The following is a 144179-nucleotide window of genomic DNA, read 5'->3' on the forward strand; positions in this document are numbered from 1 at the left end:
TACTGCATGAGAAAAAGCAGAAAATTGTGACCAAACAGGTGAGGAGTTGGGTCATCACTGGTGTTTTTAGGCAGCACAGTCCGGTGTTAGTTTGTATAAATAATAGAGAATAACGTTTTCTTCACTTCCTCCTTTTCTTCAGTATCTTCACTTTTTTCTTCTTTTGAGGAATGCGATATGTACTTAAAATAATTTTTCATGTTGTATGGTTATTGTATGAACAAAGAAGGATATTTTAAAAGGTGGGCTATGAAGCACAATACTCTACAGGTAAGTCTTATCCTGGTTGGTCTATGAGTCAAGATGAATGAAAAGTATTCCTTGAAATGAATCGCCTACTATGTTTATAATCTCATGGCATTGTATAGGCACATGAAAATTGGTTCTGTTGCGATATAGAATAAATTTAAGCACCTCAAAATATAGAATGACTTCTGTACATGAAGAAGAGTCTTGCTCCCTAATATAACAAGATATATTAACTAAATATTTGTTATTAATGTCCATTCCTTGTATCAGGGTATTTCATTGCAAAGCCAAGGTAAAATACTTTTATAGATATCCAAATGATAGATGCATGTGTGCGGTTGTATTTGCATGGGAAACACGAATATTTACCATTCTGTGAAAAGATGACAAGGCAGATGTGAACATTTTCCACATGGTCTTCTGATTTATTAAAAGCAAATAAAATTAAATCACCTTTGTTTGCTGTAGTCAATAACCCCTATAGAATATTCTTACAATTCTTACAGAATCATCTACCAGTGCAAACACAGCCATCTGCTAATGCTGGCCACCTATTTTAGGGAATCTGAGCTAATCACGGCAATGACTTTGAGACTATTTTGATGAAAAGTTTTGGCATAGACGTCCTTAAAAGAGTCTTATTAACACAAATTTATCACCTTCACAGGCTGTAAACAATATATCAAAAACGAAGCTCTATTTTTTGCTTTCTTTGCCATCTTTCCCTTTGTCTTCTTTTTCTGTTTTGTCTTTTTCATATTTCTCTTTGTCTGGCTTTGTTACACTATCATATGAAGGTGGAGAGACAGTGGATGGGGTTGCATCTGTTTTTTCTGGACTTGAGTTCTCATTAACGTTATCAAAAACCTTATCTTCTTTATTGGGCAAATCATCATCTCGGTTTCCATCTTTTATGTATATACTTGATATATTTTTGACATTTTGCCGTAAGCGGTAACGTCTGTAAGCACGCTGAATGACAGTAGCAGACACATCCTCTTGTTTTCGTTTTAGTGTAGTTGTTATGGGTTCATAGGACACTTTGGAAGGATTTGCTGACATGAACCTTTCTTCCATCTGTGAACGTAGAGAGTCCATCTCTCCGCTTTCACCCAGAACACGCTTTGTAAAAGCAAATAAGATGTCAAGACAATGGATCCGGTCCCCACTGACCATGGGCAGGTCCATGGCAATGAGCTGAACTTTGTTTGGTTTTGCTATGAGGAGAGGAGGATCTAGGGCAGCTGCAAAATCAGAGAGTTTGCTATACTCTATAAACTGGGTGGCATCAGGATCAAACTTCTCCCAAACCTCATAGAACATCTCAAAGTCATCCTCACTCAGGGGCTCAGTACTTTCCTCAGTAGCGACACTGAAGTTCTCCAGGATGACAGCGATGTACATGTTCACCACAACTAGAAATGATATGATGATGTAACTGACGAAATAGAATATCCCAACAGATGGGCTACCACAGTCTCCTTCAACTGAACTTCCAGGATGAACTTTTTTGGGGTCACAATCAGGGGGTGCACTGTTGAGAATAGGCGCTAGCAATCCATCCCAGCCAGCAGAGGTGGTGATTTGGAACAGGCAGATCATGCTGTTGCCAAAGGTCTCAAAGTTGAACATGTCATTAATTCCAGCTTCCTTTTTAACATAAGCAAAGTTGGACATTCCAAAGATGGCGTAGATGAACATGACCAGGAAGAGCAGGAGGCCGATGTTAAACAAGGCGGGAAGGGACATCATCAGAGCAAAGAGCAGCGTGCGGATCCCCTTCGCCCCTTTGATCAGACGCAAGATTCGACCAATCCTGGCGAGACGGATCACTCGGAACAGGGTAGGGGACACGAAGTATTTTTCTATCAGCTCAGCCAGAAACATACCTGGTGAGGAGGGAGGGGATAGAAATAGTTAAATTTCCATGCTACAGAAAATCATGACTTTAAGTATTTTTATCTGCCATCTTATCTCTTACGATTTCAGAACTGTCCTTTTATATTGAAAGCAATTTCATAACAATCAAAAGATTGAGCAATCCCAAAGGAAAATGAAATTATCATTGTGACATTTTCTCTCCTTTTACTCAGTTTGTGGACATTTTTTTCCTCCAAAATAATTTTAATTATAAGGGTAATACGTACTCATGTAGAAAGTTCAAGCAGTACAGTAAAATGCTAAAAAGGAAATATAAATCACCTGAAATATCACCAATTATAATCACTGTTACTATTTTGCTGAGTATCAATTTTGACATTTTTCTATGCAAGCTCACACACACACATTGTCACAGGAATATAATTATGTTATATAAGCATCTTTCATAATTAAAGTCACTTCATCATATGTCATGGAAATATTTCCATACAAATGACAACAAAGTAATTTCTTATAGTTTTACAATGTTCTTTCCAAATAAACACATATTGAAGAAATTTTGTTGTTTTCGCTGAGATGAATATCCAAGTAGGTATATTTTTTCTAGTTACGTGAGCATCATTTGATAATACATTAATAAAAGATCAAACAGTATATTTAAAATTTTTTATCTATCACGAAATCTATCTCCAGAAAGTTTGTACAACTCCTCAGTTATATATGAAAGTGCTCATACCCTGCATGCTCAATTAGTATTGTAATGCTTTATAATTTTTACCAGAAAATCTTTATGATGTTTCAAAACATCTCATTGTAACTTATTTGCATTTTTCTTGGAAAAAATATCTACATTTTTTTCTTATTTATTGGATATTTTGTGTGCTTGTTGGCTGTTTTCAACTTTCTCTTTTGGCCATGTTAAGTCCTTTGCCCATTTCCCTATTGAGATATTTACTATTACTGATTTAGGGAGACTATTTTTCTATTGAAAGTGTTAATCCTTTATTGTTCTTAAATGTTACATAATTTTTTCCCCTGTATTTTGTCTTTCAATCTTTTTGTTTTGGGTAGAGGTAGTGGTTAGTTTTTGTCCATAGAATATTTTGATTTTTATGTAGACATAGTTGTTATTTTTTTCTTCATAGATTCAAATTTGTGAGATGACATAGGAAGGATGATTCAGTTCAGGTTCATTGTTATAAATCTATTTCTTCTTGAATTTATTTTATTTTACACTTTAATCTTTGATTCATGTGATTTTTCTACTGAGCAAATTATTTATCTTCTATATATTTGAAGTTAAATTTTGAATTATCTACTTGAATCTATTGAGCTTTTTAAAACACTGTTTTACTTCATCAGTGTTATAATAGTATAAATATCTAGCAATACTTTAATTTTTCTTCCAGATGAATTTTATAATCATTTAGACTTATATTGCCATTATCTCCATCATGCAAAAAGACTTACTGATATTCTCACTGGGATGACACTTTATTTATAATTAATTTATTTTAAAAAGGGTCATGATTAGAGTGATAGCCTTCTTATCCAAGTAAAAGAAAAGCCTTTCAATTATTTAAGACTTCCTTTATGTATGTTAGCTTCCTCATAGAAGTCTTACGCATTTCTTATTAAAGTTGTTACTAGATATTTTACTTTATTTTTATTGCCAATATAAGTGATATTTTTCTTTAGGTATATTTCCAAATTTTTTGTCCACATATAAAACATTTATGAATATTGATACATGTGATTTAAAATTTGTATCGGGGCGCCTGGGTGGCGCAGTCGGTTAAGCGTCCGACTTCATCCAGGTCACGATCTCGCGGTCCGTGAGTTCGAGCCCCGCGTCAGGCTCTGGGCTGATGGCTCAGAGCCTGGAGCCTGTTTCCGATTCTGTGTCTCCCTCTCTCTCTGCCCCTCCCCCGTTCATGCTCTGTCTCTCTCTGTCTCAAAAATAAATAAACGTTGAAAAAAAAATTAAAAAATAAAATAAAATAAAATTTGTATCTTCTGAAATCTAACTGAATCCATGTTTTTGGTGGATTCTCTTTCATTTTTAAAGAATGCCATAATATGATCTGAAGATGAAGATAACTGGCTCCATGTACCTCTCTGTTTTCTTATCTAATTGCATCAGCCAATACTGTTAAAAATAGAAGTGATAGAGGAACACTCTTTTCTTCTTCCTAATTTAATGGGAATGCTCCCACTATTTTGCTTGTTATTCCTCTGAGATTCCTACCTAAATTTTAATTCGTTTTCTTCTATCTTAATACTTTCTTCTCTTTTTTTCAAAAACTGGTTTTGAATGCCTTTTCGAAGTTACATGGTACTCAATAAGGAAGTTTTAGATCATATGACCTTTAACCCTTCTGGACTGTTTTATCATCTATAAGTTGAATTTGTATTAAATCATCTCTGCAATCTTGTTCTGTCTAAAATTTGTAATTCTTAAAATAAATGAAACCCTAAAATACTGGGCAAAGCTTGTACAGATAATGAAAAAACAAGAGGACAGAAAAACAGCTATGGTAAAGGGGAGAAAGTATACAACCATGTACTGTGATTCACAGACATGACTGAGGTTGGTTGAGAAATGATTGTATTGACAAGTCTTTGCCAAGTATGAAGCCATAAGAAATGAAAATGGCATTTCTTAAGACCTTACCTTCACTTTGAATTTAGAAAGAATTTTCACGCAGAGTCAGGGATATTCTGGCTGTTAGTAATCATTAATCAAGGGACAGTTCTCATATGTGCTAAAATTGGAGGTGATTTCAGATTCTGCATTGGTCTTCCTACCTACATATAGGTCTTTCTACCTTCAACCCTACATATAGACGTAGTTGCTACTTCTGTGAAAAATAATCTTGGAAATCAAATATCAAGAAGTATTACATGCTTGTGGCTTTGAGGCCTATAGCATAAACATAAGAATTCTGACACAGAGGTCTTTGTTTTATTTAGTTTTGTTTTTAAGTTTCCTCCATTATTCATTTTACTAACATATCCAAAAGTAAATTTACATTCAAGAATTCAGAACCTTCTCTGAGCATGTGTGAAGTTTAGTTTGATTCAAAATGGTCTTACCTACAATGGAGAGAATCACAACCACAAAATCAAAAATGTTCCATCCTACAGTGAAGTAGTAATGTCTGAGGGAGATCAGTTTCAGCACACATTCTCCAGTGAAAAGGATAATAAAAACCACATTTATCCAATATAAAACATCAGTCATGTAGTCACTTTGTCCCTCTTTTTCTACCATCATCGTTACCATGTTGAGGCAGATAAGAACCATGATGGTGATATCAAACACTTGGTTTGTTACTAGGTCAAATATACATCCTTGGAATTTGTTCTGTAAAGAAACAAGAATAATATGGAATGTAGAGTAAATTTTGCAAATATCCATTAATCATTATATTAGTAAAAGATTTTTTTTTAAAGTTGTGTCTTCAAAGTTGCATAAATTATCTTTGGTCATAAGTTCTTGATTCTACAAGAGATATTATTCATGAGTTAAATCAAAGTCAGAGTGAATGAAAAGTTTTTGTTGTTGTTGACTTTCAGTATATACCAAACAGACTTCAGTTGGTCATGTATACTAACATTTGCTTTTAAGCTCATCCAACCCTAGTATGTTATATATGAATTGTTTCAGTCACCAGTAATTTTTTACTAAAATACCTCAGCTCTACTACCCGGAGTATTTCAAGTTAATAAAATATCATGTCTCTAAATTTCTACTTTGCCATATTATTTTAACTAATGTGTTGGAGTGTCTTATATGACTGCTGTAGTATCAGAGACTTATATTTTCCTATCTCTTTCATGTATGGAATATGTATTTCCATACATATTCATACTTACAAATCACCTTTCTTTTCAGTCTCACTGTTAGTATTATGCTTTCTAGGAAACATAGCTTCTTCAAAATCCTTTTAGGAAAGGCCTTAAAGCATTTTACCAAGATCAAGTAGGGCATGCAAAAAATTAAATACCAGGGTTTCAAATCCATAGATTGTGATTCAATAGGTCTGGTTGAGACCTGGCAATGTGTCCATTTAAAAAGTGCTGGGTGATCCTCATGTTGCCAGCTGGGTACTAATTGGCTTTGTCTTCAGCCATGACTCTTTGGCAAGGTGTGTTATGTTCAATACAAATTTAAATGCATTATATGCATTTAAATTATATGCATTTAAATTTTTTCCCCCAAGTTGTTAGAGGAATACAAACTATTCTTTGACTGCTTAGACTCACTATTTCCATCTGAGCCCATTCTGGTCTTTGACTTCACAGTAGGAAAAAGTTTAGACTCACAACCAGTCCAACTGCTTCTTTTGCTATTTGTTGCAATATTAAAAATCTTCATGTTAGTTTTACCCTACCGATAGACAGCAATCACTACATCATAAAGTCATTACTTAGATAAATAAGTTTCAATCAAAATTACATTTTATTTGTATTCTCCACAGGCCACTGCACTAATAGTAAGCTGTGTAGCTAATATAAAAGTAAAACCATATATAATTATTTGTAATTTTTATAGGAATATTAAGAACAGTGATAACGTTCAAAATACATATATTCAGTTTTATAAGGCCTTTTATTCAAATATTAGCATTCATGTTTAAGAACTAGCTGTACGTTAAAGATGAATTAAAAATAATTGAAAATTTATATGCTAGAGATATATATGTAAAAATATACAGTTGCCCCTTGGACAACAGTTTTGAACTAAATAAGTCCATTAATCATGGGTTTTTTAAAGATAAATACAGTGCAGTACTGTAAATATATTTTCTCATCTTTATGATTCTCTTAATAACATTTTGTTTTCTCTAGCTTACCGTATATAATACAGTATATAATACATATAACATGTAGAATATGTGTTCATCAACCATTTAGTTTATCAGTAAGATTTTTGGTCAACAGTAGGCTATTAGTAGTTAAGATGTGGAGGAGTCAGAAGTTGATATGCAGATTTTGACTGTGTGGAAGGTTGGTGCCCCTAACCCCTGTGTTGTTTTAAGATGAATTGGTTTTTTTTTCTTTTCTTTTCTTTTCTTTTTTTTATTTTTTTATTTTTACCCCTGGCCGAGGTATTGGCTTTTGTGGTTTCTTAGATCCCAGCTTTTTCATCGCATTATAATATTTCTTCTGTTCTTCTGTCATAAAGATGTCTTGACCTCCAAGGTAAAGAAATAAAAAAATAAATCTAGTTAATATCAGAATCATGGTCTGGATCTTTCTTCAGATCATTAAGACAGGTTAAAAATGTATTAATATATAAATAAAATGCATTTATTATGTGCCACGTAGCTATAAATAAAACCCATCTTAAAGAATTACTTAGATGTAGGCATGTTACTCTCCATAAATAATGTAATGTGCATACGTAAAATATATGTATTACATATAATAATTATTGGCTCAATTTTCTTTTGGTGCAGTAACCCGTGTCATTCTAAACTATGTGCTGGTATTTCATTTTATCTGCTACCTATCTCAGGCATTTTATTGCTAGATTACAAATATATTAGGAAGAGTTATACAAAATAATACTGAACATCTTTTTTGATGATTTGGCTAATATTTGGGACTCTAATGAAAAGTAGGGGTCAAAACCATAGTAAAAATAATTTTATGTTATTTGTATTCATTCATAAATGCCATATTTGTTTAGCACAGAAAAAGAATATACAGTAGTGCCCTCTTATCTGTGGTTCTGCTTCCTGTGGTTTCTGTTACCCATGGTCAACTGTGGTCTAGAAGCAAGTGATCCTCCTGGCATAGGTCAGAAAGTGAATAGTAACCCAAGGCTACATCACAATGTCTGCAGATAGTCACCTCACTTCATCTCATTACATAAACATTTTATCATCTCACACCATCACAAGAAGGGAAGTATAGTACAATAAGATATTTTGAGACAGAGAGACGATATTCACGTAACTTGTATTATGGCATATTGTTCTATTTTATTATTATTGTTGTTAATCTCTTACTATGCCTAATTTATAAATTAGACTTTACCATAGGTATGCATGTAGAAGAAAAAACATGGTACATTTAAGGTTTGGTACTATCTATGGTTTCAGGCACCCACTGAAACATATGCCCTATAGATAATGGGTGGGGGAGACTACTGCACAGTGAACATGTAACACACAATATCTGTGTGTGTGTGTGTGGGGGGGTGTTTGAAGAAACTTGTTAGATACTTTTTTCATTCCAATAAAGAAACTGCAATATAAGCAGGTTATTGGGTGTCAACATTATGTATAATAGTGTTTGAGGTATTGAGGAAATTACCAATGATTCAGGATCCTTGACCTGAAGGACTTCCTAATTGAATAGACAACCTTTAAAATTCAACAGTAAAAATAACTAACTCTAAAGTTTTTTGGGGTCACCTGGGTGGCCCAGTTCGTTAAGCATCTGAGTTTGGCTTATGCCATGATCTCATGGTTTGTGAGTTTGAGCCCCATTTTGGGCTCTGTACTGACAGTGGAGAGCCTGCTTTGGATCCTCTGTCTCTCTCTCCCTGTTCATCCCCAGTTTGCACCCTCTCTCTGTCTCTCGAAACCAACCAACCAACTAACCAACAAACAAACAAACATTGGGGTGCCTGGCTGGCTCAGTCGGTTAAGTGTCTGACTTCAGCTCAGGTCATGATTTTGCCTCTGTGCTGACAGCTGAGACCCTGGAGCCTACTTTGGATTCTGTGTCTCCCTTTCTCTCTGTCTCTCATCTGCTCATGTTCTGTCTCTCTCTGTCTCAAAAATAAATAAACATTAAAAAAATTTAAAAAAGAAAGAAACATTGAAAAAATTTAAATGAAGGTTTTTGATCTTTATTTCACAAAGGGGGCTTAGAAGCTTTATCTGTTCTTTTAGGGTATGCCAATTTTCTTAAAATTATCTGTAATTTTTACAGATTCACACATTTTCTACATTGATGTGTAACATCAACTTTTTAGTTATGGGACAAATTAGTATAATCGATGTAATGGGGAATTTATTTTGAATAATTTTTAGTTCTCGAATCCTTACTTAATTTGTAGGGTTGGGGAGTTAAAGATCATCTGGTTATTGTTTCCCTTTAGTTTTCTTGGATTGGGCAATAGCTTTCTATTATACCGCATTTTAAAAAATGTATCAAATACCTAATGGTAACCAGACTCTGCTTTCTTTCTTAAACTGTTTTAACTCACCTTTATTCTAGTTGATATACAGTCTTTGGTATTTATCTTACATATTCATGCTAGGTATCCAGGAGAGCCTTCAGGCCAATGTTAAGAGAACTACTTATGAGCAGAAGCTGAATGCCATACCATGTCAAGAACTTACCAGAAGAAGCTAGGAAAACACTGGGAAGAGAACTCTGAATTAGAGGTAAAAATCAAAGTGGCAAATTTTAACTTTTCTTAATGATACCTTGTTTGCCAAAATAATAAAAGGTGGGGATAAAACTAGGAGATTACAAAATGCTCTAATAGAGGAATTTGTTTTGTTTGGTTTTACTGTAGCTTTAGAGACCTTGTGCAAAATGTATCCCTTTAAAAGCTAGATGGAAGACACTCTGTAAATCAGGCTGGTCCTTTTCAACGTTACACACTATGTCAAGGCTGTGTTACTTAGTACTTAAGACTGTAGTTCTAGTATCAGATCATCTTTGTTCAAATCCTATCTCTGTTGTCCTTAGGCAAGTTTCTTAATCTCTTTAAGGATAAGTCATCTCATCCTTACAAGAGTAGCTATATCTCAGTTGTCTTGTTCTGAGGATCAACTGAGATCATGTATTCAAAGCACTCAGAATAATGCCAGATACACAAGCCCTCAATAATTGTTAGTTGCTATTACCGTTGTTGTTACTAACCTTCCTAATAAGGTTATAGTTACTAAAAGGGGTTGCTTTACAGCACTCTCAACAATAGCCAAATTATGGAAAGAGCCTAAATGTCCATCAACTGATGAATGGATAAAGAAATTGTGGTATATATACACAATGGAGTACTATGTGGCAATGAGAAAAAATGAAATATGGCCTTTTGTAGCAACGTGGATGGAACTGGAGAGTGTAATGCTAAGTGAAATAAGCCATATAGAGAAAGACAGATACCACATGGTTTCACTCTTATGTGGATCCTGAGAAACTAAACAGGAACCCATGGGGGAGGGGAAGGAAAAAAAAAAAAAAAAGAGGTTAGAGTGGGAGAGAGCCAAAGCATAAGAGACTCTTAAAAACTGAGAACAAACTGAGGGTTGATGGGGGGTGGGAGGGAGGGGAGGGTGGGTGATGGGTATTGAGGAGGGCACCTTTTGGGATGAGCACTGGGTGTTGTATGGAAACCAATTTGTCAATAAATTTCATATATATAAAAAAAAAAATAAAAAAAAAAATAAAAGGGGTTGCTTTACTCAGAATTTACCCATACGTAACCAGGGCTATACTAGGTCTTTGTGTAAATATACTACATATTTTTCCCTTTTGTAACTTGAACCTATTAATAATTTGTGTTCTAATTTTCCAAAGTATGTTTTCTAATGAATTATTAAACTCTTATTATCACATGAACTCATTAAAATGAAAACATTACTTATAGAAGTTATGGGTATTTGGAAAAACTAGTAAAGTGGGGTTGGTTATTAGAAGAGCTATGAGCTGAGACCAAAGCACTAAGTTAAAAAGCCTTAAGAGTCAAGAATACGCTGGGAAAAGAATATGGGCTTTGAAGTCAAACAGACCTTTGGATCCTGAATGCCAATGGACCTGTTGATTGATTTGAAACAAATTACTTATCCTTACCAGGCCCCAGCATATATACTTTTCTATAAAGATGCCACTTTCATTAGCTTGTCTGTGGATTAGATGAATTCACATACACAAAGTTATCTAGCAGAAGATCTCCTATGTAGTAGGTTAATTGAAGTGTCGGTCCTGTTTCTTACTAAGGTGGAAAGAAACCGTAGACCATTCAGAAAAGGTCAGAATATAAAAGGTATGCTTAAATTGCAAATTAAATACTAGAAGAAATGTAGGGGATAGTGGTAGTTGGCAATGCTTCTAAATTAGTAACTTTTGCCTGACAGTAATGGTAATGGTGTCAACCCATCCTATCTTCCTCCAGTGGCAATTCTTGTAAGAGTAACATTTAAAAGCAAGAAGATTAAAGCAGTTAGGGTTGTGGCTGTCCTGTCCATGGTCACATGGCTTTATCTAGATATATGTTTGATTGATCCTATGCAGGGAATATTGGGGAATCATACGTATATGCTTATATACCATATATACACATATATAATGACTAAAGTTGAAAAAAAAATAAATTGAAAATTAGAGTATATTTTGTAAACTTATTTTCAAGGTTAATTATCAATTTTTAGAGATTCTCTGTCTAAAGCCATGAATATATGATAATGTTAGCTAAGTGTGGCTCTCAGATATTAAATGTAAGAATGGAAGATGGAATTTTCAAAATATCTTTGAAAAAAACCTATATTTGAAAATATAAGCATAAATAACATTTAACATTTACTAAATTTCCTTCCAATAGTGAATATCAGTCACGTACAATAATGACATTTCATTTCTTGTACATCTATCTTTTCTTAAATGCTAAGCCAGTATCTAAAATGACTCCCTCTTGGAATCCTACCCTTTATCTTGGAAAGATTTCTTTTCCTGTGGGTGGTGCTACAGTTACAGTAACTCAGCCAACTTTGACAGGAAAATTGATACTTCTTAGATGATTTATTCTCTTGCAAATCACAGATAATACTATAGACTGTACCCACTACAGGCTCTTCATTGAACATATCCCGTATTCCCCATTGCTGCAAATGACTAATGTGGAGACTTAAATGTGGTCCAGGTAGCAGGTAATGCAGAATCTGACCTAGTCTTGGGTCTCTCTTCAGTCATTCTACGCATCATTGCTGGATTCAGTTTTTAAATTAGAACTGAGTTTTCATAGTCCCTGGAAGAAGACTCCAGAATTGGATCTGTGATGAGACTACTTCCTAACTGTCGGATCACACGCAAGTAACACATCCTCTCTGACAGGGGAAGTGGTGATATAATGCCTTTTAGGTTTGCTGTAAAATGCGACTAAGATTACACATGTGGAGTACTTTACACAGAATCAGACACATCATCAAATCATAACAAATGCCACTGTCCTGCCTATATGTGCTCCCTTGCTCAAAATACCTCAATGACACATCAGCTCCTACTGAAAAATATATAATATGGCTTTTCAGATCTGCTCTCAGGCAAGACTTCATCTTGTACTATTTCTCTTTTTAAAATTCCATCTCGGGGCGCCTGGGTGGCGCAGTCCGTTAAGCGTCCGACTTCAGCCAGGTCACGATCTTGCGGTCCGTGAGTTCGAGCCCCGCGTCGGGCTCTGGGCTGATGGCTCAGAGCCTGGAGCCTGTTTCCGATTCTGTGTCTCCCTCTCTCTCTGCCCCTCCCCCGTTCATGCTCTGTCTCTCTCTGTCCCAAAAATAAAAAAATAAAAACGTTGAAAAAAAAAAAGAAAAAAAAATTTAAAATTCCATCTCAAAACTCCATTCAAACTGGATGGAAGGCTATTCCTCCTGGATTATTTCCTCTTATGTCAGCCCTTTGCATGTGCTCACACATTTCTCTATCCCTCCCTGTGGATTATCCATCTTTCTGCCTCTCAGTTTCTACATGTCTTCTTATTAATCTTACAAAGCCTACCAATTGTCACATAAATGTGTTTTTTTCTATTTATATCTATTTTTTCTCTGTCCATTTATTTTGTTGTTGTTATTATTGTTGCTTTTGTTAATTTTTATTACACTTATCACTGTTTCATATTATAGTATTTAGGGATCTGGCATAGTGCAGGGGCTAAAAAATATATGCAGTACATGGGATCAACTACTGACCTTATCAGAACTATCACTTACTAGATGCATGATCTTGGGTACATCACTTAACCTTTTTGTGGCTGCCCACGTTTATCAGACAAAGTCAATAATAATAATAATAATAATAATAATAATAATAATAAATTTTAGGGTGGATATTTTAGGTTGAATTGTGTCCCCCCAAAAAGATATTTTAAAGTCCTAGCCCCTAATACTTCAGAATTACCTTATGTGGAAATGTTGTCATTGTAGATGTAATTAAATCAAGGTGAGGTCATACTAGAGAAGAGTGAGCCTTTAATCCACTATGACTAGTGTCCTCATAAGTAAAGGATAGAGACACAGAGAGGGAAAACACTCCATGTGACCATGGAGGCAGAGACTAAAGATATGCTGCCATAAGGCAAGTAACACTTGAGCTACCAGAAGCTACCAGAAGCCTTCCCAAAAGGCTCTAAAGAGAGCATGGCCCTAACAAAACTTTGATTTTGGACTTGCAGCCTCCATAACTGTGAGAGAATAAATTTCTGTTGTTTGAAGCCACCAGTTTGTGGTACTTGGTTATAGGAGCCTTAAAAAATTAATACAGTTGATGTGAAAGTTAATGAAACACAAATCTCAGGAAAGTATCTTACTTGCAACATTCAACAAATCTTAATTTCCACCACATATATCATTGCTTCTGCTATGATACAAACTCCCTGAAGTCAGGAAACATATCCTGTGCTGTTGTCCATCAAGGGCCAGCCCAATGTATACCACACAGAGCAGTGGCTCAGAGAATGAATGAAGTAACTCCTTATGAAATATGCTTTGAATAAACAATTAGTGCATTAATTTTTCTTAATTAGTCAATCCTCTATAGCGAACATTGACAAAAACTCAATACTTGTCATATTGCTTAAAAATATGATAGAAGATAATTATTTTCTGTGCAGAGATAAATGAGATTAAGCACATCTGTATTCAATTATTTAAAAAAATAAATGAAGTTATAATGAAGCTAATCACTAATTGTTATCAAATTAAATTTCAAATCATATTTTTAGGAAAATAATTTTTCATATTTTTCAGTACAGTAAAAAAAAAACCCTTAAAATACTTATCTTTTTTTTCTGTTGGTTGAAATTATCTATGATGACACCAATGAATAAGTTCAAAGTGAAGAATGATCCAAAGATGATAAAGATGACAAAATAAATATACATGTAGAGGCTGTATTCATAGATGGGCTGCTTGTCTACCTATAAGATTAACAAAAGTTAGCAGCATATTGACAATAACATTAATGATTTTGTTTTTTACATGGTCTGACAAGTTAATCCAGACAGTGCTATCCTCGGTGAACTTGGCTTTTCAGAAGCCATAGCATCTTGAGGATCAGCCTAAACCTTCTTAAAATTTATTCAACATTAAGCATTAAGCGTTAAGCAATAAATATTTATTGCATGCTTACTATGTACATGAATATAATCTTCAAATGACTACAAAGGACTTAACCATATGTAGTACTTGTTCTCAGATTGGTAGGACAGACAATCTGGTAACTAACTGAACTAAAGTATGTTATTTATTTCCAGAAAAAAAAACTGTAAAGAATGTGATGCCATATTTATTTAAATTTTATTGATTTTTTTTTCTTCATTTGATTACACAAATGTCTTCACTGGATTTAACTTCTTAGCATGGAACTCATTTCACATAAACCCTTCCAGAGCATTTTAAACATAAAAACAACAAAATCTATGAATAAAAAAATTTAAGGGGCGCCTGGGTGGCGCAGTCGGTTGAGCGTCCGACTTCAGCCAGGTCACGATCTCGCGGTCCGTGAGTTCGAGCCCCGCGTCAGGCTCTGGGCTGATGGCTCAGAGCCTGGAGCCTGTTTCCGATTCTGTGTCTCCCTCTCTCTCTGCCCCTCCCCCGTTCATACTCTGTCTCTCTCTGCCCCAAAAATAAATAAACGTTGAAAAAAAAAATTTAAAACCCATGAATAACTTATGATATTTAATTTTTATTTTGATAAATGTATTTATTGAGCACTTATTGCCTGGGTGTGCAAAGTGCTCTACTTACATTTTCTGGTTGGTTCCTCAGAACAATCCCATGACACGGACAGTAATTTTTTTTTTTCTTTTTACAGCCAATAAACAAGCTGAGAGAGGCAAAGTAATTTGCTCAAAGTCAGTTACAGAGCTTATATATGATAGAGCCAGAATTTGAGTCAAGCTCTGTCCCCAAATGCTGCACACGTCATCACTAGGCTATTATTGGGTGGAAAGAAGTTCTTCATTTTGTGTGTACGTACCAAGGGCTCCTTGGAGCTACTATTTGAAAATGGCTGACCTAAACTCAGGAGCTTTAAAAACTGTAGAGCTTGTGTTATATTGACCAATACTTACATTAACAGAATCAACAGCTGCATACATAATATCCATCCATCCCTTAAATGTTGCCTGTAAATATAACAATAGAATCTGAATGTGAAGCTCACACTCTAAAATAGCCATACACGAATTCAGTCCATTTATTGTTACATTTATTAAGTGATATCAAATCACTGAATTTTACTGTATTTCAAAATATCAATTTAATATAAAGATGCTATGTCGAGCACCAAAAGGACATAGTGCCAAGTCACATTGTAAATCTTAGTCCTAGTTAATTATTTCCAGGTTGTTACAATTCCTGAAAATTTTGCACATGAACTTTAATTTTTCCAGAGGTAGAGTTTTCCAGAACATGTTTTATAGACACATGTTCTATGAAAGACCAAGTCTCTTTTTAAAGTCACAAAGTACATTATCTTTAACTTCTAGTTAATAGATTAAACAATGAATTATATCCTTCATCCAGAGTCCACTACAATATCAAGCATTCATGACAGGGCTCACTTACAACTTGAAGCAGAGACAGGTAACCAAGTCCAACATTATCAAAGTTCACCTTCAGGTTTTTCCACCGCACATTTTGACTAATGTTCATCAGTGCAGAACAGTCGGAACGATTTTTAACTAGACTTGTTGGAAAACGTGACCCATCTGTGGTATTAACACACTCATAGAACTTCCCAGCAAACAAATTTACTCCCATGATGCTAAATATTAGCCAGAATATAAGACACACAAGTAGCACATTCATGATGGAAGGAATTGCACCTATGAGTGCATTCACGACCACCTAGTATTCAAAGGAAAGAAAAGGATGATTAGGATTAGTAAAAATGTTAAATGGTCCACATTAATGAAACACAATGCAGAATTAAGGAAATTAGAAAAGCCACCCTTACATGTTTAAGACATCAAATCACCAAGCAACATGTATTAACTATCTATGCTTAGTAGTATGCCAACCAAGACAAACGAGACAGGAGCCCTGTGATCAATAAGCTTACTTAAAATAGTTGATAAACACATTGAAAGTATTAGCAACAGTGAAAAACAAAGTAGCTAAAAATGGTACCATAGCTTAAATAAATGAAAAAATAAAAATAATAAACCAAAAACCTGATATATGTAAGGTGAAGTCGAAAATCTGCATAATCTAGGGAAAAAAAAAGAAATTTCTAAGCATAAATGATAAAAAATAAATAAAATGTACATTTAAAGGTCAGTGCTAGCCCTAGATTTGTCAGTGCTAAAATTCTCCTATATAGAGAAACCACTGGTGTATATAAGCTGGAGTTAAGGTTGGGAGTCTTTCAGCGTATGAACCCCTTATATTTAATTGGTTCTGCTAGTTGTATGGTGCTGAATTCAATTAAGACCTTGGGACCTCAGTTTCTTCATCTACAAAACGAGAGCCATCTGTTCAAATTTATTATTCTAGCTCTAAATATACTTTATATATAAGTCCTTGGCTAAATATAGATAACGCTTGCCTTGGTTAAAATAAAAATGAAATAGTTTATCATTAGTTAATACTTCCTTTATTTCAGCTTTTCAGCATTTCCACTGCTATTAATCACTGGTGCCTCTTGCCATTCCAATTTTCCTGCATGGAGACTATTGTAGCATTTATCACTCTCCAGATTTTCTTAATTACCCCATCTTTCGAAACCTACCTGTCTTTTTATATTTCAGCTCTAGTTTGTATTTGAGTCCAAATGTGTTAAAGACTAATTTGTTAAGTGAGAGCACTGTGCTCCCTCTTTTTTCCAAGCAGTGAAACATTAAGAATCTTTGACCATCTTTGAGATTTTCTAGAGCAGGGGTTGGTGAGCATTTTCTTAAGTATTTTTAGGCTTTGAGGGTTATATGTTCTCTGTTGCAAGTATTCAATTCTGCTCCCGTAGCAATAGATTATAAACAAATGGGCATGGCTGAGAGGCAATAAAACTTCCTTTACAAAACGGGCAATCAGCCCGTGGGCTTTAGTTTGTTGACCTCTGACCTAGAGCAATAGTACCGTAGGGTCTGTGGGCCACTGAGCTTCCATGCCAGCATAAAATTCTATGAAAAACATCATGGTTGTATTTTTTTTTTTTTAACGAAGAGATGATTCATAGTGTTATGAGATCCTTAGAGTGTACGTGACACTAAAAGGGTTAGGAAACACAGGAGTAGAGAATAAAGTTCAAAGTGGTCAACTCTTGTTCAAGCCTATGCTTTCATCCTCACTTCCTGCTAACCTCCACACTGTGCTTATCACTGAGGCACATTTTTCCTTCTAGTCCTTGCTCAAACAAGCCTTGCACACTCAACCCTATGTTTCTCTACCAGCTAGCATCTCTGCCTGGAATGTCTAGGTGCCTGGGGGTTGAGGCCCACTATTTCAGTCCTGGCTCCGAAGTCACCTCCTTGTGAGGCCTTCCTAGACTTCCCAAGGTAGCTACTCTAGCCTCCATGGTCCTGTAGTACTGTGTGCTTACCATTTCATAGCAGATGTCATAGAGTAACCACTGTTTCCCTGTCTGTCTCTCCATGACTTTTGTCCCCACTCAGTCTTGGGGGACTGGGGTCTCTTCACCATTGTACTCTTTTTATAGCCTAATAGCTGACACATAGTTGGTGTTTAAAATGTTTGCTGAAAGAATGTGAGTAATGGTGGTCTCTGAGGGAGATAGGTACATATCGGTCTGATGAGCAGCCATTTGGGAAAGTCAATAAGCTTGAGATCCTCAAGATTCAAAGGAAGCTAACTACATAATGCCTCAAATCATCATTTCATTTACTCTTCAGAATGATCCTGCAGTGGGAAGGAACATATCCTTTTATGTGGTTAATAAATGCTACAGAGATATATCTGCTCCTCCAAATCTATTAAAACATTCTCCAATTATTGATAAAAAACAAACAGCAAAGAGGGTAGAATAATAGGCTAGCTTAATTGCTGAGGGAAGTAGATTGTAGGGTAAAATACATTCTTTGTTCAAGAAAATGCAGTAGATGGTCTGTGTGAGTCCAGATGGGAGTCATAAGTTCCAGATCAATTGTAACATTCTACCAATGCTCAAAAAACGAAGTTAATGTCAATGGATTCCAATACTATCTTTCTGTGTGATAACACAACTTGTAATTTTTCAATTCTTATATGATAAAAGTATTGAATTACACTTATGAATATTTGTGTATAATTATGATCTCTCACATACACTGGAGCCATTATACATTGGATGCATTCAACACTAGACATGACAGTCATAGTTTAGCAGGGATAACCCTGAAGATCTGCTAGATTAAAAGATCTCTGATTTTCACCTGAGGCTTCAGATTTCTGAGCCCCACCCCAGAGTTCATGACTCAGTAGGTCTGGAGGAGGGCCTGGGCATCTGCATTTCTAATAAATTCTTAGATGATGCTGATGGCTGGTCTGTAGATCACACTTCAGTGAGATAGACTAATCTGCGTGTTAAGTTGTTCAGAGACTACAGGTAGAGAGGCAGTCAGATAAACAAGTACAAAATAATATAATAAGGATTTTGTGTGTCTGAACATAAAGGGAGGATGATCACTTATGCCTGGTGGTGAAGAGACAAAGCAAATATAAATTAGGGCTTAATGGCTGGGTAGGTGTCTGCTATATTGGGGAGCTAGGGTTGAGACAGGGCAGGGAGAAGCACTCTCAGCCAAGAGAACGACAGAAGCATGAGAAAGCAGGTATAAACATGGTAAAAAAATAAATTTGAGGAGAGCAGAAATAAGTGAGGATATGGACTATTTAGAGAAAATAAGGTCATTGTCCCGTATGTATTTTATGAAGTTGCTGGTTTAATACAGCTCTGAAAGCTAGGTTGCTAGTAATTATTTTTCTCACCTTGTTTGTCTCTGCAAAATGGTCTCTTTTCAGGCACCATGCCGTCTTGTGCAAATTCAGTAAATTTTCAGAGCTTTAGTTTTCTCAAATGCAATTTGGATATCATTCAACTATTATTGAAACATTTATTTTAAGGATGAAATTTAAGGTGGTGGCTGATGCCCCTTGACTTCCCTGATTTTTCTTATGACTCCTACCAGGGTAGCTCTTTAAAAAAATATATTTTTTGAACACCTGATACAGGCAAGTCCTTGATGACTGGTATTTGGGAGATGTTATCAGATCTAATAGTGTCTCCTTCACCTAAATTTCCTAGCACAGGGAAGATTTTCATTTAAAAAGGGAGAAGTCACTTATTTGGATTACTGCCTAACAGTATTACGTGAAGGAGGCATTATTGTATTTGATTTACTCTTTGTTAAACAATATGCACTGAATACTGTGTATATGCATATCTATACACATATATAAACATTACATCTATATATATACATACATATATGTGTATATAAACAGTCCATAATTTCTACATACTTATTTTTCATACTTTATACTCCATTTAGAAAATAAGAATATTATACTAGAACGTTTAGCATTTTCTTACCCTCATTCCTTCAAATCTAGATAAAGCTCTTAGAGGTCTTAAAGCTCTAAGTGTCCGAAGGGATTTAATGGGGCCAAGGTCTGAGTAGCCGAGAGTGTTTGCGACTAAAGTAACCAAAGAAACCTACAAAAAATAAAATTTTCATTAATCATTTCAATGAAATAATAAAGCATAAAGAGGAAAAGTCAAATTCAAAGATCACTAACAGCAGACCAATAAGAATAATATGATTTTAAATATCAAATTGTCTAGTCATTGGCTAAAAATAGGTAAGATGTGCTTTTGTTAAGGAAATATATTTAAAGAAAGGTTAATGAAAATAAAAGAAGTAATAGAAGGAAAGTAGTTTCTTAGCCTGAATAAAAATCACACATTCTTTTTACACGTTTGTAGTCAATGATCATATAATTGCTTATTAATATGTTTATGCTTGATATATTTAATTAGATATGCTATATATTTAACTAGAGCAACTTATGTTATACATTTATGCTATGCATTTAATTAGAGCAACTATCAAAATTTCAATTATAATAAAACCCAGGGCATAAGAAAGTGTGTGATTTTGAAGCTAAGTCATAAGAGTGTGGCATTAATTCAGCCAAACCTATGTCTCAGTGTAAACATTATTCAAAAGCGTTTTGAAGACTCATGATTTTGAGACGGAGTTAATTCCCTACAAGGCTGTTCTGCCTTGTGATTTATCAGAACTGGCACCAAAAAGATTTACCTAGTAATAGACACTGGGAGAAAAATCTCAATTGTATTGAAGAGAGCAAAAAGTAGATGATCTCACTGGCTTTGCAATCAACACAGACATACGGACCTTCATCATGTGAGACCTGCCACAATTACCATGATCAGTATGCAACAGAAATTAGTGTTCTTACAATAAACTATCTTAGAAGAAAGATCATGGACAGAAATAAAATCAATACACATTTTGGTAATAGAGCAATGAGCTCCTCAATGACCTTACATCTGGATCTGTAAATGCATGAAGTCTCTGAGTGCGTTCCATTTAAAATATTCATTTGTTGTTACACTGCGTGTAGCAGGAAGTAATGTCTAAGAACAATGTCCAGAATGCAGCTTTTCATTATGAATGAAGTAATGACTAAAAGATTCAAGTTTTCCAGGGAAGACTAGGAACACCTGGGTCATTGTTCTTATATTTAACTATTGACAGAGTAGAAAAATTCAGCGCTCACAAGTTCACTGCTCCTGCTATCAGAGACAAGTAAACTGATTTATGAATCAAAATGCGTTGAAGACTTTTGTTCTTTCTCATACAGTTACTTCCAAATGCCTCAATGTTGTGCAGGTTTGGTGGCACAGTAGTGAGCATAGCTGCCTTCCAAATGTCTCAGTGTAACATTGTTTATTTTTAAGTCCTTTATATTATATGTCCAGCAGAACTAATTGTCTGTCCCTCATATCATTTGAAATTCACCCAAGTCACTCAGGTCTATTATTTTCCACTTAAATACACTTAAGAAAATGTACTTTTTAATCAGGATAACAAGTATTCCCTTTTAATCAGGAAAAAAAATTTTCAAATGCTTATTATAATTTTTTTAATGTTTATTGATTTTTGAGAGACAGAGCATGAGCAGAGGAGGGGCAGAGAGAGAAGCAGACACAGCATTCAAAGCAGGCTCCAGGCTCTGAGCTGTCAGCACAGAGCATGATGTGGGGTTCGAACTCACAAGTCTTGAGATCATGACCTGAGCTGAAGCTGGATGCTTAACAGACTGAGTCACCCAGGTGCTCCTCTCTTTCTTAAAATACATCCTTGTAAACTTAAAATACATACTTGTAAACTTCTATTTCACAGGCTGAGTGATGAAAGTAACTATGTTTGTGATAATGTTTTTAAAAGTTTTTAAATACCTTAAATATTTTATAATAACCCATAAAAGACACAATCATATTTAATGGTTAAGAGAAAAGAAAAGAAAAAGCCTACATTCTTTCTATCATTTCTTCTTATTTTGTTTAGCCTTTCTTTAAATCTATTATGTTACAAAAGCATCTTTCTTACCATTTATTTTTCTATCTAGTAACTAGGTAACATATATATAAAGGTAAATTAAAAAAAATCAAACAATATGAAATCAGTAACATAAAGTATCAAAAATTAGAGATCAGATCTCACAGAGAAAGCCTAAGATAACATAAGAGGTGTAATGTATACCTATATCTCAATAAAAATATTGTTTTTGCATATCACCTATATAGAAAGCAAAATGTTAATTATTGTTTTTAATATTTTATATTTTGACCTGTTAAAAAGAACTTACTAAGCTTTGGATAACAATTGAGAAATTAAACTTTTGAGTAGAAATGATGAGTTTTGTTTTAATTTTGTAGTCAGATTTTGCTATTTATAGTCATTCTTACTTGTAATTTTGATATCTATGAATGATGCTATATTTTTCTTTTCTGAAAAGTTTAATGATGCAAACTGGTGGTTAAATGTTAGAGCACTTGTTAACATTATAAATATTTGCATGTTGCCCTCTAATTCCAGACATCAGATGGAAAACAACTCCCTAAAAATTATAACTTATTATAAGATGTCCTTTCCCTAGCCACAAAGACTAGATTTTGGAAAATCTAGGGAAATTAGTAATAGATGGAAGAACATAAATCATTCTGAGAAAAATTAGATTTGGATATTGAGGTCAAAAATTAACTTAAAAAAGCCTTTTAAAATAATATAAAATATAATAACATAATTATTATATGTGATATATTATTAAATTATATTATTAAAATATAAAATAAAACAGAGAACACTAAACAAGAATAAATTGGATGTTGCACCATTTCTATTTGAGATGCCTTAATCTCACAGCTATTTTAGGATCTCTTTCTTATTTCAACAAGATTCCCAAAAAAATATTTTTGCTTTGTTAAAAATAATTTGTAAACTTAACCTTGCTTATATATTTTCCATCATTCAAGTGTTGAACAGTTCTCTGAATTTATTACTTGACATTGTCAATGCCTATTTTTCTGTTCCATTGCCACTCCAGAGATTAAGGGTAGGTTGGATGTTTCAGGTGGGGACAAGAGTGTGACTCATTTTGGTTTTCCTTTTCATTGTGAAAGAGATGAATATTTTGAAATTCATGCCTCTCCATTTCCCTAACACAGAGTTATATAGCTTTTGTGTCACCACTTTTACATAACTTTCAGCTAACACATCAGCTTGATACATCCCTTATTGTCTCTTATTTTCTAATTTTATATTGTAAAAAAAAATCAATATTTTATCTTTTTAATCTATGCCTCTACCCTCTTCCATTCCCACACCCACCTCCTAGTGTTTCATTTTGTTCTTATTCCCAACAGGAATGATATTTGAATTATGTATACATACGTGTATATAAAATCACATTTTCTCTTACTGCAGAAAACACATGCAAAGTAAATTATAAATGTTAGAATGGCACAGAAAATAATTTGCATTCATTGAATAATTTCTCTTTTAATACTCCTTACAGAGATATTTCTACTGGCTATATTAATATTTCAAAAAAAACCCACAAATGTATAGTCTGAAAGTACAAGAAGCTAACCAAAATTAAAATATGATAACAAACAACATTAATGAAGGTTCTTCAGAACACTTATTTATAAGAATACAGCCTCTTTTAAAATTTAGTCAAAGTACCTACATCAACAATTAAGAAATCCAGCCAACACCAGGCATTGGTGAAATACGTTTTATAACCATATGCTACCCATTTTAGAAGCATTTCCAGAATGAAGATGTAAGTGAATATCTTGTCAGCATACTCGAGGATAATCTTAATGGTCTTTTTCTTTTCAATATATATATCTTCAAAAGCCTGTGAAAATAATAGTCAAATTTCAATTCATATCCAACTTAAAGCTTATGATTCATAACAAACACAGGAAATAAAGTTCTGGTGAAGAAACCACTGAAAGCTAATACTGTTATGGGCTAGCTGACTTTCTTCTGGTTTACAGCAACTATATAACACTTAGTTTTAGACTACTTACCAGTATGCACTGCTGGGCACCAGAGATTAAGGGAAAGGATGTAAAGAATAAATTTTATAATCCTCTAAAAAGAACCATGATCTCTCATACTTGCAGCAATTTCCACTTTTTCTGACTCCCCTTTATCTCTCTCCAAATGGGATAAATCTTAATAACTTAAGACATGATTCCCAGATCAGCTTGTCATATATATTTTTCTCACCCTGCACTCTCTTTCACACCACCAGTAGGATTTGGAGACTCTCCTCCAGTTCTTATATGTGTGTTCACTCCCAGTGCCTAGCACTGTGTCAAGAACACAGTAGGAGACAAGGAAAAGTTTGCTCAATGAATGAACGAATACAGTATCTTAACAGGGCTGTAGAACACAGAGGATTTCTTTCTTTGAATCTTGCACAATATTTTATCATTCATTGAAAGCTTAAGCTCTACAAATCACTATTTACATTCATTCTGTGAATGCAGCACCTTTTAACACTCTTCTAGAACTTTTAGTAAGTGACAGATGATGATTCTATGACCACAGTCACAAGTCCCTTGGGAAATAATTTGAATACACTTAACAAATTCAGCTCAGTGAGGACACTGAAAATGACTGCTGACCTAAACAGGTGTAGAGCATTAGGATTTTCCTTCTCTCTCTCTCTCTCTCTCTCGAGCATGAACTGGGAAGAGAGGCAGAGGCGAGGAGAGACAGAGAATCTTGAACAGGCTCCACACTCAGTGTGGAGCTCGACACAGGGCTCAATCCCATGACCCTGGAATCATGACTTGAGCTAAAATCAAGAGTTGGATGCTCAACTAAGTGAGCCACATGGGCACCCCAGTATTCTCTTTCTTGTTTAAGCAATATTCACTTTGTGGAAGAACATGAAAGTCAAAGGACCCGTACCCTTATAGTGGTTGACATTATGCTACCCATCCATAGCCATGGGCTTGTCCACTTTCTTCTTATTATTATAAGTCCTTCTATCAATACTTTCAAAATGATCCTTGGCACTTATTGCAAACTGTTGGTATCAGTATTGAAGAAGGCAGAGAAGTTGGGACATAGACAATGGGCAGACCTACCAAGATGATAAAAGAGATTCTAGCACCTAGGAGAGGTTCTGAAAGTCAGTGGCACTGAAGTACAAGAATAAACTTCCAGCCTTCAGGGTTTTTGGGCCTCCCTTCTCCAGGTTGTAGAGGAATCAGGCAAGCTACTGAGATAAACTATGGCAATGCTTCAGTACTTGAGATGTAAAGTTATTTTTTTTTAAGTTTATTTATTTTGAGAGAGAGCGTGGGGAGGAGCAGACAGAGGGAGAGAGAGAGAACCCCAAGCAGGCTCTGTATTGTCAGTGCATGGAGCCCAATGTGGGGCTTGAACCCACGAACCATGAGATCATGACCTGAACCAAGATCAAGAGTTGGACACTCAACCTACTGAGCCACTTAGGTGCCCCTTGAAATGCAAAGTTTAAGGAAGGGGCTTTATCACAAAGAACGAGAGTGATATTCCTGGAACTGAGGTGGAAAGCAGGACTGGTAGCAAGTCTTGATGCTGAGAGCCAAACACTGTGCCTGAATACACCTTGCTCTGACTAGTCCCAGAGCTGGAAACTGGATTCAGTCTGCAGTGTTCCTAGCTAGCTTCCAGGACTAGTTATGTGACTGTGGGAGCAAGGAGGCAAGGACATCATTATATGAGTTCCACCAATGTGGGGTGTAGGTTTTACTGTTACTCATTTCAGTTACTATTCATTTGTTTTTATGTGGTGTGTACTCTCCCTTTTGAGGAACCACAAATCAGTGAAAAGATATAGTAGCTTTGATTTTAGACCTCAGGTATGAGTGTGTTGTTTACTAGCTTTAGGACATTAACTAACTTTTTAAACTCTCTTCCCTGCTTCCTCATTGGTAAAATAAGCAAAATAATCATAATCTCACAGGATTGTTTAAATATTAAGTGAAAAAACCTATATAAATATCTTGAAGCATAATAAATATGTACTGAATTTGAATTGTTACCTTTCATTTATTTTACAGACAGGTATTTTAAAAATCTAGCTCAACTGGCAAACTCCCTGAGTAAAAACAGCAGTTTCTTAAACTACCTTTCTCTTTTCTTCTTCATATAATTCACTTGAATTTCAGTTTTGAAAGCGCCTCTTACCAAAAATGTCATCTTCCTTTGGACATTTTGAATCAGGGATTACTCTAAACTTTTGTTTAATTTTTTTTTCTCTCCTTTCTAACAGTCTCAGTCTCATGTGTGACTCAGCATGGAATAAACTTCATTAGGTATTAGGAATTAGATTCCTACTTGCATTCCACAAGATAAGAAGAGTAGCAATTTTTAAAATTCATTTTCTGTTTCAGGAGAAGTCATCCACTGTGGGCCCCGTGCATCCCTGCATGTCCTTGTTGGATAGGCCAAGAATGCAAGGCCCTGACTGGCTTCACTCTGGCTATTTCTCAGGGTTGTTTTTGCAACAAGCAACCTTGAGGAATAGAGACAGTGTCTCTGTCTGTGACAAAAAGCAAGGTTGCATACTGCTTGCTATAAAAGGACAGGGTTCCCTAAATTTAGGGCTCTTCAGCTGTGATGCTAAACCACTGTGTGTGCACCAGTCATTTACCCCCCTGCCATGCCCTCATGAGACTTGGGGATTAGCAGGACCAACATAAACATGTTGAAGTTCATGTTGCTTCCAAAATCATGAGAAATAAAATTCTTTGTCTCTGACTTGGAAGTCTCCTATCTTCTACCAGCATCCATGAAACAGTAACAGGTTAATTTCTTATAAGTAGAGTAAAATCCAAAATTCATGAAGACTATCTATGAGGCAATTTACAACTTTCTTGAGTATTGTGTCTTCAGTATAGTGGAATTTCCAGTGGTATCTCTAGCTGGAACTGGGCTTCTAATGGTTCATTTCTGGTCGTGTCAGCAGGAAAGACAAATAAGTAAGAAAAGGCTCAGGGAGTGCGAAACTCTCCTAGAAAGTGCTTTCAACTCACATAGAAAGTGCTTGATATATGTGCAAGAATAAGAATGTGTCCCTTTCTCACCCTAATATTACAGCTTGTGTTTCAAGATCTTCATAAGCTGACACTGACTGTCTTTGTCACAGTACCTGTGGTTACCACTCTCTTTCCTGTGTTTGCTCTTCCTCCAACATCACTTTCTACAGGTTGGCAACTTTTAATGTGCTGAATACCTCCTGATTTTTTATGCTTCCTTATCCCTGTACACTTGTTCCCCTCAGCCCACCCTGTCTCTCTGGAGGATCCCTGTTAATCTTCCTAGATCTCGCACAACATCAACTATCTTTCTTAAATTCCAAGCAGACAATAGTTCGTCTCTTGCTACAGAGCTTTATCAAGTATATTCCTCACTTACAAACACATCCCAGTGCGGTAATCACTTGTGCCTCTCTCCCCAGTGCTCTCTTGAGAAAAGTACCTGGATCTTAGCCACCTTCACATTCAAGACAGCAAGAATAATGCCGGCCATGTAGTAGTGCTCAGCAAATATTTACTGAACTAAGCTAAATTTTTGTCCTAGCACTAATTATAGGGCTTCATTTTTAGGCAAAACAACTTTCCATGCTATTTTTATCCTCCAACTCATTTATTAAAACTACTGACTTACTCAAGAGATTGCTTTAGGTGTCATATCACTTACCAGAGCGCCACTGCTGAGCAGGATCATGAGAACAATAAAGCTTTCAAACCAACTGTGTTCAACTATTCTGTAGCAGGTTTTCCTGATGTTCCACCAGATTTTTCCTTTCCCTGACTCTACGTCAACTTGGCAGCATGGGAATCTCTGCACGCAACCTGGCAAGAGAGACATTCATGTAAAATCTTGATATTCAGAATAAATAAAATGCTTAAAATACCCTATTTAATGTGAAGCTTTCCCTGTGATGTCCCTCAACAGAATAATTGCTAACATTTACAATGCAGCTTTAAATAGATTCAACTTGAATAGATTCAATTAAAAATAACTTGTCAATGATTCTAACTTAAAATGTATTCTTGTCTTCTGTACTTCCTTGATTTCTTGTCAATCTCTTCCATGATGTTTAGGCCACTTTTTTTTTCTTCCATTATTGCAGTCCTCATACTGTGCCAATACGTGGTGAACTCTGAATGAATGAATATTAAACTAAATCTGAGGACAAAATGCTTTTCAGGACCTTCTTTGCTGACAAACTAATTTTCCTTGATGTGGATCTCATCTACAATTTCTGCTACTTCCACTCTATTAAAAAAAAAAAAAAACTGTGCCAAGCACCATTCTAGATAATATTAAGAGAATTGGTAGAAGTTTCTAAAATTATGTTCAAAAGAAATAGATCTTCATTAGAATATTCAGGTAAAACTGTTTCAAGTACTCTATGTTAAAAGCAACTTGGGACATGTGGGTGGCTCAGCCGGTTAAATGTCTGACTTTGGCTCAGGCCATGATCTCACAGTTGGTGGGTTCGAGCCCCGTGTCAGGCTCTGTGCTGACAGCTCAGAGCCTGGAGCCTGCTTTGGATTCCGTGTCTCCCTCTCTGTCTGTCCCTCCCCCACTTGCATTCTCTCTCACTTTCAAAAAAATAAACATTAAAAAAATGTTAAAAAAATAAAAACAACTCTGTCTTTGTAATCATAGATATAAAACATGCTGCTTTGGTTGAGGAACATTTAATTTAAAATTTTTTAACCATTTATCTTTTGTATACTTAGCTGTGTATATAATTTCTTCTCCTCAGGGAATTTATTTTTGGTTTTGATTAGGCAGATAAATATAGAAATAAATGACTGTAACTGGATAAAGCAACTGAAACCACAGATGTAAAGGGGTTATTTGGTAGCATGGAAGAAGTCTACCTAACCTGGCTTGTTTGCTCAGGAGAGGTTGGAACTTTGTGGAAGGAAGAGCTGGAGCCTGAATTGAGTCAAAGTACTAGCCAAAAATACTATGGATGGATTGCCCTGCCAAGGAAGCAAAATGTGTTCTGCATAGGAATTATAAGCAGTTCAGAGTGGTGATGAAAGCACAGTGTATACAAGAGGCATGGGTGAGAAATGAGGTTAGAGAAATTGGTCAGATTATGGAAAGCATTTTCTACCACATGAAGGAGTTTGGTGTATATCCTAGAGATGATGAGGAGTATGTGGAAGGTTGCAAGCAGAAAATGATATAGGCAGATGCAATTTAAATAGATGTCAACAGTTGAATGGAGGATAATCTGGAAGAGAAGAAAAAGGAGATCGAAGGTGTAGAAGGACTCAGAGCCAGAAAATCATTTAGGATTCTGGTATAGTAGCCTTAACAAGAGGGGCAGGTTATGGCAACTTCTAGTTTCTAGAGCAATAATGGATTGAAGACATGTTTGGCAGGTAAAGTCAGATGGATTTACAGACTTACTGGATATGTGATGTTAGAGAAAGGGAGGACTCCCAGAACAACTGGGTGAAGGTCAGCAATGAAATGAAGAACAAAAGTGTGGGAGCTACTTGGCAGAGTTTGAGTTTGAGATGCTGGTGGGACTTCCAAATACCAATATCCTGCAGATATCTGGAGGTCTGAATCTGCAGCTCAGGGGGTAAGTCTGGGCTAGGAAAGAACAGTTTTGAGGTCACACAAAAAATACATTTTAGGATAAGGAGAGAAAAAAGGGCCAAGTCTGGAACATCTTAGAACAGCTAATATTAAGGAACAGAATGCAATGGTATGCTGGAGCCAGTTCACCCAGGCTGTTGATAACTCATTGTTCAATTGTCAGGAATTTTTGTGAGCCTGTTGTTAAATGCAGCAATCCTCAAGCATTAAATTATGTGAACTTAAAACTATAGCTTACCTTTTTTATTTGTTTGTTTTTAATGTTTATTTTTGAGAGAGAGACAGACACAGTGTGAGTGGGGGAAGGCAGGGAAGAAGGGGAGACACAGAATCCAAAGCAGGCTCGAGGCTCTGAGCTGTTAACACAGAGCCTGACATAGGGCTCAAACCCACAAACTGCGAGATCATGACCTGAGCCCATGTCAGACACTTAATCGACTGAGCCACCCAGGCACCCTGAAATTATAACTTACTTTTGAAAGGATAAGAAACACTTAAAACATATCACTTTCTAATCATTTCAGTTTATCTGTGCTCTTGAGTATATGTGTATATTCTATCTGGATTATGTAAAATTTGGACTACTGTCGTCTCTTCCCAACTCCACATTTGGTGAAGTCACATCAGTAGTTTGGGGATAAGCCATGGTGGGGATCTTTACACTACAAAAGTCATCAAATGCTATAAACCAGGGCTTGTTGGTTTTCTAGAGTAAACTTAATAAAGTAATGGAAGAACTGTTAGTAAAATATATAAAATAATGAGTATCATATTCATAGCCATGACACTATGAACAGCACAAAAAATTGAGGAAATATTCTTTCGTTATTCAAATTCTATTATCTGAGATTTGCAAACATCATTGATGAATGAGTGAAGTTCTGGCATATAGTTTCTTTGTCTCACTTTCACGTTACTGATTAACATAAATGAAAATACCAACCAACCTTCGGGTTAAAACTATACTTGTTCATCAATTGCAATCATTGATTATCTATAAATACCAAATTTTACTAAAATCTAACAAAAGCATTCTGTGAGAATCAATAAGCTATATGGAATGTACAATAGGAATATTGTTTATATTATTACTTGTAAATCATGTGCCACACATCCTTTATATCTATAAAATTCATAATAAACTGAGGTACATATTCATACTTTATTTTTCTTGGAGAACAGTGGTGAAACATTTACCTGTACCCCACTAGGACAGGTGGAATAAGAGAAAACCTTGAAGGAGAAGGAGACAGAGTGGAAGTGGGAGAGATGTATAAGTAAATAAGTAAATAAGTAAGGCAGTAAATAAGTCAGGGAGTAATAAGGTTCTGAACATAACCATGACCAAGAGAGACCCAGAAAGATAATGACTGAAATTTTAAAAATTAAATGTAAAAAACTGAAGATGATTTTTAAAAAACCCACAATTACTTTGAAAAAGAGGAAGAACTGAAAAAAGAGGAACTACAATTCATTTCTCTCTTAAAAATTTTCCTTTCACAACCGTCATGCCATGCTGGTGGGAATGTAAATTAGTGCAGCCACTGTGGAAAACAGTATGGAAGTTCTTCAAAAAGTTAGAAACAGAAACACTATATGATCCAATAATTTCACTATTGGGTACTTACCCGAAGAAAACAAAAACACAAGTTTGAAAAGATACATGCACCCCTATGTTTATTGCAGCATTATTTAAAATAGCCACGTCCATTGATAGATAAATGGATAAAGAAGATATGGTATATATACATATCATGGGTTATTACCCAACCATAAAAAAAGAATGAGATCTTGCCATTTAGGACAATATGAATAGATCTAGAGAGTATTCTGCTATGTGAAATAGAGAAAAACAAATACCATATGATTTCATTTACATATAGAATCTAAAAAAAATGAATAAACAAACATACATAAAGCAGAAACACACCCATAAATAGAGAACAAATTGATGGTTTCCAGGGGCAGGGGGGATGGGCAAAAGGCATGAAGAGGAGTGGAAGGTACAGGCTTCCACTTATGAAATGAATTAGTCACAAGGATGAAAGGTATAGCATAGGGAATACAGTCAACATTACATAGAAGAGCACTGTATGGTGACAGATGGTAGCCATACTTGTGGTGAGCATTAACATAATGTATACATTGGATGAATCACTATGTTGTACACATGAAACTAACATAACATTGTGTGTCAACTATACTTCAATAAAAAAAAATCACTGAAAAAAATGTTTTTCCTTCCAACTGGAGGGAAGGTAAAAAGGTGGGAGAGCACTTTTTAGATACTTGTTTCAGAGGTATGCAAGTTAGCCATTAAAAAAAATTTCCTGTTTTATAAAACAATATATTTAATTAAAAATACTGAGCCTCTCAAGTAATAACTCAGATAATCATAAAGTGTATGACTTGAAACAACAAAACTAGAATTCTCTTGAACTGTACTGTTTAGGCAATGTCTTATTATGGTTTATGATTCTAAAATGAAATTAGTTCATTGATCCAAGTAATATGAGGTATATCTGGCACTTTAATTTCCAGCACTATAAAAATGTAGCAAGCTATGTTTTGTTTTGTTTCTCAAAAGTCTCTGTTTTTTGCGATTGTGTGCATTTTATGTGTTCCTGTCCTTTCTCTCTGGAAACTTTTAAGCTCCCAGAAGGCTAAAACTTATCAGTTATGCCCTTCATTTCTGCTCACGGTACTTAACCAGATTCTTCTACATGGTTTAATATGTCATGTATAGTTGACTTAAAAGACATCATTCCCCTCCAAATGTAGTTCTAAAATAATCCAAGCATTAGTCATGATCTGAAAGATCGTATCTCTGCAAATTCTAGAATTTACAAAACTTGGATGGAAATTGGATTAGATTGGATGAAAAAAAAAAGCCCAGAATGAATAGGAAATATACATGTGCCTTCATTTATCCAACATTAATTATAGTTAACATAACCTCAGATCTGAATGAATTTATCTTCATTGTATTTAAACAACCACCATACCTCTCAAATGCACTTAATAAAGTTAGAATATTTTGGAGGCTTTTTAAACATGTTTTTAATATTTATTTATTTTTGAGAGAGAGAGAGTGAGTGAGTAGGGGGAGAGAGAGAGGGAGACACAGAATCCCAAGCAGGCTCCAGGCTCTGAACTGTCAGCACAGAGCCCAATGTGGGGCTTGAACCCATGAACCATGAGATCATGACCTGAGCTGAAGTTGGATGCTTAACTGACTGAGCCACCCAGGTGCCCCTAGAATATTTTATAAAATAATGTAGGAGAATAGTAAAAAGGTAGGACCAAAAATTGACTCCCAGATAAAATCTTCCTGAGCAAAAGAAAACAGGAGGAGTGAAAAAATTTAGGATGGTAGTATTTTTTTATATTAACTTTAGACTTTATAAATTTATTAATGCTTTAGACTTTATAAATTATCTTAAAATAAAAACAAAGATCTTGTGCAGAACAGAATCTATCTGCCTCAAGTATAGTTTACCAGAGAAGAAAGTTTCCCTTTTAAGATTTTACTATCTGAGATTTATTTTTGTCAGTCTTAAAATTGAAGAGAAATATTATTCTTAGGATTTTAGATTTAGGCAAGAAAAGGCACTATACGTTCTAATTAGAAAAGTAAGATTTTTATCTTAGACAAAAGTTTATAAATATTGCCCTCAAGATTTATAACACCTCAGAGAGTTTCTTACTCTTATTTTGAGGCAGGAGTGCTCGACCGACTGTCTGGCTTTTATGCAAAGGCATATCCTAAGAGATTTCCAACTTCGCTGGTTGGCAATGTTATCACATCTTCTTTATTAAAAGGAGTATTAACTAAATGTAAACATAACAGAGAACCTCTCAAACATTTTAATGGGTCCCCATGGGTAAATGCTATTTCTTTTGGGTGGTTTCATTAATTTGTTCTCGTGATGCATTTCATAAACTCTATACTGGGTTTCATCATGTTAAAGTAGTGCTCTCCACCCACCGTCCCCCAAACAAAAAAACTCCTAACCACCACTGACCTCTTCCATGTATCACTTATCTGTCCTACTAAATATTTACTACTAAATATCTATTTGGGCAAGGGACATTGTTTTTTTCACTGCTCTCTCTCTCTCTCCAGTGAGCACCCTGGGCCTGAAATACAGAAGTTGTTTAATGATTATTTGCTGATTGGATGAAAGAATAATTAAGTGGATAGATGGTGAGAGGCTCAGCAAATTGGATGCCCTGTTTGATTTACCAGGCTGAGCTTCTTAGCTCAGCAGGTTGAGCAAGTATAAAAAGTTTCTAGCTGCTCAGAGCGATGTGACTCACAGATGTGTGTTTCCTCATAAATTTTCTTGTCTTTTGTTTTAAAAAAAATTATTTGTTTATTTAATTTTTTAAATGTTATTTATTGTTGAGAGAAAGATCATGGGTGGGGGAGGAGCAGAGAGAGAGGAGAACGGAGGATCTCAAGCAGGCTCTGCACCAACAGCAGCGATTCCAATGATTCCAATGCGGGTCTTAAACTCAGGAACCGTGAGATCATGACCTGAGCCAAAGTTGGATGCTCAATGGATTGAGCCACCTGGGTGCCCCATTTAAATTTTTTATTGAGGTAGCACATATATTTAGTATAGTATACCAATTATAAATATATAGATTAATATATAATAGCCATGTAGGTCAAGATATAACATTTTAAGCACCCAGGAAAGCCCCCCTCCCGCCCCCATGTTCTTTCTCAGTCTGCACCCTCTAGAAGGAACTACTGGTCTGACTTCTATCATTGTAGGTTGATTTTGCCTATTCATCCCCCATTCCCAGCTTTACTGAGGTACAACTGATAATTTAAAACTGTATATATTTGAGGTACATGAATTGATAATTTGATATTAAGTATACGTTGTAATATAATCATCACAGTCAAGTTAATTAGCATAGCTCATCTTTTCACACGATTACAAATTGCTTCTTTACATCTGTGATGAGAGCATTTAAGATCTACCCTCTTAGCAAATCTGAAGTATACAATACAGTATTGTTAATTATAGTCACATTGTTGTTGTAGCTCTTCAGAATATATTTACCTGTGTAACTGAAACTTTGGCCCTCAGTAAATTTTCAATTGTTAAGGTCAAAGTTCATCTGAAAATGTGTTTCTATAATACCTCTTATACATTAGACTCAATTCAGAAGTTATGAATAATCTCAAAGGACTCACATAACTATTCTCATTAGAGCTTTGTAGGACTAGAATAAACTTTTTGTAAAGTTTAATCTCAGTAAAATAGCAACTACAGTCTGAAATAGCTTAGCATTAATGCTTTCTGCAGAGGGTTTAAGTTTTTCTAAAGCTCTTTTCTAATTTGAAGACATAATTTGTTTGATAAACCCAACTTCTTTCTAGTTATCCTAGAATTTTAAGTTAGGGTCATTAATAAAAAGTATAGAGGAAATCTTGGTTGTATCTGTACATATTTAATGGTGCTAATCAATTTATTGAGAAATAAGCAACACCTGATGAAATTCTTTAATTTTGTAAAGGAAACACTTTAAAGGAAACTGTTTTGCTTATGGTACTAATTTCAGCAAACACAAAATTTCTACCAGTTGGGTGCGATACTTGTTTGCTTCTCACATAAAATGAAATTTAGCTTGTATTTAAAGAATATTCATGTACCCATTGTAGTTAGAAGATTTCTTTATTTGACAGGCATTTTTTTCACACATGAGTGCTAGAGGAAGCAGGTTGAGAAAATCATAGAGGATGAACACAAGTCAATGATTTCTACAAAAAATACTGATTCTGAGAATAATAGATACCAAGTCATCAGCATCAACCCTGTGCTATCAGAACTATACAGGATTGTCAACAAAATATTTTTAAAAATAAAAAAAAAGGAGAAGAATGATGTTAGGAACTGTGGTAATTAATTTGTGTTATCTCACTTAATGTCCTCAATATCCCTATGATTCAGATGTGATTGTTGTATCTATTTTACAGATGAGGAACCTGAGATTTAAGATTGAAAAATGTGGAAAAAAAAAGATTGAAAAATGTGCTCAAGGTCTCACAGAGAATTAGCAGTAGGCCAGTTAGAAGTCATGTTTATCAGGCTCTAAAGCTTCTGGTCTATGTTATTGTATTATACTGCAACTCTAGTATAGGTTTGTGTTTTTACTTGAATAATGCAATATTTGATTAGAAAATATTGCATAAATTCACAGGTCAAGTTCAAAGTCACTACTTTGAATAAAATCCCTGAAAAATTCCAGAAGTAGTAAGTTCAGTAAGTCAGAAAGTGAAAAGGAATCAAAGGAGATACTGTTAGAAAAGAAGATATTGAAATGCAAAGGGATTTAAATGCTATGTTAAGGACTTCAGGTTTTATCCTATAGACCAATGGTTCTCAGCTTCTAGTGTGCATTAGAATCCCCTGGAGGATGTACACCTTATCCCCAGAGTTTCTGATCAACTTGTGGTTTCTGTAATCAACTTGTGGCTAGAAAGAAAGAGGTCAGGGCTGAATCAGTCTTTAGCTTGAGAGACAGGATAGATCATGATGTCACTAAATGAGAGAAAGACCAGAGGAAGCTGTGAATTACATGGGGGAGAACTCACTAAACTTTGTTTCAAACTTATTTTACCTCACATGTTTAAAGGCAACCAGTGGAGATGACCATACCTGGAACTCAAGTATGAGGTCAGAGGGAAAGATGATAATTTAAGAGTCAAACAACACAGAAATAGATGTTTAAACTATAGACATGGATAAAGCCCCTTAGGGCTAGAGAAATAAGAAGGTAACAGCATTGAAATGTGGGGGAACAATGTTATTTAAGGGATGTGCATAAAGATAGTAACTGAAAGAAACAGGGGAAGAAACTCAACTCTCAGAGATGCAAAAGAAGAACAAAGGTAGAGTGTGGCTTCTGAAACCAAGAGAAGGATTTTGAGACAGACTACTATTAACCAGATAATGGTTAACAGTATCAAACGGTGTGCTGAAAGTTGGCGGGTGGCTTCAACTTTTGATGATAAGGACAGTAGTAGCCTCTGTCCCATTGAGCTGTATTCTAGTGGTTCCACAGAACTGGAAAAATGAATTAAGGATCTAAAATGAGAAGTATGAGCACCCTAAGTAAGTAAAGTGCTTTATAGTATAACATACTGTCATTGTAAATTATTATTAGTAAGTATCTTAAGTGTGGAAACTGAAGCTTTGAAAGCTTCCATGATTTACCCTTTGTCATAGAGCCATGGCTGAATCAGTATGCGGTGGAGTCTTCTGACTTTTCACTGAATAATCCCTGATAAGTATGAGGTTTTAAGATAAAACCCCAAAGACGAATAAATGGATGGCTAGCCAAGGTCTTGAATTTTCTCTTACCATCTGTAAAACAGGCCTCTGGCTCATCTGAATTTATAGGTTCAGCCTCTGCTTCTTCTCCTTCTCCTGGCAGAGGGTTATCAACTGTGCTGCACTCAGAGGAACTCGACCGGTTCAATCTCTAAAAAGAAATGCACCAGCCCACCAGGCAGTTAATTTAGAGGTTATTCAAATCTTATATTCAAGCCATACTTAATAACCAAATTCATGCAAAGTGTTATGAAAAAAAGATTAACAAGTATGATGGCCATAAAAACGTATAAACACATATTGAGGTCAAGTAAACTTACAATGCATCTATGCTTAATCTTTCTATCTACACATCCCGTGAAAATTAAATTTTATTATTTTTAGTATGCTAGCAAGTAAGTATATGGACAGAATTAGCATAAGGTAATTGCTTGATAAGCTATAGCATTTGTAAAGTATTGGCCAAATTTTTATTATGTTTTATGTTTAATATAATTTGTGTACACCAGTAATTATTATATTCAGACAACCAAGACCCTGATAGAAATAATTCAAGTGCCAAATTGCCAATGCCTGAGAATTGAAAGATTGTATCTGACAGTTGGCAGAAAACGTTTATTGATACTTAAAATTAGAAAAAAAAGAAATAAATTAGTGTAAAATGAAATCCAAACATATTTCCTCTATTATCTCTTGGATTTAACAATGTGTATCAGGATGATATAGATAGAAGGCTTTTCACCAAGACAAAAAAAAGTCAAATATTATATTGGAATCAAAATGCCAAAGACCACACTAATTATTTCATCCAACACAGACCACTTTAGTATAAAATTTCAGGATATAGTTGAAAAGATCATAAAGTATTATATATAATGTCAAAAGATAGTGGTTACCAAAGTGAGCACCACATGCAAAATCTGAAACAAAGATTCAATGAAATTAAACATGGTGGTTTCACACATGAGAGGAATGAATTCATTGTCATTATGATCATATAATTGATCATAAGACAAGTTCTTCCCACCCAGAAATTTATGATCAAACATGATGTTTACACACTTATACATACACAGAAATTTTAGAAAAAATACATACAGCAATTGTAGCAAAACTGTCAATTTTTCCTAATATGGCTTTATAAGGGGTAGAGCAGCACATCAATAGAAGAGTTCATTTTTCATTCTCATTTGCTGAATGACATGTGAATATTGAAAACTACTAGTTATTACAGCACATGCTTCTCTTATTAAGATTATAGCTTTACTTGAGAATAGTTCTATAAATACAAGTGCTAAAAGCAAGGAAATACTCATCTCCATTAAATTGCTTTTTTAATCAATTAATTTGCATTAATATTATAGGCCAAATCTAAAATATTAATTTTTAGAGATTTACTGGGAAGCTATAAATGTGGGTACCACATTCTCAGTGTTATTATTATCACACATTATTCAACACCAGTAAAAAAGTCATTGATACAGCTTTATACATAAGGAATGGTATAAGCAAAGTTCTTTTTATGAGAGCAAAGAATTATGATTACTATAATATTTATAATCCTATTGGCATGGGGCATTATTCCCACCAGGTTGAAGAGTTTTATAATAATATCCATTATGAACAATATTACTATGAAATTTCACTTAAAAAGCAGAATTAAATTGATTGAATTAATCTTAAATGACTTTAAAATAAAATTTTAAATAAAATGCATCTAATATGCAGAATGCCTACTCAGGCTAAATTAATGAAAACACCTTCACCTTCGTATTTGGTTTTCTCATTAAGCATTAGCAAAAAAATATATGCCAAGTTAATTTATAAGCAAATAAAAATTAAGATGATTTTGTAAAGTGTATCATGTCATTTCTGAAACTTTTTTCATAGTATGGCAACTTTTTGACGTTTAAATTCAGAGTTTGGCTCAAATTGTATATAATAAATGACAGTTATTCAAGATAATTCCTCATTGCAACAGACACCAAAATATTTAATATGAACTACAGTTTGTGTCATAAGCCAAATTGCTATGACTCTTTAGAAATTCAAGTTTAGAATATTTTTAGGAATTCAGTGTTTTCCCGGGAATGCATGAAGTATTCACAAAGTAGCTATTTTAATACTGTATATAATATTAAACGCTTATGTATATGCCCTAGTGATGTAGAGAGTTTTGATGTAATCTATTCAGTCTTTAAATTTAATATTTACTAAAGTCGAAGTGTCTTTAAACAGCGTCCAAAAGGATGCCTTTAAATAGAAAGGCTAACATCTAAAATGAAAACTTTCCCTTGAAGGGAAATGCATTTAATTCTCATGACAGGTATTGCTGTATTTAACTATTGAATCTTCTTATTTTCTTGTTAGTGCACAGAGAAGATCATACCAATCATTTGAATCGCTTTACATTATTATTATTATTTTCAATTCTATAAACTCAATCATTTGTTTTTTTAGTTTCCTTTCTTGTAATTATGGAAATAGAAGAATTATTATAGTAAACTAAGAGCAGTAAAATAAATACTTTAGTGTAGAAAATTCCCCTTTTGATATTATAAATAGCCTATTCTGTAATTTTTGTGTGGATTTTGGTTTTAATAAAAAATGAAATATACTTTTGTCTATAGCTTTTTTGCTTGTCTTGTCAACAAATATAATTTTTTACCTTTGAAAGCCTATACATATAGGCTGTATAAACATAGGATCATAGATGTAGAGTCATTAGCATTAGGAATAGAAAATATACCATAGACAGCATTCCTGCCTTTTTATTGAATAATATGGCATCATTTATTGACACTTTCTAAAATTTTCTTTCTTTTCTTTAAATAAAATCTATACTTGATTCAAAATTTTTAAATGTACAATAATATATGGCAAAAAACAAAAGTCCTTTCCACTCTCTGATTCTATTCCCTACTATATATACAGTGTGTATGTGTGTGTGCATACATATATATCTTTCCATATTCAGTGTGCATCCATACCACATTGAAGTAGTTTGGAAATAATCTAATCTTGATTCAAACTTATATAGCTATCTAAGAGGCCCCTTTCAACATTTGAAAATATAATCAGATTAAGATGATGGAGTAGTAGGACCCTATGCTTGCCTTGTCCCTTGAATGCAGCTAGATAAATATCAAATGATTCTGAAGACCCAGTAAATCAATCTGAAGACTGAGAAAACAAACTGCACAAGTAAAGGGAGAGAAAAGACCACATGGTAGAAGGTAGGAAGTATGGAGCTGTGATTTGGGGGAGAAAGGATTGTGGGCTGTGGAGGAGAAGGAGTCCTGATCATGGAGAGAGGAAGGAAGACACAGAGAGAGACAGAGAAAGAGAGAGTGAGAGAAATGTACAGGGGATTGCACAATAAAAGCACTTCCTCAAAACCACTGACTGAGAAAATGAGAGGAGCTGATTATCATGAGTTTTTATAACCAGTGGATCTCAAAAATTGGAGTTTAGAAGTCCATACCATGTGGATGGTGGATGCGCTTGGTGGATGCAGTGGTGCTCCTGTGGAGAAGGAGGGCAGAAGCCCAGGAGCAGATGGCACGATCTGAGAACCCCTGGGATATACTGGGAGAGATAGTTTCCCCTTCGTGGAGTGCATCTGGGAGAGGAGGATAACCTCTCAGGGGACAAAACAGCTGGTGGGTGCCATTGTGCTGCCCTGTTCCTTAGCATAGGAAAAGAGGCACCTGCTCAGGGCAGCTAACCTGGACACTGGCTTTTTGCTATGCTTTACTCTAGACTCCAGGATCCTGCATGTTGGTGCAAATGCCATTCTGGGACAAACTGGCACCAACCCCAGTGCCATGAGACCCTGGCCCAGAGGACCACAGCAGGTCTGTGGCACACCAGGTCCCTAAAACTTAGATTTTGAAACCCAGCCAACATGCCTGAGATAAAACACAGGTGCACTACACTGCTGGGAGGGCAGAATGGCCCAGACACAGGGTGAAGGCAGAGATCTGAGGAATGCCTGGGACACATGAGGTGAGATTGTTTGCTCTTCTGTGAGGGCTTCACAGACAGTGGCAGACACAAACTCTCCTCTCCGGGGATGAGGGAGAGGGTTGTTGCCATTTTTCTCCCCCACCCATCAGAACAGACTGACTTCAGTGAGCAGAACAGCTCCAACAGTGGAGACCTGAGCTGCTTACACCAAGCCCCACCCCTCTGAGCTCTGCAGGTGCTTCTTTACTAGGGCAAGTGTACCTGAGAACCAGAGCAGTTGACTCTTCCCCCAGAGGACCAGCACAAACTCCTGCACACACCAAGTCTACTGACCACAGAGTGTGTAAAGCTTCAGCTCTAGGACACATAGGATCTAGCCTCTTAACAAGCAGACCAGAGCACACCTAGTTAAAACTCACCACACTCTGGACAAGGTGAAAACACTCCCCACAGCAGGCAAGAAGAAACTTTGCAGAGGACTGACCTGAGGGGAAAAGCAGCCAAAACAGTAGCAGAGTACACACAGCATAAACCAGAAACACCTCCTGAAATGCCAGGCCCTGGACAGTATATGATCTCTTCTTCATAAAGTCATTACTCTCTGGAGCAGGAAACATAGCAAGCTTTCATAACACACAGAAGGCAGAGACCTAGACAAAATGCTAAGATGGAGGAGTTCATCCATCCCAAAAGAAAGAACAAGAAAAGGTCATGGTCAGGGATCTCTTTGAAACAGATATAAGTAATATGCTTGATCTAGAATTTAGAACAATCATAAGGATATTAGCTGGGCTTAAGAAAAGCATAGAAGACACCATAGAAAAGCATAGAAGACAATAGGCAGTCCCCTATTGTAGAGCTAAAAGACCTAAAAACCAGTCAGGTTGAAATAAAAAAAATACTATAACCGAGATGAGAAACTGACTGATTGTAATGACCACAAGGATGAAAGAATCATAGGAATGAATAAGTAACATAGAAGATAAAATTATGGAAATTAATGAAGCTGAAAAGAAGAGGGAAAGAAAAATACAGGATCATGAACAAGACTTAGGGAATTCAGTGACTCCTTAGGTGTATTAACATTTGTATCATAGGAGACCCAGAAAAAAGAGAGAGGATAAAAGGGGAAGAAGGTTTATTTGAGCAGATTATAGCTGAAAACTTCCATAATCTGGGGAAGGAAACAGATATACAAATCCAGGAGGCACAGAGAACTCCCATCAAAATCAACCAATGCAGGCCAACACCAAGACATATAAAGTAAAATTTGCAAAACACAGAGTTAAGGAAAAAATCCTAAAAGCAGCAAGGAAAATGAAATCTCTAACTTACAAGGGAAGACAAATAAGGTTAGCAGCAGACCTATTCCCAGAAACTTGGCAGGCCAGAGGGAGTGGCATGATATATTCAATGTGCTGAAGAGGAAAAATATATAGTTAAGAATATTATATCCAGCAAGGCTGTCATTCAGAATAGGAGAGATAGAGTTTCCCAGACAAACAAATATTAAAGGAGTTCACAACCACTAAACCAGCTCTGTAAGAAATATTAAAGAGGACTCTTTAAGGGAGAAAGAAAGAGCAATGTGACAAAGACTAGAAAGGAACAGAGAATGGGGTGCCTGGGAGGCTCAGATGGTTAAGCGTCCAACTTTGGCTCAGGTCATGATCTCATGGTTCATGAGTTCAAGGCCCACATTGGGCCCTGTGCTGACAGCTCAGAGCCTGGAGCCTGCTCCAGATTCTCTGTCTCACTCTCTCTCCACCCCTCCCCTTCTTGCTCTCTGTCTCTATCTCTTGAAAATAAATAAACATTAAAAAAATTTACAAAAAAGAAAGGAACAGAGAAGATCTCTAGATTGTCTCTAAGATTGGACTAAATGCTCCAGTAAAAAGACACAGAGTAACAGAATGGATTAAAAAAAAAAAAAAAAAAAAACAGAAAAAAAACAAAAAACAAGACCCATCTATCTGCTGCCTACAAAAGACTCATTTTAGACCTAAAGACAATTGCAGATTGAAAGTGAGGGGATGGAGAACCATCTATTAGGCTAATAGATGTAAAAAAAAAAAAGCTGGAGTAGCCATACTTATGTCCGACAAACTAGATTCAAACTAGATTTTAAACCAAAGACTGTAACAAGAGATGAAGAAGGGTACTATATAATAATAACGGGGGTCTATCCAACAAAAAGATCTAACAACTGTAAATATTTATGTCCACAACCTGAAAGCACCCAAATATATAAAACAACTAATAACAAACAAAGAAACCCATTGAGTATAATACAATAATAGTAGTGGACTTGAACACCCCACTTACAACAATGGAAAAATCATCTAAGCAGAAAAACAGCAAGGAAACAATCTCTTTGAATGATCACTGAACCAGATGGACTTAACAGATATATTCAGAACATTTCATCCCAAAGCAGCAGAATACACATTGTTTTCAAGTGCACATGGGACATTCTCCAGAATAGAACCACATAGTGGGTCACAAATCAGACCTCAACAAATACAAAAAAATTAAGATCATACCATGCATATTTTCTGACCAGAACACTATGAAACTTAAAGTCAACTACAAGAAAAAATTTGGAAAGACCACAAATACATGGAAGTTAAAGAACATCCTACTAAAGAATGAGTTAACCAAGAAATTAAAGAAGAAATAAAAGAATACATGGAAGTAAATGAAAATAAAAACATGATGGTCCAAAATCTTTGGGATACAGCAAAAAAAAAAGTCATAAGAGGGAGGTATACAGCAATATAGCCTTACCTCAAGAAGAAAAATGTCAAATACACAACCTAACCTTACACCTAAAGGAGCTAGAAAAGAAACAGCAAAGAAGCCTAAAGCCAACTGAAGAAGAGAAATAATAAAGATTAGAGCAGAAATAAATGATATAGGAAAAAAAAACCAGTAGATCAGATCAATGAAACTAGGATTAGTTCTCTGAAAGAATAAATTGATGGACCCCTAGCCAGACTTATCAAAAAGAAAAGAGAAATGACCCAAATAAATAAAATCACAAATGAAAGAGATCGCAACCAACACCACAGAAATACAAACAATTATAAGAGAATATTATGAAAAATTATATGCCAACAAACTGGGCAACCTAGGAGAAATGGGCAAATTCCTAAAAACATACAAACTACCAGAACTGAAACAAGAAGAAATAGAAAATTTGAACAGACCCATAACCAGCAAAGAAATTGAATCAGTAATCAAAAATCTCCCAAAAAACAAAAGTCCAGGGCCAGATGAAATACCAGGGAATTCTACCAAACACTTAATGAAGAATTAATATCTATTATTTTTTTTAAGTTTATTTATTTATTTTGAAAGAGAGAGAGAAAGAACGTGAGAGGGGCAGAGACAGATGGAGAGAGAGAGAATCCAATGTGGGGTTAGATCTCACAAACCATGAAATCATGACCTGAGCTGAAACCAAGAGTCGGTTGCTTAACTGACTGAGCCACCCATTCTTCTCAAACTGTTCCAAAAAATAGAAATGGAAGGAAAATTTCCAAACTCTTTCTATGAGGTCAGCATTACCTCGATGCTAAAGCTAGAAAAAGACCCACTAAAATGGAGAATAATAGGTCAATATCCCCGATGAACATTGATATAACTCTCAACAAGATACTAGCAAATTGAATCCAACAAGTAAATTAAAAGAATTATTTGCCCACAATCAAGTGGGATTTATTGCTGGGCTGCAGGGCTGGTTCAATATTTGCCAATCAATCAACGTGATATAACACATTAATAAAAGAAAGGATAAGAACCATATGATACTTTCAAAAGATGTAGAAAAAGCACTTGACAAAATACAGCATCCTTTCTTGATAAAAAACCCTCAACAAAGTGGGGATAAAGGGAACATGCCTCAACATCATAAAGGTCATATACAAAAGACCCATGGTGGGGTCCTCAATGGAGAAAAACTGAGAGCCTTTCCTCTATGGTCAGGAAGAAGACAGGGGTTTCCACTACTACCATTATTATTTGACATAGTACTGGAAGTCCTAGCCTCAGCAATCAGACAACAAAAAGAAATAAAAGGCATCCAAACGGGTAAGGAAGAAGTCAAACTTTCACTATTCGTAGATGATATGACATGATGTAAAATACCTGAAACGCTCAACCAAAAAATTGCTAGAACTGATACCTGTATTCAGTAAAGTCACAGGATACAAAATCAACATACAGAAATCTGTTGCATTTCTATACACCAATAATAAAGCAGTAGAAAAAGAAATCAAGGAATCAATCCCATTTTCAATTGCATCAAACCCCATAAGATACCTAGGAATAAACCTAACCAAAGAAGTAAAAGAATTATACTCTGAAAACTATAGAACACTGATGAAAGAAATTGAAAATGACACAAAGAATTGGAAAAACATTCCATGTTCATGGATTAGAAGAACAAATATTGTTAAAACGTCTATACTACCCAAAGAAATCTACACATTTAATGCAACCCTTATCAAAATACCACCAGCAATTTTTCACAGAGCTAGAATAAACAATCCTAAAATTTGTATGGAATCACAAAAGCCCCAAATAGCCAAAGCAATCTTGAAAAAGAAAAGCAAAGCTGGAGGCATCACAATTCCAGATTTTAAGCTACAAAGTTGTAATCATCAAGACCGTATGGTACTGGCACAAACAGAGACACACACATCAAGAGTACAGAATAGAAAACCCAGAAATGGACCCACAACTATATGGGCAACTAATTTTTGGTGAAGCAGAAAAGAATATCCTAGGAAAAAGACAGTCTCTTCAACAAATGATGTTGAGAAAATTGGAGAGCAACATTCTGTCCACTGGATCACTTTGTTACACTCTACACGAAAATAAATTCAAAATGGATGAAAGACTTAAATGTGAGACAAGAAACCATCAAAATCCTAGAGGAAAACACAGGCAGCAACCTCTCTGACATCGGCCATAGCAACTTCTTGTCAGACACATCTCCAGAGGCCAGGGAAACAAAAGCAAAAATGAATTATTGAGACTTCATCAAGATAAAAATCTTGTGTACAGTGAAGGAAACAATCAACAAAACTAAAGGCAACAAAACTATGGAATGGGAGAAGATATTTGCAAATTCCATGTCTGATAAAAGGTTTGTATCCAAAATCTATAAAGGGTTTATCAAACTCAGCACCCCCCTCCAAAATAATCCAGTGACAAGCGGAAGACATGAATAGACATTTTTCCAAAGAAGACATCTAGATGACTATCAGACACATGAAAAGATGCTCAACATCACTCAACATCGGAGAGATACAAATCAAAACCATGATGAGATACTGTATCACACCTGTCAGAATGGTTAAAACTAACAACTCAGAAAACAACAGATGTAGGTGAGGATTGGGGAAAGGGGAACCCTCTTACACTGTTGGTGGGAATGTAAACTGGTGCAGACACTCTAGAAAACAGTATGGAGATTCCTAAAAAAGTTAAAAATAGAACTACCTTATGACCCAGCAATTGCACTATTAGGTATTTACTCAAAGGATAAAAAAATACTGATTCAAAGGGGCACATGCACCCCAATATTTATAGCAGCATTATCAACAAAGCCAAATAATGGAAAGAGACCAAATGTTCATCGACTGATGAATGGATAAAGAGGATGTGGTACATATATACAATGGAATACTACTCAGCCATAAAAAGTATGAAATCTTGCCATTTGCAATGACATGGATGGAGCTAGAATGTATTATGCTAAGTGTAATAAATCAGTTCAAGAAGGACAAATACTATATGATTTCACTCATATGTGGAATTTAAGAAACAAAACAGATGAACATAGGGTAAGAAAAAAAGAGAAGGAGGCAAATATAAGAAACTTAACTATAGAGAACAAACTGAGAGTTGCTGGGTGGGGAAGTGAGTGGGGGGATGGGTTAAATGGGTGATGGGCATTAAGGATGGCACTTGTTGTGATGAGCACTGGGTGTTATATATCAGTGATGAATCACTAAATTCTACTCCTGAAACCAGCATACGCTATATGTTAACTAAGTACAATTTAAATAAAAACTTGAAACATTAAAAAAAATGATCAAATTAAGTACTTTTTTATTCGTCATGGTTCTTTTGATTGCCTAGAAGGTGTTTTTTCTACAATACTGAATGTGAATAGAGACTGTTAAATATAGGTGTTATATGAGAAACTGCCCTAAGCTGGTAACTTACAATGTTATTACTGACATATCCCAAAATAGGCATTCACATCATAAGGCTATTTTATGCTAGTTGGCCTTTTCTTATTTTGAGAGGTATGAAGTAGGATTATCTAATAATTTGATGATCTGCCACTCAAAAAAAGCCAAAAAAGGAAAAAAAAAATTCAAACCTATTCTACCTATTGTAGAAAATACAGAACCCAACAAAAACCTTATGCAAAGAGGATGGTTGGTGTTGAAAACATTCCAAAGATTATACATTTAAAATACATACTGTAAGTCTGATTGCTATATACAACAAAAGATATTCTTTGAGGAGCAGAGCTTAGAATAGTTATTCCACCGGAGAAGTGAAACAAAGAAACACGGAAGAGAGCAAGAAGTTGAGAGAAGCAAATCAAAGAGAAGAGATGGGCATATATGGGCAGAAAAATTAAGGGAGACATTAATGATAAACTAAGCTCTACTGTATGTCATTAAGCTTAAGAAATATTTTTTTATTATATTCAAATAACATCACCCATATTTTAATTTTAGAGTCTAATTTTACAATTGATATTCATAATGAGGGCCCTGAAATCATTAAAGGAGTAAAATGGTCAAGTTCAGAAAAAAAGATCGAAGGACATTTAAAGAAGAAATCTACAGATTCTACTATGCTTTGTGGGAGTAGGGGTCCAGTGTTTTCCAAGCTCCCATTCTATCATGGGATAACTTCAATTTAAAATATTCTTTTCTGGTCTAGAACCAAAATATGCTTTCCTCTTCCTTGCAGTTGTTAGGGCCCTTTATGCCCTCTGGAGAAATGCAAATATTATCTTCCTACAGCCTTTTCAAAATGAGACTACCGTTTGTGTTTTTCATCTTAAGAGTACTGATATTTAGTTTCTTTACATGACTTAGCATTCTAGGTGCCTCAAGTCCCTCCAATCCTTTTCTCATCTCTCTAAAATCCCGATCTCTCTCAAGATTCTTTTTAAATGATAATGCCAGTTAAAAAGTACTGAAGATATCCTTCATCAATGGAAATGACAATAGTATTTTCCTTTCTGTTATCTAGATTTACTACCATTTAAGTAGCAATTTTTAGTTTAATTACTAGTTACAGTAAACTCTTGACTCAAGGCAAGAGTTTAAAACCCCAGCAGTTTTTCAGAGAAAGGGTAAGAAATGGAAGTTTTCCTTTTCTAGCGTTCTTGATGACTACTAGAGAAAGTCTGTAGGCTTTTAGAGAACAGCTGCTTGTTCAGCAGGAAATCCACTTAACAGTTCCATCACAGGGTCAACGTGGTGTATAGTATTAGATGATGGAGAAATAATGAGGTCACATCTCAGGCACATCCATGGAAATTCAAAATTAAGCAAATGATTTCACTGAGAATTCTTATTTTTCCATAATCTTCTATCTAGAGCACTTCCTATTTAAAAACATGACAACTTATATGCCTAAAAGATAAGATCTTGCATATGAAAACAAACAAACAAATTTTGGCCACATAAAAGATTGGACTGATTACAGGTGTCTCAGCCAGATCGTACAGGGTCATCTTGGATCTTTAAAAGGCAAGTGACATTCACCAATATGGACTTGCCATGCAATCAACCAATGGTATTCTGTGCACTAACACAGAACTCCTATCTGCAGAGAATAGATATTTAAGTAGCTGGAATACAGTGGGTCAAGTGAGAAGGAAAACTTAAAAACTTGAGAAACAAATATTTAAATATTTCTGCTACTGAGGCCTACTAGAAGTGGATAAATAAGGATTGGAACACAGGCAAACATTCTGGCAAAATGTGAGGTAAAAACGTAAACTCTAAGACTCAAGCTCATTATTCACTTACAATTAAAAAAAGAATAACAAACAAACAAAAAAACTACCAGTACATTTATGCTAGCCCCTTAAAACTACTCATAATGAGGAAGGAGAAGGAAAGACAAATTCCAGTGGATGGAACAGTTTTTTGAATACATGGATCTCTAATATTGAAAATACAATGTAAAATAAAAATTGGTACAGAAAAAGCATATTTTTCCTAATGTTTATGTAGGCAGCTTCTGCCAAAGAAAAGTAGTATATTTTGAGTCATTCTTCACAAATGAAATATCCAGAGTTTTTTTGGCTTCAGGACAATGACCATTCATTAATATGAACCTCATGTTTTCTAACAGTTTGGTAAAAAAAAAAGTAATAATAATTGAAGAATTAAACACACACACACACGCACACACACACACACACACACACATTTCTGGAAACCATTTTCCAAAAAAGTATGTGTTTTGCCTATACATACTATTGTATACGTATGCATCTTTATTTATGTTCTAGGCAGGGGGGAGATTTTCTACATTCTGAAATAAAAGTTTTACAAGAGAATATTGCCTCTGCATCACCACCCATCTGAAATAGAAAAAAAAAATATGTCTTTTACTTAGGAGTACCTTTAAAGCTAACTTCAAGTAAACTGGAACAATATTTGTTTGTTCTTTTAATTAGAAACTGCTAACATCATTATCCCTAGAGTGTATCATTTTCATGATAAAGTTTTGCTTTCAACATTGCACAATGGAAAACAATAATAAAAACATCCCATCAATGACAGAGCAATTCAAAATATATACTAGATTATAAAAGAAAAAGGCAAGATTCTTATTAACATGGATTTTTTTCAGAAAACTATTTTCTAGAGTTCATTCAACAAGCTATACTAAAATAAGATAAAATAGATCTGAGTGGCATTTTTTTCTTTTATATTTGTTAGAAATATTATATAATGAAGTCCATATTAATCTGCTTCCAATATTATGAAAAGTGTTATATGTCTTATTGAAAGATTTAGTGTTCACTTACTATGCTCCATTTAAACCTCTTACCTTCCTGAGGCTATGCTGCCTGTTTCCTTATGAGATATATACATTATAAGAAACATTCTCATCAGCGTATAATATTGCTTTTGGAATCAAATTAAGCATTTCAAGCACCTATAATTCATTCATTCATAGGCTTGGCCTATTAAATTTTAATTGATGCATTTTATATACAAGCAAATAAAAATTAAATTAGTTACTGAATTGATCAAAGAAATAAAGCCCTAGTTATCACTGTGCTTAAAGTCATCTCAAAATATATTCAAAATTATCTTAGAAGCTGGGTACTGTGGCTCTGTCCTCAGCTTTCTAGGTGTGTACTTAGAAAACAGCTTATTTGTATGCATTTCAATTTCTGTAAATACAGGGCTAGTACTAGACTGTTCCTTTTCTGTTCTGAGATTTTATTTTTATGCTTGAAGTATTTTCCCACAAAAATGGCTTATTAACAGAGTTTTGATTTACTAAATTTAAATGTGACTATTTTTTCCAGTGTAATTTTAAGGTGCACAATGTAATGATTTGATACATGTATATATTGTGTATAAATATATCTCTATATATTTACCACATCCTTTATGCACATAATTACCATTTTGTTGCTGCCGTTGTTATGATGAGAACATACTCTCAAAGTTCTACTCTCATTGCAATAAATGTGACAATTTAATGTGACATAGATCAGATTAGATTAGGAAGGGAAGTTGCTAGAAGTTTTCAAATTAAATGTTGCTCCAGTGGTTTCTTTTACATTCTATATATTACCTTTATAAGCCATCCAATAAAATCTATAGATCATTCACTTGAATCACCTAAGGACATGAGATATATATATATATCAAGAAAGTCATCAAGAGAATCACAAAAAATGATGGAATTGCCCCCGTGACATGCTATGATGTCAATTCATCTACAGAACAATTGTGTATGTTTCTACTTTCTTGCAATGGGTCAGGCAGAAACATTTAGTACTGAACAGCATGCATGACACTGAAAAAATATCATATATGTATGATTTTTTTTAGATAACCTGTGTAAAAGTGGTCACATATGTCTTTGCCTGGTTAAAAGCACAGAGCTGCATTCTTGATTGATCCAGTTTGTTTTTACCCCTGTGAGAAGTAAGAAGGTTAAGTACTGAAGTTTAGAAATGCAGAAGGATGAAATAGTTTAGTCAACTGATTTAAAATGCTTAAAGTCACATACCTGTAAGTAAAAATTAGTTGTATGTTAGAAAATACATGCTATAAGCTCAATGCAAAGCAGTATATTTGAAATACAGCAATAAGACTGAATATTATTCAACACAGACTTAAAAACAATCAACTGGATAGTTATAAAGTTCTGTTATTTAGGAGATGAATTTAAATACTGTAATATGCTAAGGCAATCTTTTGGTCTGTTTGCTCTGTATAACAAGCATTTAAAAGTAAGTGATTCTCAATATTGGAATGGGTGAGAGTAGGAGTGAGGAGTTTTTAAAAAGCATATTCTAAAATTAGCATTTCTTGATTTACTTGTAATTATCATATTAATTCAATTTTGACATTTCAAGTAGCATTGAAGGAAAAAAATGTTTCCAAATTTATCAAAGTATAAAGAATAAGAAACACTGATTTAAATGTCAGACCAAAGTGTCATTGTTTTTAGACACAAACATATCCAATTAAGATGAAAGATTTTTCAAATAGTTTGAAACAAATCTGCAAAAAAGAAATGGGTAAGTAAAATTCTACGAGTCTTTTGTTTTGTTTTGTGTTTTTAAGAATCTATGCAAAGGGGTGCATGGGTGGCTCACTTAGCAAACCTACTGACTCTTGGTTTTGGCTCAGGTCATGATCTCGTGGTTTGTGGAATCAAACCCCACCTAGGGCTCTATGCTGCAGGGAGCCTGCTTGGGATTCTCTCTCTCTCTCTCTCTCTCTCTCTCTCTCTCTCTCTGCCCCTCCCCCATTTGCACTCTCTCTCAAAATAAATAAAGTTAAAAAAAAGAATCTATGCATAAAAATATGATCAAATACCAGCTTAATTGCATAATTAAGGTATAATAGTATAATTATAATTATACATTTGTATAATTGGTCTCTCTTTAGATTTTTACAGTTTTTTCTTCAAACAGTATTACCTTCACCAAAAAGGCAGTTTAGAAATTTTCTTGTTATTGCGTTTCAGAAAATAAAATAACCTCTCCCAGAACTGCATTTGACTTGACAAGATTTAGGGATTAGTAATTGTGACTAATCCCTAAATCTTGTCAAGTCAAATGCAGTTCTGGGAGAGGTTATTTTATTTTCTGAAACGCAATAACAAGAAAATTTCTAAACTGCCTTTTTGGTGAAGGTAATACTGTTTGAAGAAAAAACTGTAAAAATCTAAAGAGAGACCAAATAACAACATAATTAAAACCAACATGTGGTAAAAGGACATAAAATATTTAACCTTGATGACTACAAATATTTAAACAATTTTTTTTTACTAAATCGATAAAAGGAATGCATTTCATAACAAGTAAGCACATTTAAGTTTCTCCAAAGATAATGGCATTGAAAACTGAAGAGTGAATAGGTGAAGTGGTAGATGGATTAATGAGTGAATGAATCATATAAACAATATGAATGTTTGTTCCTCTGCCTGGGATTTCCTTCTCCATTGGAGCCACACAATGAAATGATCTCCATTCTTTAGGGTCTGGCTCAAGTGCCACCTTCTCTCGCATGCTGTCAACCTGATATAATCTCTTACTCAATGCATCCTCAATGGACTGGTTTATTATTCTGTTCCATTCTATGTTATGTTATTGAGGTAGACTATAACTGAATAAATCAGCATTAAGGAGGATGAGAAGCTAAATTTGGATCACTAATGCACAATAGCACTATACCAGAAAAGTTGATCCTTAACTGCAACATTACAGGGCATAACAGAAAACAATTATATTCCTACTCACATCTTGCCTTTCTATCGTATGCAATATGGCATTTAAGCTCAGGGTTCAAATTTTAAAAAGACTCCCAGAATCATCAGTGACTAATAAATATCATTTCTTAATCTTTTAGCATTTTAGTTATCTGTGAATATAGATGAATGATATCCATTCTCCTGGTTGTCATAAGGAGGAAAGTTATAGAATGTATATGAAAGTGGCAAATATGTAAAATTTTTCCTTGGTCTCTTTGGTGCTTTCTTCTTTTGGGTTCACTACTCAAGTGTTGAGTTGATCACTTGTCCTCTTATTTTCTGTGGTCCCTGGAGTGTAGTGGATGTTGTGGTGCACTGCCCAAATCTCCCTTTCAGAGAGCCTCCTCTTTTTCCAGCTACCAGGAATGTTGGGGGCTGAAGGTTCATAGCTGAGTCCCTGCAAGGGAAGTGTCATGCAGAAGAGAGCTGCCTCACCCAAGGTTCCATCTCCTCCCCTGGGAAGGTGACTCGTTGGTAGGAGGGTACAAAGGCCTGACTCTCCTGCTTCAATTGGGACTACTCTAAAGGGTCATCCTAGTACCTATAGGAGACAACCATAGGATCAGCACAGGCCTCTGATGAAATTGCAGAGCATTTCAGTTTCTCCCTGTGCTCAATCATCTTGCTTCCCTCATTTCTTATAGGTGTTAGGTGTTGTTCCTGGTAACACTCCCCAGTAAATCTCTTACACACAGATTTCTCTCTCAGAGCTGGTATCCCAGAGAACCTGACTTTAGACTGACTCCCTGTATATTCTGTGGTTAACATAAATTAACACATAAAATCTCAACCTGTCTACAACTCTGACTTCTCAAGACCTAAGTTTCCAAATACATATTGTTCAGCATCACTTGGCTATCTTGCAAGTAGCTCACAATTAAGATACCCCCAAATTAAATTCTAAATCTATTCTACCTCCTAAATTTTCTCCTTCCCCTATATATATTTTTAATAGCACTGATATATATCCAGTCTTCTAAGATAAAACCTTTTGTCATGAGTCAGTTTGTATTTCCCAAAGGGGAATGTTGAAGTCCTAGCTCCTGGTCCACTTGAATATGACCTTATTTAGAAATAAGGTCTTGGCAGATATAGCTAAGATGAGGTCATTAGTGTGGGCCCTAATCCAGTATAATCAGTGTCCTTGTAAGAAGAAGAGAAGACAGACACACACAGGCAGAACACCATTTGATTACAGGGAATGTCAAAGATTAACAACCCATCATCATCAGAAGCTAGGAAAAAGCAAGGGAGAATGCTTCCTAGAGGCTTCAGAGAAAGTATGGCCATGCCCAGACTTCCATTTCAGACATTTAGAACTCTAAAGCTTTCAGAGAATAAATTTCTGTGCGTAAAGCCACAAAGTTTGTGATACTTTATTACGGCAGCTACGGGAGACGGATACACCCTCTGCAACAGCTCATCCACGGGAGACGGATACACCCTCTGCAACAGCTCATGACCCCTATATCCAGATCCTGAGTCCTTACATATTAACTCGCAAGTATCTTAGAGTGTATCCCCTTCTGCCACCATCATTCCCTTAGCTTGAGCCCCTATCCAATGTCCTTTGAAAAGCTGCAATAACTTCCCATCTTCTCATCTTCCTCTGGGGCTGAGCTTTACTACACTCCCCAAGGAAATTTTCTTTAGAAGACCAAGTTTGCTATGAACAAGGTATAATAAAAGACCCTAAAGTTTTCTCTTTCTGTTAAATAAAAAGAAATGTATTTTACTCTCTTGTCATGGTACATCAGGCTGTTCACTACCTGGCTCCAGTCTACCTCCTAGTAGGCAACCTCCTACTTCCCACCAGGTTCCCTTCATACGTATGTAATGGGCCTTTTTATATCTGGGTCTTCCACGTACACTGGGCTCTTTACCTCCATTGGAACAAACTCCCAACTGATCTGTAGAAAGAATTTTTCTTTTCAACATAAAAGCCCCCTCAAATGCCATTTCCTCTGTGAAGTATCCCAATTTTTTTTAAGGTTGGTTACACTCTCCTCTCTCCTGTCTGAATATTTTGTCCTAAAACTAAATTGTGTATTCATTCTCTTTTTGTATGTTTAATTATAATTTTTGTTTCTATACGTGTTTCTTCTCAAGGGCAGAAGCCTTGCTTTACTCTTTATCACTTAAGACAGTGCCACAGAGAAAGACCTTCAGCCTTCATTTAATGAACGAATGAGTGCACTAATGATGTGTCTTCCTCATGTCTAGCATGGATATGGTAACTGCAAGATGCTCAGTAAATGTGATTGAACAAATGAATAGCAATGGTTTACAGAAAATGTTCTCTAATGTATTCCTGTGCAATTTCCCCCCTAATGATTAAAGTTAATGAGGGGTTTATTTGGACTTTAGTTCCTTATGGAACATGAAATTTTGCATAAGTGTGTTTGCAGTGTTTTAAGGTGACACTCTCCTGAAGGAGGGAAGTTTGATTATGTGAAATTTGAATATTTCATTGACCTCCAAGGACCTCAGCTAGTTCCTTCAAGACTTTGATATAATGTTTCAAAACTCTAAAGAACTATTAAGTAAAGCTAAGTATCTGCCTTTGGCTTAAGGAGGCATGAATAGGGCATCTTTCTCTGAGGAGATGTTTACACAGAATGTTTCCTCTCTGCTGAGTACACAATATGAGCACATTCACTTAAGCAGCCTAACTAAGTAGATACATTTGTCAAAAGAGCAGTAAAGAAGTATTTGGGGATTAGATTCACAATAAATAAAGGGGCATCTCTGAAAGCTGTAAGAGTCTGTACTACTGTAAAATCATATGAGGCTGTTATTGTTTTTAAATATTTTGAGAAATAAATTTGGATTAACTTAATATTTTCCTCTGAAATTTGCATACACTTCCAAAGTCCATGTTACAATTCTATAAGCTGCTTCTTTTTTCATCTTTGAAGCAGAGAAGGCAGTAATCCATAGTGATAGAAAACAAAGAGAATGACTCTAATCATCTAAGAAAGAGCTCTCCATTAAAAAAATAGTTATTAATTTAGTGTTTTAGAGTTTTAAACATTGAGATTTGGCACAATTAAAAGAAAACTACACTTAAGAATTTAGTTAAGCCAGATGCCAATCACATTAATTGCAGGATGCGTGAAGTAATTTTTTTTTTCCCCTTCAGCAACTCTTAGCACAGTGCCTGGAGCATAATAGATCTCAACAAATATTTACTGAATGATTGGGTGCATTTCATGCTTCGTTTGAGGCGCATAGTAAGGAAGCACTTCATTGTTAATGATAAAAATCTGTGCAGTGTGTTATTAATGTTTCCTGTGTGCTTAGAGGACTGCAGTGTGCCTCAGGAGGAGGCTGATTTTGAGAGGGGCCATCAGATCAATGTCTGCATTCTGAGAAGCAGCGACAAGTCCCATGGGCCCATGGGAGATGACAGTATGTCTTTCTCAATTCTGAGATAAACTCTATCTTCAGAGAAATGCTGCTGTTCTGTTGCCAATTATTTCCTCAAAACTGTTTAAGTTATTTTACTCAGCACTTTATTTAAACTCATCTCTTTGGTCATCCTTTAGGAAGGTATTTTATTATAAAATGTTTTTACTTCATTCTGGAGTGTACTATCAGGACAAGGACACTTGCCTATCTGAGAGCTGATATTAGTAGAAGATGGAAAAGTGTCCATCAAGTGCAATGGGAAAATAGAATGCTAGGCCCTAAAAGAGAAGTTTTATGCTTGTTTGTTTGTTTGTTTGTTTGTTTTTGTTTTGTTTTGTTGACGAAGAGGGGGGAAAAAGGAGAGGTGTCCAAGGTCAAAGGTGTTTCTCTCTGTTCAAAATGCAGATTATTCAACAGGCAAAGGGGGAAATATCCCCGGCCCACGAATAAAGATAAAGATATCTCAGAAATCTGGGTCAAAACAAGCTAGGGATGAATTTAGGTTCATATCCCACACCAACTCAATCCATCATGGTGGCCACTGGGAACACCACTGATAAGGATTCTGAAGTGGCTTTCAGACTTAGGCAGAGAGAGTTCAAAGGATATGCCTCCAAACCGGCATGTGGAAAAAGCTCCCTGCATCTTTTACACAATAAAATTGTGAACCATTGATCTACATAATGCTACCTCTCTTGAACTGAACCTGCAGCAAATAGCTACTTACAGTCTATATGTGACCACTCGATTCCATATCATAATAACTGTTAATCAGGCACTTACTTTCCAGCAGACATGCACCTAATTATTTACGTACGCCATTTACTCTTCTTTACAATTCTCTTTTTCATATAAAGAAACTAATTTTTTTTTGTAAATTACTGAAGACCAGAGAGTTAGTAAATATCACAGCTAGAATTTAAGGCAAGTAGTCTATCTCCAGAGGTTGTATTCTTAAACATATCTATCGCAAAGTAGTGCTTAAGACTTAACTGACCTAAAGGTATTGAATCAAGTTATTACTTTCTGTTGGGTAATCAAGATTTATCCTTGGGGCAAGGTTCATCAAGAACATGGCAATCAGTATTTCAAGAATATCTTAGGCATGAAAAAATTAGAAAGTTGCAAAGGAGAGAATAAGCAGTTCACAAATATGGGAACTGAAGTGGAAGCTGAAGATTAGGGGAATTATAGCAGGGAGGTTAGCATGGAAGAGAAAAGAGGCACTTTCAATAAAGAAAATATGCTTTTTTTTTTAGTGGTCCAAGTATAAAAACAAAAACAAAACCAAGTCATAATGATAAACATTTAAATCTCAAGCACCTGGAAAGAAAGACTCCAGACACAGGGTTTCCCAGGTCACAACAACTTAATACTACCTCTAAGTTACCTAACAGATTTCCTATATATCTTGAACTTCTGTTATTTCTCAAGTCCAGTATATTAAAGTGGATTTGAATGTACTCATGCTGTGAGATATGTCATGGAAAACTGTTTATGAAAAAGGGCAAAGTTTTCAAGTCCACAACTTTAAATCTGTACTTCTGGATGATAATAATGGGGGTGAATTCAACAATAAACACAATGGCTTACATTGTTTTAGGGCTTACCAACTATTTCATATCTATGGTTTTTCAACTCTGATCTTCACTAGCAGAAACATGAGTAATTGAATTAGTTTCCCTTTCCACATGAGACCAAGCTCAGACCACTGTTCCTGAAAAGGGGTATGTGGAATCTGATCTTCCACCTTTAAGTTGAAATAACATCAACTTAAATTTGGAGATTTTGGATACAGTATTTCTTCCACGTAAAGGTTTTAAAAATAAAAAAATAAAAATCCTATCCTTCTTTTGTCATCTTGGAAAGAATTTCTTTGGATACTTAGAAACACATACTCTTAATTTATATACTTATGTATTCACTTAGTATTGAGGATTTACTCTGTACCAATTGGTCATATGGCCAGGAGACAGACAGATAAGCATGCGCGCGCGCACACACACACACACACACACACACACACACACTGGTATGTATCTTTATTCCAAAATCCACTAGCAATTCATGGAGAGCAGGTCTTTCTTATTATAGGGTTAAGTGGATAGAAAGCATTTGATAAATGCCTTTCGAATACTTTCAAATGTGACCTAAAGAAAGGAATAATATTTTTAGGTAATATCTTGAAACTTTAAAGAGATGCCATAAAAATATTTTGTCGTAAGACTCACTTATGGTTATTATATTCCATATTAATAAAATATAGTTCAATGAATAAAAACAGTAAACACTATCACTTTAAATATATGTGACCAGGTGTGGAGAAGGAGGATATAAAAACATTTTGATAAAAGGTTCCTGTTCTCGATGAGTCTATAGCACCATTTAATGAATACAATAATTTGTCCAAAAAATTAAAATATAAAGCTAAATAATAAATCCAGGAAAAGTCATAAAATTGTGTAGGGTTAAAATGAGTACAGCTCCTATCTCTCTGGAGAGAAATTAGGAAAGATGCAATAGCTACCCTTTTGATCACTCTGAGTACTGTTCTAAACATTTTACCTGTTAATTCTTGTAACCCTCACGCAATCCTGTGATGTAAGGACTAATAAATTTACCCATGAGAAATGTCTTAAAGATGCGCATAGGATTTTGACCAAGGAAGGAAATCCCAAGCAAAGTCAAGCACGATGCCAAGTGTTTGTGGTCCAGAAGGAGACCAAGCAAGCAGTAGGTGACACAGCTGGTCAGCTCGTGGGGGCCATGGTGTGAAGACTTTATCTACCGTCTATAATTCAGGAGACTTGGGAGACAAAGGATACTTCAAAGGAGTGACATGATTGGGATTGAACCTGAATAAAATTAATCAAACAAATGAACTCGAGTAGATGGAAAATGGAAGCAGAGACACTAGCTGGGACTCTGCTTGGTACGGTTTAGGCAGGAAGTAATGAGTGAGAAGGCAAAGGTGATGAAGAGGAGTGGTGGCTTCAACAGACACAGTGGAAGGAGACTGTATATGACTTCACAACTGATAACAAAAGGGGATGAAGGAAGGGAAGACTGAAAGGTACCCAGCACTTTCAAATCTAGCCCAGTAAGATTGAATCACTTATGAAGAACCAAGTAAGTACAACCGTTCAGAGGAACCTTTAGGAACCCATTATGTGAACTCACAAACAAAAGAAACTATCCATCAGTTTGCAATATTAGAAAGAACTTATCACAGCAAAAATCTGAAATTTCAGTTCATTGCACACTACTTATTCATATGAAACAACGTGCATAAAACAATCTTACCCCTTTGCTGTATTCACTATCTGAATCACTGCTGAGTTCCTCAGTATTCATATTTTCCAAATCAGATTCCCCAGGTGCAATCGGCACTGTCACTGTGAGGCTGGGGTTATGAATAAATGATTGACACTCACTTTCTTCCATTAAGTATTTGTCCACACTGCTTCCCAAACCACTGATTTTATCTTTTTCTTTGTGGAAATTGTGATCTTTGCTCATTTCGGCAAGCGTGCGGTTAGAGATATAGTTTTCTTTCTTACTATTCAGATCTTCTGCTCTTCCTGGGTCTTTGGGAATCTTCGGCTTTTTGGAGAATGCTTTTAGAATAAATTCACGTAAGGTTTGTTTCACATAATTTACTCCCTTCCTAATTCTGGCAACTGCAATCTGGAGGTTATTTGCATCGGTGTCTTCTTCAATTGCTGTAAGATTGTCTGAGCTAAATGAGCTCAATAATAAAGCCAGAAATAGGTTGAGGACCTATATCAAGAGAAATAGGGAGACAGGAAATGAAAAAGAAAATAAGCACACTTTTCTGAAATACAGGCCAAAATCCAAACCAGCATTAAAGATTTCTGTACTTCTTCACACATAGGTAAGAGCATGTGATGGGGCAGAGGACAGGCGGGATTCCTCATCACTCTCTCTGGAACCTAGCTCCTGTGAACTCTGGAGAGCAGAGGTCAGCCACACCCATGAAGGACTTAGCCTGAGGAGCAAAGAGAATGTTCCCTCCTCATTATCATTATGTCATTCTTACATTCATTTCTGCAGCAGGAGTCCCTTGGCCAAATTCCCTTTTACGGGCCTAAAAAGCCTTCCTAACGTTTACTATAGATAATATTTATTACCTGTGAGAAAAACTAGAACAAGAAAATTGTGATTAGTGTTTATTGTGCTGAAGTAACCTAGGCCAAGCTCGGTGTTCACTTTTCCCAGAAGTTAAATGTCAGTTTGTTGCAACAAATGGAACATAGAACACTTGCAAACCTCCTGTAATAAAATATTCTGTCCAAGAATTGTGCCAGCTTGCAACTTAATGAGGCTTTTAAAGCATAGAAAAGGGCCTGCCTACTGAACCCAATTCAAATGAGATAATGGCATTATGATTGAGTGGCTTTATGCCAATCATCTAGCCCTGGAAGAGATAATAAAAGGGGTCAGGACAACTCCTAGCCTTGAAGAAAAGTCCTGTTTGTGTGCAAAACCACTTGTTTTTCCTCCCTGAGGTAGGGGTCCAGGTGAACTCAACATTGTGAAAAGAAAAAAAAATTCTCACGGAGGGTTGAAAGTATTTACATTATATTTAAGTGTTGTTTTATGTAGGAAACAAAAAGGTAATTGAAACACCCTTTCACTAAATACTAAATACCCTTTCACATAAACACCCTATGAAGTGTCTTCATAGACAAAAACATCTACTTCACTAAATAATCAAATTTAGGTCAATCTGAGGAGAAGGGACTCACACCCTCACACCTGAATTTGGTCTCATCTAAAACAGTTTTTCAGAGACGTAAGTAGAAGAGCACAGGTTAAAAATGTCTATGTTAATATGTTTGATTTAAGAGAAGAGTCCAAGGGGGAGCAAAAAGAGAAAATCACAGAAAACAACTGTGATGAATCACTGAGGAATTCTGAAGTAGTTTACTTTCATTTTGGTCTTTATTGTCAATGAGAAAATGTATTTCATTATGAGATAACATGTTTGTGTGTGTGTATATTTAACAGGAATGTTGATGAGAAGCCAAGGGCTCATTCTACTACTTTAGCCTCCCTAATCAATGCAAGTGTTAACAGATTTTCTCTTTCTTCCTTTCAAATTTGTAATTAACTTTATTTTTTCCACATTTATTGAGATGTAATTGATGTATAAAATTGTGTAAGTTTAAAGTGTACAATGTGTTGATTCGATATACTTATATATTGCAAAATAATTACCACAATCATGCTAAGGAACAACCCCATCATGTCAAATAATTACCTTTTGTGTGTGTGTGGTAAGGACATTTAAGATCTATTCTTTTAGCAACTTTCAAGTATATAATATGGTAATGTTACCAATTACCATGATGTAAATTAGATCCCTAGAATTTATTTATCTTATAGCTAGAACTTTGAACTTTGGTCACCATTTCCCATGCCCTCCACTCCCTGGCCTCTGGTAACCACATTCTAGTCTCTGTTTTTATGAGTTTGACTTTTATAAGATTCCACATATTTCAAGAATATGCTTCATCACATCTTCATAAGGATAATAACAATAATTTTTATTCCATCAAAAATCATAACAAGACTCCACTATTTTGTTAAAATCTACCAGGTATCATAAATAACAATACCATTTTATATCACATATCCATTATCATATTAAGCAGAGAAATATTAATAAAATGTATATTTGATTCAACATTATCTGATTAATGTTCTTTGCCAGTTTCCTGGAATAGACTTGAGATTACTAAAATCTACTTTTCTGAACTACCCTCTAAAACTTATGGTTTTTAACCATTTTAGTTAATTGGTAGTAAAATGACTTAAGGCGTAAGTGAGAAAAAAAAAGTGAGAGATCTGTTTAGCATATAACTCTAATATGCAGAGGACTATATCAGAAATATAAATTTATGTGTCTTTCTTTTTAGATTCTAATTGTACATCAATGGTAATTCCTTATCCAAGAGTTGGTTATTTATTTTGTGAATTACACTTCTCTTATCTCTCATTATCACTAGCAAATAATGAACAGATATCAACATGAGGCAGTCATTACCAATTCTATATGGATTAAACATTCACCAAGATACCCCATCTATTTTTAACTATAAATTCATATTGCTTTTCAAAGTGTATCATTACACTCACACCTGTGTTCAAGCTTCAATATTGTATTATGTATTATTCAAAGACCCATTTCAAAATTCTTCTTCAAGTCACTATTTAGAACGTCTCTCCTTTTTTTCCAAGTGTCAAGAGCATTTTATTTTTGCCCCACTGCTAGCACTTACCACCTCTTCCTTACCTGGTAATTTGGTGTACCACTTTTCTATGTCCATAGAATGTAAGCACCTTGAAGAGAGGGACTAACTCATAGGTATGTATTTTTAATCATCCTGCAATACCCATATATTTCCTTTCACAGAGAAAGTACTAAAAATATTGAATGAATAAGTTCAGAGAGCCCAAGGAATCCCCCTTACTTCATACATGCCTGAGCGAGTACTAAATATTTAAATTAGTTGTGATCAGTGGCTTTGATGTGGTATGTTTTGACCTCCTGTATCTTATAAAGAGCTACATTTCAATATTTTTATGTCAACATTTTATAAGAAGTATATGAACAAGTCACATTAAAGGAGCTTATAATACAAATGTTAAATTCAGAAGAAGAACCAAAGAGAGAATATTTTATTTCATATTGGGAATTATAAACCTACATAAAACTAGGAAATTTATTACTACAACTGGAGGATGATTAATAATTACAGAATTCGAACTCATGGTGTCTATATTTTGTGCAGATCTAGAATTTGTATTGCATAATTTACTATGTATATGTCTAGTCATTTAATGGCAAGAAACAATACCATTTAGGATGTGATTTGATAAATGTAGGTTTCTGTCCTAGACTCTGAATTACTTTTGATATGGGGGCTTCAAGGACAAAAAAAAATTAGTAACTTATTTTCAAGCCAGTGGGAAGTGTAAGTACTAACCATATAGTTGTTACCATACCCTAGCTCCTGAGATACCTAATCCAGAGTCTGATGCCAAGCTGACAGACTAAACCAAGTCAACATGGTGGCTTTGAAAATTGAAGTCAGTGAGTCATGGAAGAACATCTTATCCCAATTTTCTCCTTTGGTAAGCTTGAAAATTTTCACCAATAAGTAGGTAGAAAGGAACAAACAAACAAAGAGTACAAGCCAAGAAAACACTAATGGAGACATGGAAGATCAATTGTTAAAGGGATATTATAGAGAAGTGGTGGGCAAATTTCTTCTGTAAAGAACCAGATTAAAAAAATATATATTTTGGCCTTTGTAGGACATAGAATCTCTAGAACAACTATTTAACACTGCCACTGCAGAGTAAAACAGACATAGACAATATGTAAATGAATAAGCATGTCTGTGTTGTAATAAAATTTTTCTTACAGAGCCTGAAATTTAAATTTCATATCATTTCTATGTGCCACGAAATATTATTCTTCCTTTTATTTTAACCATTGAAAAAATGTAAAAAAAAAAAAAAAAAAAGAAAAGGAAAAAAAACCCCAACATTCCCAAGCTTACAAGGCCATACAAAAACAGGTAGTGTGCTGGATTTGACCCATGAGCCATAGTTTCCTGATCTTTGCTGTAGATCAGGAAACTATGTCTTATTATGTCTGACTATATTTGACTGTAGTGCAATGGGACCAGTCCTTTCAATTGCCTTGTTCTGTTACAGCTTCATTTTTATTACTGTTAATTCAATCATATTCTGTTTACTAGTATGATTTGATATTTGAAAGGACTGTTAAGAGACATGAAAACCACAGATTTAATTCATATGCCATCACTATCAAAATGAGAGAATAAAGTAGGAAACCATTCATTAAAATAAATATTGTGAAAAATATAAATATGGGTTATCTGTCAGGGAAATTGAAACAATATTTCATTTTATTTTCTGTTTTTTTTCCTGTATTAAAATGATCAAAATTCTATTGCAATTAATAGTTTTATGTGTAATTAATCCTATAATTATAAAATAGTGATTGTCATATAACAATTTACTACGCAGAATTTTCAATGTGTGAACATGCGACTACATACCACTAGGTTTCCAATGACCATGACCATCATGTAGACTATAAGGCACATGGCTTGACCAGCGACCTCCATACAGTCCCACATGGTTTCTATCCACTCTCCACATAGCACGCGGAAGACAATCAGGAAGGAGTGGAAGAAATCATTCATGTGCCACCGTGGGAGTGTACAGTCTTCATTGATCTTGCAGACACATTCTTTGTAGCTTTTACCAAAGAGCTGCATGCCAACCACAGCAAAAATGAAGACGATGATGGCCAACACCAAGGTGAGGTTACCCAGAGCACCCACTGAGTTGCCAATGATCTTTATCAGCATATTCAGTGTTGGCCAAGATTTTGCCAGTTTGAACACTCGAAGCTAAAAGTAAACACAAAGCTTAATGTTAATTATTAGGAAATTTTTCAATTTTCAATGTTTCCAATCTTGAGTTTTGTTCAGAATTTTAAATTCTAAAATATTGTCATCATTACCTAGCTAAAATTGATTATTTCTATTTTTTACTTTCAGCTATTTTCAATATTCTTGTTATTTTGTTATGCTTGCCACAATATAATTACTACACATATTTTGAAGGAAGTTTAGGATTGCTATAAAAGCCTCTCATAATGATTTCAGATATTATTCCCTTTAGAATTGATAATTTATCCTTAATTCTATTTTTAGATAATTAAAAAATTTTTTTAATTTGAAAATAGTCTGATACTTTTTATACCTTTTCATATTGACATTGGGATAAAGTCCAACATGTTAGTGTGGAGGTTCCTCAAAAACTTAAAAATAGAACTACCCTATGACTCAGCAATTGCATCACTATGTTTTTACCGAAAGGATACAAAAATACTGATTCAAAGGGGCACATGCACCCTGACATATATAGTGGAATATTACTCAGCCATCAGAAAGAATAAAATCTTGCCATTTGCAATGACATGGATGGAGCTAGAGTGTATAATCCTAAGTGAAATGTCAGTCAGAGAAAGACAACAACCATATGATTTCACTCATATGCGGAATTTAAGACACAAAACAGATGAACATAGGGGAAAGGAGAAAACAAAGAGAGGCAAGCAAACCATAAGAGTCTTTTAACGACAGAAAACAAACAGAGGGTTGCTGGAAGAGAGGTGGGTAGGGGGATGGGCTAAATGGGTGACGGATGTTAAGGACGGTATTTGTTGTGATGAGTACTGGCTGTTTTATGAATCACTAAATTCTATTCCTAAAACCAATATTACACTATATGTTAACTAACTAAAATTTTTTTAAAAACTAAAAAAAAAGCCCAACATGTTAGAGAAAAATACTTTAAAAAGTCTTTACATTTTTTATATTTTTGGTATCACACAACAATCATTTTGGGGACAACAGTTTGATCTTTAGTTATCAAACTCACAAAGTAATGAACATATTGTAAGAACTGAAATTCTGTAAATGATAAGTTTCTTACTGTGAAATAAATTATTGCCTTACTAGTAAAGAAATATTTTATTTACCTGCTTCAATTATACTAGCATGTAACTGAATATGTCTTCAAGAGTCTAAAATTGATTCAAATTATGACTATGTCTTCAAGATGCTAAGATTAAAATATTCATGTGATTTTTGAGCTCTTTAAGAGCTTTTGCTATAGAATTAACTTGATTACACTGGACACCAGAACCTAATCTTGTCTTTTGATTTAAACTGCTAAAAGATTTAAATAATAATACAAAGCATTAGAAACACCCCTTTATATATGGAATACAATGGTAAGGTTGGTCTATATTTACCAGTCTGAATGATCGCAGAACTGACAGTCCTTCCACATCTGCTAGAAAAAGCTCTACTAAACTTAAAGTCACAATAAGGCTGTCAAAAATATTCCATCCTACTTGGAAATACTCATATGGATCCATGGCAATAAGTTTTAAAACCATTTCAGCTGCAAAGATCCCAGTGAAGACCTAAATGAGAAATACAATGTGTTTTTTCTGGTATTATGAGAAGTATAGAATCAAAGTAATGATGATTATTACCATTTGTTTAACATCATTGTGCTTCAGACAATGTGCCAGATACTCTACAAATGTGTTATCTCATTTAATCCCATAAACCTGGTAGTATTATTCCTATAGCTCCAATGTAAGCATTACAAGGTTAAAAAGCTCTAACACTCCTGTCCATTCTCATCATCTTTAGATAGCATTTTAGAGGAGCATATTAAAATTCCAGGTAAATAAAGCCATGACAATCAACACAGGCAGTTTTTACAAAAAAAAAAAAAAATTATATGGGTCATACTCTGGAAGAAAATGAAAAGGAAATATAGACTGACACTAAAATCTTGAGTCAGTCTTTTTGTTGGGTCTGACTACTCTTAGAGTAATAGAGAACATATTGACTCACTCTTTAAAGATTTATTAGTAGAAGAGGGAAAAGTATTTAATTGACACAGTGGGAGCTAAAGTAAGACTTTCAAAGCTTTGACACAAAAGTGCATCACAAAACATCATTAATTCATGACACTGGTATCAAAGGACTGACTTAAGAAAACAACACTGAAGGACCTGTTTATGAATCATTCAGGTTTGACTAGACTCAAAGAAGCTGACCAAAGAAGGCTCAAAGGGAAATGGTGAAGTCTACATAAGTGCCGAGTCCATTTAAAAATAATGCAGCATCAAGAAGACAATCAGGGAGTACCCCGCACTTAGGGTAGTGGCAATAGATAAGAAACACGATAAATTCTTTTGGGGTTCACAGTGATGCAGTCAATTCAGCAAGAAGGTACTGATTTTCATGGCCTGTACCTCCATCAACAATTAGAAACCAGATAGGCCTGTCTTTTTCCGAAGAGAAATGGAAGGAAAGAAGAATGCTCCCTCAGAGAGCATATGGGGTACATACATCACAACTAAAAATACAGTATATGGGAGAGAAGACTGACTCAGATACAAAGTCTTTGGCTTCAAAGATCAATTGGTTTGGGACCACGGCAAAAGTAAAATTATCTTACACAGACATTCACAAAGACATCCAGAGTTATTCATGATTTATGAAGTCATAAATGGGGACCCTTTGGCCATGAAATTGCACTTCTGCCTGCTTCATACAGATTCTCAGAAACTAGCACTTGTTGTTTGCCATAAGGCATTACTTAAGCCAGAATGTGACCAGCACTGCACATTTGAGAAATCAGTCTGGCATCTATTTGCCAAACAGGATCCTATATCTTCTTGAAGCCTACAGATCGTTTCTTAAGTGCACTTTTGTCTTCTGTGTCTAGTCCTACCATTTTAGCTTCTTGGTATTCTTATTCTTAAGACTTCTTTCTGCTGGTTGATTTAAAGCATGATGATGATAATAATAATAACAATAGGTTTAATTTGTTAACGACTTACGATATGCCAGGCTAATAAGTAGAAAGTGTTTATTCCTCTTAACAATATGATAAATGAAGTGTTATCATTATATTATAAATAATACATTACTTTTCTTATTTTGCAAGTGAGGTATTTTTATTTTGTAAATGAGAAAATTAAAGACATATTTGTTCAAGGTCATATAACCAGTAAAAGGCAGAATGAGAATTCAATTCCAGGACTTTGGGACTCCAAAGGCCCAGACACTTCACTATTATGCCAAAACAAACCATCCACAGTTTTTCTAAAAATATGTGGGGAATGTACTCACAAGGCAGCTGCAATATAATTATAAAATAGGTAATTATCAAATTTTCAAAGTGTTGCTTCAAAGAGACATTCTGGCAGGAAAAAAAAAAAAAAACAACACCATCAATTCCCAAGATGGTGACCCCCCTTTGGAAATAGTATTGTTATAGACCTCTGCACTTCTGCAAAATTATTTTAAAGTAGTATCACCAGAAACTTGACTCTGTACAATGATTCATATTGTGAATTCTGGATATGGATAATTATGTAGCTACACACCCATCTGAGTTAAAAAAAAAAAAAAAAAAAAGAAGTGACAATCATGACATCCAAGGGGAAGAACTATGGGTACATAATACACATTTAGAGACTCACCAAATTTCCTACAGTGAGTACGTTTTTGAATTCATCAGTCATGGGGTGATGCTCCATAGCCATAAACAATGTGTTTAAAACTATGCAAATGGTAATAGCAAGATCTACAAAAGGATCCATTACAATAAAATAGACAAGCTTTTTGAATTTTATCCAATATGGAGAACAATTCCAGATCAAGAATGTGTGTGCAAATCTGTACCACCAAGGTGGACATTTCTGTCTGGATTCTTCAAGTTCTGGGGGGAAAACCAAGAGAGAGCATGAAGTCAATCGTTTGTTTATTTTATTCCTAACCAGGTACAAATCAGCAGTAGACTTTAACACTGAAACAAGTCTTCTGTTTAGACTTTGCAAATTTAACAGTACTGCTTCTATGAAAGCATAATATATTACATAAAAATCTTCTATCATGATGTTCATTTACTAGACCAAGTGTAATTTAGGGGAAGGCAGTGAAATTAATGACTCAAAGCAGATAGAGGCAACTCCTAGAGAAACATACACCTAACATGTGATGGTAAACAGGAGAACCTATGTTTTCTTTTTTTACTTTTTCCCTGCATATACAGAGAAAGCACATGGGAGTGGGGGTGGGGGAGAGAGGCAGAAGGAGAGGGAGAGAGAATTTCACCCAGGCTCCACGCACAGTGTGGAGCCCCACATGGGGCTTGATCCCATGACCTGGTGATTATGACCTAAGCAGAAATCAAAAGTTGGACACTCAACTGACTGAGCCACCCAGGTACCCCAAGAATCCATGTTTTCTTAATGGAGAAATATATATTTTCCATCAATATATATATTTTCACAGGTGAAATCAATCTCAGAACCAAGAGACTAGAAATAATTTATGGAGTGGCTCATTCAATAGATACATCATACCATAATCTCTTTTATTTCTCACCATTAAGTTTAGGAAGTGGGTGGAAGCTTTGTCTGAGGCCATCATGGTATGAAAGCACAAGGTGGGACCTGGGGCATATTGTAGGGGGAGAGGGTGGAAACCAGCACATTGTAAAAGTTGCCACCCTGACTCGCTTCTCAAGGTCTAACCACTATATGTTCTCTAAATTGCTTTCTCTAATGCCTTTTCATCATAATCTTAACAGATGTTATGTCACAGATTACCATTTTATAATTTTGCTGAATGTGCTCAGAGGCAGCCATTATAGACATCTGGAAGTATATATTATTTTCTTGCATATTAGATGGTAAGCCCAGAGACTAAGTTTGTAAGATTATATAATATATATATATATAATATATATATATTATATATGTTATATATTATGTTATATATATATGTTATATAATATTATATATATATATTATATATATATTATATATGTTATAATATGTATATATAACACAGCCCTGGTTAACCTAGCTTTCTTCATTTATTATCATTAATTATCTTTGAAAAGTCTTATCATCCAATACCTTTAATCACACACAAAAAAACTTTATCAAGTTTTTTGAGCACATAAAGACCATTCCATTAGTATCCATTGGTTATCTTTACCATTGTTTATAATCATTTTTTATTCTTTGAATTCTTCCTAAGAACTTCATATACCTATTTAAGGCTAACCGGGGTTTATATAAATTTTGTTTAAAAATCTGTATGGGTAAGACAGCATTATTACATACCTTCTACAGTGTTTGTTAATATGCTTACTCTACTCATTGCTCTTTGTCTTAGATGGGGATCATTCAACATATCTTCAGAAAGGAGATAAGAACTGGAACGTCTTTTCTTGTGTATTTGGTTGGTTGTACCCTGAAAGAATAAAAAAGATGATTAATTAAAGTTCTAAGAATATAATTCTAATAAATTATAGGTGCAGAATAAAATTTTGCTTAGGTAGCTGTAGTGAGTAAATAAAAGTAGAAACTAGGCTGCTGGGTTGTAATCATAGCTCTGCTACTTACTGGGTATGTGTCACTGGAGAGTTACTTAACTCCCATCTCAGTTCTATCATTGGTAAAATGGAGATGATCATAGTATTTGCCTCATATTCTCGCTTTGAGGATTAAAAGAATTAATGCTTAGGAAGTAAAAAATAAAACAAGCTGCTTTTCTTGTTGTAATCACTTTCATTACCTATCTTTCTGGGTGTCGAATTTATTCAGATAGTTTTACCATGTAAGTGTCCTACATGAAACCAGCTAAACGTGTATTGCAGTGATGTGTGGTAAAGGGACAGAACCTTGGTATTCTCTGATAAATTTCTATAATTATTCTTTGTTGAGGTAACAGAATTACATGGAGACTGTAATGGATGTTTCTTATTACCAAGGAAGATCTCATGAATTGCTCTGAGTGGATGAGGATAAATGACTCAGCGTGAAAAGGACGACGGAGACTGGTGGGCACTGTAGCAAAATGGAGAATGTAAGCTCCATCTGAAAGAGGTGACCACTGTTCAGCTCTAAAGGATTGTTGCCATGCAGGAATATGAGCTCAGTCTTACCAGGTGCACTCATTTTTGTGTGAAAATGTCTTGTTTTTAAATCTTGGCAACTAATTCAAAGTTAAAACACTATGCTGGTTCAGTGCATGCCAACAACACACACACACACATACACAGCTCACACATACATATACACACAAACAACTATACAATTCTACATGTATCACCTATCTATCTGTTTAGGTGTGGTATGTGTGGCATTTACGTATGTATAGATACACACACACCACTTTACAAACATGTAAATATAGCTCTAGTGTTTTAAAGTTGTATAGTTGTTTAGATATACTTATATGTGTGTGTATATCAAAACATGGACACATGGGCATAAATGTATGCATGTGTGTCTGTCTGTATGTGTATGTGCACAGACATCCACACACACATATCTGTAGCTGGCTTTTTACGGAGATCTTTCTATTTGATACAGTCTCTAATCTACTGACTTTCAAGAAATGGCAATTTTTTTACAAGTCAAACAAGAATAACACATTCTTTTTCATGTAGACACGTTTTAGTTGTCAAGGTTATATTATCTGTCATGCAGTTTTTTTCATCTAAAGTGTACATTTTGCCACACTATCATGTTTATTGCATTTCTGTTGAATCTTAGAGTATACTCTAGTTTTGTAGTTTGTTTCAGGATTTATGGTAATACTGATTTTTCTACGGTAAAAGTAAAGTCTTTAGTGAAAATATTTCATTTAAAAATATGAAATAATATCCAAATCTGATATAAATTATATGTTTCACAGATAGTACATCACTGAAAAGCAAAACACAGCAAAGATCTGATTCCATAGAATTTAGCATGCTCATTCGACAAGGAAAAATATCTTGGCCGAAGGCCCAAAGCTGAATCATGCAAGCACAGAGGTCACTTGTTACCTAAAAAGCACATGCAGTCATTCCAAATGAAATATGTATGTGGCCATGACTTTGATGGAACTTTATTCTCGCTAAAAATATATTGTCTGAAAATATGAATATATGAATACCTAGCATGAGTTCAAAGCTTGTTAGGTCAGTCAGAGCCCCTACTGATCTTTAGTAATGCAATGTAACAGTGACTGGCCTAAAGAGGTAACCTAGAAACTCCAGAAACCAGAAAGATCTCACTTTCCCGCCTAATTAGACACTTTCTCTACTGACTTAATTACTCCTAAACCCTTGAAATTGTTGCCTTGGAATCGTTGTTTTGTTTTTGCTTTTATGTGTGTATGTTTGTATTAATGTATATAGTTTGGCTATTATATTTTTATTGGTAGACTCCAGACCACAGAGTTTTTGTTTTTGTTTTTATCTTATTTTAATGAAAAAAGTTTCATTTATGTATGGGGAAAAGCATAGCTATTCTAAATTATTTCTAAGTTTCAGGGCACCTGGGTGGCTTAGTTGGTTAAATGCCCAACTTCAGCACAGGTCATGATCTCGCAGTTTGTGGGTTTGAGCCCCACAGTGGGCTCTGTGCTGACAGCTCAGAGTCTGGAGCCTGCTTCAGATTCTTTGTCTCCTTCTCTCTGCCCCTCCCCTGCTCACACTCTCTCTCTGTCTCTCAAAAATAAATAAACATTAAAAACATTAAATTATTTCCAAGTTTAAAAGCCTAGCACACATTGGAGAGAGAGCAAAAATGTGGTGGGTTAAGAGTGCAAGCTCTGAAACAGAGAGCCTGTTTGAACTTCAGGACTACTGTTTACTAGCTGAGTGAACTTGGGGAAATTGCTTTGCTTCTCCATGCCTCAGTTTCCTCCTATGTAAAAGAGGGATGATAATATATCACCTTACAGGGCTATTATAAATCCTAAACACATGTTTGCTATTATTATTACTATTATTAAAACTCAAGATTCTTTGCACAAGGTATATATTAAACAGTATCTTCAGAAAGATAGCAGTAGGTGGAAAGAATCCAAATTTCCTTAGAAAAATGGGACCTATTATCAACTAATAAAGATCAGCATAACCAATGCATTTTCTGTGCTGAGATTTATGTATATATATCTATGTCTTTTATACATTGTTTTCTAAAGGGATGGCTTATAATATGGAAGTAAATATAAGTTCCTTTTTTAAAACAATGCAGTTTTAAATATCTTTGAATTAGACATCTACAGCATATCCCATGGGGATTACATTAATGAGGTGAAGGTGTGTTTCTGTAGTAGCGGTATTGCAAAATGCAGAGCCATTCACAGGACCCAAGAAGGCCCCTCTAGCAGATGGACTGATGCAAGAACAAGGGCCCAGCCAGGCCTGAGCTATTTAAAACATCCTTACGCTGTCATCAGAAGTTGCCTTATCTATTATCACCTCTGGCAGAAGCTGTCCATTGGGGAGCATGAGGGCTGAGGGTCCATCAACCAGGGAGACCACACCATTGCAGTCCACGGCACTGTGCATCTTCCCATTCACTGGCAGCACTGGGGGGGACCTACTGGCTTGGCTGATGTTACTGCTGCGCCGCTCCCGAGGTCTGTGGGGCACAAACAGTGAGCCCCTCCTGCTCTCACCATCCCCGAAAATGCTATGCTCGTCGTCGGCAAACTCAGTCTCAGATCCAATGTCTTTCCCTCGGCCTTTGAAACTAAAAAGACTCGTTCTGCTGCTGCGCCTTGCAGAAAACAAGGAGCCTCGGATGCTGAGTGGTGACTGCAGGAAAAAAAAAAACAACAAAAAAGATTACATGTAGCCATGTATCTGCTGAAGCATCTAAGAATAGAAGTGCACATTACTGCCTCTGAGACCTCTGAGCTGAGGCCAGGTGGCTCTGCGCTGGTTGAAAAGAAACATATTAAAAAATAAAGCAATTCAGCAGGAAGACAAATTCTCCCAAATAAGGGATGAAAAGACTGGAGAATTCATCCTTTCTGGAGTAGGTACATTATTTATTACTGTATAGGTCTCTCCTACTTTGGCCTACAGTGACCTCGCCATGCTTTCTACCCCACTGTTTTTGCTACAAAGAACGTACCACTTATAAAAAGCATTTGGTATTCATACCTGTTATTTAGCTTTCAATATATCAGTCCCTAAGTTCCGTAAGTAATTGAAACTCTCTTGAGGCCGAAGGGCACACTGTGTGCTTCTTTGCATTCCAATGCTTGCAACTCCACTTTACATGTTGGAAGCTCAGTCAAGGTATGTTAAGAAAGACCTTTCAATGTCAGTGAGTTTACAAGTCATATAATACTAGAATTTGAAAAAGAGATTGCCCAACACCAAAGAGGAGGAAAAGTCGCATTTATTGAATTCACGGCCAGGATAAACCGTGTCCATAAACAAAACTGAATGTTTATTCTTTGGAAGTATCTAATTCAATAAGTGCTAGTGCTTCCTATGTAAAGGACAAAGTGGCAGGCACTCTGAATAATGGAAAGCGAGGATAACAAAGCCTTCGCCTTAAATCCAGCTTGTTTTGCTCTTGTCATATGTCTTTTTATTGATACCACATGCTTTCAAGTTCTGTCTCCCCAGCTAAATTATAAAATCTTTGAAGGTAGGGACTCTGATTTCTATGTGTATCTGGAAGCATCTTACAGACTCAAGTAGTAGAAGGTAGAAATTTTATTGTTTTAATTATTTTTTTCTTAATGTTTATTTAAGTTCAAGTTAGATAACATACAGTGTAGTCTTGGCTTCAGGAGTAGAACACCATGATTCATCTCTTACATATGACACTCAATGTTCATCCCGAAAAGCACCCTCCTTAATGCCCATCACCCATTTAAACCATCCCCCCACCCACCTCCTCGACGGCAACCCTCCATTTGTTCTCTGTATTCAAGAGTTTCTTACAGTTTGTCTCAGTTTTAAATGAAGTCATAAATGCAAAGGACAGTAATTGTTAAGTAAGGCACCAAAGAGCAAATGGGAGAAGTGGTGAGGGCAGAGGCAAATTTGTGGGATAAGTGGCATCTGAGCTTATGAAAGAAGAATGGGTGCTGCCACACCAGGAGGGAAACAAAGAAGAAAATCACCCCACTCAGAGAACACCACATGTACTAAGTAACAGAGGTACAGGGCATGTATGTATGAGTGAATAATCACGATGGACTGAGGGTACATGAAGGTAGAGAAAGGTGGGAAATGAGGCTGAAGCCAGTCCACAACATGGATAAGATGTAGGTCTTGTTCTATAGTCAGTAGTTATTCAACACAGTCAGGGTGTTTGTTTTGTTTTGTTTTCTTTGTTTTTCAAGTTGAGCCAAGGGACAGCTTTGTTTTGTAAAAGGGATTTGGGAGTGTTGTATGAGAGAAAACAGGCTAGTATTTAGGAGAAGGGAAGCAACTGTTCATCTTAGAGTTCTGTAGGCAGGGAACCCTGAGATATGGAGGTTTCAGTGGAAAGAGAAAAAAGAAAAAAGGAAAGAGATATTTTACACAAGCAGAAATAACAGACTGAGCGATTACTTATTAGTAGTTGATGTAGTCGGGGGTAGAGGTTGTTTAGTGTCTCCAAACTTTCCAGCTCATGCACTGATATTCTGCTGGTACCATTAGTTATGGTGGTGAAGAAAAGTGGAGAACCTAGTCTGGGATTAGTTTTTAGCCAATGAGGCATTACCAAATACAGACTAGATAAAAATGTAAAAGTTAATATGTTGTGTAAATAATTTCTTCATTTATGACAGTTCTCATGAATATTCTGTTCTGAAAATGTTTATCGGAGAAGATATGACAATGTTGAAACTATAGGCTCCTTCAAAAATAGTCCAAGTTAAATGGAAAACTATGCACATCTGTGTTCTTTCCATAAATGTCCAACAATCAATAAGTTTTTACCTAAAAATATACCAGTGAAGTCACTCACTCTCCTCTCCTAAGATCCTGTTACCTCAAGGTAACACATTTTGCTCTATAATCCTAGCCCTGGCAATAAGCATTTGACAATTGCAGTGGTACCTGATTAGGGGTAGACAGTCTCTTTTCACGTGCTCGCCTATGACCTTCAACCCCAAGGTGGAAGCTTTTTCTCCTGATACTCTCCTCAGACTCCGATTTGGACAATTTCTCATTGTCTCCCTTTTCTTCCCCACTGGCGAGCTTCTTTTGGTTCTTTTTCCTTCTTCTGTTTCTTCTTTCTTTAGCACTTTTAGAGCTCAGTTTGGATGTTTCAGAAGAACTCTCAGAGAAGCCCATAATTCTGCTTCTCCCAATACTTGTGTACTCAGCTGCTGCCATTGCGATTGCCTGTTGGACCAAGAGGTCACACATGTGGTAAGTCATTTCCGAAGTCTGGGAAACTCTATTATGGGGTAGGCACCTCTCTACCATGAATTTAATTACACTGTCCATGTAATCATGTCCCTTGTGCATGAAGTCATGCCTTTTTTTTATTTTTTATTTTTGTATTGTAACTAGAGAGCTTACAAAGCATATATTTATTGCTTCTCTTGCATTGTGATAAGGCCCCATTTTACTTTGGCATTAAACTAATATATACTATTCCTATATTTATGGTAAAACAATTTAAAATGGTATTTATAAAAGTTTTACTAGGTAATTCTGTAACATAAAACTCACATAAACCATATAATAAGAAAATTCGTACATCTTTTTCAGGTAATTAACTCATTACCAAAAGAGTCAGGCACTTAGTTTAATGAAAACTGAATTGCCTGAAAACAAAAATGAATTATTATAAAATGAATGTCAAGAAAATGAGAGACTTCTAAGGGTTTCCTAGAAAATCCTGGATGACATACTGTTAATCTTTTATCAAAAAATTAAGTTTTTATTATTAAAACATTCCTTGTAAAAATTTGGAAAATAAGGACATTGTGAATAAAAAAATAAAAATCACTCAATCCTAATTATCAAAATACTGCACTGAACATCTTTCTCTATCAAAGTTTTCTACTTTACATATTACTACCTTTCCCCTAATAAGTTAGACATTTTGAAGATATTTAGGTTGAAATATCAAACAAATTTTATTTATTTCTATTTTTTTTTTGAAAGTTTATTTATTTATTTTGAGAGTGAAAGTAGGGGAGAGGCAGAGAGAAAATCCCAAGCAGGTTCTGCACTGTCAGTGCAAAGCCCAATGCAGCACTTGAACTCACAAACCATGAGATCATGACCTGAGCCAGTCAGATGCTTAACTGACTGAGCCACCCAGGTGCCCCCAAACAAATTTTAAACTCCTGCATAATATTGAAATTTTTGGTTCTCTTGGTACAAACCTTCTGAAACTTTTCCACTGAAGTACCCTCTTGGAGAGAGGAGTAAGGAAGAATACTCAATAATTTGTACCTTAGCCTAAAGTGCCTACAACTGTAAGTATAAATTTTCTTAACATCTCATGTTTTTTATCTTAAAACTTCTTGCCACGTTAACAAAAATTGATGCACATTTTTCTTTCTACTCCATAGAGTATCTGTTATCTTTAACACTTAAATAATTTTCCCTAAGCTTTTGTATGCAATTGCTACTCTGGGGAAACATATCGTATATGTTTTGGGACTTTGCATAATGCTATACATACTGAGGAATTATGGATAACAGGTTTAGGAGGAATGGCTTAGAATATTCTCTGTGCTGGAGTGAGCTGATTATGGGGAAAGGTAGAATGAGACAAATACCAATTCTAACTCAATCCAGAATTGGTTCTTTGACCACCCCAGAATGAAAATTCAGCGTATGTTAAAAAATCCAGTAAGGAAAATCTCGTGGGGAAGGCCACAGAGCCTCTGCTATGAGCCTCTGCTATTCCCCTTTGGATTTCTACTTCTAGGGAGAATTTTACACCAAACAATAATACCTCAGCTTCTTCTTGCTCTTTTTTAAGACGATCTAACATCTGTTGAAATTCTAACTCCTTTTGCCTTGCTTCTTCGATGTTTGCCTGGTTCTGTTCCTCATAGGCCATGGCAACCACAGCAAGGATCAAGTTTATTAGATAAAAGGATCCCAGAAAAATCACCACAACAAAGAAGATCATGTAAGTTTTCCCAGCAGCACGCAGTGTCTAGGGAAAAATGGAAATAATTATTTTAATAACACAAAGATTTTTGGTAGATTATTTCAACTTGAATGGCATATTAGGCATGGGGAAGTTGGGCAGTTCAGTATAATCTCATGTTATCAAAAATATAAAGGAATAAAATTACACCTCCATGGAAAACAATCAGTATTTAAAATACACACTTTTTCACTACAAAGGATATAGCAATCTATTAAACTTGTATTAAAATTAGGTATGATTCTTCACTATTTTTAAGAATAATAATCCTGGATTAAAAAAAATGTTTACTTATTTATTTTTGAGAGAGAGAGAGAGAGAGAGAGAGAGAGAGAGAGAGAGAAGTAGAGATAGATGGTCAGAGAGAATCCCAAGCAGACTCTACACTGTGAGCACAGAGCCCGACATGGGCTCCAACTCACAAACTATGAGATCATGGCCTGAGTCGAAATCAAGAGTTGGACCCTTAACTGACTAAGCCACACAGGTGCCTCAGTCTGGGATTTTTTAAATCTGCAGTCTGAAAATTACTCAAAAAGGAGCTACTCTGCTCATTTTCAAATTAGAGAAGCAGATAGTATCTGTAGTCCCTTTGACTGATAAAGAAAGTATCAATGATCATATATCATGTTCACACAAAGTAGCGAGCCTAATTGAATGATCTTAATTGCTTGTCTACTCTTATATTTACTTTTAATTAATATGTATTAAAAATTTTGAATGCAACATATAGTAAAAAAATTCAAATGGTATAAAAAGATAATTACACGAAAAATATCTCTCTCCTATCTCTAATGCCTACTCATTTCCCTTTTCTATCAGTTATCATTGTTACAATTTCTTCTCTTTGATAAATTCTTAGGTAGTGGAATTTTTGGTTAATGGGTATATTCATTTTAATTTTCATAAAAGTTCCTGTGTTGCACTTGGCTGTGGTTCCCAGCAATGTGTGAGTAAGTCTACCTCCCCATGTCACAGCCAGACAGCATCTCTCTTTGGATCTCCATCATTCTAACAGGTAAAAAAATTAGTTGTCACTCTCATTTTAATTTTCATTTCTTTAATTTTGAGTAAAAGTGAGCTTCTTTTTGCATATTTAAAGTTGTTTCTGTTCCTTTTTTCCTCTGAAGTATATGTTTACATAATTTCTATATTCCTTTGTAATATTAGAAATGAAGTAAACATAAAACAGGCCAAAAGAATCTGGCAATTCTAAGAAAAGTGATTCGTTTTTTATTTATAATACAGAATAATCATTTTCATCTCTTTCCTCTTGGGGTCAGGTGCTGAGAATATATAAGTGAAAAGATACACCCACAGGCCCAAAAGATCACATTGGAGGAGGTGGCCATGTGAATTAATAATTAATGTACAAGTGATGGATACTATAAACTGAGGAATATTAAAAAGGCATGGAAGTGTAGGGGGAGGAGAAATTGAGTTTGGACAGGAGAATTTAGAGATGTGAATTGGGTCTTCAATTCTTATATTTCCTTCCTAGAGCTGCCACGACAATGTACTATAGACTGGGAAGCTGAAAAAACAGAAATTTTAATTAAAAAAATTTTTTTTAATCTTTATTCACTTTTGAGAGACTGAGAGAGAGCATGAGTGGGGGAGGGGCAGAGAGAGGGGGACACAGAATCTGAAACAGGCTCCAGGCTCTGAGCTGTCAGCACAGAGCCCAACACGGAGCTTGAACCCACGAACTGTGAGATCACTGAGCCGAAGTCGGACACTTAACCGACTGAGCAACTGAGGTGCCCCAGAAATTCTACTTTCCAACAGTTCTAGAGGATGGAAGTCCAATATCAAAGGGTTGGTTTGTTGGATTTCTCCTGAGGTCTCTCTCCTTGGCTTGTCAATGGCTGCCTTCTCACCGAGTGCTCACAGGGTCTTCTCTCTGTGTCCAGGTGGGTACATTTCTGGTGTTTCTCAGGAACTAATCTCCTTTTCTTTTAAGGACACCAGTCAGATTGGATTAGGACCCATCCCGATGCCTCATTTCAATTTAGTCACCTCTTTAAATCCCTAACTCAAAAAATAGTCAGTCTGAGGCGCTGGGAGTTAGGACTTTAACACATAAATGGGAGGGGGTACAATTTAATTCATAGCAACTGTACATGGGAGTTCAAAAAAATAAAGCATGATGAACCTACAAGATCCTGGTGTTTAAGGCATTGCAAGCAGGGCAGCACATTCAGGAAACAGTGTGTGCAGGAGAGCTACAAGAGACTGTAACAGTGTATTTCCTGCTATTTTCTTAGGACCCCAAAGGATGCTATATTCAGAAAGGGTTGGGGGGACACGAACTGGAGATCAAATAAGCCAAAAAAGGATAAGATAACAATTTATAATTTTCAGACTTATCCACTCTAATACTGCTGGAAATAAAACATGTCTAATTTTAGTGATAAGCCAAAAGAGTTTTGTCCTTTCTAAATTGAAAAAAAAAAATCTTATATAAAGTCTGGTAAGGAACAGTCACCAGATTTTTATGCTATTCAAAAATGCAATGAATGTTTCTCTTGGCACTCACCTGTTGGTAAAGATTTTCCCAGTAATCCTGGGTCATTAGCCGAAATAAGGCCAAGAAGGCCCAACTGAAAGTGTCAAAGCTTGTGTAGCCATAATCAGGGTTTCTACCAGCTTTCACACACTTGTACCCTTCTGGACACTGACTACATACAAAAAAAAAAAAATCACAAGTTAGAATGTTTCTGGGAGGCAACCTAAGGAGTACAACAGAACAGTTAGATATTCAAGGTTCCTTTCTACGGGGATGATATTGAATAATGATTAAGAACACATTATTTGGAATCAGGAGGAACTGGGTTTGAATCCCATTCCACTCTACTAGTTGGTGACTTTGTCAAATTACTTAGATTCTTCAAGGTGCAGTTTACTCTTTCTGTGAGAAGAGGATAAAACCTACTTCAAAAGGTTAAGATTGTTGTTAAGTTTAAAGAAAAGATGATATATACAAATGGTCTAGCCTAGTTCCTCTATATAGAAAGCATTTAATAAATGGCAGCTGCTATTAGTATCCTCATCAAAATCTGGAAATTCCATCTGGCACCAAGTAATAGTTCTTGCATCAGAAATATTGATATATAGGCCTCCACCAAAACTCGATTCCTCCAAATTATTCTTGGAGTGAATTTGAATAAAAAAAAATAGCCAAAATAGAGCAATTATTTAAGTTCATAAAGATTTGTAGTTTTATATTTTTCATTCTAAAATCGGTGGACTGGGCAGTCTCTACTGTTCTGCCCACTGCTCCCTTGCGGTGTATTCAATAAACTTCTAACTTCTTCAAAAAAAATAACAATAAAATAAAATAAATTGGTAGACTTGTATGGTGATGCCATTGAACAGTGTTCTGAACTGTCTTGCAGGGCAGCAACCTTATTTGTTTATTTTTAATGTTCCCAGTGAACACAGAGCCTGGTGAACAAATATCTGGGCGGGGGAGAACAAGAACAGAGATGAACTTGGTATATAGGAAAAACTGCAAGATAGGTAGTTTGTAGAGATGGGAGATTCTTAAAATATCTTTACCCAAGTCCATGGGTTCCTTTTGTTTAGAGTGGCCAAAGTGTCCCTGCATTCAGTCATCTATGAATCATTCTTGATTGGAAAATGAGTAGAATTTGGGAAGAAAGAAAGTTGATTCTATCACTCTTTTTTCCAGAAAGAAGAAAGACTTGAAAATTATCCAGCCAATTTTCCGGAAGTAATTTTTCTACTTTCATATATATATGTATATATATATATATATATACATATATATATAACTTGTATCTTGTTTCAATTCAAGCACTACCTCCAAGTTTTGCTTTCAGAAGTATGCATTAACTATAAATGTTTTAAAGTTTCTCATAAAAAAAACTTATTGATTATGCTTTTCCTTTTATTTTGTAGCCTCTAGACTAAACACAAAACAAATATTACTTACCCTGAATCTGTGCTTGTACCACAAAGGAGAGCATCTTTGGATCCCTCCAAGTAATAAAAATATTCTGTTTATGAAGAAATTGAAGAATATAACATTAGAGAATGTAAGCTTTAAGAGTGATACAGAAGTTAAATTAATTAGTATAGACATACTCGCACATATTCAGGTCCAGTCCTAGGCAATGTGCATTCATTTGTTTATTTATTATATTCTTGTATATTCTTTCTCAAATATTTATTGATAACTTCTTATGGGTCAGCAATGAATAAAATAATAAAAACATGACAAACAAGATCATTATTTTTATGGATCTTTCTTTACATGTAGGTAAGCATGGAAATTGGGGATGGAGAAAGACAAGCAAATACATAAATATACAAAGTATTTTTAGATAGTGATAAATGCCCTAAAGGAAATAAGACAATGTGATAAAATGTGGTCAGGGCAGACCTTTCTAAAGATATGACATTTGAACTGGGACCTAAATGCTGCAAAGAAGCCAGTCATCCAAAGACCCTGGTGAAGAGATATTTTGGCAGGGTGAAAACCAGGAGCAAAGGGCCTGAGGCAGAAGTGAAGTTGGTGAATGGAAGAAACGACAAGATGGCCAGCCTGGCTACAGGCTAGTGAGTGGAGAGAACCATGTGGCAGAAGTAAGGCAGGGGTCAAATGCCTTTGTATGTTATCAAAAGAAGTTTGGATTTTAAGTATGATTAGAAGTAATAGAGGTAGCAATATGAGGTATCAATATGAGATAGTAATCAACATTTTAAAATGTCACAATGGTTGTTTTATGGACTGTAGATAATAAGAGAGCAGGTGTGGAAGCAGAGAGAGGAGTTAAGAGACTACAGGGAAAGGCGATGTGGCTAAAATTCAAAGGGCAGCTGTGGATATGGAGAGAAAGGGGTGAAAACAGAGTGGACAGGATTTGCTGATGGAGTGTGTGGTGGGAGAGAGGACACAAGAATGTGATAGGAGTCATCATCAGGTAGATAGTTTTCAAAGCCATGGGAGCTGAGGAGTTAACCCAAAGAGAAAGTGTAGCTGGAAGAGAGAAGGGAAGAAAAGAGAAGGAAGGGAGCCCCCAACTGAGCCCCAAAGTATTCCAGAAGTGGTGGAGTCAGCAAGGCAATACTATAAATGGACACAACCTGTCTTTTGAAAGTCTCTCATTTATTCACCACTTAACAATTATGCAGGACTTACTAATTTCCAGATATTGAGGATATGGCAGTGAACTGAATGCACATTTCCCCCTCATGGTATGTTTTGTGTCCATTTTCAGGCATAAGGGATGTTATAATCTCTTTCTTCATTTACTGTCAAAGCTTATTCTTTTTTAAAATTTTTTTCACATTTATTTATTTTCGAGAGAAGAGCAAGATAGAGTGTGAGTGGGGGAGGGGTAGAGAGAGAAGGGGGGTGGGGGTGGCATAGAATCAGGCTCCAGGCTCTGAGCTGTCAGCGCAGAGCCCGATGCGGGGCTTGAACTCACGGACTGTGAGATCATGACCTGAGCCTAAGTTGGACGCTTAACTGACTGAGCCACTCAAAGCACCCCTATCAAAGCTTATTCTTAAGACAGGAAGCAATCCAGCCATGCACAGTAAAGGTATGAAGAATTAAAAAATATCTATTCTTTTTAATAAGGGTCAGCTTCCTATTTGGCTCCAATCAAAGGAATAAAGATGTAATTGTTAGGAGGCTTCTGGAGTGATAGTGGAAGAAAGCCTTCGAAGTTAGACATACTTGGATTTGAATGTTGCTTCTACCCCTTCCTATGTAGGTGAACTATCTTACCACTTTAATGGTTAGCCACTATGCCTGCTTTGTAGAGATATTGAATAGCATACATAGCATATTGCATGTAAAGTGTTTAATACAGTGGTCCTCACATTCTATCCACACAGTTGCTCAAAGAACAGCAGCGATCATTATTAAACTATTACACAATTCCAGTTAAGATTAATCGACTGACTTCCACATTGCTTTGTCTTATGTAGAAAATAAAAATTTTAGAAGACACACAAAAAACAATAATGCCTCTTAGTTTGAAGTGAAAATTTAGGGGAGAATGTACATGAACAACTTTTTTGAAAAAACTCTTGTGGTTCAGGTAGGGTGGGCATGGCAGAATGAGGATGGAGAAGATTAAGATGGAGTTTTTTGTACATAAGCTTCCAAGACATTTTGACTATGGAAGGATTACTTTAGAACTATCCTTTAAAGTAACGCTGGCTCACGTTTACCAATCACTGAGGAGTTTTTATAAGAATGGGATCTAGTGGGTGGTTCAGTTGGTTAAGTGGCCTATGCTTGGTTTTGGGTCAGGTCATGATCTCAGGGTTTGTGGGTTTGAGCCCCACATCAGGCACTGAGCTGACGGCATGGAGCCTGCGTGGGATTCTCTATCTCCCTCTCTCTCTGCCCCTCCCCTGCTTGTGCTCACTGTCTCTCCTTCTCTCTCTCAGAATAAAGTTTTTAAAAAAAGAAAAAGAACAGGCTCTAGAGTTGCCTGTCCCAGGGCAGGGCGAACAGAATGATGAAGTCAGTACAAGAATGTCAGTACAAGAATGATGAAAGGTAAAGCAATGGCAGTAGTTCACGTTGGCCTTACAGAACACTTTAAAATAATCCCTACACAAAAACAGACATTACATTATTGGAATAATTAGCCTCAAGAGAATTTAAGGTTAACACGTAAAGGGAAAACGTAATGCAGAGAGAAATAAAAACATACGTCCACAGTAAAACTTACACATGAATATTCATAGCAGCATTATTCACAATACCCCCAAAGTGGATACAAGAAAGACATTCATCAATTAATGAATGCTTAAACAAAATGTAGTATATATATACAAGGGAGTATTATTTAGCAATAAAAAGAAATGAATTACTGCCACAGGGATGAAACCTGAAAACATGCTAAGTGAAAGAAGCCAGACACAAAGGCCACATGTTGTATGATTTCATGTATATAAAACGCTCAGAATAGGTAAATCCATAGAGACAGAAAGTAGATTAGTGATTGTCAGGGGTTTGCGGGACGAGGGAATGGACAGTGATCGCCAGTGAGTACAGGGTTTCTTCTCTCTCTCTTTTTTTTTAATGTTTATTTATTTTGAGAGAGAGACAGCAGGAGCAGGGGAGGGGCAGAGAGAGAGGGAGAGAGAGAATCCCAAGCAGACTCTGGACTGTCAGCACAGAGCCCAATGCAGGCTTTGATTCCACAAACCATGAGATCATGACCTGAGCCGAAATCAAGAGTTGGACACTTAACTGACTGAGCCACTCAGGTACTCTGAGTACAGGGTTACTTTTGAGGGAGATAAAATTATTCTAAAATTAGTGCTGGTGTTTGCACAACTCTGTGAATATACTATGAAACACTGAACTGTATACTTCAAAAAGGGGGATTTTTATGGTATGTGAACTATCTCAATAAAGTTGTTAAATATAATGCAGTACAATAACAAAGATTGTGGATAGTAATAGATAAGCCTCAACCTCACAGTAAAAGTCACATGGGGATAAAAGGAAATAGAAAGTTGCAAAATTCACACACCTAAAATCTGGAATATTCAGTCAAAAGCAGATTGGTACAGAATGATAAAACATACTGGTGACCTAAACATTCTATGATTAGTTTTATCCAACCTGGTTCAGAAAGACAGCTTGTAGCAACCGTGTGTGACTTGGGCTTTTGGATTCAAGTTTTTTCCTCAACCAAGAGGCAATAGTAAGTTAACTCTGAGAAAGCTAGTGCTGGGGATCAGGTAGAGGCAAATTGCCTGCAATTGACACACTGCCTTCTGGGAGACTGAACTCTGGGAAGTCCCCACAAGGAAAGCACCATAGATGAAGACAGGAAAAGCCCTGGTAGAAGTGCAGACCAACACTGTGGCTTTTCCAGGAACTTTTCTATGAAATGTCAAACATTCAGAAAATAGAGGTTTCTTTATCCCAACATTCACGTACAATAGCTACTGAAAATTTGGCTTCCAACTGTGCACACGAACCTTTCCTTCACCTGTAGCAGCAAGAAGGAAGATTGAGGAGCATGAAAGTAGACAATGCTTGGCATCAAAGGAAATCTATAGATTGTATGTTTGAAACATGGCCTTCTTTATTTGATAAGAAATTTTCAAAGCGCCTCCAAAGGGGCTTCGCTGTAGGACCCAGAAAACACTTTCAGAATATGTTCAGGCTTTCTATGTAGGCTGCCGTTACCATGGCAATTCTTTTATCTCTTCAAGAATTCCAATTCATTTACCTCACCACTTTCTCAAAACCTGTCAACCAACTCTTGGGTTCACTTCTTTCCTTGTCCAGTTTTGAATCCACAGACACTCATTACATCATTCTCTTACAATTTCCTCAACTTCTAAGTATTTCTATCAGTCTATCACACTAACCTGGCGGAACCTTACCCCAACTCATACTCTAATGTCTACCTTCTGCATACTTGCCCAAGTGGCTGAATGTTATTGGGGAAACTCTCACACCCAAGTGAATGATTGCATTTTAAGTAAATGATCTCTGGTATCAAATTGCAACTCAAAATAGACTCCATGTCCCATTCCTTAGGATGACCATATAGTGCATTCTCTTCAAAACTTCTGTAGAATTTCCTCTTTCTCATTTGCATTCCCAGCCAATGGTCCCATTTCACACCTTTCTGAGGAAATGAAAGCTACTGAGTTTGACTTAATCCTCTTCTGATAAGTCTGCAGCCTGCCCCTCCACCTTTCCTCTTGCTTCAGTGGTAGAGATATCTCTTCTCTTTGCTCTTTCACTTTCTCCAGAACTTGACTTCTCCCCTTCTCTCCTGAATTATTCATCTATATTTTACTACTCACTCATTTCTACCTCTAGAAGAGCATCCCTATCAAAATATGCCATTGAAAAAGTACCAGACATCTCCTCCATTATTCTGCTTTCCATTACAGCCAAATTTCTTGGGAGAACTGTCCACACATATTGTCATCTCTTCTTTCTGACATTTTATTTACCCCTCTCACCACCTTAAGTCCAACCTTCTGCTCTTACCACTCCACTAAAATTTTCTCATGAAAGTCTCTGACAGTTTCTATGTTGTTCAAGCTAATGCATATTCTTTTATCTCCATCATTCTTAATCCTTGATCTTGCAGCATCATTCAACACAAGTACTCCCTTCTCCTCAAACTTTCTTCTCTTGGCTTCACTGTTCACATCTTTGTTTTCTTCTTACTTTATTGGCTGCTCCTTCTCTGTGTCCTGTCTGGGTCTTCTTCTCTGCCTGCTTTCCAGACATTAGGGTTTTGGAGTTCACCAAATTTGCATGAAAAATCCAGTTGCCCTTTCTTAACCTGCTTATAAACATCAGAGTTTTTCAGAAGGATGTGTGTATGCATGTATGTATCCTTTCTGTTTGCTGATTATTTCAAAGTGTATTTATCTCCAAAGCAGGAGGTTCCTCTGATCTCCATGCTTAAATCCCTATTGTCTACTTTTTTCTACACTTGCATGTATCAGTGTCATCTCAACTTTAACTGGTTAGTAACAACTTGCATCTACAATCCTGCCTACACTTCCTTCATTTCCCATTGTCACCCATCAAAAGTTACTGTAGCCACAAGCCTAGAAGATATCCTCAAGCCCTCTTCTCTTCTCTAATCCATCAGCAAGTTCTATAGATTTTATCTTGACATAACCCTTTTCTCTTCACTGTCCACCACCACTCTAGATGGAGCCACAATCTTCTCTTTCATAATGACAGAAATATCCTAAATGGTTTTCCTTATTCTAGACTACCACCTCCCGTTTGCCTAATCAGTACTCCAGATGGCAAACAAAATGATTGAAACCACTGCATTTAAAATGAAACCAAACTCCTTTCCAATGGGCTAAAACATCCTTCATGCTTTGACCCCTGCCTTTTTCTCTCACTCTATCTGTTGCTATTCTATCCCCATTTTGCTAAAATCTAACCATACTGATGCTCTTCAATTCTTTAAACACATAATACTCTTTCTTGTTTCAGGACCTTCCTACATGCTATTCTTTCTAACTCAAGTAGTAGCTCCCATACACACACTCTCACCAAAACTTACACTATTTTATGGCTTCTCATTGTCCTTTAGATCTTCACTTTGGTAACTTAAATGCCATCTCCTCAGAAAGGTCTTCTCATTTAGTTGGTATCTCAGCCCCTGAGATTTATTTGCTTTGCATTGCTTTTATTATAACGTGCAATATTTTTTATTTGTCTGTTGCCTTCCTTTAGTTTTTCATTCCCACTAGAATATAAGCTCTGTGAAAGGAGAGCTTATTTCTGTGCCAGAAAGTTGCACAATGCTTAGCTTAGGGGGCACTTAATAAACACATGCTGTTACATAAATATCCAAATAAATACTGCAGTGAGACCTGGCTTCTACGACACAGAGAACAAGTGAGGAAACCGAATTCAGACCGGACACAAACATTTTCTCCCTAAAACTCTATTTCAGAAGAAAATAAAGAATAATGTATAGAATTAGGGGAGAAGGTTTTGCTATAAAATTCCATTGTTCACTAAGATGTTATTTCACTCATTTGTAATAAATGCAATATGAAGATACACTGCAAAATTCAAGGCTCTTCCTACTCATTTTGAAAAATATTGCTTGAAGTAATGCCAGAGGTTAAAAAAGTCATTCAGATTACAAACTCAAAAATAGGACCACGATTCAAAATAAAAGAACTGGCAGTGATCCGAGGAAAAAACAGTTAAGTTTAAGTAAGTGTTGTAAACTGATTGTTAATTGTAAATGTCAACAATTATCCATAAGATATGTTACTTTTATGGTATATAACTTAGATATTCTTTGGAAATTGAAAATAACATTTAAGATCATATTAATCAAAATCAGAAACTGAAAAAATAAGTAAAAATAAAAAGGAAGGGAAAACATGCTAAATTCCTCACCAAACATTGGTAGTAAAGAATTATACATTAAATATTTTACTTCAAAACCTTCATTTTTTTTCATTATAGGCTTCAATAATTTTTTCTGTTTTCTTTATTTACATCCTTTTACTATATTAGCTAGGTTTTATTTGCTTTTATCTTCCCCAGTGAGTGGGAGAATACACATTTAGTAAAGAAAAAAAATGATATGTACTCTTCATAATCCAAGGAGAATCTTGACCTTTACTCTCTGATCTCATTCTGTCAAAGCTACATACACTTGGAAGGTGTCTTGATTTCCTCCCCAAACCCCCCACCTCTGGATCCAATTATCCAGTAAGGTTTATGGGTTCATATGGGCAATATCAGACATACACACTGCAGGTATTAGACAGAAAGCACAAACTTGCTTGGTCTCATTCTCACCCAAATTCATCAATAGCTCCAGCAAGAGGAGCTGTGTTAGAGGACAACTGTTCAGAAAACATGCAGTTGGGCTTTTTTGTAAAATATTCTAAAATATACTCATGAATTAAGCAGACTTTGAGACTGTGTGCACAGACCAACTCATATGGTTTGTACAGAACTAGTTCTGATGAACTAAACTTTGAGATCATGACCTCAGCTGAAGTCAGACGCTTCACCGACTGAGCCGCCCAGGCTGAAAGAGAACAATCTTATTTCAACCTCTTAACAACTGCAGGGACAATCTTACTTTTATAGTCTTCTTCTTCAAGGGTATCCAGGATGCTTGCTAATGTTTCATTATTTTCCAGCGGATCCCGCAGACATTTATGCTTCAGGTTGCCCATGAACAGCTGCAGCCCAATCAGTGCAAACACGCTCAGACAGAACACGGTCAGGATCATGACATCAGAGAGCTTCTTCACAGACTGGATCAGAGCTCCCACAATGGTCTTCAGGCCTGAATGCAGGGGGGAGAAAAGTGTTCATAATAAAATAAAGCCTCTGGATGAGAAATAAAAACAAAACACGAGCTTTTCTAGAAATTCATGCATTACATCAAATCAAGGACCTTAAAGAGCCTAGTTCAAAAAAAGCCTAGTAGCTCAAAAGGGTAGATTTACTGTTTATATATATTTTGCTTTTATATATCACAGCAAATGATAAAAATTGTAAAATAGCCCAAAGAGTAACCACATTGTCAAAATGAATAATTTGGTTGCTCAAGCCATATCCATATTCACCTGTAAAAATAATTTTTCAAAGTGCTAATTTAGTAAATGCTTGTCAAACAAACCATCTCTCTATAATGACATTAAAAGAAAGGGGCTGAATTGCAGCATATAGTGACACGTTGCTAATATTCAGTTAAGAAATGGTTTGTTGTGGAAAGCTAAAAAACATGTCATGCAATACCCCCATGCTGATATTTAAAATCTCTTTTCCTAACTGTATGAAAAGCAATCAGAACAAATTGAAATTTTCATTCCTGGCTAAACAAAATGGAAAATGAGCTGTTATTCAGGAGGGAAAATTTCAAGTTGAGATGTGAGCCAAATGGCCATCTTCATCCTCTAAGATCCATGCAATTGATTAAACTCAAAGGCTGACTTTTAATAATGATTGTGAAAAACATAAGAAATCAAATTTAATTAGAACTGTGTAAGAGAAAGTCATTCTTGTCTTGGCTCCAAAAGATCAAAGTCAGCCCCGGTGTTTAACCCCACTCTCACCTGGAATGACTGAAATTGTTTTCAGTGCTCGGAGAACTCTGAATGTTCTCAGCGCTGAGACATTGCCCAGGTCCACAAACTCTGTCACATATCTGTAATAGGGAGTTCACACACAACACAGTGACAACACACACACAAACAAACAAAGAACAACTCCCAAATAGTTGGAGTTATGAGTGGCCTAACGCTCCACACCAATCACTCCTTACCTGGAATTACAGAAATAGTTTTCAAAGCTCTCAACACTCTGAAAGTTCGAAGAGCTGAAACATTGCCTAGGTTTACAAATTCTGTTAAATACCTGTAGAATTAAATCAGAGTTATTCAGAATTTAGATAGAATCTATGATACTTACCCGTGCCTTTAAGTCAAGGTATTGCCTACATTTGGAAATGCTTATTTAAATGGATTGTTCTGCAAGTCTTTTTTTTTTCCCCTAACACAACTGATTCAATTTGATTAGATTTGATTCAATCCCTTTTATGTGAGTAAAATACAAATATATTATTAAAATGGCTTCAAATACTTTAAATATCTAAATAAACAATCAAATGCTTCAATCATTAGACCTCAACATTATGGTAATATAGATATTTAATATCCTATAAAACGTTAGCAGCAAATTTTGAAAACTGTAGGCTAACTGAAAGAAGCCAGACACAAAAGGCCACAAATTGTACAATTCCATTCATATGAAATGTCTAGAATAGGCAAATCCATAGACTCAAAAAACAGATGAGTAGTTTCCTAGTTTCCAAGGACTAGGGGGAGAAGGGAATAGAAATGATTTCTTCTGGGGGTGATGGAAATATTCTGGAATTAGAAATCAGTGACAGTTGTACAATGTTGTGAACATACTAAAAAAGCAACACTGAATTTTATACTTTAAAAGGGTAAATTTTATGGCATATAAATTATATCTCAATAAAAAATGAGAGCCCTGAGAAAAGGCAGCCTTCTTTTGACTTGATGTCAACGCTGACTCTTGTCAGCAGGTGGCGGGTGCACCTACAGCAGTCAGGTGACCATAAAAGAAGGGAGCCTGATAGACAAGGAGGTGGGGGTGGGGGCGAGGGAATGGGAAACTAGAAATCTTAAGACCCTTCTGCATTATCTAAATTCCTTCAGTGAACCCGCATTAGTTTTAAAATTCAAGATGATAGAGGGAAAAACATTGTATCTAGGTTTGGAGACTCAAAAAAAAAAAACAAAAACAAAAACAACTGACTGTTTCTGGCAAATATATTTGGGGAAAGAGCAGCAGTATAAATAAATTAAAATTATATTTTAATGTAATATTTTCCTCTTAAAAATAAACTGTGACGGCATACATAATATATACACAATGCACTAAAGTTAGGGTTAGTATGCAGTGACAGCCCTTATAAAAATTTTACTTCTGTATTTTAATATAGCATAATAGTTTCATAGTATAGGTTAATAAAAAGAGCACAGTACTTTACAATTAAGGCTTGAGATTTTTCTGTGATTCTTATAGGTTTTATCAGTTTTCAAAGTATGAACTCACTTGCACTGCATATACTATCCACCCAAGTGCTGAGCATGAAGATGATCAATCTTAATGATGTCATACACTTTTGAATGGGAAATGCTCTTTCTCAAAAATTAATCATTTGCCTATCAAATGAATGACTACCTTTCATTCAGTATCCTTTAAATGCAACCATTACCTGCAGGAAAAGTCAGACCCCAAAGGCTTACTTTCACTGGAATACTGTGCTCTCTGTCATTTTCATGAGTTTGCCCTTTCAAAAAAACTAAATGTACTTACGCAAAAACAATGACGACAAAATCAAGCCAGTTCCATGGGTCACGAAGGAAAGTGAATTCTCCTACACAGAAGCCTCTTGCAAGGATTTTTACAAGTGATTCAAAAGTATATATTCCAGTAAAAGTGTACCTAGACAAATAACCCAATGGCATATTAAATATGAGAAGAATAGAACCAATATAAATCTTTATTTTTTTCTGATCAACCCAAGAAAGCCATCTATCAGAGTGTGGCTGTTGGTTTATGGATCCACTTGAAGTATTAGAATAAACTACAATAAAGGTATTTCCAGAAAAATCTCAAAATGTCCATATTAGATACTCTTAGAGAAAGTAGAGGTATTCAAAATGACTGAGAACACAGGTATTAGATCTGCCTGGAAAAGTCCTACATTACTCCTATCAGAAATATACCCAAGGATAAGAAATATATAACATGTCTAAGAACAAGGCAGGACATCTGATAAATTCATTCTTCTAGAAAAGACTGTAACAATTATTCTATTCCACTGCTAACTGGTTAATACCACAGAGGAGGAAAAAATAATTGAAAGAAAAACAACCATATAATATGGGAAGATAAACATCACAATTTTTAGAGCTGTGGTAACTTCCTGGCGGGAAAGGAGAGGATTAAAATAACAGTGAAACCATATTAAAATGTATTTATACCCACTTACTCTACATTCTTGGTCCAGTCTGGAGGGTTACTCATGGTCATAAATATGCAGTTCGTCAGAATAGTGCACATGATGAGCATGCTGAATAAAGTAGCTTAGAATCAAGGAATTTGATAAAAGACCACAGTGGGAACTTTTAATATTTGATAATGGCACTTGTTAAAATGCTAACAACTTTGTCCTAGAAAATAATTCTAAATGATTTTTATAACTTTTTTATCTCTTTGAACAAGGGAGTAATATATAAAGTAATTTATCCTAAAATGCTAACATTGCCATTCTCCCAATTTTCTCAGAGACTTACACCAAATTATACTGAAATCAGTACACTAAAATCAGTCTTTTCTGGTACACAAGAACTAAAATCCACATTTGAATAAAATAGCAAAGTTTACATTTTAAAGCACCATTAACAGTAAACAATTTAAAAAGGATATGAGTGTACTAAAATCTTAATTGATATTCTTCTTAGGGGACTGAAAGGAGACAGCATGTACAAAGCAGGTGTGGCATTGAAACGGAAGATTGCTTTCCCTTTGTTCAACACGATGAAAGTCTGCAGGCGAAAATGAAAACAACATGAAATTGAGAATCTGAAATTTCACCCTCACACATTTATACCAGCAATTTACCTCTGCCTGTGGTAGTCTCACATTAAAGAAACACTGCCATCAGACTCAAGCAACGTGGTACCACTGACATTAATTGAACTCTTTAGATCACATTGGCCAATGAACTCCTTCTATTTCTTCTTAGTAAATTAAGAAGTGAGCCATTTATGAGCATGGGTTGCCTAGAACTCCTCAAATACAATGTCTTCTCTTTTTCATATCCTTTTAACACCCAAATCAGTAACAGTAAGTTGTGGCCACTGGAATTAATTTAGAATATAATTTCCTTCTTTCACATCAGTGTATTTTAAGCAAACAAAATAGAAACTAGCTATCCCTGATTTTTGCCATAACACCTTGAGAATTTTAGTACTTGTTGGTTATTGTCATGGCTAATAGTAAGTGTTCTAAAATATGAGTCATTTCAAAAACATATTCTCATATATTTAAGGAATATTAGAGTTAGAAAATCCTATTACCCAGTTCAATTTTCTTGTTTTAGATGTAATATAAATAATAGCTAAAAGAAAAGATCACAAATTAAAGGACTTGCTTGCTACTACCCACAGTAATTTAAAAAATAATAATACAAATGAGCCAAATATTCTTGAAATGTGTTATGTAATCATTACACAAGTGACATTCTCCACAGCTTTGGTATGTAGTTAAAAATTTTAAAACTCAAATAAATAAACAGCAACAACAACAAAACATTAACACAATCTAAGAAATTTGCTTAGAAATCAAGAAGACCAAATTTTAACTTTTTGTCTTATTCTCCTATAGTTTGATAGGCAAATTACCTGTGTTATTTAGAAGACATTGACTTGGTCTTCTGTTGTTTAATCTGAATTTTATATAAGTTCATGAATGGGCTTCTGGTAATAAATATTTTTCACCAAATTGGGGACCTAAGTTCAAGTATCTTGCTTTTTTTTTTTAATTTTTTTTAATGTCTATTTTTGAGACAGAGAGAGATAGAGCATGAACGGGGGAGGGTCAGAGAGAGGGAGACACAGAATCTGAAGCAGGCTCCAGGCTCTGAGCTGTCAGCACAGAGCCCCAAGCGGGGCTTGAACTCACGCACCGTGAGATCATGACCTGAGCCGAAGTCGGACACTTAACCATCTGAGCCACCCAGGCGCCCCTCAAGTATTTTGCTTTTTAATTGTATGTGGCAGTGTTCTCAAGAAAGTGAACCAGAATCTGTTACTTTCAGATGTCTTTTTATATTCCTAGTCACTTTCACTACACCGGTTATGACTAAATACAATTTAACATAAAATTCACTTTTACCTTAAAATTAGCTTTAAAATTAATATATAGCCTTTGAGTACAACCACTGTTTTCTTAACTCTTGATACACTGTGCTTTTTAGAATTCATTCATTATACTCTGCAATTGTGTAGTGAACAACTATGGCATATGAGGTGATGAAAGGCATTTGAACATAAATGAGACATGAGTCTTGCATTCAAGAAACTTCCTAGAAAAGTGATGCATACACAGTAACTCAAATACAAGGCAAGATGTGACAGGTATAATACAGAGAAATACAAATGGAGGAGTGTGACAGTATGAAAGAGACATGGTCACACACAGGTGAGAATTATCAGGGAGACTTCCTGAATCAGACATCAGTTGAGCTAATGTGAAAATCATATTACTGTCTAGATTTGGCCAGATCAAGTTACCTTGTGCTTGACATGTTTACAAAAAACAATTCATTTGCTATTTTTAAATTTAAATTCCCAATGTTTATTCACTTCAAGAATTTCTCTAGGAATATCTGGGTTTACACACACACAGGAATTAGTTATAGGCAGGAAAAATAGGTAAGCCTATGAAATGTGGGGGGTCAGTATAGGTCCCTTTAGTAAATTCCAAAATCCTACTATGAAATGCATAGATATCAAAGTCTGAATAAATTCTTTTAATTTTGCCCATTTATTTAAGAGTTTGTTGAACATAAAATTAGACAAATATGGTACCCAAAGAGCATATGTTTGGTTTGGACAGATGTGATTCTAAATACCAGATCCACCATTTAACAACTTGAGAGCCAGCACTTAGTGCCTTCTAAAAAGCACAGTGTATCAAGATTTAAGATTTAACTTAAAGCTTTTAAGTTTCTGGCACATTGTAAATTCTTAGTCAATATTGGTAGCAGCTGCTTAAATTATAGGTAACATATAAAGCACAGTAGGCCATTGTACCTGTCCTCTTAATACCCATAGCACAGGGTAATTAGTAATTTATTCTTTCTTAAAGACACAAAGTTTCACTTATAATAAAAGCACTGCATAACACTATTAAAAAGCACTTATACATTCATCACATAAAAAATGAAGCCCTAACTTCTATCATTAATTTATCAAGTGTTCTTTGTTTTAACAAAGCATTGATTTACACTCAAATACAAATTAAAGTCTGGGCCAAAGTCAAATTAGGGGTCATTAAGATATATTTTTTATTCTTTCTTTCTTTCTTTCTTTCTTTCTTTCTTTCTTTCTTTCTTTCTTTCCTCCTTTTAATACGAAATTTATTGTCAAATTGGTTTCCATACAACACCCAGTGCTCACCCCAACAGGTGCCTCCTCAATGCCATCACCCACTTTCCCCTCCTTCCCACCCCCCATCAACCCTCAGTTTATTCTCAGTTTTTAAGAGTGAAGATATATTTTTTAAATGTTTATTTTTAAGAGAGAGAAAGTATGTGAGCAGGGAGGGGCAGAGAGAGAGGGGAACACAGGATCTGAAGTGAGCTCTCTGTGCTGACAGCAGAGATCCTGATGCAGGGCTCAAACTCATGTACCGTGAGATCATGACCTGTGCTGAAGTCGGACATTTAACCGACTGGGCCACCCAGGCGGTCATTAAGATTTGACCCCCAGGGGTCATTAAGATTTTTAATACTAGTAATAATTATAATGTAGCAGAAATAAAATTTTTGTCTCTTAGTGGGCATAACTTCAAACATGGAGGAATCAATCCACAAAGTTGCAAGCAACTCTAAGTTTACAAGCAAAAGTCAAAACTACTTTTATCAAGAAATGTTTGAAAAGCTAGACACAAAAAAAATTGATAATCTAAAGCTCCAAACCAAAAGAAAATAAGAAGACTTGGTTATCCCTTTAGATCTTTGTAACCACGTCAAGAATAGAGAACCATGAAAAATAGATTGCTTTGTCTGACCTAGTTCAACTCAACTATACTGATGCAAATGTGGGTTAGGCTTTTGATGTGGCTGGTGTTATATTATTTGAAAGGAATTGGGGCCAAGGCAAAGAGATGGAGTCCCATCCTAAATGTTCTCTATTAAATTAGTCTATCACAGCCAACATCATTCCATTAGTTAATAGGCCTATAATCCTCCATTCAAATGCAAACATTTTCCCATACCTCCCAAATTACTTTAAGGCAGTATTAGTGTATGTCTATGCCTTGGGGATTATTCCGGAAAGATTCCTTTCCTCCTTAAGAGGTGGCTGGTTAAGTAACATCCAGACCCCCTTTGGAAATGGGAAATTTAGTAGGTATCCATTCTGAGCCAGGAATTTTTCAGGATGAAGTAATAAGTAAAATGAGAAAGTACTTTCTATTTTGCCTGTCTTATTTACTCATCATTATTTAATTTGCTTTTGTGAAGTTGTTACCATAGTGGTTGCTATACAACAGAAACTAGACTATATTAAGAGATGTGGTATAATAGAATATCTCAGTAGGGGGACAAACCAAATTGAATTTTAAAAATCTACAACTTACTGGGGGGTAACATTTTGCACATTGCTTAATTTCCCCAAGCCCTTTGACTCATCTAAAAATAGGGTATTACACACCTCACACCTGTCAGAATGGCTAACTTTAACAACCCAGGCAACAATAGATGCTGGCGAGGATGCAGAGAAAGAGGATCTCTATTGCACCGCTGGTGGGAATGCAAACTGGTGCAGCCACTCTGGAAAACAGTATGGATGTTCCTCAAAAAATTAAAAATAGAAGTACCCTGTGACCCAGCATTGCACTACGAGGCATTTATCCAAGGGATACAGGTATGCTGTTTCGAAGGGACACATGCACCCCAATGTTTATAGCAGCACTATCAACAATAGCCAAAGTACGGAAAGAGCCCAAATGTCCATCGATGGATGAATGGATAAAGAAGATGTGGTATATATATATATATATATATATATATATATATATATGATGTGGTATACACACGCACACACACACACACACACACACACACACACAGTGGAGTAGTACTCAGCAATCAAAAAGAATGAAATCTTGCCATTTGCAACTACATAGATGGAACTAGAGGCTATTATGCTAAGTGAAATTAGTCAGAGAAAGACAAATATCATATGACTTCACTCAAAAGAGGACTTTAAGAGACAAAACAGATAAACATAAGGAAAGGGAAGCAAAAATAAGAAAAACAGGGAGGGAGACAAAACATAAGAGACTCTTAAAAATGGAGAACAAACAGAGGTTTGCTGGAGGGGTTGTGGGAGGGGGGATGGGCTAAATGGGGAAGGGGCTTAAGGAATCTACTCCTGAAATCACTGTTGTACCATATGCTAACTAATTTTGATGAAAATTATATAAATAAATAAATAAATAAATAAATAAATAAATAAATACATAAATAAATAAATTTAAAAATAATAAAATAAAATAAAAATAGGATATTACCAAAAAAAAAAGAAAAAAAAAAGAGGGGTGGGGTAAGTGCACCTGGGTGGCTCAGTTAGTTAAGCCTCCGACCTGATTTCTGCCCAAGTCATGATCTCACAGTTCATAAGATCAATCCCCACATCAGCACAGAGCCTACTTGAGATTCTCCCTCTCCCTCTCTCTCTCTGCCCCTCCCCAGCTCACACTCTCTCTCCCTCCCTCTCTCTCACTCAAAGTAAATAAATAAACTTAAAAAAATAAATAAAAACAGGGTATTTCTTCCTATCTCACCAGGTTATGATAAATATGTATGCTAATTTATATAAAAAGTCTAGTGCCTGACACAGCAATCCTTAATCTATATTAGCATTCTTCCTTGCTGTGTCAGAATACTGATTGATTAATTAGAATGCTATATAGTATTTCAAGGGCTTCTCAGGTATTCTGGTTTTTAATGCTGTGCTGCCAGCCTGTTGTGATGTGAAGCAAGTGTTAGGTACTGCTGTTCATAGTAACTACCACTGAGGCAGATGGGTTTCTACTATCAAAATGTAACCTCATCATATTTTATATTTCTCAGGTTATCTCAAATATGTTCTCTATTTTACTTTATTTGCTAGATGTCTTATCAGGAAATATTCCCTTTCATTTATATCTTAAACTATTTTTTAAAATGGGCTTTATTTTGTCTTTCTTGACCTTTCAAAGTCTACAGGTGCTATATGGCAAAGCAATGTTGGAGAGTTACAGAACTGCCAATCTAATCCTTTAGAGTTTCCTTTAGTCAACTTTAACTTCAACCTGATTGTGTCCACTACTGTGTCAGGAAAGCTGTACTTCTCACTTTCTCAACAGAATAACCTTTACAGCAGGTGTTTCAAACTCTCTCCCATTTCCCTAAAGGGAAAACACCTTCTCAGTTCTGTTACTCTCAACATTTGACTTTCAGAGGACAATTTCCATTCCTGTGGTGTGGAAAATATTGGCATCATGTAACACGCATTTCCTCTGATGTGCCTGCATTTACTTCAATGTATCAGGACTCTTAAATCCAACCTCTATTTGCCCCTCAAGTCTCAGTAAGACTTGTCTCCATCTTTTTTTTTTTTTAAGTTCATTTGGTTATTTAGAGAGAGAGAGAGCGAGAGAGAACCCACATGCAAGCAAGGGAGGGGCAGGGAGAGAGGGAGAGAGAGAATCCCAAGTAGACTCCATGTTGTCAGCACAGAGCCTGATGCGGGGCTTGAACTCATGAACTGTGAGATCAGGACCAGAGGTGATGAAATCAAGAGTTGGACACTTAATGGACTGAGCCACCCAGGCGCCCCTTCTCTCCACTTTTCTAATGCAAATACAATCTGGCCTTAGCTTGTACCTTGTCTATTAACATCTGCAACTAGCTACATGATTCCAACCTTCTGTATTTTTCTCTCTGAGGATTATTACTATTTTTTTTTACTTTCAAGGTGCTATTTCTATCCTATATTAAAAAAGTTTTCAATTTATTTGGAGCCTCAATAAATTCTGCCTTTCTGGCAGAAAATTTTTCAGATTTTTCAGCATGAATGTACTGCTCTCCACTTCCTCTTTTTATTTGCTCTCCACCACCTTCTTGCTTTCCTTCCCACCCCTGAACACAAACTGCTTGCAAAAAGCTTACCAGCTCACCCTCTTTGTTCATTCCAATCGCCTTTCTTTATCCTCAACTTTCTGAGTAATTTTGTGAGATACTCCCTCCCCTTCTTTTTTTTTAAATTTTATTAATTTTTTTTAATGTTTATTTATTTTTGAAGGAGCGAGAGACAGAGTGTGAGTGGGGGAGGGGCAGAGAGAGAGGGAGACACAGAATCCGAAGGAGGTTGCAGGCTCTGAGCTGTCAGCACAGAGCCCGACGCGGGACTCGAACCCACAAACCATGAGATCATGACCTGAGCTGAAGTCGGACTCTTAACTGACTGAGCCACCCAGGAGCCCCACTGCCCTTCTTTTTTTGAACAATAGAAACATTTTCTGATTTATGTCCCACTTCTCTATCTCAGACCCCGTTTTTCAACACCCTAAATGAAGCAGAAGTCTAAACTCCCATTATTAGTTGAATGATCTTACATATCCCCATAAATTCAGCTGGCACCTGCATGCGAACGCATTCTGGACATACCCCGAGGTCTTAGTTCTCAACTGACAATAATTCCGTTCCTACAGGTATGCATCTATGTCATGTCCCAAAAGGCAGAACATGGTACTGAATATTTTAAAAGATTAAGGATATCAAAATAATGTGTCAGTGACAGAACCAGTTTGGATGAAAAATTAAGAGTACAAATTCTGAATATCCCACATACATATGTAACTGAACATTTTTGTCATTATCTGGTTTTTCACTAAATTCCACTTACTCTCAATTTAAAATATCTCTCTGTACAGGGATGTCTGGGTGGCTCAGCCAGTCAAGTGTCTGACTTTGGCTCAAGTCATGACCTCGCAGTTCATGAGTTCGAGCCCCACATCAGGTTCTGTGCTGACAGCTCAGAGCAGGGAGCCTGCTTCAGATTCTGTGTCTCCCTCTCTCTCTGACCCTCCCTGGCTCAGGCTCTGTCTCTGTCTCTCTCTCAAAAATAAATAAACATTTAAAAAACTTTGAAGTATCTCTCTGTACAAAAGAAGCCAACAGGGTAGTGCAGAGACTGCACTACTGAAGTCCCAATAAACTCACCTTTTTGTCTGCATAGTAGGGGTCGAGGTCCTCCAGGGGCTCTGACACCATGCCTGGTGGGATGTCCCCGTAGATGAAGGGCAGCTGTTTGCCAGCTTCCAGGTCACTGCTTGGCCTTGGGCCTTCTTCATCATCATCTTTCTTTTCCTCTTTGGGTTCCTTTGTTTTTCCTTCAGCAATACGTTGTTCAATGAGGGCAAGAGACTGTCTTGTGAAGTAGACAAAACTCTGAGGTCCTGGGGGAGGCAACGTTGCCATCTTTTCATCCTGTATATTTTATTTCCCCTTCAGCTCCTTACATAAGAGGCCTAAGTGGAAACAAAGAGATAGGTGTTTGCTAGCAAGATATGGCACATTACAAAAAATAAAAAACGGATTTTTGGTTTCAACTACAAGAAGTAATGTGTTCACAGAATTATTATGTTGAATTAACATTAAGTGATTACTATGTGCAAGACTTATTTTCCATGCTATCTAACCATCTTTATTTAAAAATTTGATCTTAGACAATAAATTTCATATTAAAAAATAAAGGTTTATAGATTATAACTTTAAAAAATAAATTCTAACATGTAAAAATAAATTTGATTTTAATACTTCCCAGCTTCTAAAATAAAAAAGTGACAATTTAATGGAAAAAAAAAACTATTTACTTTTCATCTGTATTTAGTTTTAGTGCTATTGAATCAACCTTCCTTATTTAAATTTCTTTATGACAGTGCTTCTTTATTTTTTTATAGTTTATTTTACTTATTTTGAGCGACAGAAAGAGAGCAGGGGAGGGCAGAGAGGGAGGGAGAGAGAGAATACCAAGCAGACTCCACACTGTCAGCACGGAGCCAGACATGGGGCTTGAACTCATGAACCATGAGATCATGACCTGAGCCGAAATCAAGAGGCAGACGCTCAACCAGCTGAGCCACCCAGGCGTCCCACAACAGTGCTTCTGAGAGTACGACTCTCCAGATTCTCCTCTTGCCTCTCTGATCACCTGATTCTCTTCTGTCTTAATCTCATAACATACTCACAACCTCTGCTTCTCTGTCATAGGGAAACTCATTTCTGTGAAATGATGTGGTGGAAACATTGTTTTATTCTATTTTGCATATTTATATTTTCTCACAATTACATACCCATTTACAAATCAGAAAAAAAATATTTTTTTTTCATTTTGAATTAAAAACAATTTGGAGAAATGTTTTAGGAAGAAGAAAGAAAAGAGATTCAGAAAATATTTGTGACAGAATTAATTTAAAAAGTAAACAAAACAAAACAAAACAAAAAACACCCTATGAGATGCATTCAAACTATGACTTCCCTAAATAATTTATATGTGTATACAAAACATTACAACACCTACAGAAAAGAAAAATACAAAATAAAAAAGTCAAGTTTCTATATATTATTACTTTGAAATGTTCTAAATAAAAAAAGCATAAAAATAACAGTTCTTATTTTGAAAATAACAAACTCATTATTCCAGTGAGTCAGGGTAATTTTGTAACTTCTCCATTAAAAAAAAAATGAGTCTCTTCTTTTTTTTCTTTCTTTCTTTCTTCTTCTTCTTCTTCTTCTTCTTCTTCTTCTTCTTCTTCTTCTTCTTGCATTAGGTTTGCCTGAGAATTGGGACACACCAACTTCTAATACATCGGCCCATTGTGAACAACTTGAGAAGCTGTATATAGTAAGGAATATCACCAAAGCCAGAGGGAGGGTGACCTAAGAGAAGCCATGATCTGTTCTTTTATTTACCAATGCTAAATATAAAAATCTAGCAAATCACAGTAGTGAGAACACAGATAATATAGATTCAGAAAAGAAGTGGGAGAAGCTAAAATTGTTCTTTTCCAGGACTCTATTTCCATATCAAACAAAATGAACTTCAATTATGTGTAGAACACAATCAGTGACTTTTCCCCTCAGTTATTTGGGCACAGTATAAGAAAATCCTTACCAGAAGTCTATGTATTTTAAAAGAGACTTTGGTAGCCTGTTAGAAACTGGCACCAACATCAATCTGAGAAATAAGGCAGTGAGTGCAGTTTCCACTTGGGTTTAGGAGATTCTTCAACACTTTTGTAAATCATACAGGTGAGGGGAAGATTACCTTTAACGTACACATACCTGTTTCTTGGAGAAAAGATATCTGGAGAACTGACATTTTTGTACTCCCTACATTCAACTGGAAATGTCACCTCTTTCGGGAATTATTTGACAGTAAGTAAGTAGATGTCATGAACTCAGATGTCCAATCCCCAGTTCTACTCTCCCTATTTCTTTTTCCCTTCTTTCTCTTCCCCTCACGCTCTATTCATGCACACCCTCAACATACATATTCTGATTCACTAAACTATATACAGACAGCAGGGCTGGTGGGTGATTCATGTCACTGGTACCATGCATGGAAGGTATTTTCCTGGACAGGATAAAGTGAAGAAAGATATTAAGCATCTGTTTACAACCAGATCAGATTCCATCATCATCCTCTAGTTTGGAGGGTATAGAGGAAGTCACTGCCTCCCATCTGGATGATGGGAATAAATAATGTGTACAAACTTTTAGAGGAGAATTTTGCAATATCCATCAAAGGCCTTAAATATGTTAATTCATTTTTATTGCCAAATAACCTCCCTTCTAAGATTTATCCAAAAGCAATAGTCTCAGATGTCCCATCTGTGAAGATGTTTACTGCAATGTTTGCATAATATTTAAAAATTATAATAAATCTAAAAGCCTAACAGTCAGGGTTTCAGTAAATAAAAAATGAAAATATAATGAAAAATTGAGTGGTATTTAAAGAATTCGAATTTTTAGGGGCTCCGGGCTGGGTCAGTCAGTTAGGCAACTGACTCTTGATCTCAGCTCAGGTCTTGATCTCAGTGTCATGAGTTCAAGCCCCATATTGGGCCTTGCATTGGGCATAACGCCTACATTAAAAAAAAAAAAAGACTGCTTTTAAAGACTATTTAATAAATTATAAAATCTTATAATGGACAATTAATGTATGTGTTACACATACACATTCATGTATATTCATCTCAATTTTTTAAATGTACATAAAGTCTGAAATTAAAGGCACAATATATTTAATGAAGGTTATTCACAGCTGAGGGAACATGGGTTACTTTTATTACTTTTTTTATACCTTTCATTTTCCAAAAAATTTTTAAAATGTTTATTCATTTCTGAGAGAGAGAGAGTGTGAGCAGGGGAGGGGAGAGAGAGAGGAGGACAGGGGATCTGAAGTGGGCTCTGTGCTAACAACAGAGAGGCCAATGCAGGGCTAGAATTCACAAACCATAAAATGATGACTGGAGCTGAAGTCGGATGCCTAACCAACTGAGCCACCCAGGCACTCTTCTTTATTTTTCAAAGTTTTAAATCTATTTTTAATGTTTATTTATTTTTGAGAGAGAGAGAGAGAGAGAGAGCGCGCGCACGAGAAAGAGAGAGAGAGAGGGGGGGGGGGGGGGGCAGAGAGAGAGGGAGACGCAGAATCAGAAGCAGGCTCCAGGCTCTGAGCTGCCAGCACAGAGCCTGCCATGGGGCTTGAACCCATGAACCCTGAGATCATGACCTGAGCCGAAGTTGGACACTTAGGCGCCCCTATTTTTCAAATTTTTATAATGAAGATGTCATGCATTTATTATCCAAAAAAAAGTACTTTGAAAAGATGCACTTAAATTTATTTGACTTGAACTTAATACATTTAATGAAATCAATCAATATTTATTCTTTTTATGTTTAATTTAAAATTTTGAGAAATAATATTACCATATTTCCACTTACTAATATTAGTATGACTGCATCTTCTTTTCAATATTGCACATTAGCTTCATGTTAGATGATATTTACACAACTACTGAAAACAAAAAGTGAAGGTAGTATCCTCGTATCTAGGATTTCTTACAGTTGAAATAGATGTAAAAGTATTTATTCTGTACTCTCTTCCTATTACCTATTTTCTATGCATGTATGCATGTACTATCTATGTATCTATCATCTGTTTTTTTCCTCATACATTTTCCCAGTCAAAGCACTGTCAGCTTCCAGTTCATGACAATGGTTATCCCATGTTTTATCATCCCCTAGTTTCCAAATTCCTATTGCAATGAAAACAAAGATGGACAAGAGGACAAAGTTTCATATCATTGAAAACCAGAGAAGACACTGAAGAGTTTTTGCAAATCCGAAGAAGAGAGAAAGACAAGTTTCCCCTGGTGAGAAGATTAAACCAGAAGCCACAGCCTACACTCATCTGAGAATGTCAGAAGAGAGAAAGAAACATTTCTGTCCAGCAGAGAAGTCACAGAATTTGCCCACAATTAAATAAGTCAGAAAACAAGTTGACTAAGGATTATTCTACCCAACAATGTTGCAAGTCATATTTCCCCGCTTCCTCCTCTATATTCAAGTGTGAAGCAGTGGGATTTATCTCCAGGCTAAATTTAACCCCAGACTAAACCAATTAAAAAAAAAAAAATCTCTGAATTAATTGAGATAAGACCACCTATGGTATTCATTTCCATTTTTACTAGAAGCAGGGCAGGTTAATTTACTACCTTTTTCTCATGTGTTTTGAATTTCGATTTCTATTTCCTTTTTTTTTTTTTTTTTGAGAGAGAGAGACAGAGAGCAGGGGAGAGGGGCAGAGGGAGAGAGAGAGAATCCCAAGCAGGCTCCATACCCAGCACGGAATCCTATGCAGGGCTTGATCCCATGACCTTGGGATCATGACCTGAGCCAATATCAAGAGTCAGACACTAACCGACCAAGCCACCCAGGTGCCCCTCTTTCTATTTTTTTAAAGTTTTTATTTACTTATTTTTGAGAGAGAGAAAGAAAGAGAGCATGAGTGCACATGAGAAGGGAAGGGCCAGACAGAGAGAGAGAGAGAGAGAGAGAGAGAGAGAGAGGGTCCTAAGCGGGCTCTATACTACCAGTGCAGAGCCTGATCTCTCATAAACTGTGAGATCATGATGCGGGCCAAAATCAATTTGGATGTGTAACCAACTGAGCCACCCAGACTCCTCCCATATTTCTAATTTAAATGTGTTACATTTTCACTGAATAATTCCTGAAATTATTTTGGTAAGTAATTGGGTATAAATTATAAAACAGCATATCAAAAGCTGCTGTCTGTAAATGCAATATGATTTGATATGTCGTAAGAAAAAGTTCTGTGGCTAAATTTGGAAAATGCTGGGGTAGGAAACAAACAAATTTCTCTGCCCCGGACAATTAGGGACTTTACACATTTAAGAGTTTGACAGAATTGATATGTAGCAGACCCCGAATCTGCTAGATCACAGAACTCTTCTGTTGTTGCTGTTTTATTTTGATAATGCCAGAAATGATAAATTATGAAATATTTCAAGCACACAGAAAAGTGTAGAAAGCATTAGATTTAACAAACTTTAACAGTTTCCCATATTTGCTTTGGACTTTTAACTTTTTGTTTTTTGAAGACAATAAGAATATTCGGTTAGGGTTGAAGCCCTCATCACTATTCTCAATTCAATTATCTTCACTTCCCCACCTATTTCCCCAGGGAAACCTAAAGTCCATACAGAACCCTTTGCATTTCACACATTAATCTCTCCTATGTTCTTCAGAAGACACTTTGGAAACACTGGTTTGAAGAACAAAGTGGAACAATTGTTTGATGCTAAAATGATAAAACTGAACCTATTTACATAATATTAATTACCCTTGTGCCCTGTGGCTTTGCTAAATTCTCTTACTGGCCCTGGTATTTTGGTAGATTATTTAGGATTTTCTATGAAGGTGGACTCTTCTTGCCTTTTCTTTGCCCATATCCTAAAATGTAGCAAACCAGATACATACACAAAGCCTACAGGCATTCCTCCCCATCAAGGAAGGATTTGTTTGGGAAACAGACCCACATAAGGCAGAAGCAACCCTGAATAACAGCAACATAGTCTTTCATTCAAAATTATTAACAGATAATTAAGGATGAATTGGTAATCAAAGATGACCAAAAACATAAAACTGAAGGATTCGGATGAACAGACCAAACTCCTAACTCTAGAAGAAAGAAAAAAATTATCAAACATAGAGTAATATGAGGGGGTTAAAATTAGTATTCTCAGAGAGATTTTAGAAGATAATCTCTTACTGAAAAGAGTAGGCTATCAAAAAAAAAGGGGGAATCAAAAAGAATAAAAATTCTTGAAGGCATGACCATCAAAATAAAATTTTTGATGTAATATTTGCTGAAAAGAAATAGAAGTCAGAATTTTAGTTACCTTTCAAAGGTACGTTACAAGGATGGGGCACAAGTGAGAATTCTCAGGTATGGAGATGTTCTATACTTGGTCTGTGTGATGGTCACACAAGTACATATACATGAAAAAAATTCATAGCATTCTATACTTTAGATTGCCTAATACAGTAGAGTAAAAGAGCAAAGGAAAACTCACAATAAAATTCAGAAGATGTGCAATAATTTTGGGAGTCCCAGCATCAGTCTCAAAAGAGGGAGCAGCAAATGGAAGAGAGAAAATAATAAAAGAATTGATAGAAGAAACTTAATCACGAGTCATCAGGCTGAAAAGTATGAAAGCAGTTAAAAAGATAATTCTAGTGAAAATTTAGAACTCCAATAATAAAGACAAGTTTTGAAACAAAACTATACATTAGACCCATAATCTATATATTAGGGTAAACTGGAGACAATTGGAAATTTATTTTGTTAATACCTCTCTTTCAAAGGCATAACGGGTCACATTGCAAACTCCCACAGGGTAAGGAATGTGTCTTCTACTTTCTCTGTTAGATGAATAGGGAATACTTTTTCAGGTACCATACATGGCTGGCTTGCTGAATGTATGATTTTCAGTAATATCAAATTTCACTGAATCTGACACCAATTCTTCCATAATTAGGTTTAGAAATTGGCATTACATTATACTAACACCAAGAATCCATAGTATGGAATTAACAAATTCTATTCCCTATTATTTTCTTAAACATTATGTTTTAAAAGCTCTTTTCACTTATGTTAGGTAATAGTAAGAAGGCAGTTAAGTGCTATTTGTCCCTATTGTTGCCAAAAAAAATGTGTATGTCAAAACAAAGGTATGGTCCGTTGTGGTTCTCAACCAGAGTGTATAAAAGAATCATCTGTATAACTTAAAAAAAATACAGCCACCAGGGCTTACCCAAGTAATACCAAAATAAATTTTTGGGAAGAGGTCCTAAGCTTGTCTACTTTTTTTTTTTTTTTTTTTTTTAATTTTTTTTTTCCCAACGCTTTTTATTTATTTTTGGGACAGAGAGAGACAGAGCATGAACGGGGGAGGGGCAGAGAGAGAGGGAGACACAGAATCGGAAACAGGCTCCAGGCTCTGAGCCATCAGCCCAGAGCCTGACGCGGGGCTCAAACTCACGGACCGCGAGATCGTGACCTGGCTGAAGTCGGACGCTTAACCGACTGCGCCACCCAGGCGCCCCATAAGCTTGTCTACTTTTAAAGATTATAAATTATTGATGTGAACCCCCTTTAAGAACCATTTTAAAGCAACAAATGCATTAAACTGAAAACATCTGGTGAATACACGTAACTTAGTGACCAGGTTTTACTACTTAGTAAGAGAAAACAAATTCAATTAAAGATGCCCAAAATTTTTTGGATTTTGTTTTATTTGAAGAGTAGGAATGTAAAATATCAAAGTTTAAAAACTCCATTTTAAAATTGAAAGGGTAAACATAAAATCCATTCAAGAAAAGCACCACTTATTTTGAACTCTGATGGATTTTATGTGTTTTATGTGCTTCTTTGAGTTAAAGAAAGAAAATCTGGATTGAGAAGACACAAGGGAGAATGAGAAGTGATGTTGAAGGATGGAAGGAAGATGATAAACCAAACAGGAAAAGAGAGCAGAAGAGGAGAGAAAGAGATGCAAGGTTAACAAAAATACCCTCTCTCCCTTAGAATACTTCCAGCTGTAAAATTCAAGACAATGAAAAAGTAAAGCAAGTTGTTCGCCATGTAAATTTTAGTTCTAATTCTCAATTTTAAACATGACTCATGGTGCTACATCACTTTATCTCGATGAGGCCCAGAAACCACATTCTTGTATCCTTTGTTCCCTCCATTTTCATTTGACGCATGCAAGACTCCTGGCTGCGGTGCCCTATCCTCACTCATCCTTCAATCTGGTCAGCAAGAAGAAGGAAAACCTACTCCTATTGTAAAATAACCAAGAGTTACATCTATTTTTCCAAGTATTTGTTTTAAAAAGCTGATCTCTTACGGTGACTATAGTCAATAATACTGTACTGAATATTTGAAAGTTGATGAGAGAGTAAATCTTAAGTCTTCATCAAAAGGAAAAGGAAAAAAATGTATAACTATGTATGATATCAGATGGTAACTACTTATTGCAAAGATCATTTCACGAGGTATACAAATATCAAATCATTATGTTATACAACTGAAAGTAACATAATGTAATATGTCAATTATACCTCAATTTTTTTTTAAAAGCTGATCTCTGATCTTCTAACTTTCAGGAATGACAAAATTGCAAAAAAAAACCCACAAAAATACTAAAAGATATTAAGAACTGAAGAACTTTATGAATACTATTTAAGAGTGTATACACTTCAAAAAAACAATTTTTCTCTTTACTGAGTTTCTAGTTTCTCTTTAAATTTGAGTTTCTGCAAGACATTGGAAATACAGCTCAAATTCCAAGATGTAAAATAGGGGGTGCCTGGGTGGCTCAGCTGATTCAGCATCCAACTCTTGGTAGCTCAGGTTATGATCTCATGGTTCGTGGGATCCAGTCCTGCACTGGGCTCCACACTGGGTGTGGGACCTGCTTGAGATTCTCTCTCTCCCTCTCTGTCCCTCCCCCATGTGCGTGCTCTCTCTCTCTCTCTGTCTCTCTCTCTCTCAAAATAAATAAATAAACTTAAAAAATGTAAAATAGATAAAATCCTTCAGGGATAGTTAACGTATACCATGAAGAACACTTGTATTCAATACAGAAAAATCCAAACTGGTTCTAGTAGCTCACAGATAAGTAATCATCTTGACCTTGTTCTACCTTTTATAGCTATTGACTCTGTCCAGATGACTTACCTTCTTTGAGCTTCAGTTTCCTACTTTGAAAAATGTTAATAATCAATGCCTCAAAGACTGGTTAAGATTGGGATGGTATGTAGAGAGTTTTGCACATAGCTATCATGAAAAAATGGTGCTGTTAATAGTATTAACTTGTCCTTCCATTTGAATTCCTTGCTTAGGTAAATCTCATTATGCACCTGTAATTAAGAGCTATTAATTTCATCATTTGAGGATATTTCAGTTTATAGGAATTACTAGACTTTTAAACATGAAACATGTTTCACACATATGTATAATAGAAGCAGACTTTTGGTTTATATTAGTGATGCAAGTGCAAGTTCTGGAGCTAGAAAGCCTGGAGTTTGGATCCTGGGTTTGCCATTTACTAGCTATGTATGTGACCTTCGATATCCAAGATATGCGGCCCTTCTGAGACTGAAATCATTGAAGCATGCAGACTAGAACCAGTTACTTTAAAAAAGATGATATTAGACACTGCAAGCAATCCTAGGATAAATATTGATTGCTCAGAGGTTTAGATTGCTACTGAATTTCCTTTATTTAAGGAAATTCCCATTAATTTATCTTTGTTGCCTTGAACTTTATATGGAGAGTTGGAAAATACAGTTTTTTAATTAGACAAAGTTATGTGGCTCAAGAGCTATAGTGAAGATTTTTTTTTCTTTTTTGAATTTAAGGTATTTCTGAACAAGCTTAAAAGAAAATGAATTCTTCCACTTGGCTCACCTTCTGGGAAGCATTTAAATATCATTAATGGAGTCTGTGAACAGAGTACAAGAATGATCCCTTCCTTCAAGTAAGAAATGTCACAGGCAGTCTTTATAGAGTTTTAGGGACTCTGGATGCTTGGTATGGCTGCTAATAGACTACTGTTCTGAAAACTGTTTTCCTTGAGTCAAATATCAGAAGCAGCCTGCAGGAAGTTGCTTTCGGGGATTCCTTTAGTCCTCTGGGTCTTGTTTCATAGGAATACCTCCTGGTTCCTTTCACATAGGAATAACCCCTGAGAGTGAGATTAGGGCAGATTCCTGAACATGCTTGAGGTCCAAATTGGGAATCTCCCAGAAATCACTTACATGGACCCCGAAACCAATGTTTACCTAAATGACTGAAAGGAGAAAATGTGGGCTCTGCCCATTATCTTACACTGGCAAAGGTCCCAGTGGCCTCTATTGCTTTCTTGGCCCCATGGCAGCTACCTAATACTGGAATGCTAAATTGTACTTCCCAATTGATTTATTAATGTCAAAGTGTCAACTCTGTTGTGGTTCAGATAGGATATGTGTGTATTATGTCCATATAATTTTGTAATATGAATTATGCTTTGGTGATTATTATTATCAGCATACTTTGTCTTACATATGAAATCTACATTTAAAAAATGGAATTATTCTCTTAAAATATTTACCATAGAATTCTTTTAGCAGTAAACTTTTTGACAACTTTCAGTATTTCTTGTAGAAACCAATTCGAATTTCTTGTTTAATTTCTTGATTAGAGGGATTAAGATAGGATTAAGACAGGACATTTCCATATATCAAGGAGGAGAAAAATTACACATTCATGACTCTCTAATAACCTCAGATTCTGTTTTATATTCTGTCATTGAGTCTCTTACCTGCAGATAACTTTGATTCTATGTATATAAAATTAAAATGGGTCCAATACACCATTTTGAAGGTCTGCCAAAATCTGAATCAAATTAGGTCAGATCTAAATTATTTAAGACAGTGGACCCAAAATAAAATTAAGTAAAATAGAATGTTTTATTGATGCTCACTGTTGCCAAGTGAAAAACTGCTTTGAAAATGTCACTTCTCTGGAAATAGTGATATTTTCCCACAGGTAGAATTTTAGCTGGAGTACCATTAATTTTTAAAGCATTTTCAAGGCACCACAGAATCTATACATGAGCATTTTCTTTTTTTTTTTTAATTTATTTTTGACAGAGACAGAGACAGAATGTGAGTGGGTTAGGGGCAGAGGGAGACACAGAAGCAGAAGCAGGCTCCAGGCTCTGAGCTGTCAGCACAGAGCCTGACGCGGGGCTCGAACTCACCAGCTGTGAGATCATGACTTGAGCCGAAGTCGGATGCTCAACCGACTGAGCCACCCAGGCGCCCCTACATGAGCATTTTCAAAAGCATTGTAAAATAAATCATAGCCAACATCAGCAGTGATAACTCATGATGATATGTTCCCATGATAGGATATGAGAATGGTACTTTCCTCTTTCTCTCCAAAACTCATAATTTTGATCTAACGATGAAAAAAAAAATCAGAAAAATCCCAACTAAGGGCCATCCTACAAAATACCTCATCAGTATTGGTCATGAAATTGTCAAGGTCAGCAAAAACAGGGGAAGTCTGAGAAACTACCATAGCGTCACGATGCCAAAGGAGATAATGATGGTTAAATGTAATGTAGTATCCTGGATGGAATCTTGGAGGAGGAAAAAAGGCAGTGGGGAAAAACTATGGAAATATGAATCAAGTAAGGACATTAGTTAATAATAATAATGTACCATTATGGTTTCATTACTTGTGACAAATGTAGCATAGTAACGTAAAGTGTTAACAGGGGAACTGAGTATGGACTCCATGAGAACTCTCTGCATCAGTCTTCCATACAGTCATACTGTCTGCATCAGTCTTCCATAAGTCTGAAACTATTTCAAGACAAAGAGCTTATATATAAAAAAAAAAAAGAAACCAAAGATGTAGAATTACACTAACATTATGTAAAGTTAACAATGTTCCATCAAATTTGAGTTGATCAAGTAAATATATTGCCATACATAGGGATCTATACCTAAGTGATAACAGGCCTAATTAAAATGGACTATAATTAATATACAAAAATAACAGTTTACACAGTACAAAATAACATCACTTTGATCAATAAGAGATCCATGAGAAATGCTGATCAACCTTTATGCTTGGAAGGATAATTTTCTGAAAATGTGCTCTCCTGGGTAAGGAATGAGCTTACAACTTATAAACACAGAAATAGACTGGAGTCACGCTGTCTGAGTCCTAATTGTACTTGAGAGTCATTATGACTAAGTAGGCCAAAAAGTATATCTGCTAGGGATTCTGTGTGTATTTCCTTTTAGAATAGTGGCAATTTAACTTACTCAGTGGTGCTAAGCACACTAAATATTTTTTAAGTTAAGACTTAATTATATATTGATCTTAACAATTCTGTTAAGACACTAAAGACTCTCTTTTGCTTTCTGTGTTACTTTACAAACTATGGGGTGACACTGAGATGAAAGAAACCGATTCGACTTAGAAATTCTCCTTCTACTGTCATGTGAATACTGATACCATGATCAAAACAAGGCAGTGGACAACTCCACACTGGCTGTCACGGGGTTCACTTAGCCATTTCTTATAACCACAAAGGTCTCTTTGGCCACAATGGCATTTTAAAATCTTCTCCTATTTGTTCATAATCTTTCCATCCATAAAATCTGAAATCCCATGATCTTCCATCAGGAGAGATGGAAGAAGCAGTGTTTACTTCCAGTATGAAATGTTATGATATATGCTCTCTTCCACTGGAACTGAAAAAACTTCCAGATGAGTCTTCCCAGCCTCAGTGCATGAGAAGAATATCAAGACCATATAAAAAGGAAGACAAAGCTGAAACATCCGAAGACAAGCAGAAGTGCCCTTTAGTCATCCAGTAGCTCTGCTATTAGATAAGAAAACCAAAGCTGCTAGAAGACTGAATCTGGAGAATATGGGGGAAAGATAATAATTAAACCAGGTCTGAGTCCAGTCTTATCTGCTCCTTGAATATTAATTTAAAAATCTCTGAATAGTTTTTCATTTCACTGATAGTTGAACACTTGAAAGCATCACTGGAGGAAATCAGAGACAGATACACCTTGACTGTAAGAAATACACTTAAAAATCTGGTTCCATCCTTGGTAGGATGAATATAGCACTGATGTTGCAAAACAAGATTTTTTTGTCAAGAATAAATGCTACATCACATCAGATACCAAGACAATAGGCATAAACTGGGACTGTTCTGGGCAAGCTTAGATAAATGCCCATCTTATTTTGAGAAGTTCTAGGAGAACTTAGCAAATAGGACCTAAGACCCTGCTCTGCTTTGTAATAGTTGTTTTTATGGGAGCACAGGAAACAATTGTCTTGATCAGAATTCTTTATCAGGGTATGCCACAGCTACTGTGTGCTTCTCTGAAAAGATTTTATGGCTGCACAGCAGCAATAAAGTAAGCATAAACGGAACTAAAATCCTAAATTCTTGGTATTTAATTGTACTGACATCACTACTGTTTGGAAATCCTATACCTTGATTAAATGGCATCCTAGTGGGCTACAGAGCTTGGGACCTCCAATAACTGAAGATTTCAGGCTGAAGGCTGAAAGCACCATGGGTCATATCCAAACACTGCTTGGTATTGCATTTAATCTGCAATAAAAGATCTGTGAAACTCCTTGACTGATTTTTTAATTTGCTGTCTTGAAATTTATGTATTATTTTGTTCAAAATAAATACATAATTTTACTTCTAATTTTGGCAAACCCTCCAATACTTCATGAATATCAGTTTATTACTTTAGAAAATTGCATAAATTTTCAAATTGCTGATTGTTCTACCTCTAATATTTTACCTTACCCTTGTCCAGTCTAGGTGCAGTAAAACCAATTATTATAATCCATTATACTTAGGGATTTAGGTAATGGCCATATTATTTGCTTTGTTATCTGAAACTTTAAAATTAACCAAAATTTTTACATTTAGGTAGGTAGAATGGAATTAAGAGAGCCTTTGTGAATCTACATATAATCCTTTATTTCTTCAGTATATCTCCATTTGCTTTTAACTTTATATAGTTTCTTACAATGTCATCAGAAGTAAGTAGTCAAATATAATACAACCTTATCAATTAATTTTCTATCTTCATGATGGATTTATCCAGTCCATTTCACTAGAAAGCTACTTTGAACCACGGTAATTCTCTCCAACCCCCAAGCCCTGCTAACTCATAGTTATTCCTCATCAGTATTAAGGAGCTGTCCCTGAAAGTGAGGTGCCCTTAACTGTATCACCATTTAACTGCAGTCCATAAATAGAGAGTTGTACTTAACTGTTAGAATTAGATGTCTCTGGGAACCTCTAAAATTATGAAATCCTCAAGAGCAGTGTAACCTTAGCTTATAACTGTGCTTGGAAAAAAGTAGACCTGCCACTTGATTTTCTGACAATATGGTAATGTATTCTGATGATGATATATATATTATTTATATTATTTATATTATATTATATTATATTATATTATATTATATTATATTATATTATCAGAATAGTATTATTCTGATAATATCCTTACAATCCAGAATACTAAAGGGAGTAAAAATATCCTTCTAGAGTGAGGGAGTTCTGTGTTTTTATCCCAGTGCTGGTTACACGATTTGTTTAATTTGGAGAATTCATTGGGGTATACATTTAGGATATATGCATTTTTATATAAGTATATTGTACTTCATGAAAAGTTTAAAAAGGTGAACGTGAAATGAAAAAAACATTTTTCAAAAAATGCAAACTGAGAGAATTCATCACTATAGGAAATACACATTAAAGGAACTTATTAGGCAGAAGGAAAAGATCCTAAGAACAGAAAAATGGAAACACAGAAAGAAATGAACATCAGAATGGGTGTGTCTGAGTATATAAAACAATTTACTAGACAAAAGTGAACAATGACTACACAAAGCATTAATGATATCTTACAGATTTTAATACTGTGTCAAATAAAATGCATAAATGAATTCCAGCTTGTATATTTTCTTAAATTCATCAGTTTGTATACATGAACTAGATTTCCTTTCATCTTAACTGATTTTCAATTATTTCAGTCTATAACATTTGAGTGGTTTTATTACTAATTGTTCTCAGATTTAAAAAAAAAGTAGATGGAATTTTTCTCTTTGTGTAGAAAATAGTATCCTTGAAGATTTCAGAGTATACTGTTGTAAAATATTACTATTTTTCAAAGTAGTCTTATTTTGAAAGACCCTTCACTAACTTAAAATTAGAGAATAAATCTTAAATGACCAACCATAAATTGAATTATTTGCAATATTATTATGTGTATTAAAATTTATTTTTAAATGCTGTCATACTAACTGCTAGCAGAATTAATGGAATACATTTGGGAATTTTTCTTTATTGAGCTACAAAAGACTAAAGCAAGACAACATAAATATTATCAGTTTCCAATTGTTCAAATTACTAAATAAAAATGAAAGTAATCCTAATTTTAAGATTGCCCAATTCAACTCCACTTTGTTGCAAACCAGATATGCCCATGGCTACTCTAACACTACTTAATAGGAAGCAAATTATAGTTAATATATTATAGTTAAGATATCTTACTTTTGTAAATCTTACCAGAATAGATAACCATGTGAACACATTGCTGAGGCTCCTACCTGGCTTAAACTTCATTACCTCAATGAACTCACTTACCACCAGCACAAAATAACATGGTCATGAACAACTTTGTATGTGTACTTTTATAGAGCTGTTTAAGAATTACTGGGAAACTGTTCCCTGGGAGCTTAACTGCTGGTTCCTAGGGTAATCTATATTTAAATGGGCTAAGCAGTGGCAAGTTCCCCTCCAGAATGGCTTTACTTTTTTACTCTCCCACTGGAGTGCATGAAGGTTCTGTCCCTCTACCTCCTCACCAATATTTGACATTATTCATTTACACATTTACAATATTCTCCTCCCAAGTCGAATCTGTCTTAATATTTTTCTAACTTTTACCAGACTAAGAAGTGGAAAACCACCCTTTCTTTGTTGAGTTAGTATTCCTGTGGTCTAAAATGATGCCGGGGTGCCTGGGTGGCTCAGTCGGTTAAGCGTCCGACTTCGCTCAGGTCATGATCTCGCAGTCCGTGAGTTGGAGCCCCGCATTGGGCTCTGTGCTGACAGCTCAGAGCCTGGAGCCTGTTTCAGATTCTGTGTCTCGCTCTCTCTCTCACCCTCCCCTGTTCATGCTCTGTCTCTCTCTGTCTCAAAAATAAATAAAACGTTAAAAAAATAAAAAATAATAAAATGATGTTAAGCACTCTTTGTCTGCCTAATAGAGCTCTGGGCTTCTTTTATGTAAATTTGTTGTTCTTATCCTTTTTTCCAATATTTCTGTTGTGATTGTTGTCTTTTATTGGTTGATTAGTAGGTATTCCTTGGATATACCAGATTTTAATACCTCAGTGTCAGAATTGCAAATACCTTCTATTACGTCATTAACTTTCTTAGCGGTATCTTTTCTTCATTGAACAGGTACCTTTAATTTCCCTTATTGTAATGCTATGAAAATATTGCCTAATGTAGCCTCCTTCACCTCTCCTCCCATAAAGGTTTTTTACAATATGTCTTAGTACATATTGAGACAAGTCCTCTCCTTTTCTACAAAAAGCCAACTGAAACTTATAGAATAATTTGTAAAAATTTATATATTTATAATATTGTCTTCCCATCCAAAAGTATAGAATGACTTTCTAATGAAGTGGATAATCTTTTATATCCCTTTTTAGAATTTACTTTTTCCTACATAAGGATGTGTGTATTCCTAGTTACATTAATCTACACACTTCATAGTTTTATGTTTCCATTATAAATGACATCCTATTTTTTTTAAGTAGGCTTCATGCCCAGCATGGAGTCCAACATGGGGCTTGAACTCACAACCCTGAGATCAAGACCTGAGCTGAGATCAAGAGTTGATGCTTAATTGACTGAGCCACGCAGACACCCCAATGATATCCTATTTTTTAAAAGCATATACATTCTAGTTGGTAACTGCTGCTAATGTGACTTTGCATCTAGTGATCTTTAATTTTCATTTCTCATAGTTTTTCAATTTTGTATTCTCAATAGATGATCATACTTTCTAGAAGTAATAACAATTTTTTTTGCCTTTTCTTTTTCATTTCTTGGAACACCAGTAAAGAGTATGAGTAACCACTTTGTGTCAGATACTGGGTAAGATCTGGTAATTAAATGACAAAAAAAATGACAAAATGCCATGTCCTCAATTTTAACTGCTTCTTTTTAATATAATCTATTTTTACTGTTACTTTTTACACTCTTCTTATCTCTTCATAATGCACTATTTCATAGTTAACTTATAAAATAAGGGAATTCTCTATAGAATTACAATTTCACAGAGTTAGAAAAGCACCACAAATTATCTATTATCTAGGTGGGGAGGTGCTATCCATTGCCACTAGATGGCATTTATACTCAAATGTAAGATGATACTATTTGAAAATTATACTACTTGAAGTAAAAATGCCTTCTTTTGCTTCAAGCATATACAGTACATTGATTCTAAACACTCAGTCATTCTTTGTCTGATTGTACATACATGACCAATCTCACATAATCAGATACTAATTTGCTTTGTTTTTTAATCCAAAAGCAAATTATAGATTTGTGTATGCATATGTGTACACACACACACACACACACACACATTTTTCCTATCCAACATCCAATCTGCCTTCCTTCTTATCTGGGTGAATGAAGATTTCCCACTGTGAGTAGCAGTGTTGGGACTGAAGCCCTGCCTCTTACTGTGGAAATCTAAGGCAAACTACCCTTCCTTTCCACTCCTGCTCATGGGGTGAGGCCACATCTCCCAAGCTGATCCAAATGGATTCACTTGCCTTTTACTCTGACCCTGGAATGAGTGAGGCCAAGGTGAAGGAGGGGCTGGTTGGAATTCCTTTGTGCTGGAGCCTTTGTGCAGGTATGGTGGCATCTAGTTGTAGCAGAATGGTGCAGCAGTCCTTGTCACATGGGCCTGCCAAACAGCTCTAGTCCTCCTGTTGGTCTGCTCATTTCCCCATCCAGCTCACCCAGCTTCTCAAAGCCTTCCAATGACTCTGTGAGGGCCAAGTACCTTACGATAAATATCTCTTTGGCCTGAGACAGCCAATGTCTGTTCCTCTTGCTCTCAGCCAATATTCTTGTCTAATATGGGGAAATTACTTTTGACTCACTGTGTAGAAACTAGGTTATGACAAAAACAAGCTAATTTTAGACAGGGAAGCTTTGCTAAGTGATTAAAGCATTTCTTCTGAATTAGCTGAAAAATAATTATCTGAGATCAGAAGTAGTGATTTGAATGAAAAATAATGTAGCATGAAAATGTGAAATCCATTTTTTATGCTTGCTTAGTTTATAAAAGATATGATTATTTTGTTTATAATCTCTATTAAAAGTGTTTCTGCAAAATCAGTAGTCCCAAACTTGTATTATTCAATCTAAATTCAAACTTTAACACTCACTTTAAATATACTTCTCTTTTATCTCTACCACTATTATTCTCGATGTTTGAAAGTGGAATCATAGTCATGTACATACAACAAACTCAAGACTATTCTCTAACCTGACAGGATCATAATTCTTCAGTGAGCAGTACAAGGATTGTGAACTGGCTAGAATAAAACAAAACAACTTTGATATTTTAAAATCTTCAAAATTAAAATTTCTCTTAAAATTACATTTTAAAATCATGTCATTATAAAATATTTGAACCTTTTCATCCTTAGGAAAGTCATGGACATATAGCAATATTATAATGAGAAAAAGAAATACTACTAATAATATAATTAAAATAACAATGTTAAGAATGCTATATTATATGATCCTGGCCTAAATTAGTAGTTCCCAATAGGGCAATTCTTCCCTACACCTTCCCTCAGGTTGGATTGCCAGACTTAGCAAATAAAAAAATCACAACATTCAGTTAAATTTGAATTATTTTTAGTTGCCTGTGCACATTTTGGGATAAATAAAAAAAATGCGTGCAACACACCTATTCCAAAAATGTATTTATTGTTTATCTGAAATAAATGATCAGTATCTAAGTTATATACATCTTTCCTGAATATTTCCTTGATGATTTGGCTTTCATTAATAGTTACCTGTTTTGCAGAATTTGCTTACAAAATTCCTTGCAATTAAAGTCTATGTTCTATTTACATTGTAACCTATCTTTCATAGTAATCACATCAACTTAGCTCATTCTTTGAACATTCAGTAATGAGAAAAAATGTTCAACATTAGCTTTATGAGCTGGGATACTGAACACATATTGACATAAAGTCAATAATTCTAAGACATGCTATTTTTATGTGCTTCAAAAAGCATGTGTGCTTTATGTCAGTAAAGTTAACAACTCTATAAGACATGCTATATTTTGATACCCATAATACTAGCTTTCATGACATAACTTGCTTTTGTATTCTTTTTTTTTTTAATTTTAGAGAGAAAGAGTGCAAACAAGGGAGAGGGACAGAGAGACAGGGAGAATCTGAAGCAGGCTGCACGATCAGTGTTGAGTCTGTTGTGGGGCTCAGTCCCATGACCCTGGTATCATGATCTGAGCTGAAATGAAGAGTTGGACACTCAACCAACTGAGCTACCCATGCACCCCAATGCTTTTGTATTCTTGATGATCAGGTTGTATCTCTCAGACTTAACTTTTTTAAAATGGTGTCCACTGACAGAACTTTGCTATAAATTTTTATTCTCGTCTTGACTACACATGATAATTCTACTTATTCCTATTCTGTAAGATTATTTAGCAACATCCATATATAAGAATCAAATTCTTCAAAGGATGAAATCCATTACAAAATATAGTCATGACAATTGCCATTAAATTATTCTCTTCAAGATGGATTTTCCCCCCACTTATTCCTAAGTAATGTTGTCTCTTTTAACAAGAGCCTTGGCATTTAAGGGATAATATTTTCACTAATTTTCTCTTTTATACATTCAACAAGTTCTTTTAAGCAATAGAGTACTCAATAACATTTTCTACTCTTCTTTCAAATTGCATAATCTTATAGCTAAAGAGATCATGAAAACTATAAACAAGAAATAAGTAGGCTTCACTCAATGGGTTATTTCATTATTATTTTTTAAATATTTATTTATTTTTGAGAGAGAGAGAGAGCATGAGCACAAGCAGGGGAGGGGCAGAGAGAGAGGGGGACAGAAGATCTGAAGCCACTTCACTCAATGGATTATTTTATTATTATTTTAAAAAATATTTATTTATTTATTTTGAGGGGCATGGGGGGGTGGGGATCTTAAGTGGCTCTGCACTGGCAGCAGAGGGCCCAATGCAGGGCTCGAACTCATTAACTGAGTTAGATCATGACCTGAGCCTAAGTCGGATGGTTAACCAACTGAGCCATCCAGGTGCGCCTCAATGGATTACTTTAAAAGTCAGCAAGAGGGCGCCTGGGTGGCGCAGTCGGTTAAGCGTTCGACTTCAGCCAGGTCACGATCTCGCACTCCGTGAGTTCGAGCCCCGCGTCAGGCTCTGGGCTGATGGCTCAGAGCCTGGAGCCTGTTTCCGATTCTGTGTCTCCCTCTCTCTCTGCCCCTCCCCCGTTCATGCTCTGTCTCTCTCTGTCCCAAAAATAAATAAACGTTGAAAAAAAAATTTTAAAAGTCAGCAAGAGGGACACCTGGGTGGCTCGGTCAGCTAAGCGTCTGACTCTGGATTTCAGCTCAGCTCATGACCTCATGGTTGGTGAGCTCTAGCCCCACATGGGGCCCTACACTGACAGCACAGAGCGTCCTTGGGATTCTCTCTCACTCTTTCTGCCCTTCCCTTGCTTGCACATGCACACACGTGTGTGCTCTCTCTCTCTCAAAATAAACATTTAAAAATTTCTTTAATTCTTTAATTCAAACAGGATCAATGCTGAAATCAGAAAATAATTTTATGACAATTACTGCGAACATAAAGGACACCAGGTACTGCTCGTCATGTACAATATGACAGAACAGCCAACACCATCCAGAGACTCATTTGTACTTTGTTTCAACTTCAAATAAACACTGCACCTTTAGGCAAACATCCGCTAAATGTACATTTTTATTATCTCCACCAAAAGAAGTACAATTTTTATGATTACTCCTAATTCAATAAGAAGAAAGAGTACTTGCTGTGATACCTGGTGAGAAGAGTCTAGGGAGAGTCCTCTAGGGAGGATACTGGACATCCTACAGGAATACTTCCCACAACAAAGAATTATATGGCCCCAAATGTCCACCCTGCTGAGTCGAGAAACTTAGGCTTAGGTCACAATTTCATCTGGTGGCCTCTTTGATATAGCAGTGGCTATGGTTCTTAAAAACTTACTTTCTAATATCTAATTTGGCTCTAATTGCCACTTACATTGTAAACTCCCTGAGAGGATGGCTCCGTTTTTAGTTCTCTATCTTCTGAGGGGTGTTGTAGGCTGTCAATAAATCCACAAAGGCTAGTCACTGTTTTCAGTTACAATCATTCCATTGTCACTGGATTTTTAGTCCAAACTTTGGTACTCATATTAGACTACTCTCTGTAAAGAGTACCTGCACTAAGCTGTAGACCTTGAACATTGACTCCAATTCATTTGGGAAATATTGACTATTTCCATTTTTTTAAGGGAACAATGACCTAAAAAAAATAAAGTGGAGAGAAAGGAGATTGGAGAAGAAGGTAGATGCAATGACTAGGAATTGATTTAAGCAAGATGAACAAAACTGCATTTTACAAAGCTCACATTACCCACAGGGTAGAGGGTGGATTTACAGCTGAGAGGTCAGCTAGCAAGTGATTATGGTGTAGAGGTGTGGTCATATTTGAGAGATCATGAAAAGACAGAATTGACAGATGCATGTGGAACTCCAGGAGTGAGATGAGAAGCAAGGATTACTTTCAGCTATCTGAGTTAGTCAACCAAGTAAATGCTCCCATAATTCCATATAGAAGAAAAGCCAGGAGGATAAGGCTTGAACAAGGAAAGAAGATGATGGGTGAAGTACTTAGCCATGCTGTTCTGGAACTCATAACATGAGCCTGGGTTGGAAATAGTAACTTTGGAGTCACTAGAATTTACAGAACTATTTTGACCAGGAAAATTCCTACTCCGTAAAGGTTAAGAGTCTTTATGAGGCATGATACAACTACTTGCATAGAAGTATTTAAAAAGTATTTTGGAAACACAAGGACACAGAAGTGAGTTTGAAGTGGTATAGCAAGACCAGTCAGGTCAAGAAGAACATTGTAAGGCTGGACTGTACAAGCAGATTTGTAAGGCTGGACTGTACAAGCCAAGATACCTTCTTTTTAATCCTACCTCTAACACTTAGAAGCTATGTCTCCTTGGTCAAGTTACTTAACTGGGTATCTCAGTTTACTCATCTGCAAAATGACTATGAAAAGGACATTCGAGAATTAAATAAGTTAATAAATATAAACTTTTTAGAACAATACCTGAAACAGTAAGATCACAATAAATGCCTGTGATTATTGTAACAACAATTGTCATTATCAATCAGACAGGGGAAACAAAATGAACCAAGGCATTAATGCACCAAAATACCCAAAGCGAGTTAAAGAATGATAAGAGGCCTACGGAGGATGGCAGCACTCTACCTAAGGAGAGATGACATGAACTGGCACTTACTAGCACAGTAGTAGTGACAGGCATTCCCCTTCTAGAGGAGTCTTTTCATCAATTTTTACAGTTATCAGCGCAGCATTGTGGGTCCATATCAGAACTAGGAAACGAGGTTCACGTTAAGCAAGTGTGGGAATCACATCACTTAAAAGCTGCATGTTTCATGTAAGCCAGTCACTTGTAACAACTGCGCATGAAATGGCATGCCCACTTACATGAGTCACTGCATTAAGGGTGGTCCAAGGTAAGACAGTCTCATCAGGCATTTATAGGTCTTCCAGCTGAGATGGGCTCTACCAATCAGGGATCATTTTTCATCTTTTGTTCCGGTTCTCCTTACATTTAACTGATACTAGAGGTTGCTGTCACAACCCATCTAATGTACACATGTACGACAGCACTATCCTTACAGTATTTGTTGTCTCTTCCTCTCTGTGCAATATGCATTTATTTTTTAAATCTTTATTTTGAACAAGTGATTCATAATGCCCATGTGTCTTACTATGCAGATGTTTACCTTGGTCAATTGATTCAGTTGAATTTTGTCAAGTTTCTCCACTATCAGGTTACTCACTTTACCTTTGTTGTTGCTAAGTATCTTAGGAAAGATAGCTTAGACTATGGAAATCCTGTTTGTCTTCAAACATTTGCCCACTAATTTTAGTATCCCCCAGTGGATCTTGTTTGCAGTATTTATTACTGTGGTGTTTGCTGACTGGTGATCCTCTGTATCTCCAGAGTCTCTGTTAACATAAGCAGCATGACTTAGTGATATCATTCACACATTTTTATATGTTTCCAAGGAAACAGAACCAGAAAGTTAGCCAAAGGTTGAACTGTCAGGGAGAATGGGAAAGGGTACAGTTAACCTTTTAGCCACAGAGGCTGGAAGCTTCTTAGGCTACAGAGTGGGTTGTGAGACACAAATGCATGTAGAGGAGGAGAAAGGAAAAAAAATGGAGGAGAATAAGAAGCTTCTAAACTGGGTGCCAGAGTATTGCTGAGGATTGTTCAATATATTTTGCTGGAAAAAAATTCTTTTATGCCTTTAGTTTTTCTCTTTAGAAATCAGTGTCAATTCTTGAAGTCAAGTTGGGGTTGGATGTGTATCTTTTGGCCCATTTTTATTTCCCTGTCTCTCCCCTTGAACACTGTATTTACTCCTTCCTCCTCCAGCTAATGTGTTTACTAAGGACCCTGTTCTTTTCAGTGGAAGCACTCAACACACTTTGAATTATTTGCTTGATGTCTATCCTCTTGGCCACGTGGTCAACTCTGTGTGGGCAGTAACCAAGTTTATTTGTCCCCAGTATATAGCACAGTGCCTAGAACATAAATGTTGATATACATTAAATACTTACTAAACAAATGAAATAGAATGGTTAATTTCTATAGTATTACGTATATGCTACTCTAGGTACATCAAGTGTTCAATAGGCTACCATAAGCCAGTTGTGAAAATATTACTATTCCTTACAAGAAAATGTATTCTGAGTTCTTAATGAATGCCTTACAAATGAACTTCTACAATGCAACCCACTAGTGTGTTTCTAACAAGACTTTTCCTTTATATGAATAAAGTTAAAAACAGAAAAAGTGTCCCTCTGTAAAGTATCTTATTTTATCTGATTAACACACGTTAAAATATTAATATTCTAATATTCTTCTTTAAAAAGCATAGTGAAAAACACAGCATCACTTAGTTAATAAAGACCATCATAATATAGTAGGAAAAAGTACTATCAACTTTAAAAAATACCTATATTAATTTCCTGGCTCTTACTCTGGTCACTTATGAGACTGTGCACTGAGAACCCAGCTTATCCTAGCACCAGTTACCTCACTTGGAAAATATGAAATTTAAATGATGGTATTTAAGTTATTTTCCAGTCTAAAAAGTGTATTTAAATAGCTACGACTTTGTTTAGCATGTTTTGAATAAAAAGCACAATGTCAGTAAATGATTAATAAATCCTTCACTATTATTTGAAAAAATAAAAAATAAGCCCAAATTAGCCCATTACCTGGAACAAAAGAGGAAGGAAATACGTGTGCTCTAATATTAATCCCCACCTTTGAGAATCCTGGGGAATCTGCCCCCTTGAAAAACTACATTACCCAGTTTTCCTAACAGGTAGGGGTGGGACTAGTACAGATATGAGTACAGATATGAGAAATGTTTCATGGTACCTCCTTGCACATGCCTGGAAAGGGAGAAGTTGTGTCCTTCCTCCTTTCTGTTGCCTTGAATTTGAATATTAGCACTCCAATAATCAATCATCTTAGACTACAATGTGATCAGACTGGAAGTCAGGAGTAACAGAACAGAAACACACAAGGATCTGGGTATTCTCTACCAGTTCTGGAAGTCTACGTTGGGTTTCTATTGAGTGAAAGGATAAAATCTGGGAGTTTAAGCTACTATGTTCAGGTCTCTAGTATTAGCGGCTGAATCTAATTCCAAATGACACTAAAACAGTATCAAATAGCAATTAAATTAAGTAATATTAATTTGATTCATATTAAATTAAACTGAATAACTCAGTATATATAGTTATTCTTAGTAGGATCAAATACAACACTGACATATTTCGTACACTTTTGTTCTTTTATATATATCAAACTTTATTGAATTTTTCACAATTATTCCTAATTTTGAAAAATTATCTTAATTATCTTAATTAATTATCTTAATCAGTGCTTGATATGTTACCACACAGGTTGATTCTCTCAAGAAGCATAAATTTTATGAATTTCAGAAGGCTATAAAACAATCCCACCATTAAACAACCTTAGTACCATAATTAATATTTTTTTTCCAGAGAGAAATATAAAGCACTGAACAACTATATCTTAGGTACCATTCAAGAGAAGGTCCAGGCACAGCAAAATATCAGTTTTACTTATGAGAGAATCCCGTGGAATTCACCTGCAAATATAGATATAATATTTTAATAAGACTCCAACAATTATAGCATATATAGGCCTTTGTCAAAATGATCTGTATATAAATGACTATATTCCAGCAATTCTTCCTAATTCAAGTTTTCCAAGACCAACAGTGACTAAATTTAGGATAATTAAAAAGACCCTATATGATATATACTCTATATCATATATATCCTGTCTTGTGTGGGCTTTACTTGGGGCTTTACAGTTTTGGGGCCATGGCATTTTTAAGCCTGGGGCAATTAAAATTATGTATTGAGGACAGATGTTAATTGTTAGGTTTTCATTTGCAAACAACCCTTATGAACGAAGTGGAAACACTGGTTAAAATCCTACAGAAGTCCTTTTCATAATTTTTGACTGAGTCCCACAAAGCAAACTATATTTTACTTGTGGCTAAGTATACATATTCACTTATATTTGAAACAAAGTTTCACAAAAAAATATTTATTCTTACTATAATAGTGATGGTCTCTCTTCTAGTCTACCCCCACTAGCATGTGTGCATGTGTTAAAACTACATGCTACAATTCACTGAAGTCCCATTTAAAAATACTACTTTAGAGTGACTGGAGTTCAGAGAAAATCTAAGTCAGACCTCACAATTCAAAATTAAGGAAAGTGAAATGTCATGTAGAGGTTTCTTTGTCCAAGATGACAGAGCTGTGTACAGCAGAGCCAGGCCTAGGACTGAGGTCTGTTTATCCCCAGTATTCTAGGAAAACATAACATTAGGTGAGGGATATCTGTGTTTTTAAAAGTTCAAAATGCAGAAGTATATGGGTTAGAATATGTACCTGTCAAAGAGGTCTTGGCATCTGAATCACTGAGGTTTTTATTTATTCTTTATTTTGGGGGGCGCTTTTGAAAGTTTTTTTTTCAATGTATTTATTTTCAAGAGAGAGAGGGAGACAGAGCACAAGCAGGGGTTTGGGGCAGAGAGAGGGAGGCACAGAATCTAAAGCAAGCTTCAGGCTCTGAGCTGTCAGCACAGAGCCCGATGCGGGGCTTGAACTCACAAGCTGGGAGATCATGCCCTGAGCTGAAGTCGGACACTTAAGAGACTGAGCCACCCAGGTGCCCCAAGTTTTTTATTTTAATTCTAGTTAGCTAACAGACAGATTATATTAGTTTCAGGTGTATAATATAGTGATTCAACAATTCCTGAATAAGTTTTTAATTGATGATTCATTTGGCTTTTTTCGGCAGGCTTGAGTTTGGAAATTCAATCAGTGAGTAGTTTATCTGGTAAATTGCCCTTGTAATTAAATAAAACTATCCCCAGAAACTTAATTGAAGAATGTCTACCCATCAGTAACACCTAGAAGCTACATTTTGTTCGTTTGTTTATGTCACATTTCTGGCACCCTGCTCTTTGAAAATCAAATTTAAAATGACAGGTTGCTTTTAACTTCCTTAAAGGCATAAACAAGTAATTGCAAACTCCCTGGTATTGAATGTGTCACAGAAAAGGCTCATTTTGTAGGTAGTAATCTTTTATTGATAGCAACATAAATTGGGAATTTCTAAATTTATAATTTAGAGCTTATAGTAATTAGGGATTAATAAAAATCCAGAAATAGGTGAGGAGAAAGGCAAATTAAAGAAATGCTGTGGGAAGGAAATGCATTTTCTGAGAATTTTGTTGATATATAACAAATCTATAGGTTCTTGTACTTTTATAGGCCCTTGCCCCTAAGTGTAATGAATTTATGATGGCGAGGAAGCTTCTTAAATCTATTACCACTTAACCCAACAAGTCTCTATATTTAAATAAAAAAGAAATACATTAATATCAACAAAATTGAGTCCTTTGCATCTACATGTCTGCTCCATAAGTATTTGTTAATTAATTGCAAAGTAAAAAATTAATGTTACTATAAAAATTACCTTGAGAAAAATCAGCTGTTTAGTTAAATATCTTTTGTATTACAAAATGGTAAAAAAAATAAGTGAGAACCCTAGTGCAGAATACAAGTATATACAATAGTTTTTACAATGTTTCTTTTTGAAATAAGCCTACTGTCTAGAAGGGCAGCATATTATAGTTAAAAAGTCTAGGGGCGCCTGGGTGGCGCAGTCGGTTAAGCGTCCGACTTCAGCCAGGTCACGATCTCGCGGTCCGTGAGTTCGAGCCCCGCATCGGGCTCTGGGCTGATGGCTCAGAGCCTGGAGCCTGTTTCCGATTCTGTGTCTCCCTCTCTCTCTGCCCCTCCCCCGTTCATGCTCTGTCTCTCTCTGTCCCAAAAATAAATAAACGTTGAAAAAAAAAATTTAAAAAGTCTACTCTGTTGTTATAAAAGCATGTTGGCTTTACCACGACTGTGTGAAAAGCAAGTGATTTGTCCTCTCAGATACCTAGGAACCATACATGTTATTTCACTGGTGAGGAACCCACCTGGCTAATCTGTTGGGGAGAGGGCATGAGATAATTTAAGATGTATTAAGAAACGGGTTAGTTTTATTCTAATGCATCACAGCCAAGAAGATAGGAAGGAAGGGAGTAAGTGAGGGAGAGAGAGAGAAAAAGAGAGAGAGAGAAAGAGAGGAGAAAGAGGAAGGAAGGAAGGAAGGAAGGAAGGAAGGAAGGAAGGAAGGAAGGAAGGAAGGAAGGAAGGAAGGAAGAAGACAACTGGGTAACCTATCTCATTAATGAAATTGAGTGAAAACAAAACTCCCAAATAATACAAACTGGGAAGAATGTAATTTTAGAAATTTTATAATTTATATTGACTGCCTTTGACATTGGGGTTTCTTCTAAGCTACGAAATCGTAACATGGATATAGATCATTTAGAAGCAAACTACATGCACATTTTTACCGAACAGTGTATTCCTATCAACTCCACCACTACCTCTCACTGAGTTTTACTTTCTTTCAACCAGTTCTACTGATTCTTGCCTTTCTAATTTTATTTTATCAGGTTTCTAATGTTTTAGACTCAGGCCTCTAACCACATCACGAACTTCATTTCTTGATGCACAAATATATGCCAAAAATGTGGCCTCGTGTGCTTCCTCGGTATTTTATCTTATTTCTGTATTTCTTTGTATTTTTCACGACAAACATTAATATGTCAACATATTTTCTAAAGAACTTATTTCTTTGGGAGCCTTCTTAATTGATAGTACCTATTTAGTAAAAAAGTTGAAAATATATTTCACATTCATGACTAACATTTACATATGTAAAGATATGCTGAATTACAATAGTTTCACACTCTTCACAGCCCTTTCACACTTGGCAATGCTCTGAAATGTAAAATGCAAATATTCTTTTCCTTTTTTTTTTTTAATACAAATGGTTACATCAAGGTTTAGGGAGTTTGGTGTTTGCTTAGTCATGTTTAAGGCAGTACTGGAACTATGACTAGAAGTTTTGAGCTTTGAGTTCATTGCTTTCCACCACTTGTAAGATAGGTCATTTCGATAGTGGGTGATGAAGAATTCACAACAATAAGCCTAATATTTACTCTTTTTTAAAAAAGGGCACCAGTTTAGCTAATATGCCTAAATACATACATAAATCTCTTTAAGACTCTTATCAAGAGACACCGATAGGACTTCCTGGGAATGAACTAGGCAGATCAGTGAATAATAGATTCTTAGTTCACAGTTGCTGTGGGAAAAATGAAGGATCCAATTACAAAGTCTGAAAGGTTTCCTATAATTAGTGGCTATTATATTACTTTTGTTATGACATAATACAGAGCAAAGGAAAACTGGAAGAGGAACTGCTGTTTCATTTCTTCATTATTTTCCTAATTGCTTTTTTACTAACAGCCTACATTTTAAGGAAGCCAAGCTGTAATCATTTCATCCATTACATTAACCTGTCATTTTGTTCAGGAAATGTGAGGCAAGTTTGGGTCTTCACTTTAAGAATACTAGGAGATCCAAGCCTCCCCTTCATTGACTGTAAGCATACTTGCAGAACAGCGTGGTCAATACAGGGGAAATGTCTCAGACTTATATTTCTGTGTATATCATAAATATCTACCAAAGTAATAGTTAACTGAGTGATGACTGTATACACTTTCCAAACGTGTTTCATGATGTTTTTGACACTTGGAAAATTATGAGGTCTTATAAACAGAAAGAAACAAAAGCAAATAAACATATATAATAAATACATATGTATGGAATATATAATACTAGTAATACTTGAAAATAATGTAGAATTATTGGGTTATTTCAAGTTTGTGCAGGAAACACAAGTGATTTAGATCAGAGGTAGAACCAATCTATTCAATAAATACCTCTTAGAGGTGTTTATATTTGATCACTTTCTGAAATAATAAGCCAATAATGACCCCTACAACATGCCAACAATTAACTCCTTCAGTTACTGTTCCTGCCTTTCCTTAAAAGGGTGATAATTATAGGATGTTTTCTTTCTTTCTTTTTTTCATGTTTATTTATTTTGAGAGAGAGAGAGATGAGAGAGTACAAACAGGGGAGGGGCACAGAAGGAATCCCAAGCAGGTCCTGTGCTGTCAGTGCCGAGCCTGATGTGGGGCTCCATTTCACAAACCATGAGATCATGACCTGATCTGAAATCGAGTTGGACGCTTAACCGACCAAGCCACCCAGGTGCCCTCTAGGATCGTGTTTTCAATCCTTATCATAAGAGAATGTCCCAGACTCATTTTTACTAGGAAAATAATAACAATAATAATACATTGAGCATCTCCCAATGCATGAATTTATACTACTGCTACATTTTAAAGAATCTACATGTCAACTGTAAGACACTATATATACATCAAAAATATATATAAAATTGAAAATTGAAAGACAATGTTTAAAAAACCAAACTTTTCCAGCATCCTTCTTATGTGTGCCTATGCCACTTGGAGACCACAGATTATGGCTTCCACACGTCCAAATCCTAACCTATTTGACAGGTTCAGCTCAGGTCTGCCATTCACCACCCAGACTTCCTTGGAGTACTCTGGCAACCATGTCCTCATCAGTTCTTACCTTTGTATTACAAAAACACATTTTTCACATAGCATACATCTAGTTTTTAGCATTCTTTCAACATAAAGATTAATTGTAACATCTTCTGTTTAACGTCTTTCCAGGTGTTGTAAAATTCACTATATATTTGGCACAGATGAAAAGTCTTATTCATATGAAATAATTAGAAGACTGAACTTCTTGGTGGGGTGAAAAAGCACACAAAGTTTCTGTCATACCTATTGCTAGTTTTACAGGAGAAAATCACATATCTGGTACATCCCATTTAGAATTCTAACTGATGTTTTATTCTGAAAAGAAAACAAGTTAAGTCTTCACATATGTGAACACCAAGCTTTTAAAAAATATTACATACGCCAATATTTTGGAGAACTAGGAATGTTTGTGTTTCAAAAAAGAAGTCCCAACTGATGCAAAATACTTGCCAAATACCTTTGTTGTGAAAGAAAAATGGATAAATAAATCTTGCTTTCAAGAATTATTTTAGACATTTCAAAACCAGGCAAGAGGGAGCCTTTGGTTTGAGGAACATAGCATAGTATTAGGAACCGTGAGTCAGACAAAGCTGAGTTTAATCTCCAGCTCTCTCATATTCCGGCTGTATGTGATGGATACATGACTTTACTTTTCTCAGCCTCAGTTTCCTCTTCTAAGGAGCAGATGACAATAGGGCCCGTCCTCAGGTTATTGTGTGCGTTACAATAGAGAATGCATATAAGGCCATCTACTTTAGATAAATACTTTATAACACAAAGTGCTGAGAGGGGTGCTGAACACAAGAACGACTCAATGAATATTAAATCTCAAAATGCTAAGGGTCAGTTCTATGCTTGTGTGAGATAACTGGACAGGGTCAAGGGGGATTGTCTGAGAGCATGTCTTTCCATGGAGAAATGCTAAGTGTTCCTAAAGGAATCCAATCTGCTGCAGGAGCTAAGTAGCATCGTATTCGAATCAAGCAAACTAAACTGGCAAGGAAAACTGCTTAATTGAAAAATTATTAACCACATTCCATTACTTCGAATAAATGAAGCATCATTAAAATCTTATTTTGATATATTTTTAACTTTATAAAGCTTTTTAGTACCTATTATTTCATCTGAATCTGACAATGTTTTGCTGCTAAAAAAGATACCATTAACCATCACCTAGGAGTTAACATCAACGTGAAACATGAGAAACCACAAAGTAAAGCTTTTCGGTGAGAAGGCATCTTTTGAAACTAAAGATTTGTAATTTTTACACTAGCTTTGAATGGGGTTTTCCTAGTCATCTGTCATGAGAATCATTCAACCTTGCAAGAATGATGGGCTTGGCCAAAAGAAACTAGAGAATAAATTTTAAGAAGATATATTTAAGCAGTATAAACAATTATCATCAACAAAGAACACACTGCTATGTGTTAGGTCTTCTGTAAAAGACAAAACAAATTTTATGTTGCTATGATTTTTTTTTCCTCCACTGCACAAAACATCTGATTCATTTTGACAGTCTTTTAGTGATCCCTTTAATGTGTGTTTTATCAAAAGGCACCTAAAATTCTTTGTGCAGACAGGAAAAAATAGCCAAGCTAAGAAAGCCAGAGATGGAAATTTCTAGCACTGATGTCACAGATGTGACTTTAGATGAGAAAATCCAAAATGTGTGGGAGGAGAAGGTCACTAAACATAAAATTCTCTGCCTCTGATGTGAAGCAGGAGTGCAAGTAAGAAAACAGTTGAGTCATGTCCTTTGTTATCTTGGCAAGCGGCTTTTTCTCAAGGCACCAAAGGGAGCCTTGACCATGTTTCAGACCTCATAAAATTGATGAATTAGATTTGAGCTGATTGTATTGCAAATACACCCCCAATTACTCCAGGAGTTAAAATATCACAGCTGTCACGTAAAATGGGAATCCGGTGGCGTAATAGGGACTTCTGCTATCATCTGTATGGGAGAATAGCAGGCAAATCACTGCTTTATAATAAATATCGTGATTTAATGGTACTCAATGTTCTTTCACAGAATCTCTATTCTTAGGTTATCTTTAGGACATTTCATGACAAAATTGGTACTGAGTTGTGGTGTGCACCACTTAGAAAATTAGCCAGTGATAAGGGAGCTTATACAAAGCTGTAAAGGCCATCAGGAAAGAATAGGATATCTGAGAGTAGGTGGAGTTTGGTTATGCTATAGAAGAAAACTAATGTATATATATAAAGCAGTTAACTCTGTGTTCAGTGCTACGTTAGAAATGTAATCTCTTCAGCAACACTAAGAATGTTTTTTATCCTTATTTCAATTCATAGAGAATGAGAGATTTCATTTGATATACTAGAAAGGGGCAGAAGTAGGCATTAAACTCAGTTCTGCCTGTTTTAAATGTATTTACCACATTGAGGTAAGCAGGCTCTTGAAAAAGTGGGGAAAATAGGGAAAAGAGGATTATTGACTAACAGAGATTTAAGATTTAAGTTACAAGCAAACTCAATAGAAAGGCATTTCAAATCAATACAGGAATAAGAATAATTTTAAAAATATATGTTTGCCAGTAAGTCCCGTTGAAGATGAAGGTATTTGTTACTTTCCTTGTTTCTGAGCTCCCAGAGTGCTATGTTGCCATGATATCCTTGGTCATGTTTTCCCCAACTATCACTTCCTCCCAAAATAAAACTGGCAGTGCTTGGCCTGTATCTTTTTATTTTCACCACAAAAGGACATTTTCTAACGACGCAAGTCAAAAGGTACTAGGGGAAAAAAAAGACTGCTTAAACATAGGCATTATAAATTACACTTTCCAATATTTTCACTGAAAGAGAACTAGACTAGAATTCTCCCTGAATCTCAGAAATATTCTGCACTTAAAACAATGACCGTGGAACATGTGTTAAAGTTCTATGCCACTAGGTCTGCTAACTGGGATTAATAGGCTGCAGACCTCTTGTCATCTGCCTGGAAACCACCAAGATGGAGAATTCTGTACTGAAATACCAATAAGGAGTGCCTCATCCTCTTGCTTCTCTGATCCTCTTGATCAACCTGTGTTCCTGTGAGAGGTAATTTGACTTGCCACTTGGAAACAAGGAAAGATGGTTCAGTGATGCCCTAACACTTGCCCCTTCTTTTCTGCCTTAGTCAATTTCTCACAAAGGCCATGGGCTTGCTCAGGGAATGTAAAAATGGAACAGATCATCATGAAAATCTTCTCATAATTTAGCTCTAACCTTAATTCCAAAATTTAATACCAAAGACCATGAACCTTTTCTCTTTTTTTCCCAAATGAGTCTACCATGACTTGGCATTTCTAAAATATCATTTCAGTCTTGCCTCAGGAAAACTGAACACAAACTGAACACCGATTATTCATTTCAACAAAGTAAGAGAATCTACTAAGGTTCTTAATGTTTTTAAAACAATGCAACATTGTACAATAGAAAATGTATCAGACGTTTTAATTTATACAATGTTTGAGCCATGCCTAGGACACAGAGCCAGGCCTCTAGGGGCATTTCTCCTAATGAATGAGAGGTGCTCTGCCAACTGTTTGTGAAAGATGTGGTTCAGCTGCTACCTTGACAACAAAAAGCGAGCACATTAGTGACCTGAGGGACTTCAGAGATACCTGCTATTGTTTGACACCAAAAGGAATTGGAAACTTACTAAACATAGAGCAGGTGCAGAGAAAACTATCATTGTTCCGTCTCTACATCATGGGTTCAGGTAGGAATCGAGCTCATTGAAAAGGGTCTATAATATATAAAAGTGCATAATAAAGTACACGACTTCTAATAGTAGGTGGAAAAGCCAGGAGAGGAAAGACTAAGAAAGACAACAAAAACATAGAAAAACAGACATCTGCACAGTAGTGTTGAGACAATCATTCAAATCACTTGATCCTCAGGCTGTACAGAATTCAGTTTGCTTGCAAAGCTGGATATTTCAAATAAAAAAAGAATGGGGTATTGGGACTGGGACTAAGTTACCCATGTGCCTGCCACATTTCCCACATCACTTTGATGATATCTGACTGGTCTACTTTTCTAAAAGTTTTCATGTATTATGGTGACCCTGAATTAATAAGAATGGTCTTTACAGAACACAAGCAGTATCAGAACTGCGAATCTGTCTGAAATATTGAGGCACCGTGCTGCCACTCTCTCTCTTTCCATCTCCCTTGCCCACTCCCCTCACCCACCCTTCCTTCTCCTCTATGAGATCTTGTATTTTTAGAATATTCTGTTGTTTCCACTTATATCTTCTGAATCAAAATAAAATATTTTCATCATGTCAACTAACTACTTAGGAATACGGATGAAAATAATGTCACAACATTGTCCAAGGTCCAGGAGGTTCATGAATCACTGCTCTTAGAAAGCCTCTGACACCCAGCACCCAGGGGATTTTTTTTTTTTTTTCAGGCAAGCAGTCAGACTGGGAGATTAGTGTTTCTAGTGGGTGACATATCTCATGTACAAGTTGTGTTTGTTTTCCTGGCTTAGTAAAGTGCTATTTAAGTGGACCCCCGATTGAGGTGAAAAGCCTTGAGTTCTATGCTATTCAGAATGTCTCTCAACTAAGTGCTTCATAATTAACTAATTAATGTTCAACACACCTGCAGCACTTTTAGTACTATTCCATCATTCTTCCGGAATTATAAACACATTAAGCCTTTATGTGAAGTAATCAATAAATGACAACACTGAAAATAAATCCAGGAATCAGTGTCTAAAGTACCTGGAATTGACTGGCGGTAGACTATCCTCCCCTAACCCAATGCATATGGAATTCATGTCCCAGAATTTAAGGGGTCTAGTATATTCTGATCTTGAGCATATGTCATGGGGCCATAAGGACACAGAAAAGGATGAACATTTAAGAAAAACATAAGATAGGGTCACTAGGTAAAATACATTACGCCTAGTTGAATTTGAATTTCAGATAAGCCCAGAACCTATATAAAGAAATTGGCAAATTTTCTTGAGCATGTTCCAGAAGGATGGAGCCTTTTCCTACAACAATATGGTAGGAGACCCAAATCAGGTGCATGTTCAGGGACAACATGTGGGAAAGATACCGCCTGTTTCACAGCTGACTGCCTGCAACTCCCAGACAGGATACCAGGCAGCAGTCAACTCATGAGTCAATAAAAATGAGCTAATATACTACCTTTGTACATGTGTAATTGTTCATTATTATATAGATGGTTTTCTACAAAGGAAGAATGGAAAGGTTTTCCACTGTAAACATTACAAATAATACATAAATAAACAAATAAACAAATAAAAATAAACTATTTTCCAGCCTAGATATGTCATTTAAGTTCAGCAAACTCATACTAATTTTCCATGTACTCTTTATTGCCCTGCTCATTTATTTTTTTTTTTTTTTTTTTAAATTTTTTTTTTCAACGTTTATTTATTTTTAGGACAGAGAGAAACAGAGCATGAACGGGGGAGGGGCAGAGAGAGAGGGAGACACAGAATGGGAAACAGGCTCCAGGCTCTGAGCCATCAGCCCAGAGCCCGACGCGGGGCTCGAACTCCCGGACCGCGAGATCGTGACCTGGCTGAAGTCGGACGCTTAACCGACTGCGCCACCCAGGCGCCCCTGCCCTGCTCATTTAGATGATACTACTAATCAGTATCCAGTTCTAGAAATGACTACATTTACTATCTTGCGACTCAAATACAGTCTTAACAACTAATTAACAAGTCCTACTGATTATTCTTTCTAAATCATCCCTATACTCATTCCCTTTTACATCCGCACAGCTTTTCTCCTTTCTTTACCTCTTATCTGAATTATCACAATAGTCTCCTCATTTCTAGGTTTAGTTTCTTTTCTTCCTCTATATTCATCAGAGTGGCAAACAGAAACTGATCACATCACTTCTCTATTTAAAAGTCATCAATGGCTCCCCCCAGGGTTTATGAGATTAACCCACAAGAACCTTTTCTACATGATCTCAGCCTCAGTCCCTGAAATTCACCCCTACCCACCTATCCAAAACTCTGGCTTCTTCAAGATCCTGTCTAAGGAGCGCTTTCCTAAATCTCCAAAGTAGCTACTCTCATCATGATCTGAATCTTATTCATCTTTCTACTCTCGATATTTAGCCCAATGGGGCACATACTGGGTAGTCGATAACTATTGATTCAATGGTTACACACTCTTTTCTCTTTTCCTTACTTCAGAAAAAAGAGAACAGAAGAGGTGAGAAAAAGCTCAAAACTGAAGTCCTCAATGAAATTAGAAAGTCACAAAGTTATATAATGTGCTCTCCACTTCTCTCTTATATTTATTATTATTCTCTATGCAATTAATTTTATTTCAATTTCTACACTGAACCAGATGTTTCGCTTATTGACTGACAACTTTCTCCTCATCTTACAATTTAGGAATAGTAAACATTCTCAATGGTCAGAGAAGTTAAAATATTGTCAATTCTGTAAGTGCCTGGGTGGCTCCATCAGTTAAGCATCCGACTCTTGATTTCGACTCAGGTCATCATCTCAGAGTTTGTGAGATTGAGCCTGGTATGGGGCTCTGCTCTGACAATGTGGAGCCTACTTAGGATCCCCTCTCTCCCTCTCTCTCTCTCTCTCTCTCCCTTCTCTCTGTCCCTCCCCTGTTAGTGTTCTCTCTCTCTCTCTCTCTCCCTCTCTCTCTGCCCCTCCCCAGTGCTCTTTCTCTCTTTCTCAAAATAAATATTCAAAAAAAAAATACTGTCCATTCTGCAAATTAGAATAGCACTGTAAGTAGATATTGGCAGTAATGTACTATAGGAACCTAGAGAAACCATATCTAAAAAATGTTTCAAATGACCATGTTAGGTCTGCTATATTTTCAGTTCAGAGCCTTTCTAGCTGTTGGTTCACGGACTTGACTCTAACTCGCTGTACTATAGCTAAACCATCTCTAGATACCAAAAACATTTATAAAGTGAATAGTTTCGACGAGGATATCTCTGTAAATTCCTTTCAGAATGAAAACTGTATTCTATTTTTCCTGCATGTGTAATTTGTAGGTAATTTGAGTATTTTACATAATCACATAGATTATCAAACAGGCTGGTAAAGATGCCCCTTCAGGCACTTCATATTCATTCTTGTCGGGGCTTTGTGACACCTCTTTTCATGTGTAATATGCCCCTCACTTGGTCTCACATAACTAAACATCCCTGTATGTGCCTCAGCAGCAGAAAACCCAGTAAAATCAGAGCTTAGCAACCTGCCTTCATCTCTGTTGACTTTGAAGATTTCCAAATTTAAGATTATAGGGAGAAATAGAAATTTTGATTTGGGGAATAAAAATTAGCACATATAGAGGTGTGCTCAGGAATTCACTAATGAAAATTTTAAATGACAGTTACTTTCGATCGCTTCTTTAACTGTGTTTCCTATTATTTTAGACACATCAAATTAAACTCTCAGGAACTCATATGTAAAATAAGGCAGAAGACTATAATTTTTGAAGATTCCTTCAACCTAGTTATCCATGATTCATGATCGTAAACACATTCTCTGCCAGTCATTTTGTAATTTCTTCCTGATGGTCACCAAGGAAAAAGTGAAGGGTTATTCATAGCTAAAAAGAATATTATGAATACATGCATTACCTCAAGTGGGTTAGTAGCAAGTGTATTAATATATGATGGGCAAGATATTATTAATCAAATACAGTTATAACTAAGAATGAGAAACCGGAATTTCTAGAACTACAAATATAGTTGAGGTTAATCCTATTTGATGTGACATTTTTGAAAACTAAATTATCTTTAAACTATTTTAACAACAAAAAAAGAAAGCTTATATGGAAAGCTCAGGGAAATTTTCATCAACACACATACACAACTATATTTTTTGTACATATATATCTAAGTGAAAAAATATATATATAACTTGGGGACACACAGGCTTCTGATGAAAGAATTTAAAAAAATAATAAGACGAAGTGTGAAATTGCCAAAACAAAGAATAATAATATAAAACAAAAACAGTATGGGGGATGATCAAGTCAGAAATATTTCCTTTATCATGTGTTATCAACCCCACAAGTACTCTGTAGTCCACAGAAAATCATGAACTGCATAAAGCTCATCATGAAAAAATGTCTTCCTGCAACTGAGCTGAGGAATTTAAAGATGTCAAAGGTAAAAATGTATTCCTTTTTCAAGAGAGATGGGTCACATGATGATGTTCTATTGCAATATCTTCATGGCTCCCTTGCCAAAGGACTGATGTATATTTAATTACTTTATCTAATGGATGTGATTTCTCAAGTCACAGTTACCCATTAGGAAAGCTCTTGCTCTGGTTCAGCTCAGCAATCCGATTACATTTCCTGACTTTGTGGTTTCAGAGAGGCAGAGCTAGTGGAGAATTCCCTGGCTGATCCATCTGTCTTTGCTGCAGACAACCGACTACAACATGATCATCAGAGTCATTAGGCTTGGGGGTTGGGCAGAAAAATCATGTAGATTCACAATGCCCAAACCTTTTGAGCCAGGTGTCTATATGGTTAATTTCAATTACCAAAGAACAGATCTACTGTTTTATTTTTATTTTTTTTTTCAAAATGCCCTACCCTTCTTGATTGAAATGGGAACAAATCTCATTCTGGAATTTTACATAATCACTATGAAGCACATCATCAGCATACCTAACACCACCTAAGAATACCACCACTTCCTTTTTTTTTTTCCAGTATAATATGATACACTTTTTACTGTTGTAAGATGTAGTAAAAATATATATGAGGGCTAGGCTGCTTTTCCATCGTCTGCCTTCTTCAGGATATTCTTAAGGAATACCTACAATGTTGAAGCTATACTTGTTGTGGCTAAAAAATAAAACTACTACACGTAAGAAGGAAAAAACCTTGTTAACGCAGAAAATTGGTAAGTTTTCCTATCATAATTTAATGGAGTATCATTTTTACACAGCCTTACTTAAGATAGCTGAATAGAAAATGTAAAATAGATAAACACATACTGATTTAAAGATGTACTTTTATTTTTTTTAATGTTTTATTTATTTTTGAGACAGAGAGAGACAGAGCATGAATAGGGGAGGGGCAGAGAGAGAGGGAGACACAGAATCCGAAGCAGGCTCCAGGCTCTGAGCTGGCAGCACAGAGCCCGACGCGGGGCTCGAACTCACGAACGGTAAGATCATGACCTGAGCTGAAGTCGGACGCTTAACCGACCGAGCCACCCAGGCGCCCCTAAAGATGTACTTTTAAAGATTGTTCTACTCAACAAATATTTACATAGTTGATAAATGCATCTTTTGTTGAGGCAAGAAATAGAGCAGGCAAAATATGATTTAAACAAGAAATAAAGTTCAAAAAATGAAATACCATGGCAAATTAATGATAATGATAAATTAAAACATAAACCTACCATTAAGAGCAGAGTGCAGCATGACTGAAACTAAGAAACCAAATAATGCATTAGCAAGGACCTGATATCCTGTCATGAAATCTACAGTATTTAGGAAAGCAATCCTCGACTACAAAATATTAATCACTAACTAAAATATGTATCACGTTTATTTTTAAACTATCTTCATTATAATTTTAACAAATTCTCTAAAAATACTGTTTCAAATTTTTCTCTTTAGCTATAACAATACTGTAAAATATTCTCCTATATCCTTATCAACATACCATTGCTCTACAATTACAAGGAGAGGCGTGCCTGGGTGGCTCAGTCGGTTGAGCGTTGACTTCGGCTCTGCTCAGGTCATGATCTCATGGTTCCTGAGTTAGAGCCCCGCATCAGGCTCTGTGCTGACAGCTCAGAGCCTGGGGCCAGCTTCAGGTTCTGTGTCTCCCTCTCTCTCTGCTCCTCCCCCACTTGTGCTCTTGCGCGAGCTCTCTCTCTCTCTCTCTCAAATAAACATTAAAAAAATTTAAATTACAAGGAGATATTGAGACTTTCATGTTAATCAAACTTTAAAGAAGGGAAGAAATTCCAAAGAGAACCTATTTCAGGAATCCCAGTGTTCCACCTGAAAGGGTTCTCCACCCTTCTGTGCTGCTCCATTCTGTTGCCTCCATCAGTTGAAAACTGGGTGTCCTTTCTGTGCAACTGAGATGGGCTACATTAGTAGCTTTCAATTTTGGAGTGTTAGGAGTTGCTACAACAATAAACTGTTTTCTCTATACCAAGATTTAAAACATTTAAGGGTGTGTCTTTCCATTTGACCTATTTTTCTTATTGAAGCACCGCAAAATTTCTTTTGAAAAAACCAGCGGTGCTGTAGAAAATGCTTTAAAAACTTAGCTGGGTAGTACCAAGGAGTTTGGGTCAATTATAGAATGTTCATTAAAGGCACAAGAGATTCTATTTTTGCCATGGGAAATTTGAGGACTTTCTTCTGCTTTAAGCAGAAAAAATAAATAAATAAAAATCCTCCATAGCTCTGCAATATCTACAGGGTGACCTGCCCTGTGTCTGGTCTGGCATAGAAAGCTTTTCCTAATGTGGGACTGACAGGAATAGGGGCTCTTTGCTTCCCCTATTTGCAGTCTAATCTCAGCTACTTCACTCTACATTTTATTTCCCCAAAGGGCAGCCAGATTATTTTACGATCCCTGTTTTCTCATGATGCTCCATCTATCCAGTTTTGGCTATCCTGATCACCTGATTACTTATCTTATAATATTCACTTAAACATCTCTTCCACAAAGACATTTGACCTCATTTCCTATCTTCCTTCCATCAAATATAAATTAGCCCTTCATTAGCTTCTCATCCCTCCTGTCTGCTTTGGATTCCCAACTGCCCCCGAAAGCAGATTTTTTTTTACATCATAGCTCCAACAATGCTTCATTCCTTTCATCAGTCTCCATGCCTGTCTTCTTCAACTAGACTTTAAGCTCCTTAGACAGGAAAATTGTCCTAGGCATCTTTTATTACCAGGGCATAGCATGGTATCTTGACATCATGGAAACTTACTAAATGCTTGATGAAAGATAGCTTCTCCTAACCAAAACACTTGAAGAAGTATAAGCATCTTGTCCTTAAGACAACATACATATCACACAGATTTGTAAGCAAACGTTAGTTATTACTTAACTAAGTTACTTAAGACTTCTCAATATTTTGAAAGCATCTTCAAATACTTATAACAATCAAGAACTATCATTGACTCTATATAAGAAACATTCTTTAAAAATCCATGGCTCTCTCCATTTTTCTTTTTCTCCTCATTTAAAAAATTAGAACCTGGGCACCTGGGTGTCTCAGTCAGTTGAGTGTCCAACTTTAGCTCAGATCATGATCGCATGGTTTGTGAGTTCGAGCCCCACATTGGGCTCTGTGTTGACAGCTCAGAGCCTGGAGCCTGCTTCACATTCTGTGTCTCCCTCTCTCTCTGTCCCTCCGCTGCTTGCATACTGTCTCTCTCATATATAAATAAACATAAAAAAATTAAAACCTATTTGGAAACAAAACAATCCCTAACCTTATATACAGCTTAACATGTGCAAGAAACGTATAAGTTTTGCTATTATAGTCTGTTTCTCATTTTAGTGATACTAACATAAAAATCATTGATGATCTGTTTGGGTTTAATCAAAGCAGCTTTCTTTCAACCATCAGCAATAAAGTTAAAAGTTTTATCAGACGGATGAGAAGGGAGACCAACCAATATGGTGGACACCACCTAATTACACCTTAAGAATCTACAATTTTGAGGTACACTATTCTTAGAATTTAAAAAGCCATTAGAGTGTTTTTCCATTTTCACCAGTGCTTAAGCCCCCCAACATTGAAATATTTTACTCAAAATGTACGTTTGATTAAGGACATATCACCAAATGTCTGGATCTCTAAGAAAGTGATAAGACAATTGTTTTAGAAACCCAGGCACAGATATAATACTAGATTGTTGATTAATTCTAACTTAAATTTTGCCATTAAACAGTGCAACTTATTTGAAATTTGTAGGTAAAAACAAGGTTAAATTATGCAGGAAATATTTTATTGTCATTAAATCCAAGGCACAGTACTCCCCTGAAAGTTGTGCATATAATAAATTTGGGGTTACTAATATGGTTAAACATAAATGTAGCCAGTTTTCATTGGTAGAAAATTTAGAAAATATTGAAAGACATAAAGATTAAAATAAAAATAATTTCAGAAAAAATTATTTATGTTACTTTGAGATATTTACTTTGTCTTCTTATGTACATACATTTGGCCAAATGCTTTCCAGAAAAGCTATAAACATTTGTTTTCTCTAGCAATTTTTAAGCATATATTTTTTCCATACCCAAACAATATTAAGTATAGTAATTGAAAAATTCTTCCCAATTTGATGTGGGAAAATAATTTCTTTTAAAATGTACCCTCCATGGAACATGTCTGTTTCTTCTTTGATAAGTCTGTTTATTTTCTTCATCCTTTTTCTATTGGGGCATTCTTAATTTTCTTTTTTTTTTAATTTAATTTTTAAAATTTATTTATTTTTTAACATGAAATTTATTGTCAAATTGGTTTCCATAAAACACACAGTGCTCCTCCTAACAGGTGCCCTCTTCAATACCCATCATCCACCCTTCCCTCCCTCCACTCCCCATCAACCCTCAGTTTATTCTCAGTTTTTAAGAGTCTCTTACAGTTTGGCTCT

The 144179-nt window shown here is 35.7% G+C and overlaps 1 protein-coding gene across 6 annotated transcripts; it reads right to left on the reverse strand.

The window, feature by feature from the left end:
- Window positions 1–213: 213 nt before the first annotated feature.
- On the reverse strand, window positions 214–101267 carry SCN9A (sodium voltage-gated channel alpha subunit 9). Of its 6 annotated transcripts, none has more exons than XM_032594431.1 (27): window positions 100987–101267; window positions 93417–93535; window positions 92980–93069; window positions 92301–92429; window positions 90509–90600; window positions 89527–89736; window positions 87430–87447; window positions 81876–81939; window positions 80457–80598; window positions 77717–77923; window positions 75856–76143; window positions 73315–73602; window positions 70127–70256; window positions 68474–68712; window positions 66218–66391; window positions 64449–64805; window positions 59635–60111; window positions 36925–37045; window positions 27611–27765; window positions 23589–23762; window positions 19903–20025; window positions 15942–16223; window positions 15446–15499; window positions 14153–14290; window positions 7234–7338; window positions 5227–5497; window positions 214–2138 (listed from the first exon to the last, which is right to left on the reverse strand). In XM_032594431.1, the coding sequence occupies exons 1-27, from the start codon at window positions 101242–101244 to the stop codon at window positions 946–948; spliced, it is 5898 nt and encodes a 1965-aa protein (XP_032450322.1). In that variant the 5' UTR covers window positions 101245–101267; the 3' UTR covers window positions 214–945. The 6 variants fall into 6 exon arrangements, with proteins under 6 accessions (XP_032450322.1, XP_032450320.1, XP_032450318.1 ...); XM_032594429.1 differs by having other exon boundaries at window positions 73264–73602; XM_032594427.1 differs by having other exon boundaries at window positions 73231–73602.
- Window positions 101268–144179: the final 42912 nt, after the last annotated feature.

The sequence above is a fragment of the Lynx canadensis genome, chromosome C1 (genome assembly GCF_007474595.2).
Source record: "Lynx canadensis isolate LIC74 chromosome C1, mLynCan4.pri.v2, whole genome shotgun sequence".
NCBI classification, from domain to species: domain Eukaryota; kingdom Metazoa; phylum Chordata; class Mammalia; order Carnivora; family Felidae; genus Lynx; species Lynx canadensis.

Coding starts and splice junctions, on each gene's coding strand:
- SCN9A (XM_032594427.1), bottom strand. CDS start 101,244: ATGGCAACGTTGCCTCCCCCAGGACCTCAGAGTTTTGTCTACTTCACA. Junction 76,144..77,716: donor AAGAGCAAGAAGAAGCTGAG/GTATTATTGTTT, acceptor TTGGTCCAACAG/GCAATCGCAATGGCAGCAGC. Junction 70,257..73,230: donor AGGCAACTTCTGATGACAGC/GTAAGGATGTTT, acceptor TTATTCTTTCAG/GGTACAACCAACCAAATACA.